The sequence below is a fragment of the Tubulanus polymorphus genome, chromosome 1 (assembly GCF_964204645.1).
Source record: "Tubulanus polymorphus chromosome 1, tnTubPoly1.2, whole genome shotgun sequence".
Taxonomy (NCBI): domain Eukaryota; kingdom Metazoa; phylum Nemertea; class Palaeonemertea; order Tubulaniformes; family Tubulanidae; genus Tubulanus; species Tubulanus polymorphus.
In genome coordinates this window covers 29,779,439-29,915,112 of record NC_134025.1, presented here as the reverse complement: position 1 = coordinate 29,915,112, position 135,674 = coordinate 29,779,439, and the positions used below count along the sequence as shown (strand labels likewise).

At 38.2% G+C, this 135,674-nt stretch overlaps 11 protein-coding genes across 19 annotated transcripts; 5 read left to right on the top strand and 6 right to left on the bottom strand.

Annotated features, from left to right (window-relative positions):
- Positions 1–6,329: 6,329 nt before the first annotated feature.
- Positions 6,330–20,213, bottom strand: LOC141898101 (calcyphosin-2-like). 6 transcript variants are annotated; one of them, XM_074783920.1, is made up of 17 exons: positions 20,176–20,213; positions 18,633–18,758; positions 18,497–18,561; positions 18,224–18,419; positions 18,034–18,144; positions 17,426–17,575; positions 17,277–17,344; positions 16,919–17,014; positions 16,724–16,798; positions 16,187–16,279; positions 15,883–15,976; positions 15,485–15,603; positions 15,290–15,396; positions 14,892–15,046; positions 14,252–14,371; positions 14,075–14,171; positions 6,330–7,349 (listed from the first exon to the last, which is right to left on the bottom strand). In XM_074783920.1, the coding sequence occupies exons 2-17, from the start codon at positions 18,723–18,725 to the stop codon at positions 7,177–7,179; spliced, it is 1,812 nt and encodes a 603-aa protein (XP_074640021.1). In that variant the 5' UTR covers positions 18,726–18,758; positions 20,176–20,213; the 3' UTR covers positions 6,330–7,176. The 6 variants fall into 6 exon arrangements, 3 of the variants coding, with proteins under 3 accessions (XP_074640021.1, XP_074640022.1, XP_074640019.1); XM_074783921.1 differs by lacking the exon at positions 20,176–20,213 and adding an exon at positions 20,006–20,109; XR_012618507.1 differs by lacking the exons at positions 14,075–14,171; positions 14,252–14,371; positions 14,892–15,046; ... (11 more) ...; positions 18,633–18,758; positions 20,176–20,213 and adding exons at positions 7,834–10,941; positions 10,979–13,436 and having other exon boundaries at positions 7,219–7,349.
- Positions 20,214–25,122: 4,909 nt separating this feature from the next.
- On the top strand, positions 25,123–54,921 carry LOC141914835 (spondin-1-like). Of its 2 annotated transcripts, none has more exons than XM_074806154.1 (14): positions 25,123–25,409; positions 35,886–35,992; positions 45,760–45,899; positions 48,297–48,370; positions 48,462–48,587; positions 49,231–49,382; positions 50,078–50,222; positions 50,312–50,418; positions 50,910–51,147; positions 51,610–51,978; positions 52,068–52,241; positions 52,891–53,136; positions 53,364–53,545; positions 53,672–54,921. In XM_074806154.1, the coding sequence occupies exons 1-14, from the start codon at positions 25,187–25,189 to the stop codon at positions 53,729–53,731; spliced, it is 2,343 nt and encodes a 780-aa protein (XP_074662255.1). In that variant the 5' UTR covers positions 25,123–25,186; the 3' UTR covers positions 53,732–54,921. The 2 variants fall into 2 exon arrangements, with proteins under 2 accessions (XP_074662255.1, XP_074662256.1); XM_074806155.1 differs by having other exon boundaries at positions 48,462–48,591; positions 49,235–49,382; positions 52,906–53,136.
- Positions 54,922–56,374: 1,453 nt separating this feature from the next.
- LOC141903916 (zinc finger C3H1 domain-containing protein-like) lies at positions 56,375–76,163 on the bottom strand. 2 transcript variants are annotated; one of them, XM_074792299.1, is made up of 31 exons: positions 75,542–76,163; positions 74,680–74,847; positions 74,543–74,601; positions 73,904–74,351; positions 73,368–73,627; positions 73,204–73,288; positions 72,902–73,086; positions 72,555–72,821; positions 72,074–72,214; positions 71,769–71,948; positions 71,390–71,517; positions 70,971–71,145; positions 70,461–70,604; positions 69,619–70,095; positions 69,446–69,535; positions 69,101–69,210; positions 68,880–69,011; positions 68,672–68,793; positions 68,183–68,419; positions 67,482–67,846; positions 67,010–67,204; positions 66,760–66,918; positions 66,522–66,685; positions 66,252–66,450; positions 65,811–66,025; positions 65,628–65,732; positions 65,246–65,524; positions 64,874–64,978; positions 61,545–61,584; positions 59,892–59,954; positions 56,375–57,511 (listed from the first exon to the last, which is right to left on the bottom strand). In XM_074792299.1, the coding sequence occupies exons 1-31, from the start codon at positions 76,089–76,091 to the stop codon at positions 57,395–57,397; spliced, it is 5,964 nt and encodes a 1,987-aa protein (XP_074648400.1). In that variant the 5' UTR covers positions 76,092–76,163; the 3' UTR covers positions 56,375–57,394. The 2 variants fall into 2 exon arrangements, with proteins under 2 accessions (XP_074648400.1, XP_074648408.1); XM_074792307.1 differs by having other exon boundaries at positions 74,543–74,598.
- Positions 76,164–76,389: 226 nt separating this feature from the next.
- On the top strand, positions 76,390–80,998 carry LOC141907645 (DNA-directed RNA polymerase III subunit RPC5-like). Its single transcript, XM_074797362.1, has 18 exons — positions 76,390–76,430; positions 76,681–76,731; positions 76,892–76,969; positions 77,048–77,181; positions 77,263–77,345; positions 77,424–77,522; positions 77,796–77,959; positions 78,112–78,236; positions 78,324–78,415; positions 78,507–78,627; positions 78,713–78,794; positions 78,989–79,048; positions 79,130–79,233; positions 79,313–79,416; positions 79,529–79,962; positions 80,550–80,615; positions 80,696–80,821; positions 80,903–80,998. Exons 1-18 carry the CDS (start codon positions 76,395–76,397, stop codon positions 80,960–80,962), a joined length of 2,019 nt encoding a protein of 672 aa, XP_074653463.1. The 5' UTR covers positions 76,390–76,394; the 3' UTR covers positions 80,963–80,998.
- A 5,233-nt stretch (positions 80,999–86,231) lies between these two features.
- Positions 86,232–90,309, bottom strand: LOC141914987 (acetylcholine receptor subunit alpha-like 2). The gene is made up of 9 exons (XM_074806338.1): positions 90,255–90,309; positions 88,640–88,764; positions 88,316–88,360; positions 88,112–88,221; positions 87,813–88,002; positions 87,133–87,409; positions 86,960–87,046; positions 86,767–86,882; positions 86,232–86,679 (listed from the first exon to the last, which is right to left on the bottom strand). The coding sequence occupies exons 1-9, from the start codon at positions 90,295–90,297 to the stop codon at positions 86,491–86,493; spliced, it is 1,182 nt and encodes a 393-aa protein (XP_074662439.1). The 5' UTR covers positions 90,298–90,309; the 3' UTR covers positions 86,232–86,490.
- A 2,346-nt stretch (positions 90,310–92,655) lies between these two features.
- On the top strand, positions 92,656–95,216 carry LOC141915307 (2-oxoglutarate and iron-dependent oxygenase JMJD4-like). Its single transcript, XM_074806793.1, has 7 exons — positions 92,656–93,162; positions 93,270–93,435; positions 93,710–93,835; positions 94,074–94,159; positions 94,238–94,419; positions 94,561–94,713; positions 94,794–95,216. The coding sequence occupies exons 1-7, from the start codon at positions 92,889–92,891 to the stop codon at positions 95,106–95,108; spliced, it is 1,302 nt and encodes a 433-aa protein (XP_074662894.1). The 5' UTR covers positions 92,656–92,888; the 3' UTR covers positions 95,109–95,216.
- A 1,026-nt stretch (positions 95,217–96,242) lies between these two features.
- Positions 96,243–100,994, bottom strand: LOC141915306 (TBC1 domain family member 15-like). The gene is made up of 15 exons (XM_074806792.1): positions 100,848–100,994; positions 100,612–100,710; positions 100,418–100,535; positions 100,055–100,328; positions 99,447–99,558; positions 99,137–99,331; positions 98,919–99,047; positions 98,743–98,846; positions 98,577–98,671; positions 98,348–98,464; positions 98,160–98,260; positions 97,883–97,982; positions 97,707–97,804; positions 97,136–97,252; positions 96,243–96,935 (listed from the first exon to the last, which is right to left on the bottom strand). The coding sequence occupies exons 1-15, from the start codon at positions 100,857–100,859 to the stop codon at positions 96,609–96,611; spliced, it is 1,998 nt and encodes a 665-aa protein (XP_074662893.1). The 5' UTR covers positions 100,860–100,994; the 3' UTR covers positions 96,243–96,608.
- A 234-nt stretch (positions 100,995–101,228) lies between these two features.
- On the top strand, positions 101,229–102,859 carry LOC141913370 (mitochondrial import receptor subunit TOM20 homolog). Of its 2 annotated transcripts, none has more exons than XM_074804878.1 (6): positions 101,229–101,265; positions 101,656–101,801; positions 101,892–101,941; positions 102,077–102,158; positions 102,259–102,401; positions 102,721–102,859. In XM_074804878.1, the coding sequence occupies exons 2-6, from the start codon at positions 101,669–101,671 to the stop codon at positions 102,778–102,780; spliced, it is 468 nt and encodes a 155-aa protein (XP_074660979.1). In that variant the 5' UTR covers positions 101,229–101,265; positions 101,656–101,668; the 3' UTR covers positions 102,781–102,859. The 2 variants fall into 2 exon arrangements, with proteins under 2 accessions (XP_074660979.1, XP_074660985.1); XM_074804884.1 differs by lacking the exon at positions 101,229–101,265 and adding an exon at positions 101,418–101,504.
- A 688-nt stretch (positions 102,860–103,547) lies between these two features.
- Positions 103,548–110,136, top strand: LOC141915308 (uncharacterized). The gene is made up of 6 exons (XM_074806794.1): positions 103,548–103,941; positions 105,338–105,457; positions 105,652–105,935; positions 106,422–106,512; positions 107,397–107,522; positions 108,584–110,136. The coding sequence occupies exons 1-6, from the start codon at positions 103,806–103,808 to the stop codon at positions 108,940–108,942; spliced, it is 1,116 nt and encodes a 371-aa protein (XP_074662895.1). The 5' UTR covers positions 103,548–103,805; the 3' UTR covers positions 108,943–110,136.
- A 5,676-nt stretch (positions 110,137–115,812) lies between these two features.
- Positions 115,813–117,000, bottom strand: LOC141915421 (FMRFamide receptor-like). The gene has a single exon (XM_074806948.1). It carries the CDS (start codon positions 116,998–117,000, stop codon positions 115,813–115,815), a length of 1,188 nt encoding a protein of 395 aa, XP_074663049.1.
- A 3,916-nt stretch (positions 117,001–120,916) lies between these two features.
- On the bottom strand, positions 120,917–122,122 carry LOC141915414 (FMRFamide receptor-like). The gene has a single exon (XM_074806936.1). The coding sequence runs from the start codon at positions 122,120–122,122 to the stop codon at positions 120,917–120,919; it is 1,206 nt and encodes a 401-aa protein (XP_074663037.1).
- Between the last annotated feature and the right edge of the window lie 13,552 nt (positions 122,123–135,674).

The following is a 135,674-nucleotide window of genomic DNA, read 5'->3' as shown; positions in this document are numbered from 1 at the left end:
TTTGTTTAAGTTAACTGAATGATTTCTTATCTGATTCCGTAAACTATCCCCCTATACATGTTATAACTCGTCATTTTGAGTATGACACTTATGTGGCAATAGAACTGGTCCACTTACCCAGGAAATCATTAACTCTGACAGGTCACCTGTACTTTAGATACGATGCGATGTAATTTCTATTAATAAATGGTCTATTGAAATATTAGTAAAATTATCGGTTAATTGACGTTCACGTAATACGGAGTAAATCAGGAATTCCAATCTGCTATTTAAAGTCTTCTAATTGATCGTCGTTTTCATGAAGATATGAAAATTGATAGCAATATATATAACGTTATTATAGATCAAATTCACTAAATTTAAATCAATCGTTTGATCATCAATTTAGGCCAATTCCCGAACAGTACCAAGATTTTGAAAGAAATTTGGATACAATTTTCATACTTTTTTTTTGGAAAATGAAAATCAACGATTGTAAAGTATTACTGTAAATTGTTATTCTAATATTGGAGATAGATATTGTAAATTTAACGTCATACAAATCATAAATTGCAAATATAAAATATCTCTGTCTGTTAAGGTAAATTCACATATTTCACCAACATTTAAAATCTATAGTCGTTACGACTGTTTAACCAAGGATTTCGATTTGATGAACTATTTTGTTCGATTCTTTAGATTATGATTAATGATAAAACGTGTTAGTCGAATCACCTGTACACTCAGACACGGTAACAGATCACATGATTATAACCCACTAACCACAAATTTAAGATTAAAAACTGAACATTTTATGTTCAACTGCTTGCAACTGTCCCAACAAGAAAAAATCTTTTTTCTCAAGAAATTAATTGAAATATTATTGAAAACCAATGCGTCGAAAGTTCATCGCATCTTTATTCACAAGGTCAACATTATTCATATTTATCTAATTATCAATATTTATTTATTTAAAAAAGTTTGTCCAACGAACTTCGATGATTTCTTTTAAAATACAGTCAGAAACCAAAAAGGATGTCAATGTTAACATTTTTGCTACTCACCGATTCCATGTTGACGTTTTTTCATGTGAGCTCCATAAACATAGAAGCCGTCTGTACCACATATTGTCCGTAATAAATCTGATAAAAGTCCCCCACATATCGCACCACGCGGGGGACTCCTTTCTTTTACATCTTCGTTACAATATTTGTCGAGACCACCGCTGACTACAGACACCATCACACACAGACTGATCAAACGTATGACGATCATTGCTACCGTTACTGGAAAAATATTCTGAATTTTAGAAATCAAAGTTTCAGTGTCTGAAATCAAAATGCGACAGCGGAATATTTTGAGAAGAGTTGTGAGGATTTATTCGTCGTTGTTTCTCGCGCCGTGCCGGTCTAGCAGTGTCAAACTTCTAACGTAGAGATGATAATGATGACGATGATGGTAAAGAGATAAGTTTATCGTTTACATGCTGTTGGCAGAACTGCCCTGATGTCGGGTATGAAGCGGGTTTATATAAACGATGCGACTGTCGTCTGTTGCGTACGCACGACACGCGGCAGACGAAGCTCCCGGGTTTATCAGATTACTACCTGCAGGGTTTGTTTTACTATCGAGCCGGGTAACACCCTATAGATCCAGTTCACGCAGGCATCAATCCCACAACCTGGATCCAATCCCTTTACGTGGACTTGACTATTGGTTCTGTGGGTGCGACCTCGGACTCCGGATGCGATTCATGGAACGATTATCCCTGGTTCGCTCCCAGCAGGTCAATTGAATTTTCGATCATTCATTCATAAGAAAACATGGTTAAAAGTTATTTACAAACAAAACAAAGATTTTATTCATCACGTAACCAGGTGTGGTGGGTTTGTAAAGCGAAATAAATGAGAGGGTATCGTGGTAAAGAGCTGAGGTAACGGGACACTATTGAGCTGTCGATTTACGAGTCGTGGGGGATCGGGGATTTTGACCAAGCAGCAGACAGATACCTGCATTAGATCAATTTCAGGCTCAGTTAAACGTGATTTTCAAATATTCTACTCAATATCGACCCGGTTAAATGCTGAAAAACTGCAATCATCTAAGATATGTCATAATGTCTTTTCAAACACCGATCAAATAAACTTAAAGTTCAACTGAAACTTCCGTTGATTTATGCAGAATGGAAGCTTCCGGAATACTGTAATGTGCTAAATTACGCTAAATTACGCACAGTCTCTACTTCATATCTTATATTAATCACTAGTGTCTACACGATAATGAGGTCGCCGTCCATGCGCGGCCTTGCGTCTGGCCTTGGAACATGGCTGGAAGCACTTCATAAGGTTTCCAAATTATGATTCATTGCATATATATATTCAGTTTACAAGTGAATGATAGATGTAAATGTTCACACGAAATATCTAATTTACTTTACGAGTCTTTTCATTAGTTGTGATCACTTGAAGGCAAGCTTGTCGACTTGCGCTTGCAAACGCGACGCGATTGGATGCAACTCGTCACAAGGGTCATAGGTCGACTGCGACGCGATCATCAGCGACTGTGCAAAGTATAGTTAGTCTCTGTCGGTTAAAATGGTTTGCGTCGCAGGAACTAAAACATGAGCGATTCGTTGCAACTGTTGTCGCTGGCAGTTGGCAGCAGTCGCAAGAGCGCGCTCATGGCAGACGGCACTTTGCGAGGGTGGTTCGTCGCTGGCATCGCGTCGCGACGCCGACTTACGTAAACACATGTGTACACGTGATTTCACTGACGATTGAACGTGTTGAAAAACTGCAAAATTTCATAGAAAGAAACCTCTGATGAACCTCTGTTATCGTCACAATAAACAGAAATGAGGTAATTAGATAAGATATTTCGGACGAGACTTTCGTTGAATTCTATATATAGTGAGTGAATCTGATGTTCAGTAATTGCATAAAAGTTCATTGGTCTTTTTTTACAATATTTCTCGGAAATAATTCTTCTTGCTTAAACTGGTCCAATGTCGTATAGAAATTTCCTTTTATTTGTTCCTGATAAGAAGAGCAATTAGCTTTCTTACGAATGTGGACCAACTTCAAAACTTCAAAAGCATCATTATCAAGTCAAAAATGTGCGTATCATTTTGTATGCATTTATTATTCCTAGCAGGAATAAAACAGAATTTTGAATTTCGTGATACATAATTCCGATCATGTACACGTAATCTCCAATGAAATAGCTCATATATAATTTGATTTCTTTCCTAAGGTAACTTTCGGAGGTTTTCTTTTCACAGAAAATTGAATCAGATATGTTTTTGAATCTGGAATTGACAGCGGCGGTCCTTGGAAAATTGTAAGGCTGGAGTCCGGGCATTCCTCGCACAAAGTGGCCACGGGTTAATCCTAATGTTCAATATGAAATATGCAATTTCTGAGGGGATGAGTCTAAAATCTTCAGGTTTCAACGATTTGTGCCATAACAAATAAAGCAAGCTACGTAGATGAGAAGGCTTAAAACTACCCCTAGATCCCCCTGTTTGACCTAAATGAGAGAGAATGGGGTGGGTGGGTGGGTCGGGGGGGGGGGGAGGTGAGTGATATCATGGGCAGTAGACGTTGTGATACTGATTACTGTCTCGTATTTTAACGAAGGTTTCCTGACAGTCATATTAATGTCATTGTCCCGTATCATCATCAGAGGCTTCACTATGTCTGATTTTATATTGGACGGTAATTGAATTGTGTATTCTGTACCGTGTCACCTACTCTCATTGTGCCAGGACGTAGACACTACACAAAACCCGGTAATTGTCGCTATTTTCATTAATTCCGTCAAATCCGTCAAATTCATTAAATGCCATTACCGCACTAGAAGCTATAACAGCAGGTTAAGTTTCAAATGAATTAACGATTGTCTCAGAGAAAATATTGTAGGGAGAGATACGTTTGTAGATACGGAGACCAAGAAGTTTTCACGCATCGAAAATTCAACTGAATCTAAAGCGCTGGATCTGCTGATTAATGTGCTGAAATTTCTCAGAAAATCGTTCCATTGATGTACTTGAAATTAGTTCTGATATTTGCCACGTCACGCGTACCTATACGAAAGAAACCTTATATCTGCTTGATTGCTGTTTAATTACTTGCACCTCAAAGGAAAGCGCTAATGAAAGTCTGAAAAATAATGATGTCAGTCTCTTGACACAGTTTTTGATGTTTTATTCGACCCCAGATATTATACCGTCACGAAAGAGTTCGCACTACATCGAGGTCTCAACAACAACTGGTCGATTTTCTAAAGATCTGCCTTCTTGGACAAAATAAAGCGACCTTATGTGATATAACGTTAGTTTACCGTACCTCCTTATTGTTTGTTTAATATTATTTCCTATATAGTCTGCTATGGTTTGGTAACTTTTCGTAGAAAAGGTCAAGAAATAGTTCACATTCATGAACGGTCGCCGTCGCAATGTTGTTGATGGTGAACTGATGGTCAGCAACAATAATCTGACAATTTCACCCTTATTTTCTTGACGATGAATTATGAAACCATATGTGACCTATTTGGCAGTTTATATTTCAAACCCAACGCACACGACGCAAGGAAACAAGAAAACAAGTTACAGAAACATGTTTCCGAGCGTTTCCCAGTGTTGTGTGCGTTTACGAGAAACGAGAATCATGGTTTTAGGGAACAACGTTTCCGAGATCAAAGATGTTTGTTCCCGTATTTCCGTGGTTTCCCTATTTCCATGCGTCGTGTAGTTGGGCTTTACAAAGGCTTTTTTTGATAGTAGGTCCATGTAGCCTTAGGGGATTCGTTCATAAAAACCTTTGAAACAGTATATATATTATATTGTTTGATGATGGTTCATTGAATTTCGTGCTGAATCAGAGTTAAGCTTCGATCCAAATTCCATTTTAAAAGGTAGAAAAACTAGCTGACGTGAGGCACTTCATTCAATTTCCTCCAGAAAATGTATGCTGTATCTCCGAGGAAATACCTCCTATATACTTAACAACCTCTCATGAATCTGATCGACTCATTTCCAGTAGTGATCCGTTCTACGTGTATCCCAACTTCCGCGATCAGTTTGAACCATTACCCAAAGGTCTAGACTCTGTAGACGTATTTACATTGCAAACAATGACAACGAACTTTTACCAAACCAAATGAAAACACGAACAGTTCCATTTGAAAGATCAACGCAATCTTAGTAAGACATTTGTTGACACTTATAAGCGACAATTGGTCGTATTACTTCGTATACTGCCTGTTAATTACAGGTATCTTCATCGTCAACGGCGTCACATCAACTGACCTAATGTCCTCACAAAATGGTGAAGTACTTTTTTATACGACGACAAACACTGTACGATGACCCAGTGTCTCATGAAGATACAGGTGGGTGTTTGTTATGACGAGGATTTCTTTGAAAACGGTTCGTCTGGAGTGGAAACTACGCCAGAGAAAGTTTTCAAGGAAATATCGTTATCTTTACTCGTAATTAGGAGCGATGTGATACAACGTCCGAATCAGTTCAAATCTCAAAACTATTTCAAACTAGACCATTCAGAAAAAAGTGCTGTAAATTTCACGCCTATTTAATACACGCATATCAAACTTTTCACTAGCAGCCTTTGATTTTCAGCATATAAAAGATTACCTTAATCTGAGTATTCAATATCCCGATGTCGATGTCCTCGCGTTGTTCTGCTAAAACTAAACGTTTTTGCCATATTCTTTGAATATAATATGTATATATATATATTGCTTCTGCAGAAATCGTAATTGAACGTAAAAATTATGAGAAAGCTCTGGGGGTTCAGGGATAGTCCGGAAAAAAAAGGCACGAGTCGATTCATCTTCTGACAAAACACGTCATTTAATGAGTTATCTCACAGGGGTTCCTCAACTTCACAACGGCTTTTCTGGGATTTTGCGTATAAATTGAACTTGGCTGATCTATTTTGAATTGTTTTGTTTTTCGATTGTCAGTCCTCTTGAGTCAGGATGTGACGGGCTTCTGAATTTAGTAAGTTGTTATTGTAGATTTTTGCTTATCAGAAAATCTAATTAAGATTGCAGTGTCGTTTATTACGTAAATCCATATCATTCCAGTTAAGGAACTGTCTTTTCAGAAGTATAGTAACAGTACATTTTTCCTCTAGTGGGGGCCCAAATTCTAACTTCAATCTGTAATGAGCGCCGCAGTGGCAGTGATAGCGAGGCATCCGAGAAGGGACACTCATGAAGTACGGGATACAGAGTTTCCTATTTATATGGTATTTGCTGCATAAATTGTGCCAAATCCTCAAAAAGATAATCAAATACAAACAAGAAATATGAATATGTGTCATGAATACTATTTATTTTACCATTATACAAGGTACACTTCCGAAATGGAATGAATAAGTTTTGGACGAGAACTTTTTTGGCAGTTAAAAAACGTCAACGCCAATTAAAAAGGTAAAACACATTACAGCGCAGTATATCAGTGAGACGAACCACCTGCGTGCGACCTTGACATTCAAATCATTAATACCTGTAACGATGGTCTCTAAAAGGATGTCTCAAATATCACAAGAAATACAACTCTACAATATCTTACATATAGACTTTACTACTTAGCGTGTGTCCCATTTCCAATGAAATGACTTTTTTTTCAAATGTCGAATATATTAAATTCAGGAAAAACGACCCAATTACCTGAAAATAGGTAACGTTTTACATCAGTTTCTTTTCTGGTTTTATCCAACATTTAAGAATACGCAACATTTCTTCATGAAACACTTATAAAATACAAAAGGCTAAAATTCTGCGTTATATTTGACAAGTTCACCATACGATCAGTGTAAACTGATTAAATAGACCTGGATCCAGATTCATGAAAACAATTTAAGCAGGAAAAACTGATTAAGTTTCATTGGTTGTAGTAATTGAAAACATGAAGTAAACATAAACGACTAGGTAAACCAAAACATTTTCAGTTCACTTTTTTCATGAAGCTGGGCTCAGGACCCGGTTCATGACCCGGTTCCACTATTAGGTAAGCGGTTCCACTGTTAGGTAAGTTTGAGTCTCGGAGTTAAATTAGATAATTTTCAGTTTTCAACCCTACAGTGAAACTTAGAACTGTTGGTAATTACTTTTTAATATCCACAATTTAATATCTAACAATTGAAGAAACTGTGAGTTAATTGACTAGGTTCAGATACCCCAGGAGTTGACGATAATATTAACAAAATCTTCATCCTTATCAATACCAATACTGAGACCCTCATAATACTCTTCAAATTCTATGTAGGAAAGTTGATCTTTCGCTTCGCAGAAATCCAACGATTGTAAAAATAAATTCAACACTTCTTCTTCTGAGCATTCACCTGTAAAAATAGAAATAAACAATTATAAGAACAAACCAGTGAAGAAGAGCCTACTAAAGATTTAAACCCACGATGAAAAATTACAATTTTTGGAACTAAAATTTGTATTTCCGAGTAGTACTTACCCTTTCCTATGGTTTTTGCCAATATTTTCTAAATTTGGATTTATCGCCAATGGTTTTTCTATACGACCCGGCCCTGCGGTATTGCATTTAGCCACCGGCGAAATCCGCCATCTTTTTTCGTCATAGCAGACCAAAAAAAAACAGCTATGCGGGGCAGGTGGGCGGGATTCCCACCATAGGAAAGGGTAAGTACTACTCGGAAATACAAATTTTAGTTCCAAAAATTGTAATATTTCCATCGAGTACTGTACCCTTTCCTATGGTTTTTGCTAGACTAGCCTAGCACAAGGATGGTGGGAAAGGTAGATAGAAAAACCACCGCTCAAACGCAAGGTAAGAGGGAAAAAGAGAGCACTTACCCAAGCACGGAATGGAGCACTGTAGCACAGGGAAGACCGGTTGGCCACAGTGAGTCCGTCCAGCTCAGGGGCCCCCCCCAGAATTTTGCGAAATTAATACTTGCAGATATGAGCCCAAACTATGTACAAGGATACACCCCCTGTGATCCTGATAATGCTACATAAATATTCTACACTAAAGGGTCCGATCGGAAAGAACGGACACCTTGAGCCATGACAACAGGACCCAGTGAAGCTAATGAGCCTAACTGGCCTGAAACATCCCGTAAATAAAATGACGTGAATGTCGACGGTGAATTCCAAAAGGCGGCCCGACAGACTTCCTCCAACGGAGCACCCGAAAAGGCTGCGCAGGAAGTAGCCATAGACCTCACTTGATGAGAAACGACTCCCTCCGAGGAAAGATTCTCCTTCAATAAAATGTCCTTGATCATTGAAGAGACCCATCGGGCTACTGTGTCCCGCGAAATATCACCCTTTAGGTGATCCAGCAGCGGAATAAATAACCGCTCCCGTGAACCCCTCCGTGAAGCAGAGCGATCTAAATAGAAACACAACGCCCGCACAGGACATAAAGTCCTGTCCGGGATGCCCGGTTCCACTCGATGTTTTAGGGCTTCAATTCGCCATTGACGCCCAACCGAGCCTGGTCGTTGGTTCTTTGCCAAAAATTCCAAAGCAGGCCGCAGCGAAACAAATTCATTCGCTGGCCCAAAGACAATGTGACCTGGTCGGACTGAAAGCGCATGAATCTCAGAGCGACGGGCCGAGCAAGCCAAGAACAGCAAAAATACAGTCTTTTTTGACAAATTTGCAAAAGACGCTGCCGAAAGAGGTTCAAATGGAGCCTCCATTAACTTCTTCAAAATTACAGACAGATCCCATGGTGGAACTGTCCTTGTTACCCGAGGCCGGGAAATAGAAAACCCAGCAACCAGCTGGGATATCCGATGATCCCCTGCTACATTTGGCCATCCAGAAGCACGCAATGTATGAGAAATCGCGGAGCGGTAACCTTTAATAGTTATGACCTGTAAACCTTTTGCTACAAATAGGTGCAGTAAAAAATCTGCCAATTGAGCTACAGAGGGTGAGCATGGATCAATTTCCCCTGCAGCACACCAATCCGCAAAATGACTCCACTTGGCATCGTAAATGGTACTTGTTGATGGCCGCTTAGATCCTGCGATAAAGGAGGCAGCCTGTTCTGAAAAGCCTGAAGCTGACAAGGATCGCTGGACAATGGCCAGGCGAGCAGATTTAACCACTGGCTGTTTGGATGATGCCGAAAGATCCCCTGAGACAGAAGCGATGGGAAATTCGGAAGAATCCTGGGGTTGTCGCACAGTAGGTTGAGAAGTGGTAGGAACCATTTCTGAGCCGGCCAACATGGTGCTACCAGAACTATGTTGCAATTGACTGATCTCTCTATTTGATCCAGTAAGCGCGGCAGGACTGGTGTGGGCGGGAACGCATACGCATGCATCCCCGACCAGTCCAGAGAGAAGGCATCGACCCCCCACGCTTCCGCGTCTGGAAACGGGGACACAAACAGAGGACACCTCCGATTGAACCGGGTGGCAAACAGATCCAGCAGCGGATTGCCAAAAATGCCCCGAACCCGATCGGCTACTTCTTGGTGGAGAACCCATTCTGTCGCAATAGCCTGACCTCGACGAGACAGAGCATCGGCCATCACGTTCCTTTTCCCTGCTAAATGTGCCACAGTCAGGGACACGCCCTTTGTCTGACACCAAAGAAGAATTTTGGCCGACAGACCTGTGAGGGTTTCTGAGTGAGTGCCCCCTTGGTTCTGAAGGTAAGCCCTCACTGTTGAATTGTCTGTGGCTAACCAAACGTGGTGGCCCTCCACTCTCCTGTGAAAGAACTTCAGGGCCTTCCACACGGCCAGCATTTCTAGGAAATTTATGTGGTTGGTGGCCTCGTAGCGAGACCATTTCCCGGCTTTGACTCGGTTCTCCAGATGTGCCCCCCAACCTTGGTGACTGGCATCCGTGAATACACGAACTGGAGCCTCTAACGGGGCTAGTGACACCCCGAGCCGAAGATTCGTAGTGGCCGCCCACCACTGAAGATCCGGACTTAGATCGGTTGGAGGTACGGGAATCAAGGCCTCCCAGTTGCCCTTCGACTGAGACCAGAAGACCTTCCAATATTGTTGCAAGCGCCTGCTTCTGAGGCGGCCTAAGGGCACCACCAGACCCATGGAGCTGATGGAGCCTAGAAGCCGTGACCAGTAACGAGCTGTTCTCGGGGTTGTGGACACTCCCGCTACAGCTTCTTGAAGTTTGGCCACTCGAACCATAGACGGAAAGACTTTGCCGATTCGGAGATCGAAGTCCATGCCGAGATAAGTGAACTGTTGGGCCGGCGTCAACTGAGATTTTTCCCTGTTTACGCGGAACCCTAGCTGATGGACTAAGTCCAAGACTGAGGTCATTGCCTCCCGACATTCCTGAGCCGAATTCGCGACTATTAACCAGTCGTCGAGGTAAACGAACAGTCGAACACCCCTTGACTGAAGTACCTTCTGAACTGACTTGACCAACTTGGTGAAAACCCACGGGGCCGTACTGAGGCCAAATGGAAGAGACCTGAATTGGAACTGGCGGCCTTTCCACTTTATCCTGAGAAATCGCCGAGATTTTGGGTGAATTGGAACCTGAAAGTAAGCATCTTTCAGGTCCAATGAAGCCGCCCATTGACCCGGACGGAGCCCTTGAATCACGTCCTTGGGCTTGGTCATCCGGAACCTTGGAATGTCTAGGTGCCGATTGAGGGATGACAGATCTATCACTGTCCGTTGACCCCCTGTGGCCTTTGGTACCATGAATATTCGAGAAAACCAGCCGGGAGAAGTTTCGTTGCAAACTGGTTCTATCGCTCCCTTCTCTGCCAGTTCCTTGAGAGCCGGAGAGATTAAGGCCTCCTGACCTGGTTTTGGCCGCATGTCGGGAGGTGACCTCATCAGGCGCGGTCGCCTTAGGAAACGGAGACGGTAGCCCCGAGAGACGACCCGGGAGGGCCAACCGTCTCCAAAGAGGTCGGACCAGTGGGTTGCTGCCTGCTGCAGACAACCTCCCACTGGTCCCAAGAATTCATTTCGAGTTTTTCCGAAAGGAAGAGCCCCTTTTTGGAGCCTTCCCCTTGCCTCGATACGAACCGGAACTGTTACGACCGGACGAGGCTTGACACGATTGTTGAAGTTGCGCGCTAGTTCTCCAACCGGCATCCGAAGCCGCCTGAGAAAGCGCTGAAGTTTGAGATGGTCCTGTTTGCGTCCGTGCCGAACCTTGCGCCGCCGGCGTCGGACCAGAACGCTTTTTCCACGGAGTTCGGGGGTTGGACTTGGCCTGAACCTCCCGAATCTTCCTCAGCTCTGCGGAAACCGGAGCGCACCAACCGGAGAAGAGACGTGAAGACGTCCCCAATGGGGCTCTCAGCAAAGCATTGGACACCATATCCGGTAGACGAGTTTTGGCACTGGAGTCCATCACTGACTGACGGGAGGCTAACACCAGATTAGCCTGACCCCGAACCGACAACGGAATTACATGCGAAACAGACCGAGCCAAAGATTGGATAATCCGGTCCATTCCCTCCAGTTTTAGGGCAACTGACTCTGGGTCGGAGCCCGCATGAACGGCGGCGTGAGTCTCGCGAAGCTCACCCGTCAACACCTTAAGTGCCATATCTTGAAACGAACCAACCCTGGTAAGATTGTCCAGGATTGACGTCATGGCCACCAAACCGGACTTAGGCAAACGAATACCCGACTGTGCTGTAACAGTATCCGGGCTGATCAAAGTATAATCAGCATCCAGGCAGTTATGACTGTGATCCACAGCACCTGGAGTTGCGTAATACGCCGAGCGAAATGCGCCTATAGGTGGATCGGTTGAACTAAAATATTTCCCAGATTTCATACCCCGTTCTGGAGGGGGAAATGAAAAAGTTCCAGGCCGACATTCACCCCATAATTGCGTATCCAATCGAGCCCATTCTCTTGAAACCGCTGACGATTCCCGTAAAACGTTAAGATCGGAGTCCGGAGGGCGATAAGCTTCCATTGACTCACCGACCAGAGGAGCTGCTGTGGGCTTAGCGCGAGTTGCCCCGTGCTTGACAAAGAACTCACTTATCATCGCTCTAAATGGCATGTCCCCCGCTGGTTCGGATAAAACTGAACGGGACGGAGATACATTGCGAGCCAGGGAAGCCCCCATCGTCTGGGGCAACCCACAATTGCTTGCGACAGGAACGACCCCAGAAGGAATTGCCGCCTCTGGGACCGGATCCTCATTGAAATCAGACCCTACCGCAGCATCCAGGAATTCAGAGTCAGAATTCCGAAAAACTGAGTGGGCTGGCGAACTTCTAACCGGACAATCAGGAATAGGCTTACCTGTTGTAGAAGTTGCAGCGACTTGTTGCGACGAAGATAACAAGTTTAAAATTTTCTCCTCAAATACATGGAAATCCTTCTGAGTCAGGTATTTTCCAGTATCCCGACGATCATGCCGACTTCGGTGACGGTCCCTCGAACGGGATCGTGACCTACTAGAAGAATCGCTTTCATCGCTAACCGACGTCGACGAACGATGAGAAGACCGACGGCGAAACTTCCGACAATAACGATCGTAGTCCCTCTCGCGATCAAACCTTGATCTGCGAGAAGGAGATCTTGCTCGTTTATTACGCTCCCGGCGTCTAAATCTAGTGGGAGAGCGAGCTCTATCCCCGGAGCGACGATCAGAATCAGACGATGAACGTACCGGATGTTTTGTACCGGACGACGTCTGGACCGGACCGGTGGCCGAACCGGACCGAACCGGACCGATGCCCGACCCGGACCGGACCGGTACCGACCGAACCGGTGCGGGCCGTTCGCGACTACCGCGGCGCGCGCTCGGTTCCGAACATGTAGTCTGAACCGGCCGAACCGGCCGAACCGGTGAACGACCAGAGACCGGTGAATGACCGGAGACCGGTGCCGGTGAACCAGCGTTCTTCCCCGGTGAACGGAGTTGGGAAGCCGATCGTACCTGAACGACCGGCGACCGCTCCGCTTTACGATAAGAAACAGGATTAGAAACGTCGGTTGGCACATCGGCCGAAACCGACGAATCCCTGCTAACTCGACGACGATCTCTTAGTTTAAGAGCCTTATCGGCCCGAAGCCAAAGGTCCTCGGACCACACGACGCAAATATTGCAAGGATTGCTCCTTGCACATATTTGACCGGATTTGCGCCTGCACGACGCACATGAATCGTGGTTGTCCCAGGCGCCAAACAAATGCCCGCATCCCTCCCCGCCACGATGCTGACCCTTAGGAGGGGGTGGCATAATTATCCTGTTACAAATCAAAACAATTCAATTCAATTCAATCAAATTATATTTGTAAATAAAATTCTTACGGAAAAAAAAGAAATCAGGGATAACCCCCAAACCGAACGGACTCACCGTTACGAGAGTGAAAACTCCCTAATATCCTAATTCCCAGATTTTTACGGCGAAAAAATCCAACGCGTTCTACTGCGAGAACGCCAAGAAAAAAGATGGCGGATTTCGCCGGTGGCTAAATGCAATACCGCAGGGCCGGGTCGTATAGAAAAACCATCGGCGATAAATCCAAATTTAGAAAATATTGGCAAAAACCATAGGAAAGGGTACAGTACTCGATGGAAATATCTAAAACATTCAAAGAATTTATCAAGAACTCAGAATTTTCTGTTTTTAACTAAAAACCATTTTCAAGTAATGATTATGTACAAGATAAAATGTGTTTATATATGGAGAATGTGACAAGCTATTGCACACATAACTACAGCAAGCAATGAGGCAATGAACTAACGACAAATCATTGTGAGTCTTCATTTGGCAGACACACTGCAAATTTCTAACTCATCAGGTTACTAAAAGTACATGAATAAAAACACAGGAATAGAAATGCATGCTCGTTAAGACTTCATGTCTTAAGGATTGGTTTTAATGATAAAACCACTTGAATAGACATGTGAAACCTGTAGTATTCCATCCACTCCTTCATTAACGACAGTATACAGCTTATTATCACAGTTCATGCCAGACACAGCTATCGTTTATAAACAACGCCCCTGTCTATAACCGTCAGTGCTCTAAAGTACATATCTGTGGCTAGAAAACCTTCTCCTCCCACGTGATTGTGAGAGATTTTAGAAGTTATTCATGTAACTCACCAGCCTTGACTTTTGGATGATTGTTCGCCTTGTAAAACTTCTTGATTTGAGTAAATGAAATCACTCCCTTTTTGCTCGGATCCAAACGTTGAAATGCCTAGAATTTTACGCATATACCGTAACAATGATTTTCTCAGAACGGAATGATGTATTTTTTGATGATATAATATTTCGTACCTTCCTGACGAAAGATTTTCGATATTCGTTCATTTCTCCGATGACTCCCCGCATAAATTCTCCGTAATCGAGGAAACCGTCACCGTTTAAATCTAAAATCTTCCACAAACGCGTAAAATCCTACAATATACAACCATACAATGTCTCATCTTCGTAACATAAATTGAATCATTTCAGAGAAGAGACAATTGAAGGTCTAAGTGAAAACACAAGTAGATAGAGAAAGGAAAGAGAGAGACAATATTGAGAGGCAGATCCAGGCAATTATAAGACAGCATTGTCCCCAATTACTGCGGCAAAACATCGTGATAAGGGCACATTTCTGTATCCTGGACAAGTACTTGAAACAAGACGGTAGGCAGTGCAACTGATTTGGTTCATTATGAGGGCTTTAGGCTTCACCGAGTAAAGGGAACCACTTCAGGAAGGTAAGGGGGTCATCCTCTTTATTTGTTATATAATATGGGCTTAACATCAGTGTAATCAGTGCGCTTAAGATCAATATAAAAAAAATATAAGCTGATGCAATTGTAACTTAGCTGATTAGTGGATTATTGCAGGGATGGAAATACTTGTACAGTTTAAAGCTTTTCTCATACAATCTGATATTTTGAATAGGTCTGATTATGATTCTCTTCACCTCGTCTGATATTGGTAAGTGATATCTATCAAGAGCGCGATGTAATTCCTCCTGAGCGATCAAACCATCTCCAGATTTATCCAAATGACGGAAATATAACCCCATTCCAGTCACCGTTCTGATTCCTCGTTTCTTTAATTTACTCTTCACGAAATCTTCGAAAGAAAATAGAAAATTATCGATATCTGTTATAAGAAATATAGCCATATCCAACAACAGGAGTGAGATTGATGAATTCTCGAATTCTCACATTTTTTTACATCTGTAAAATTGCTTTTCTTTATGATTATTGAATTTTATTCATATTCTATAAGCAGACATCTATTTTTCAAAATTTTTATCACATTATTCATATTGATCTGACCACGATACAGAATCAAAATCTAAAATATGCATACCTTGTACATCTTTTAACATTAACATATCTTGTAATTCTTCTTCGGTTTCAGGCATATGCAAGCGTCGTAAAACATCAAACTTCTCTGATGGACGGACGTCTTTTAACCTACCGTATTTCAAAAGAAAATACAGTCAGACATTAAAATCATATCCATTCATTCATTCATGTGAAAGTATAGGGATAAATTTCTTACAGAATGGATTCTTTCGCAGTCTGGTCCACGTCAGTTATACGAAATGCAACCACTGGATTCGACGAGACAGTTACTGGTAACGATTTTTGAGATTTGGTCGAAAATAACAACGTGCTTCCCTTTTAAGGTAAGTGAAGAATAATAGAATAAAGTTGTCATTAACGAATCAAGAGAATTTGGATTGAATCGCACTACCTCTATCTGAAAAAATTGGGGGGGGGGGTGTTTATTTCGGAAAGGGCGCTTGCCCCGGAGAAAACGGTGTATCACGTTTAAAATGGGCATTTTGGATAAAGCAAGATTTGAGTAAAAGCAAATACGGGTATTTTGACCGGAATCTTGTCATCCAATATCGATGACTTGATGTGAAATATAGGTGTATAAAAGTAGTTACTTACTGGACTAATATCACACAATGTAATCGGTCGTCCTTTTTTTCTATTGTAAACATGTTTATAGGAACCTCTCGCTAGGAATGGCAGAGCTTTAGCGCTGAAAAATCACGAATTCAAACACATTTTTAAGAATGACCATTCTAACAGATCAGAGAATCCAAAATTCTCCCCGACCAAGAATTCCCTCATAGAGACCAAAAATTCGAATTCCCTTATTTTCAGGATGGGTCGGGATTCCCTGATCGGTAAGAACCCTGCATCATTCAAATAATACGCCATAGAAACACATTCAAATTCAAGGTGTTACCTTTTGCCGAACTGACGATATTCATAAACAGTTAGCGAATTATCAACAGCAAAGAAAAATCCCATGAGTTCCCGAACAGCATCGTGACCATTCCTTATATAAACAAAACAATCATTATACTATTGTTTTATACAGTAGAATCAGTTTCTCTCTGATCTCACGGTACCAATAAATATTCTGGTGAGCAGTGGGAGTGATGGCCGGTTGTCATCACATGATTGAAGCAGGAAGATTTTAAACATTTTTAATCATTTACAATCGATTTATATTTGTGTATTCTCTTCTGGGGCCAAATGCTCAAAGATTGGTTAAAGATAACCGGTGGATAAATACGGCAGTAACAATGAATTTTTAATTGTCACTATGTCAACTATCCACTGGTTATCTCTAACCAACTTTTGAGCAACTGGCCCCTGTACGTTTCTGTTGTGTCTAAATAAATTTCAATTCAACATTTTATCAAGTAGCAATCCGAGGCAATTGGCTCCGTGGCAGAATTGACGGTAGAAATACTTGTGAAAATATTTGTGAACATACCTGGTTAACAAACGTGCACTGAATCGAACTCTTTGAGCTAATAGATATTCAGATGGAGTTCCCGTCGTTCTGATGCTAGAAAATAAAACCAAAACAATCTACGAATGAAATTGCAAATAACGGTTCGAAAAAAATTCAAAACTAATTCAACTGAGAAATTTAGAACTGAAAATTGTTTTAGGAATTGAATCTTACTTGGATTCGTGTAAAGTACGTATGGAACCACGAGCCATTCCGGGTTTATGAAGAGGTGGCGCTCCGAGACCGTGATCATTATCACTCATTGGAATCCTATAATTCAATTATATTCGATGATTAAACGCAGTACTGTGAAATAACTAGTAAAATACTTGAAAACCAACTATGTCTGAATTCAAAAGACTCTCTCTCTAGAATCCCACACCTGGCGATGGCCTCTAGGGTCCGAAACGTTGCGTCTTCGTTATCTTAATTTTTGACAAATTAATTTCGTTTTTAAATCTTCCAAATTTGCATATACCGGTATACTGGTAGTAGGTTTTCTATTTTATTCTCCAATTAATTTTTTACTCACTTTGAAAGCTGATCAACCATAACAGTTTCTATTAAATTCTGTTTTCGCTTCTCTTCGAGGACGGCCTCCTTTAAAATTTACATTTATTAAATGATTACTTCTCTGTCAAATTTGGAAAAAGGTTAAAGGTCAATGTTTCAATGTCTTACCGCATCAAACTTTTTATGAGAACTCGTGTCGGAGTGAGACGTTTTCATGTGTGACATTAATTCTTCATCTTCGTCAATGTTTCCGTATTTATCTTTTATTTCCGCTAATTTCTGAGCGCGAATCTCAGCCACTTTCCGATCAATCGCATCCTTTGAAGAAAAGCCATCGAAATTGTGATGAAGTTACATCATCAGTCAGGCACAGTTTCAGTTATCTTTTTTTATGGGGGTTAGGCAAGAAAACTGTGATTCCCGGAAGAAAGATCTGAGCAATGAAGCTCATTAAATTTGGAGATAAACTGGAATAGATTCACCTTATTTCTTTTTTTATCCAGGGCTCGATCCAGGGTTTTACTAGACTAGTATTTTTCTCAATGATAAGGGCAATAGATCTTGAAAAGGGTACCATTTACATCACTTATATAATTATATATATGTTACGTTTATTTGTTATTAGGGTTTTACGCATTTTTTACTGGAACCATTCCACAGTTGCTGAGTAAAGCTTTGACTCAGCGTTAAAACATTGAAAATGCACTACGGTAATTTCAACTCACAACTGTGGCACCTGCTCCTGATTTACAGTGAGTCTCATCAGACACCGTTACCTGTGATTCCTGTTCTTTTTTCTGTTTCAGATCAATTTTCATTGTTTGTTGTATATATTTGTTTTGGTGAGGAGGACTATCATCAAGAATTGGATCATTATCCCACACAGGCTGAAATCATACTCTCTCAAATATAGATTCAAATATCACAAAAATCGATTGGAAATATCGAATAGAAAAAGAAACAAACCTTCTTTTGAACAACTGTAGTTTTCATGGCATCTTTACCGAAACTGCCTCGTTCAGCTCCGGGGGTCGTAGTTCGAGCCGAACCCCAACTTACTGTTGAACCGGTTTTAGGCGTCTCGAGTCGCATTGTTTCTAAATCATTAATACTACCATGGGGCAGTACTGGTTCTTCTGTTTCTAGTTTTAAGGCAGGTACCCTGAAACCAATAAAAACCAATCAGCAATTTATTTTCAACACCAAATTTCAGTAACTCCGTCAAAACTAAATGCTTACCCTTCGGGGCGACTACCGGGTCTGGCTGGTGTTGACTTGGGACGAAATTCTGGCATATCAGTTCCCTAATAATAATTGAACATTTTAGGATACAGTTAAAATGACGCATTAAGCCTATAGTAATTTGAATACTTACGGTGATAGGATTTGTACGTTTATTAGGTTTATAATTAGATCTTTCCTCGAGCACAACTCGTGGTGTACGCCTTCCAAAAACTTCTGAATTCATTCTTATGTCTTCTTCATTAAAGTGTGGTAAAATCTAGAAAACAGTTGAATATTTCCACATGTAAAAAAAACGCCCGCTTTAGAAATTTGCTTTCAATTCATAGATATTTGAAACCATTTTCAAAATATCATAAGTCATGAAATAGTTCATAATTCATGAAACATTAACAGAACCTTCACAGAAATATGACAGAAAAATCTCCAGTAAAACAGGATGACACTTTTTATGAATTTGGGATCTGACTGACAAGGTGTACACATAGATTTGTTTTGTTTATCTTAATTTATGTCATTTCAAATCTTGGTCTCCCAAGACTAAACCCATTGGATTGTGCATTTAAATTCATCACTGGACAGCAAGAAGGACTCAAACCGACTTGTCACTCAGTACTGATGGTGGATGCAACATCAACTCTTATCTCAATGAACTACTGAGGCTGCTCACAATAACCAATATTTCATAAGTTTAAATCATCGAATACCTAACGATCTTCAAACCATAAAAAGTCAAAGAAAGGGGGAATTGCTGGAAATGCTACAAACGTAACCTATATAAACAAAAAAGGGGAAATATACCAATGATAAATTGAGTGCTGGAACACGTAACATCTCTTACCCCTGGCTTTAACATGATTCCTAGAATGACGTCTGTCACTGAAGACAATTCGCAGCAGACTAATTAAATCTGCATCATTGTTACATTAATTATAATTAGAGATAATTAAGAGTTCTAACGACTGTTACCAGGAAATGAGTTTCACAGAAATACGATACTTCCTCTAATTAACTCCAGTCTCAGTAATTACACCTTCATTATGAAATTCTTCAAGATTTATCTGTTTGATTCATCTATCTTCAGATTTTTTTATAATCTGGAGCACTCACAAATCATTACAGAGATCCACTTAATTAAAGATAAAATGTAGGCCTAGGCCTATATAGGCCTAAACAGAACGATATCTGATTGTGAAACTAAACCACTCGACAGACAGGTTACTTAACGCTGACTACTAAAAGTGAAATAGGGACTAGCGTGCCAACTAGTGGCATTGCATTGTTCCGTTCAATAAATGCTTACTAATAATATACTACACCACCAACCGGGTAACTACTATATTCCTATCTGTAAACCTGTACAAAAGGCGCATACATATTAGAGTTCTAAATCTGGTATCTGGAATTGCAATCCTAAAAACAGGAGGTTCTCGAATCTCGGTCGGTTCTTCAATCAATCAATCAAAAAGACAAAAAAAAAACGTCGACGCGTCGTCGTCGTCATACTTTTTCTGTTCTGCTCTACGCTGACAGGGATGTGTAGGATCCAAGCAACTACACACCACCAATGATCAAGCCCAGTGAATCTAACATCTTTCTCTTATTGTAATCGTCCGACCGTAGGTATAGTAGTGCAAACAAACATCCTATAATTTGAAAAAAATAAACTTTTTTACCTAACAACGCAAGTTGTTTACATCCATGTCCACCATATTGGGCAAAGATTCCACCGCAAAGATGGCAGCACTAGCTGGTCGTTTGTTTGATGGTCTGGTTCGGGGTAGTTCCGACTGCTCGGGGATAGGACCCGTCGCCGTCTCCGAAACAATACGTGCACGATGTGCGATTCAGTATCATTTCACTTTTGTGGCCAAAAAGTTTCGATGCAAACTAGTGGCATTCGTCATCGGATGAAATGGATCATTCCAGTATCTTCAACCAATTTCTATTCGTAATGCATTTTCTAAGTTTTGCAACTAAACTTGAATAAACTCAAATTTGTTTACTCAAATGTTTAATTCATAGATTGCATGTCCGGCGGGTACCAGAATGCACCAAATTCCAGTAAACTCGGAATTCCTACCATGCCCCGATTTTCATACAAATCCCGGCCCAGGTTTTTACCACAAATATTTTTTGGTATGCGAATCCAGCTTCTCGTGTCTGATATTGCAATCGTTTAGACAATATTGTCGATTTGAACGAATGAATGGTTGTAAAGCAACGGGACATTTCAATAACGTTTGTAATTTTAAGAGTTACGGACACTACCGGACAATCTGATTGAAGCTGAGGACCAGCCATCCATAAGCGTGATGGACTGTAGGCAGACATTGGAGAATTTCTGTAATGGATCGTAACAACTTAGAAATATCGATCTATCCTCATTAGTAAATCTAGAACTAGCATATACAACTTTTTACCACTGAAATCATTAGTACAGTAGATATAGATGGCATCTAGCTTCGTTATTTCATCAAACATTAACGCAAACATGCATAGTACGTTTGCGGGGACTAAGAGCTCATTTATCCTGAGAGCATTTATTCTGAAATGTTTTCAAGTGTCAACAACGACTTCAATTTACAGTTTGATTTCTGCGCGCATATTTCTAGTCCTAAGAGACTAACAGCTACATTCATATTATAAAGAAAACATTCATCAACTCACAAAAATAAGAACTAAAGAACAATTTCTATATCTACCTAATGCATTGACCAGTAAAGAGATCCGTACCAATTTGATGATGCTAACTAGCATATACAACTTTTTACATTCGAAATCATTAGTACAGTAGATAGTATATAGCTTCGTTATTTCATCAAAACATTATTAACGTAGACATATATACATAGTACGTTTGCGACGGTAAGGGCATTTATTCTGAAATAACGATTTCATGTGTCAACAACGACTTCAATTTACAGTTTGATTTCCGCGCGCATATTTCTAATCTTAAGAGACTAACAGCTACATTCATATTCACCAATTCACACAGGAAGAACTAAAGAACAGTTATTCTGCAGACATGATGAAAAATCTCACAACGACTTCTATTTACAGTTTGACTTATACAGATATAGCATTTGTTCAACGTGAGAGACAGACAACTACATTCATTACTCTGTATTCTCTAAATATATTTCTGTTAGTGATCTTCGGTTTTACCGGTAACAGTTTAATCGTCGTGTTGATGTTAACGGCTCGATTTCGCCGACAACTTTACGGACATCTCTTCCTGTCTATGGCGGTATCAGATACTATAGCATTACTTCTCGAAACGCTCGGTTGTATCAATAAAGTATCGTATCAAATCAACCAAATCAATTTGATCAGTATCCACTGTAATGATATAATTTGCGCCTCGATTGAAATAGTATATGTGAGTTTAGTAGCTTTGGGTCCTAATCTTCTTTGCGTGCTCTCCTTCGAAAGGATGTGCATTGTACGGTTCCCTTTCAAAGGGCCCCGATTCTTCAAATCTAAAACTGCAAAGATCATTTGTGCCGTGTTTTTAGATACACAAGTTAGTTTAGTCATATGTCAATCATTTTCTGTACGTTTTGTAAAAGAGATGGGATGCGTTCATACAATAGATCAAACTGTAAATAGAGCCTTACAAATAACTTCTATTTTATTTATACCATGCACGATAATAATCATCTCAACAGCGATTATAGTTTTTACTTTAATGTTCAATCGTATGAACACTAAAAATCGATCCTCATCATCAGTGTCTATCATAGTGGCATCAATTTGTATTGTATTCTTATTGCTATCGTTCCCTACAAATACGATTTGGATTATGACTTGGATCAGTCCCAATATTGTCCAATCAGGATTAGCATTTCAAATTGCTAACATGATCTATACTTGGAACTATGCAGTCAATTTCTATATTTACGTACTAACTGGTAAAGAAATTCGTATAACTTTATTGCACTGTTTTCGAAACTTTCAAATTAAAAAACAGCCTGTACTACGAAAGCGTTAACTAATTAACATGAAACAGTATGAAAATACACAATATAAAATGCAATCACACGGAGATGATTTGGTTAAACTGGTTTTCAGACCAGACCCGAGTCATATTTGTCGCACGTCTAATTAGAGAGCGCTTTCACACGTAAATCACCCACTCATTACTAAAATGTATAAACCCCAATATTTCCCAATCGGATTTTACATTTTAAGAAGTTGATACGGCATATTTTTGGAAAGAAGCAACCAATTTCTATATCTACCTAATGCATTGACCAGTAAAGAGATCAGTACCAATTTGATGATGCTATTTCTAGATTTTGAAAATTGCAATCAACTTGAACTTAATTACTAATTTTTGAATGGCACTAAAACCTTCCAAATCCCGGCAACTCCATATAGCTTTTAGTGCGTTTAACGATCCATGTTCAAACCCAACCGAATTCGAACAAATATATTGGTAAAGCAATAGGACGTTTAAAAAACTTTTCGAATCGACGGTCACCCACTACATACAGTTACTGGGACCAGCCAGTTCTAGCGTACATGTTTTAAGGGCATTACTCAAATAGTTTGTAACGGTACTGTAGGCAGCGACTTGAAATTGATTTCTGTATGGAACGAAAACTCAGAAATACTTCACATCTGTCCGCATTAGTAACTTTAGATCTTCACCTTTTTACATTTGAAATCATTAGTAGATATGAATATGTATTTTTTAGCTTCGTTATTTTCAAAAAGTAGTGACGCAAATACGTAGTTCGTTTACGAGATATTAGATCATTTATTCTGAAAATTTGATTTCAACTGCCACGACGACTTGAATTTACAGTTTGACTTTTGCGGATGTATTTTCAGTTTCTACATGTATAATAGAAACAACATTGATCGTAGATTATTCAGCATTCAAGTTCCAAGATTCGTATAATTACAACTCGTTTTTCTCAACCGAGAGCACCTAAAACATGATAGAAAATCTCACAACGACTTCTAATTACAGTTTGACTTATACAGATATATTATTTGTCCGACGTGAGAAACAGACAACTACATTCGTAACTGCGTATTCTTTAAACATGTTTCTAGTAGCCATCTTCGGTTTTAGCGGTAATAGTTTAATCGTAGTGTTGATGTTAACGGCTCGATTTCGCCGACAACTTTACGGACATCTCTTCCTGTCTATGGCGGTATCAGATACTACAGGATTACTTCTCGAAACGCTCGGTTGTATCAATAAAGTATCCTATCAAATCAACCAAATTAATTTGATCAGCATCCATCAAAACGATACAATTTGTGCTTTAGTTGAGGTAGTGTATGCGAGTTTTGTTGGTTTGGGTCCTAATTTGCTTTGCGTTCTCTGCTTCGAAAGGATGTGCATTGTACGGTTCCCTTTCAAAGGGCCCCGATTCTGTAATTCTAAAACTGCAAAAATAATTTGTGCCGTGTTTATAGTTACACAAGTTAGTTTAGTCATATGTCAATCATTTTCTGTACGTTTTGTTAAAGAGATGGGATGCGTTCATACAATAGATCAAACTGTCAACAGAGCCTTACAAATAACTTCTATTTTATTTATACCATGCACGATAATAATCATCTCAACAGCGATTATAGTTTTTACTTTAATGTTCAATCGTATGAACACTAACAATCGCTCCTCATCATCAGTGTCTATAATAGTGGCATCAACTTGTATTGTATTCTTATTGCTATCATTCCCTACAAATACGATTTGGATTATGACTTGGATCAGTCCCAATATTGTCCAATCAGGATTAGCATTTCAAATAGCGAACATGATCTATATTTGGAACTTTGCAACTAATTTCTATGTTTACGTACTAACGGGTAAAGAAATTCGTAACACTTTGATGCATTATTTTTCGATATTTTGCAAGTTTAATAAACATTAGGTGAACCGTATCTAATATTTACAGTAGATGGCGCATGAGAATTTAGCGTACATATAAATTACCGCAACGTAAAACCTTACAGCCAGATCTACTAGTTCAGTAAATTTTTCATAGACGGCGCCTATAACATATGTCGGGCATATCGAGGACCGCGGTCACTGTCGTCGCCCCCTCTTCACTTGGCGATGAGAGCGAATAGAGCCAGCTTTCATCACGACCGGGAAAAGAAGAAGCAGTCCAAAAATCTTCTTCGAACTTCGTCTGATTAGAAAATCATCGTGTTTATTTGAATTATCTACCTGTATTCTACAGGAATATTCGGCTCACTTAGATCCATGGTAAAAATCTCGAAATAGATGTCACATCCTGAATCGTGACAAACGCAAAAAACCAGTATCTCTGGTCAACAACAATACCATCTTATGAACATGAAAATTTAATCTTAAATTTTAGTGCTGTTGGTCCACCAGGTTCACGGGACACCCCCTCTCCAAAAAAAAGAAAAATCTGCTTCTTGTGTACCCCAAATAACTTATTACTTGCCCCTTTTATCTTTTGAACCCTTTTAAAAGCTCATATCTTATCTTTTTCAAAATGTTCGCTCTATGTAGTCGCGGGTACGGTTTAGTTTCGTTAATAACCACGAGATGGGGATACAGTCACTTTACACTCGCCGTACGCGACTTCGACGAAACGAGTCATTTATCAGTTCAACCCGTTCAAGAGCAACAGCGCACTGGTTCCAGTCTCTCTCTATCTCTTCCGGCTGCCATAATATGCTACTTACATTATGATGGAAAACTTAGTGAAATATTTGTTAACTGTTTATACTGTTCTGAGATGTGTGGTTTTTGTGGTTGGTCAGGGCGATTACCCAGTATTAACTAATCCTGAATGTAATAGACTGCCCACAGTGACTCGGGCTGCCCGCAGTCAAGGCGATAATGGTTTTGCAATAAAAATTCTTGGCCGTCCACCACCGGAAAAATATCTACCCGGAGAAGTTTATACAAGTAAGTTTTCTTCATTTAGAATTTCCAATTTGTTTTCTGTAAACATAATCAAAACTATATTAGTTTATAGGATTCTTTCAAAGATCGTTCTACTAATCGATTAGTATGGAAAAGAAACTGAAATTCAGTTATTTTTAGTATAGAATTATAAATCACATATAATAAGCTAAAGAACGAACAATTTTAAGAAAGTCTTATTGATCGGGGAAATTTAATACTGTTCAAGTCTCAGCGCAAAACATTAACTTTGTTCTCGTCAATGAAAAATATACCGGGCGGCGCGTATGTGCGGCACATATGCCTAATTGGAATAACTTTGTAATTAGTACTCGTCGACTGAGAAAGTCATTAATAATAATTGACGGAGCTTTAGGTAGACAAACAATAGTTTAATTACACGCTTCGGTGAAGTTGGGATATGTAGTTCATCGGTTTATACTATAAACTATTTGTATCTCTATTTTTCAATGTGTTCATCGTAACGTAAAATCTCTGTTAAATCCATCTTTAAATTGACCTATTTGTAGTAGATTAAAAGGGGTTTCGCGGGACATGGATATAGACCTGTTTGTAATAGTTTATAATAGCCCGTAATTTTCTATGTAACAGGTTCAAAAGATGAATCTGCGGGAAGGATGTGGGTTTGTCTCACCTGATCACAGTTTCTAACCTACATTCAACTGGTTTTGTCAAGGACCGCGGTCGGGGTCCATGTCATATTCTATTTTTCTCACGATGTATATACACTACACTTACAATAATAACTAATATACAACCCTTTTCATTCCGTTAAAGCTAATAATGGCTCTTAGAATGAATGGATTACGAATTCTTGTATCTATTACATATTTTCTAAACCAAAATCTTCGTAAAATTACTTTCGTGGAAACGGGGAGGTATATCCCGCCTCCCTGCTGACGGTGTATAATTCTACCGGGTTTATCCCCAACAACCCATGACGCAACCTCCCTGAATATGTTGGAGTTGAAACACGTTTTCTAAACCAATACCACATTGAAAAACACGAACAACATTTGTTTTTGATTATCGTTTTTACGTGTAAAACCTTTTCGAAAATATTTTCTTGACGCAACTTTCTCGTATTTACCGGTTTTAAACATTTCCCGCTGAATAACGGTAGTATCATATCAAGATTTAGAGTGACCATTAAAAGAGACAATGTTTCGGACTCTCTCATGAGACCATCGTTAGGTGTACCTGATTTTTAACGAATTTCGTTTTTAATCTCGTTGGTTTTAATTGTATGCGTGTCGAGTATGATGATTTCTGAGAGTATTTCCTGGGCTTTCTGACACTATTCGAGGGCACACAGTGACGTCTGGGTCGCTGTATAATCGAATCTAACGCTTCGATTGAATCTCAAGTCGTTCTTTTTTACGAGACAATATCCGATAAATGCAAAATTTCTGCCTCACCGGAGAAAGTAATGAATTTAATTGTTAGAACGTGTGAAATTGGTTTATGGTTTAATGGCGTCTTACCGGGCAACAGATTGCCAGACGCAGGTTTTGTATTTTTGTTGGGAGTTCTTGTTTTCGCGAATTCTGATGGATGGCTCCGCCAGTTGCCGAATTACCTCTTAAACATACGATAATACGACGATTCAACTATGCGACAAAGCCAGTTCGCTTGATTTCATCTATTTAAATTATCTTTATCTAGAAATCTAGATTTAATTTGCGGAACCGGGATATTTCTAATAGATGCTACTAGTTTATTGTCGTTCACTTCTGATGATTAAATTAGAATGCTATTTTTATTAGATTATTTTGATTTACGTCGTTTGTTTTCATAAACAATTTCTATACTTTCTAAAGAAGAGCCAATCCTTTAACGGACAAGCGCTCGAAGTTTTTAGAATGTTGACTGTTACAATTGGTTGGCGCGTAGATCTTTTTTCGTCATAACAAGAATTCAATTCCAGCTCGGATTCTCTTTAGCCATAGAATCTAAAACTTGTACTATCACACACTAAATACATGTTTCATTTGTAATCAGTTAAGGAGACTTAAATAGATAGTTTTTGCTTTTAGCACCGCAGGCAAAGAATTAGTCGTTTTCTACTTCTATTGAATTAGGTCTTTGATATTTCTACGCGCCGTTTGTCCAACTATAAATATAAAAACACGTTTAACAATAAGCCCGCGGGTAGCGATTTTACAGGTCAGGTAACAGGGAGCTTTAAATCGTGTAAAAAAATAGTATGCGGTATCTTATACACACATCAAACGAGGAAGAGGGGGACATTAAATGTATGAGAATAACAATGCTTTAAGAATGAAGGAAGTGAAGCTTTGGAAGACGTGTTATTATTATGTATTTTTTTCTCTTCTGTGACGAAAGAATGTCATTTCAGACATATGTGAATGTGATGTGAGTCTAACCACGACTGTCGACTGACTCTAAGCTGCTGTTTTACTGCTCGGTATATTACTTTTTAAGAGATGATTACAAACACGCGGCCGCGGTGTAGTGTATGATGAATGGTACGATAATGAAGGGCATCTAAAATCGAGCCATTTCTCATCATTAATGGCAAGCAACTAGTGGAGAAATAAATGATCCGAATCAATGGCCAAATGAGGCACGTATCAAACACAGTAAATATCTGGCCAACTTCAGGTCAATATTCAGACTGTTCGTTTTACAGTAATGTATCAGAGCAAAAACTCTCTCAACATTTCTGAGTCTCCTTTAGGGCTAATGATTGAAATATGAGAACTGCAATTACAGCCAGGAATCAGGAATAATCTTCGGGGTTGTATACGTGAAATTAAGGGTTGAAGTGAAATTTTATCTAAGCTGGGAGAGTTGTTTTTCACGGCGCTGAATCTTTGTCTGTGTGGATGTTGACTACAGACAGGTATCCAGAGAATTGTTCCGAACAATGACTAGGATATTAAAGTCATTAATCTCATTTTACATACAGATTAAATCTAGGGAAACGTTAGCCTCGAGGGTTCAGTACCGGATTATTATCCGTTTGTAAGCTTAGTCTTTATCAATAGTCTCAGCGGAAATCATCAGTATCAAAAAATAATGCCGGAGATTCATCCGGAAAGTTCACCTCTTGCGGCTTTTATTGAAAATGTCATCGTTTGATGTTTGTTTTATTTAATGATGTCAGTAGACAGTAGAGATCACTGTTTCAGTTTGATGGTTATATACTGTTTCGTACCCGAGTTCTCATAGAATTCCCCATCAAAGTATTTTTCTATCAGTATTCTCTGTTCACATCTCGTCTGTATGTAGATGTATCAATGATTGTTTCTCTTCGTCGAAATTATTTTTCTCTCTTTCTTTTTTGAGTGATGTATTATTTGCAATGGTTGGTTCCTGTAGATTGTTACATCTAAGGTGTTAGCGCGCATCGTCTTTTGTCCAGGCGAATAGTATTTGGATTTGGGAGGCAATACCAGTTGGGTATAAATAATTTGGAAAAATTTGGAAAATTCCTAGCAATGGGCCTGATAAGTGAGTAGACAAACGTTTTGACAAACAGCCAACGCACCTGACAATGCACCACACTGACCAGACTGACATACTGACCAGTAACGCACGAGGTTCCAGGTTCGAGGCTTGGGAGAATTTTCTTTTATTTCCTTTTTAGAAATCGAATATTGCTAAAAGGCCTGCATTTCAGTGAGAGTCTATTACTTGATAGGTGTTGATTACTTTTTTTCGTACTTTTCTGAAACTTCATCAGAATTTTTATTGCCTTCGACGCGTATCGTGTATATATTTCTATGGTGATGAACCAATACACCGACTGTAAAAACTGTAAAGCAGGTATATGATTCGCAGTCACATTGTTCGTTGATGAGTCCCCACAGAATACAAATATAGAATTTTATGTTTTCTGTTCCATGTATAATTTAATGGAGTTAATTGCCTTATCGATTCGCCGTATCAAAAACTATTTCACGCCAACAACAAAATATGAAATTGTGTCTCTTCCACATGAGTTACTCAGATATTTATTAAGTCTGCTATTTATGCAGCAGTATTTCTTCCGTGGTTATTATTTCAAGGTGTTTCAAAGCAGAATTTGATGATTTTATCGACTAACAAATGAAATCAAATATTTCGTTCTATATTTACCTGAAAACTGATATTTCTATCAAATTCAGCTATAAGATCAAGGCAGAATTCAGCAAAACTCGCGGCTGCTCCCGAAGGAAGATAATTTCCTTCATCTTCTTTTCCTTCTAGAAATACATATACTCTATTTAAAAAAAAAAGGCTTACCTTACAGTAATCAATTTCGAACTTACCAGTATAATTCGTGTATTTTCGCTTGAAACCATATCAAATCGAAAGGTAGATACTGGAAAGTTCTCTTCTATTGATTAATGCTGCGGGTAATATTACTCGATGTTATCACAATCATATGTATAATGTATATATACATATTTACTTGTATTTAATAATAAAAATGAAATATATCAGTAAAAAGGTTGAGCAGTGGGAGTGCAAATGGTTTGTGTTAAATTGAATATAAAATTCATATGCTTCAAATTAAAAACTTTGCTCCAGAGACATGAGTGCCTTAAGTCTTCATGGCTTATATCTAAGGTTTATCTGTCGTGGAATTACCCGATCGATATAAGTTTTTAAACGGACCCATTTGCAACAGTCGTGTTTATCAACAATCAGTTCGTTCAGAGACGAAAAAAATCCCAATCCGTTTGATCATATTTGATCCTAGATTCTGATATGTAAAGGGGTAAGTAGGATCAACATTTCAAATACGCCGATGATAAAACTTATTCCAATCGATTTTTCGGTATTTTCAAGACAAATATATCCTTTTGTTTATGAAATTGTGAACACACCTTTGTTTTGTTCCCTGTAGCTCGATATGATAAACTGTTTTCAGGTGGGGCTAACTCAGTATCAATTTCATGTCTTTAGTGTAGTTGATAGATGTCATATTTTATATCGAAACGAGTCTTAATGATTACTGCTTCGGGTGCTTGAAAAAATACACGTAAAACAATGACAAATGATTTCCAGCTAGAATTGTTTGATTGTCTGAATTGAGTAAATAAATCATGCCATAGTGTTTAAAGCAGTATCGACACGAATTTGTGGCTTTCTCGTTTTTAAGTAATTGAAGAAGTCTGACTCAAATATTTAGAAAATTCTTTGATAATTTATTTTGATTCCACAGCGTATCGGACGCATCTATACGCCTGATGCTAGTTTGCATACGATGTTGCGGACTTCTTCAATTTATACATCGTTACGGTTTGGTTCGAAAAATAACGTATGTTTTCGATTGTTTTGTTAGTTAAAGTAAACGTAGTTGAAAATGATATAAAATCCCACACAAAAAGAGTCCGCAACATCAATTTAATCGTTTCGTTAAACGCTATATCCTAATAATTATCTTCAGGAATACGATGTTTCCTGCGCTAATGTTCTCTACGATAGGTTCATCTTTCGTTTAGTTATTAATGCATAGTTCAATGAAGCACAGCTCGCACTCGCTGAAGTGATATCTCTTCTTCTGTGATGTTATATATTTTGATCTTTCATCCTCAGTACAGTGTGTATAATCCATGCGGCAAGTTGTTAAATCCTTCCATTAAGCATTTCTCGGTTTCCGGGTGTTTTTTCTATAAGTGGCGGAGAAACATCGATCGAATGCTGGCGTGACTAGCGACGAGCGCAACACACAGATTGAAAACGACAATATTATTGCCACAAACATGAACTCCGCTGATCAGAACTTGTTGATATGGACTGGTTAGCGATGATACCTGATTCCCAAGGTAACAGAATCCACAGCCTTATTGATGACTCCATCTACACAGACAGACATTAATGTATTCCATGGGGATTACTAATATTTCGCTGTGTCTGATGTTGCGACCGAGTGCTCATCTGGAACCTGTTCGTGTAACGCGCCATTTCTATCAAAGATGTCACATTCTCCTCGCCGAATAATTCGGCAACAACGAAATTAACTCGCTTCAACCGAATTAAAACATCCCCCGAGTTCCAACGGCAGAAAAAAAACAAGAGTTTGATCGTTTCCAGCAGAAAACGGTATTTTCTAAAAGAAATGGAAATAGTGCCCGATGAGGACAATAAAGATAATAACCCAGAGAACCGTTGAGTTTCAGGGAGCATTTATTCAAGCTCAATCGATGACATAACCATGTAGTATGGAACGTCTGACAATGCCTAGCAAAGTTCAAAGCCTTATTCATCTCATTGTATTAGATTTCTAGATATCAGGATTATATATACAAATCGAATCGGGAAATAAAAACAGTTTTTATACCGAAACGAAGAACTGACTTCATCGACAAGGGTGAATTATCGAAATGCATGAAATACAGACCCGAAATATTCATTGCAGTTAAAACAGGGGCAGCAGATTTGTTGTTTGGACATCTAACTGTTGGACGTAGGCAACCTTACTGTAGCTGTTAAAAGGCTTTTTAGGAATCCGGCTGCAGGGGTTTGCGTGAGATGTACCGACCAGTTGAGTTGAATTCTAACTGAAACTGACATTTTCTTTATATCACTTCAATCAACAAGTGTCTGTTTATTATTTACACTAATCTTCTCTAATCCTGTTCAGGTGCTATCTACTAAACAACTTTATCTTTCCCTCTCTGTCTTTCTTTAAAATCTCGAATTGTTTTTTTTTTACTCGCTCGAGTTCGGTTCGAAAACTTGCAACCAGATGTATATTATCTTTGCCATTGCTCGTACATTTCTCGACCATATGTTTTAGCCTGTTTTCCATGTCTTACCGAACATTTTCTTCTCCGAGCTCATGATTAGTGCAGCTCCGGAATTTCATATGATCTTACCAACTTCCTGATAATTCATACCCTCGATCCTGTAGACTGATAAACTCTCGCCAGTAAACGGATACTCAATTTTAACGAGTTTACTTTTAAAAATGAACGCATCTACGAGTGCGATAACTTTACTGCATTTTAGTGGCGATGAATATTGTTATGAAACTAATTGATTTATTCTTCTTGATTAGATGTATATTCTATCAATGTAAATGAGAAGATTGTCACATCAAGTGATTATTGTTAATTTCTTTATCTTTCTGTAAGTCTCCGAGGACAATCAAAACGATGTCTGTAACATTAATGTTGTTCATGGCTAGCGCCTTGCAGTGTCTCTAGAACTTCTACAAATTAAAATTTAATGATCTCCTGGGAAGCATTATTTCAGTTGATAGTATCGCAGATAACTAATAGCCAACCGAATAGAACATAGAAGAATCGAGTAATGCAACTTTTAATTGGATGCTATAACACAAGACAAGATATATACCGTCCCAGATAAAAGGAGTCCCGCGTAGCAACAGAATACACCTCGACATAGAAAAAATATGTAGGGCCCTTAAGCATTACGAAGATATCATTAATGCTTTTTTAGCTTTGTACAAATATCAAATACTACATATACCAATATGAGTTTGATAGGGCGGTTATTTGTAGATCAAACAGTGAGAGTTTAGTTTGTCAGACAGGGATAAAATCGAATCGGGAGAAGGTGCACGAGTATCCTATCTGTTGGTACTCGGTAGAAATTAAAGGTTTCAGCGATGTTCGAAATGAACGGATTAAGTGGTCGCTATCAGATTGAACATTGCAGTTCAAACATCATTAACACGGCCATTTAATTTCCATCGATCGATTCTAATCCAACGCACCGATCAATTACCAATCATGATCGGTGTTCAATGGAATCAATGGTCTAGTACTTCAAGGGTAAACCCAAGAGGAAAATTCTGTGAGTAATCCATCAAAATAGATTCCTACGGGAATCTTCTGAGTCTTTTGTTAATATACTGCGAGTTTTTTTTGGGGGGGGGGAATCATGGAAACCACTAATCGTTATAAATAATCAGTGGATGTAGAATCGATGAAAACGGAGTGAATTTGGTGCTGTTGACATTATAGAAGTGAGGTGAAATCAGGACATGTTGACAGAGCACTTCATTGTCGTGGAAATTGTTTGCCCCGGTAGTTTTACCTTCACTGGATGAAGTGACAGCGCTGACAACAGACTAGTCGAGTGTTGTGAATACCAATGCAGACTCTGTCCAGCCTGGAGCTATACACAATACTCGCGCCTGATGTTTCATGATTACAGAAAAAACACACACGAAAAGCAAACCGTTTTTACATATAGAATACCGTGACTTTCAATGTCCAGAAGCTAAACCTACGTATATTTATATAAATCGTCAGGTTTTCGAAATTTTAGGCGTTTCCCTTGAATGTATCATACTTGATTTTCATTGATAATCACCGGTTATCCGATATTCTACTACAACTAGGAGTAAACGTAAATGGAATCTATATTGAATTAACCCTTGATTGTTAATGGCTATTTACTCGGTGGATAAACCGCGCTCATTGAGTTAAAACAGGGAAAACCTCAGAAAAAAATAGCGCAAAATACAGAAAGAAAACAGCTGTTTAAACCGTGAATGTTGTTTATCCTCGCCTGAAGCACCAACGTCTCCATCTCGTTCACTGTAGCTTTAGCTGGAGTCGAGCGAACGAAGTCTTGCTTCTAATAGAATTGATTTTCAATGAAATATTGGAAAAATGTTGAATCTAAGAAACCTGAAACTTCAAAAACTCTGGGTTCATCCTGCGAGATACACGTGTATTTCTTTGTTAACTTACTTCACCCTCGCGTTATTGAAACAATATACGCCTTGAAATGTAGTTGGCAGAAGAGCTTACAAGTCGTGAGTATTGGTTATAGTTGCATATGATAAGATCCAATTTCGGAATAATCAGTATTCTAGTATTTCTGTCTTGCTTGCAGTCTTCAAAAGCCTTTTCATCGTCAACAAGTTTCCCTCGCAACTGGCTTTGATGTCCAATCTTGGGAACATCGCACATAAAGATGCGGAGTTGCATACGGAACCAGTTCCTATTCTTGATTGAGCTACGGTACAACTGGATATTCTGTTTGTCCTGATTGAGGAAATATCTGATAAGTTGTTGTCGACTGTCTACAGTTCGTGATTAGACTGACTGCCACTGGTTTAAGCTACATTTTCTGTCCGAAATGAGAAATATCTTGCATCGCCCGTGCTGTAAACCTCGGGATATAGGGCCTCGTTCTCTCTCACCTTTTCTTTTACTCGTAAGACAAGGCTGTTTATAAACATGTGTATACCATGAATTCACCTGAATTGCTGATATTTGACGGTGGTGGAGTAAAGTAACTTACAGATAATGAGTAACCAACTTAATCTAATTAGTTGGCGGTATATTAAACATACCTATACGTCTTTCAACAGTTGTTGACTTATGTCACTCTCTTACAGGATATAGGTACAGCTATCATATTACCTTCACCTCCATCAATCTTGGGGAATCCTGGAATCATTACTAATCAAATTACAAAAATCTAGCACGATATCAGTTCTCAGATTATAATTTGGAAACAGCAGTATAGGTCTATAAGGTAGGGACCCCGTGCTTTGGATTTATATTCAGTGGTAGTAGACAGCTGTTTAATCGCAGCGGTAAGTCTGTCTAAACCTGCAGGGCCGGACCTACATTCTTCATTACAATAAATCTATTGACCCTGGCAGCAATTCTTTTGAGATCAACACAAAAATGACCTTTTTATTAAAACATCTGTTTCTTGTCCCTAATTGGATTCACCTTCGATACAGTCGGACTGCCCACAGATATTTATCAATAAGACCAATGAGTCCGCAGAAAAATTGGTCTTGTTATCCAAATCAAAATGTCTCCCACTGTTTTCAGGTATTATTCGAAGTATCAAGCGTTTCCTAATTTTTGCGATAGACAGAATCTCCTAAGAATCGCTTTTTGAACGATTATCGGTCACTAGAAATAATTTCAATTCAATGACAAATAATGGGAGACTCCGAGAAAACGATTTATCCAAGTGGTCGGTATTGTATCTTCGAGCGGATATTGTTCGCAAAGATTTTACCAAGATTCTTTTGTGTCGACGATATGTTCGTTATTTATGTTTGTTTGCAATTCGAATAAGTTCAGAACCTAAAGAGGATCAGTTTCGAGTCTCTCTGCATAAAATGCTTTTATTCAATCATGGATTCTAAAACGAATGGAAACCACCACCGTCTTAGATCTGAATACGATAATCACACCGCTGCTGTTCCTATGTTGTGCCTCGGGCTTCGACGTCTGAAGTTACACTGAGATAAAAGCATTGTTTTAATTCCGCAACAAAAGAAGTGAACCATGTGAAATTAAATTGTTTCTCATTAATAAGTTTAAACCATTCGTTCTGCGCAGCCCGAAGGCCTTCTCCGTTTCAAATAGCTATATCAGATGTCAGTATCCAATGTTCGATTCGATGTGATCAATGTTTCTTTCTTTCAGGGATATCAATTTTTCTTGCGTGTAATCTGCTGTCAATAACATCGGTTTCAATTTTCGTACTGTTTTTCAGTCACGTTGAACGGAACGGCTCGATTACAACAGAAATTTGCCGGGTTCTATTTGGTCGCTGTGCCTCAACATGCTGTAGATGAGACCAATTCATTGGGAACATTTCAGGTAAGATTCGGAAGGCGTCGTATGAATTTACGTTATTTTCGATGCGTGGTTTTATTCTCGGAATTTGAAATGCATCAAACCCCTCAGTTAAACGTGTGACGGGAAACAAGAGAATCAATTGATTGAATTAACTTCTTGTTCATTTATTGTCGAAATGACATTCATACGAACTTTGAGCATTTCTACACGAACTCAGTCGATTTCAGTCGAATAAATTTCCCGTATTTACATCTGGGTCTTTTACGATTGTTATGCGAAATAATCATTCGTTATGAAAACAAGATATCAGCGATGATTCATCAGTAAATGGAATTAAATTTATGAGTCTCGACTTAAGCCAATTATCAGGATATATGGGAAGTTTCCTTCAATGGAATATTAGTTGAGAACACATCATCCTCGTCATCCGTGCACCTCCGCTCTTTGACTCTCATCCGCCCTACTCAAACTAAAGCTAATCATCCTGATGTAGAGAGAGGCAGAGAAAATGAATTTGACTCACCAAGAAAAAACAATTTCCTAATCGTATGAACCCCTACTGTAGTAATACCTTTTGATGCCGCGTTTAAAGTTCATTGCATCGAACATCTTTGCGGGTATGTCGCTACGATTTATAGTAATTATGTTCTATTGTGACCGAGATGTGATCGGCTTTAGGGTAAAATCGCTTACTAATCGTAGGGAATGTGATCTCTACCCTATGAGACAGGTCGCCCGGTTGCGAATTTTAGAATTATTCACTCACGTAGAAGCCGTTCAATACATTATCATCAGAGACAACGCGAATAAAGAGGGTTTACACAGACGATGTAATCAGTAACTGTGGAACGCTTGACTTTCCCAGAATCATTGTTCCAATAATGTGATCAATGAAGCGTAACATTGTTCGATTGAAACATCTGTGTTCTCTTTGTTCGACGTATCCTCGGTTACCTGAATCTGATTGATAAAACAAGAGCCGTTTAACCGACTCCTCGTCAAAGTGTCTCTCCTTCCACATACGAGCCATTTGACGCTGTCATTTCCGATCTCAATAATTGGTCATGTCTGATGCACGTCTATCGTGATTAGATATCATCAATTCAACTGTAAATTTTCTCAGCTGAAGCTGACCTCACCGAATGCGGAAATCTCGAATACCGCTGCCTTAAAGGGAGGGAGAAATAGATAGTTTCGTCGAGAAAATGGAGTTCAATAGTTTTCTTTGAAATTAAATGAAAAATCAATAGGAAAATGCTCAGTGAAATCGTCTGCGATGCGGTTTGTTATTTGATGGTTGTATTGGTGTGTGTAAATCCGGGAAGCGAGGATTCGAAGCCTTAGCTGAGATGACCTAAACTGAAGACCTTAACCAACTCGGTGTAGCGGATCTACGACTTAATCTGACCAGTTACTCGTGACGTCACACCGGGCGGGGTGAATTGTGGGAAGTGTAGTAATGGTTCGGATATAGAAACATTATCTCTTAATGCGGAAAAGACATTTTCATCCAAGCAAAAGTTTTTTTTTTGAAAGACGGTGATGATACACATCAAACTATTGCGCAAGAGAATTGATGATGGTAGATGTAAAGGTGACGAGAGTGGGAGATCTGAAGATGGATTTGGTGGATGCTGCAGGCTACAGACACGCAGAGGTCAGTGTCGATGGATTGCAGAAGATGACAATCCCCGAGGAGATTGCATTGATCCATCTTTGATGTAACAATATCTATTGTAATGATATTATCATTCTCTTTGTCCTTTGCCCCTATCGTCATTCGAGCAATTCGTGAATGTGTTCTTCTGAAAAAACGGACGTAGAAGGATACGAGAGACTCTTGAAGGGTATTATCGAAGGTTTGCGATGAATGGACACTAGTGAAAATGGCAACTGAATGATCCCGGCATATCCTGAGAGGAAATGCTTTTTTCCAGCTATAGATCGACAAAATGATTCGGCAACACCAAACAATGGGATTATTGTACATGTAGTTCTATCCAATTCCACGTAATAGCCTTTCAGACTAAGTCCTGATTGTTATTGCCACGTATGTTCCATCAGCTCAACGGTATCTCGTAATTGCTCGCGATAAGTCGAAGAAACTCATCAGATTCTTTAATTAGCCATTGTTTTCAGTCGTCAGTCGTTCAATATTGCGCGTTATCGACGGACATTCAATTAACTACACGTTCTAATCTTCTATCGAATAAAAAACGCCTCTCCTTTCGTTCTCTGTGTGTGTTTTATGACATCAGAGAAATCCCGACTGAAAGACGTTACGCGCTGTCAAAGATTCCGTTAATAGCTCGGAAAACGAGTATGTCGTAATGACGGTATGACGCAGAAATGCCACATCTATTGATTCGGTAAGCCTCGGGCTTATTCTTACTTAGCCTATTGTTAAATTAATTAGACAGAGACACAGCACTAATCAAGCAGCCCTCCAGTCATATCATTATACCCTTCATCCCGCTAGACCGACATTCGTTCCGCTATGTCATCTACTTGTCTTTGAAAAGTGGACCTCGCCATTGATGTCGAAAAGCAATTAATGTTTTCGTTTTTGTCGCCACTCGACGAACAGGAATATCAAAGAAATTTGATAATCGCGTATCTACCAACCCATACTGTCCGTTTCCCACGATCCTACTGTTTGTTCTTTATCAAACACGCTGCAATGGGTAAATCAAAATATATTTCGCAAATCGAAATTAATTTCCGTTATATATTGGTGAACTTCATGAGCACGAACCTGGCCTGAAAACTTCACCATTATTTCGTTGAAAACCTTTCTTTCACAACAGAAATAAGTTCCGGCGAAGTCTCACCTAGAATCTTTCATAAATAAAAGGATGATTTCCTGTGTGTCGAATGAACATTTATTTTGATCTGATAATCTTTGATACCAGTACAATCGATAGTTGTTGTTCGTGTTAGTCTAATGGTGTTTGTTAATGGCTTCATATAATAGGAAAAATTCTGCATGATGCTTGTTTTTCGCCTTGTCTAACACCGTGATAATGGCGTTTCTATGTAATACCCGCGTTGTCATGAACTTTGTTACGATCGATATATTACGATGCCATTAAAATAATAAGGTTGCGAGTTTCCGATCGCAATTAAACTGATTCTAAATCAGCAGTCGAAACACAACACAACAGCTCTATAGCGCGTTCCGATCTTTTTACCATTTCCATAACCATTCAGAGGTTTCCGGGTTCTAGTGCCAAGTTTGTGGGTTGAAAAATGACGTGGATTGCGTTGGTATAACAGTGTCTATAGTTGATGTGTGATAATTAAGTCATTTTGCCACGCTCTCCCTCTACACCTAATTACTGTAGCCTTGATGTTTGGTATTCGCTATATATCATTAATTAGGTGATTAGTTAGTACATGTAATGACTTACTGAAGTCATAGGACACCGTGCTGGTGGTGATAGACAGTTACAATGAGAGCTGATGAACTCTTTCATAAACCTTTTGTTATTCAATGTTCGGATGCGGCTTATAATTCAATATTTTCGCAATTTCTGTTTTCTATACAACCTTTAGCTTTATTTTCTTATTAGCTTTGTATAATGTGACCGTGTTGGTGCGGGGGAAGTGTATTATTCAGCCCTGTGGCCGTAATGTTGATTATTTTTTATACGGGAGACACTCTTCATAACACTTGAGTTCTTCTGGTGACAATTTGCCAACAGGGTTGAAGGCATCACGTACAGAGAATCATGATGAAATATCTCCGTTTCCATTTCTTTGATCTGATATAGTTACTTTTTACCAAAAAGCGCCTTTTTCTGCAGTGGAAGCAAAGGGAACTTTGACAAAAATATCAACCGAACATTTTCGCCTTTGAAGTGATATTCTTCGAATTTACGTAAACTCATGGAGATAGTGACTCGCCATCTTCATGATTTACTGTATTTCCCACGGAATAGGGCAACAGATCATGCGATAATGTCTATCATAAACTGGAGAGACTGGACAGTGATATGTGCGGAGTGGTTGATGTTCTCAGGGGAGGGGACGGTAATGTACATTTCAGACAGTCTATGAATCTGGACGTCGTCATTATACTACATAGAAACTGACACGTGTGAAAAAGAATAAGTTGCCATTGACAATACGAGCAACAAGGCAGAGAATGGAAGCTATTTGATTTACCGGGAGTACTCATGGTAATCTAATTAATTGCGGAAACGACATGCCAATTATTTTGGGTTCCAGAAGCACCTAGCGCAGTCTTATGTTTCCGGATAACCAGAATGCCACTAAAGGTCAGAATATCAATAGCTAGTTTCGTGCTGGCGTCGTGGCGTATAAGACTTTGGGAGAATAGACGACATAGACAGAGTATCAGAAAATATCAGTTCAAACCATTCCAAGTCTGATGAATTCAATTGAAAAACCTAAATTGTGATAACAAACACCTGGTTTCCAACTATAACTAATTATGACTCAACGAGCGAATAACAAGTAAAACGAACTTTTTGCAGTGGTACAGCAGTACAACAGTGTCTGTTTATTGTACTTGAGTGCCGATATCTATAGTGTTTATAGAATTCCAAGGGTTTTGCTGATATTATGCAATGGGTACGTCTTGTTTACCTGAATTCTAGTGTATCTTGCAGTAAAACAGTTGTTATAAACTACGATAAACATTGGAATTCACTGAAAAAAAGTTATGCACAGCTAATCGACAATGATTGGGAACTGAGCATTCTGAGACCCACAGGAATCCCCCGCCTATCATCTCTCAACGGTGGTATGATGTGGAAGACACCTTCATTTGGACAATGTCCAATATTTTTTGTTGTCTTCATGCTTTTTATTTATGTCTCCCGAAGGAGCGCCAATCATATTAAGATGATGTATCACCCACGCTGTATTTCCAGCAGTCACCCCGGGTCAATTCTCTGTTCACGTTCGTCAGAGATGTTGAGGTCAAATTGAAATTAATCGAGGAGATCTGAGAATGGAAAATACAACTGAAACAAAGATGAAACGCGAGTTGTCCTTTGCATCCTTAATCTTCTTCCCATTGTCCGTGTACGGCTTCGTGTTCTTATCACCACGTTCTTCTTACTCATGGCGTTATGGCCTCATAAACTGTGATGAAGTATACTTCTGCATGTCCTCTTCATGCGTGTGCAATATCAGAGGACTGATAGAGATAGAGCTCCCTCTGATTAACGAGCGAAATAAATGACGCTGATTAAATTTTCACGAAAGTAAACATGCAAAATAGATTCACCCTTGATAGCTAGTGTTTTGAGATGGTGTGCTCAGGTATAATATAGTTTATCATAGCGTGTTAGCAGTCAGTTTCAAGGCGAAGAGCTACTGAGTGTCAAATACTAAAAAACACATCACCGGTAATCTGTTACTTTCATTCGGTTCATGTCACATTGAAGATGCCGTGTTTTAATCTGAAATAAACACGCTACTTTCGTTCGTAAATGAACGTCCAGATCCCCGTGCGTTCTAGTAATAACATTATTCTAATTCAAAAAGTACTTCAAGGTGTGGTAAAGAAAACCGAGCGAAATCTAACCCGATAACAAAGTCTCCAGTTATCCGCGAGGCATCTGTTGAAAATGTGCTGTTTTTTTTTTAAAACACGAGTCAAACATTAAAACGTGATTATTTTAATGAGAATACACCTGTGGCATGTGTCACCTGATGTTCGGAACATCCACCGTAATCTGTTAGTTAATTAACTTAACATGCCACATTCTTGTAGCAGATGAGATAGACCACCTACCTGCCTGTATCCAGAACTGTGTTCAATTTAAAACACATGCAACACCTTTAAATAGTATGGAGTGTTGATATGTCTAAAAATGTCAATTTACTTCTCGAAATATTTAGAAAACTACTTCTGTCCCGATTTCATTGATATTATCATCAATATACATTGTGATTGGCCTGAGACTCTCTACATATATACGTATATATGAAGCAATGAAAATGGATGTCTGACATTTCTCTAAACAATCTAATGATGTTTGATGTTATTTTAATACGGCTCTATAATGAGCTTAATGAGTTGTGTTATGGAATAACATTCACGTATTGCGAATAATGTTTTCATTTCTCTGATATCAATCTGGAATTCATGATATGAACCGGTGTCGTAACTTATATACTATAAGCTTCAAATACCAGGGTGATAAAAGGTTGCTGTACTGCCTCATTCCTGCGAATTGTTCAGACGCCTCATTTTTACTGAATGTGAATTGTACAACTGTCTAGAGGGAAGAATGACGACTTGGATAGAATAACACACACCACCACCACAAGACAAGCATCAAATGTCTTTCAATCCCACCAAAAAATAAACGCTTGTATAATGCCGTACAACATTTCCATTTACAAGAATAGGTTACGTCGTTTACAAATCAGTTTATAAAGTTCATCTGATGACCCTGCGAGTTCATGGTAACTAAGTGGGGGCTATTGATGCGCCATTAAGTGATAGAGTTGTATCATTATAAATCCCTTATCAAGAAGACGTTAAGCCGAAATCTTAGAGTGGAAGCTTGAAGGTGATGAGTGTCTAGTATAGCGGCAGTGTGCGGTACTTAGCTAAATGGCATATGATTACATTTTATTGGTATTAGGATAATCTGGTGAGATTAGATTATGTGTATGTATGTAAAAGATAGAGTAAACGGTCGATTGTCGGTGTATGATGGCAGGAGGCAGGCACGGACGAGAGAGAACGAATTCACTTTGTACTGATGCTCGTATATACGAAGTGAATACGAGTAAATTGAATTAGTTACGATTTCATTCATTTCCGAAGGGAATAGAGAATTGCTTATTGTAATTGATTTATGAATATTTAGTATATGCAATATATGAATTAAATTCCTACCTTAACAGTAGAAACAGAATGGAATTTGCTAGCGATTTGGAACCCACGAAGCCATTGGACGTGTCTATCTATCCATCCTTTAACTCTGATTCGAAATGAATTATTGATGTGCTTTCCGATTTTATCCTCTTTGTTTGTTTATCATATCTATATAAATGACTTGGGTATTTTTCTTTTTATGGCGTGCTCACGTTTACAGAAATCAACTTGTTCCGAGTTTGGTCATGATTTTGTTGGTAGTTTTTCATATGGACGACAAACAAATCACAAAATAACTCGCGTTCAATCATGATGGTAAGATAAAGAGGATAAACCGGATAAACCTTGGTTTATCACGTTCGCCAGTCTCCGAAATTGCTTCATTTACATTCATAGCATGTCGCAAATCAACTGTTGCACGGGCCATGTTTGCTCTGCAAATATCCGCAGGTCTATTGTATCAAAATGATAAAGTACTGATAGATTTTTCATTCAGCTCCAGAACAACTTGTTCTTGACAATAGCGGAAACGCGATTCATGTGATATTTCAGATTGCAGGCCTCGCTCTCTCTCACTCTCACTCACTCTCTCCGCCAGTCACTGACGGAAATAGATTTAGTGCTCTTGACACATTCACAAAAGAATAGATATTTAACTCGGTAAAAAGGTAAAATCTGCTGAAATGGTCTTCTCCGGGCTCATCATTGATTTACTGATAAGAATTCAATAAGAAGGTTATATTACCAGATTTACTGACGATGAATGTAATAAACAGAAATATGAAGTCGAGACATGTTCTTTATTGAGGAGTTGCTGATAGGAGACGTGTATATATTGAAAGATTATTGGATTTTCTACTGAACTCAGCAAATGTCGAGTATAATAGCGCTACTCTTGATGATATATAGAAGAAGCTGTATAAAGCTCCGAAACACTTACACTATGTTCAATGATTACCATATATATTTGATGAAAACGAATCATAAAAAACATCTGAACCTTTTTTTGTGATGTAATATATTATGATGTCTTGTCGATAGAAGATTTTGAAGCAGTAGTCAAGCCGTTGGGATTGGTCTCGACTTATTCTCTTCCTTATGTCTCGCGATGTGCGTGCATTGACGTGGTCTAGGTGAATGCTAGGTCACAAGGTTCGATTCCGGACCTCCGGCATAGTTGGGGCAATCGATCTGGCGACGCCGACGACCCGGGGGTGACACGAGGATAACCTCAATCCTACCGACATGTAGTTCTGATTTACTGGTTACTCAATATCCATATCGCATGAAAAGAAAAATTCAAAATGATTTGACGATATAGTTAGAAACAGTCTACTTATATGTTTACATCAATTCTATAGTCGTTATCTTCAAATCTAATTCAATCTATTACCATTTTCCTGATTTTCGGTTTGTTCTAGTTCACTTTTCGGGTTGAAGGGCGAGTTAGTATTGGATTTTACTTCAAGATATAAGATGTTCATGATGTATATATAGATTTGGGACCCCTGCATTTTGTCAGTTTGTTTTGGACGCACCGCGTTTGCGGAATGCGATGTTGATAAAACTGACGATGTTGACGAAGATCTAGCGACGTTCGAAGGTGACAATGACGATGATAATGAAGATGATTTACCCAGTGAGTCCAGTGAGATATTGATTTAGATGTAAATGACACTGAGGGCGACAGAACAGTGTGTGTGTTCACTCAGGTGTGTATTAATCAGTCTACGAGGAAGTTACAGTGACAATATCCCTGGGTATTAAACCACCTGGACAACAACAACTCATCAGAACAATAGTTTCTTCTGCCCATCGATTCGTCCCATTTAATCATCTTTCGAATTCCTTTTAGCTATAATTTTGTCACTATTGATTTCATTCACTTTTGAGTCACGATTCGCGTGAATCGGAGAAACATTTTTCACATTGTTTCAGAAATCGCTTCAAGAGGCGACATATTTCGCGCACCACCTGAATATTCACTGTAACATTGTACTCGTCTCTTCTCTCATTTCGTGCGTTTTTTCATCACATCTCTGAAGCTTTATGCTTTCTGATCAGCGTTAACTCAGGAATTCCTGCGCCCGTAATGGAGATATGCCATTATCAATTAAAGCATTACGTTTGGAACATTTTTTCTCAATAAGGCATCAACTGACAATAGCAGTATATAATACAGGAATCACTAGGACGTGTGTCCGTGCGAGTTTTTACAAAATAACTCAATAGATTTCGTCGATAAATCCAGGCTTTTAGAAGTTAGCGCATTTGGCTAATTTCAGACGCTGGCCTTTTATAATCTGATGGCAACGTATGGATTTATAATCTAAGTTCATACACAACACCGAGTAATACAAAAGACATTGCCGAGCCGAGAAGGAGGTGCTCCCTAATTACCGGTCGATTCTTTATAAATGATCGATACTGTTACCAATAACTGGTCAATGGAACGAGAAGGTAAAACAATGAAGAACGGATTTCTATGACTTCACGGTTCGGAGGGTTGAGTCACTGTGCGGTTTACAATGTCTCTCTCTTTCTCCCCCATACATCGGATCGCGTTGCTTAAAAACTTGTAATTGTCTACCTGAGATTTTTGTTGAGTCACATCTCGGCTACAGTAAATTCCGGGATTGATTCAGAATCCCCGCAACACAATCGGTTTATCGAGACGAACTATTGAACAAATACTTATACAAGCGATGACGTTATACGAGTTATCTCGTTACTCGTGTTTTTGAGAGATTCATCTGATATTCGAGAAAGACTTTGAAGATGACACCGATTGACTAGAATCAAGACAATCTGCGGATTAAAGATACATAATGCAATTCCCGGGGTATTACTGGTTATCATTTTTAACTGTTCCTTTGATATTTCCTTTGTTGTATGATTCATGGCGTTATTTTTTTAATGATTTCAGCTTTTTTCAAGCCCTCCACTCACCAAGTTCCACGACCAGTGTCCGCATGTGGTCACTCACACGTACATTACCCAGTTTAAGCCGGGTATCAGCGTACTGTGGACAGCGCCCCCTGCCGGCTCAGGATGTGTCGAATTCAGGTAAGCTATTACATCCTATAAACATTATAGATATTATCGTGCAATCCTGATGCCGCCTTTCATTGACATTCGTGATCTCGCTAGATTTGATCGTCCTCGCTTGCAAGGGATTGCCACATCTCCACAATTCTAGGCGGTGTAATAGACCGGGCAACCAAGCCCCGGTAAGCGAGGATGGATTTGAACTGATACTGAATCATGGCTTTATTGATTTGTTTCATATGGTTTTTATCTTGTAACGATCTTGAGAGATTATTTATCATTTTTTCAAGCTTTCCTGTTCTGGGTAAATAATGATCGATCGTTGCGGCCGTGGGTTCCGTCAAACAACTGTTTATCGTCGGATTCGATGTTGAAACATACCCCAGAAATGTAGTCGATGATAGTAGCGATGGAGGATCGATGAGTTGGTACCCATTGTGAATTCATTGACTTAAAGACGTTTGATTTAAACGAATCAAAGAACGGATCATTTTCACTCGTCCGTCTCTTATTTCTGACTCTTAACATTTGTAGAAAGATTATATCATCATTCAGAGCGGCGATTGATGTATTGGTATTGAGCTACGCCGCTAGCCTTTGGCAAATTCGGTTTCGTATCTAGTCGACTAGTGGTCGGAGCTAATAACCGAATGCGATTAATTTCCGAATTATTTCCGGAATATAGTAGTTCCGACTAACGGACATTCGGTTTCATTTAGTTCGACTATAGTCGACTAACTCCGATAACCGAAGTTCGCCCTTGGTGTGTACGGACCCTGGTAAATACCACGTGGTATATCGTGCCCAGTAAAGTGGAAATTCGCTCAGTCGGTTACTGCACCTAGTGCATGTGTTCTAGAAAAACCCGTTCTGTTCGTGAACAGCAATGGTTAGTGTGCTCTGCGATGTGAATGATATCATTCGAGATTTCCGTTATGATTTTCCACTCAATTTATCTCACCTGTTCTCACAGATCTAACGCTTAGATAGGTTTTTATTTTTAAGCCGTTCGCTGATCACAATGTCGTTTATTCTCGGGTATCTGTGTGGACTCAGAAATGCAATTGATTTATGCCGCGTCGGTATTTGTTGAAACTGCAATTCAACACTGAAAAACGTGTTTTATCACTTCAAACCAAATGATTCATCAGTTTGGACCCCGGTTTAGCTAACGTTTTCCGATGAAAATTCGATATTTGAAAAAAATATCCGATTCCACAACTAAACTATGCATGTACCTGAGTAACATTAGCCGTATTCGTGGCGTTCACGTAAATTATTGCTGAAATGTTGTCGAGATCCATAAAATATACATGGCCGTGAAATAGCATCGTGCGGCGTTTATCCTCCAGCGTGGCTGAATTAAAAAAGAATCTCGTTGACGTGAAGTGTTTCGATGAAAGCCGATGATTGCATTTTCAATATGAAATGATAAATTGCGCGGTAAAAATGTTCCCGCCATTTTAACCGTCTATTAAAAACCCTTGCATAACAACTATTATCAGATTTCTCTGTATAATAGTGGTCGCATTATAGATATATAGCATTTCCTGTTGATTTCCTTGTTGGTTTTATCTGCAGTGTAAGTCGTGTTACTGGCTATCAAAGATAAGCAGAAAAAAAACGACGCACTAAAAACTACGTGTCTGCCTGCTTTTGTCAGCGATGAAAAGTCTCTATATTTCTGACGGTTAATCAACAAGCATTTCAAGAGATTGTATTTGAATAGTCTATAGAGGCACAAGCATCGTGTTTGAATTTCGTTTCTGTTCTAATGAAATCAGCGCCGAGTGGAACAAATATTTGTCAATCTGTTCGATAGAAAAACGTTAAACCTGTGGCTTCAGAGAGAAATATCAGTTCTATTAACGTTGACGTTAAGATGACAAACAGTTGATATTTCATCAGGAAATCTGTCGCTTATCATTAATCATTCAATATTTCAATATCTTTGTTGTTTATCTAGAGCCAATGCCTACTGAACGGCTGAGGAAATTACTAATTTTCTTTAAGCATCAACTCGAGCGTTCTTCCATCGTCGCGGTCGTAGAGAAATCGAATTATTCTACCGTGGAAGCTAAATTCTATAATGTGATAAGTGTGTGATTGTGTTTAGAACGATGTACCGATTGCCTCAGTGCCTCTTCCAAATATCTAACGCACCAATTTTCTAGATATTATCCCTATACATAAACAAAACTTTCTAAAAAATACCTAAACATTCTATCGTCGACATTCTTCAATATAGTATTGAGCCAAAACTCTAAAACCCTCATCGAATAGAAGAGGCAGCGTGTCTCATCCCTGATACGACAGTGACTACGCTTTCATTCCATACTTGAAATCATTTGACTCGTGTAAGCAATAAGTTGGTATGAATTCATCCTGAAATATATAGGATTGATGTAATTTCAGAGCGACAGTCGTTCAATATCAGGACGTTTGGTTTAAAGATGACGGCGCTTTAACTAAGACAGTGTGCGAAGACAGTAAGTTAATGCGATATATAGATCTGATTTTCTAAGAGTCTATTCCTTTTAGCTACGGTGTTAACATATATTTCTTTACTTCCTTTTCAAGCTGGTTCTGATGGCGAATTCGACACCAGTACGAATACAGATTGTTGCGCTTGTGGAGTGGCTAAATATCACATGACGTTTAATGGTAACTGGTCACGTTATACCCATCCTAAGGACTTTCCAACCGGTAAGTTCATATCAACATCCTTGATCATTTCCAAATCAAATCAACTTTCAGAAATTCGTTGAAATGTCCAAAAGTACCAGATCTCCTTCCAGCAGCCTGCAGCTAACAGGCGGATACTAATAATGGCTTATCATGAAAACCACCGTGTCTTTCTTGACAAGCAATGCAGCATAATTTACTTAAAAACCTGTCACTGTGTCTCACAGATAGTCGGGTCTTGTGACTGCTAGCGGAACATGTCTTTATTACCTGCGACGAGCTCTTGTTTGTAGTAGTTCGTCCCTTACTGCATACAAAGTGCTGGTTTCTTTATGAAAAGGCTAGATATTTATTTACATTTGGCGCCCCTCACACTCAGATGAGCCTCTCTCAATCTCACCGATAAAAAGCTCTTATTGTCAACTTCCTGTTGCACTAATGAAACGCTAACGATCATAATGAAATATGGCTCTTAACGTCAGGTCTTAATAGCGAAAATATATGCCACAGAATAGGTAAAAGCTTTTTAAAAGATGGAATATTCCCAGCCAAGAGGGCTACGTGGTTTCTTATATCGTATTCGCATTAGGCCGAAAATAAATCTTATCGCAAAAGTCTTCATCTTTTCCTAAATCTAAATGGTAAAACTAATCTTATTTTACAGCCAGGCATTTGTTACATTGGTCTCATATAGTCGGGGCCTCGCACAGTAAAGATTACACGATCTGGAAATACGGCGGTATCGCTACAAAAGGCGTAAAAGATGTTTGTGAATTCGGTTATCCGAGAACATTGGAACAAGAAATCAAAGCTCATGTAAGTCGCGTCTATTTCACTCACGTTAGCTACAGTTGTAACACCAAATATACTGGCAATTCAAGCTGCTATTCGGAAGACTGGAGAATAGGTTAAGAATGGATTTTGAATGGAAAATATATACAAGAAAATGGAAATGCCATCTTGAAATCACTCTCAATATCGGCATAACTAAAGCGGGCTTTAATCACGTGCTCTGTACGCACGATATTCCGACAAATTCGGCACCACAGAAATACGGTGCTTCGTAAGCCCAGAATCTCCTCGTGTGACCGTCGCTTATGACAGAGGAAAACTCTAAATCATTCTGTCATTTATGACAAAATTATGATATCCTTTGGCGGAATGTTGTGAACTATTCAGTCATTTGAAAAAATAACGATGTACTTAATGTCCTAATCATGTAATGCACTTTTTCTATTATGTTTAATATTGTATTGTATTGTAAAGTAATGTGTACATTTAGAGTCTATTTACATACTGGTCGTCGTTTACTGATAGCAGCCTCAGGTAAAATACTGTATGGCTCAGCTGTTAATTATTCCCAAATGTGTCTTAAAAGACGCCAAATCAATGTCTCCCGCTGCAGGTGTCCTTGACGTAGTTTCTTCCGTAAAAAAGTGGCGGGTTTTCTACGTATTTCAGCATCGAAACCACGTGATGGATGACTACATCGATATGCTTTGATTTTGCAGGGAAATCGTGTAAGGACGGTTATAATGACGCCGGGAATCTGGGTGAATCTGAATCAAATTCGCTGGGCTCGATTCACTGTTAATCGCACTCACAATCTACTATCATTATTGTCAATGATAGGACCCAGTCCTGACTGGTGTGTCGGTACGTTTTTAAAACCGTGACAGTTCTTGAAAATGAATGGTTTGCACGACTTGTTCAGTTACTTCAATGATGTTCTCTTTTTCATGCAGGTATTAGCGGATTAAACTTGTGTACGCCTGACTGTAAGTGGGCTGGTGATCAGAGAATTGAATTGTACCCGTGGGATGCTGGTACAGACAGCGGAATATCTTATCGGGTACGCTAGAGAATAGATGATGATTATCTGTTGAGTGTCAGCGTCATTATTCAACTTATCCGCCATTCGATCTTCGATCTCAGATTGTCGATTCAATGTCTGGTCTCACAATCAAAATTCGTTCAATTGACAAAACCCTAAATTGATGGTCCCACTAAAGGACAGAGCTGTAAGAGAAAAAAAAGAAATTAATTTTTGCCATTCGTGTTTGTATTATTTCGATGATCTAGAGCTTCTGAACAAACAAGCAAATGAATTATAAAAATTGACACAGAAATAGATAGTACTTTATCATCAATCTTCCATCAAATCAACAGACATTTACAGGATATAAGATCAATAGGTCTACATTCCATTGTATTGTTTTTTTATTTGATTAAAGATCCTCGTAAACAATAACAGAATATCGTAGTAACTTTGGTACCGATTCGAAAAAAGGTATCGATATCAAACACTTGACCTTTTCGAACGAATGGATATCTTTTTTTTAGTCGGATAATTGGAAAACTCAACCGCAAGAGAAAATCCACAAAATAACGAACAGGTTTCCTGATGATTGGAGGTCGCCGTTCCATTCTCCCGAACCGATAAAACCGATGGCTACGATATTTCTAAGGCGTTTAGATCCGTACAGCGATGACGAATGCGTGCGTGATACTTTAACTGATGAACGATTTACTCAAGGATCTGATCTTTCCGAGGACATGGCCAAGAAGAAGTTAATGATGGGTTAGTTTCACCTCGACAATACTCTTAGTCAGAGTATTATGGTGACACGCGTATTGTTTTGAATATCTAATCAAAAATGACGGCTCACAATAACATTTTTACCAATACTTTGTATTGAAAAAAGCAAAAATATACATACCAGCTCACAATGACATTTTTACCAATACTTTGTATTGAAAAAAGCAAAAATATACATACCAGCTCACAATGACATTTTTACCAATACTTTGTATTGAAAAAAGCAAAAATATACATACCAGCTCACAATGACAATTTTACCAATACTTTGTATTGAAAAAAAAAAACAAAAATGTACGAACTAGCTCATAATGTCATTTTTACCAATACTTAGTATTGAAAAAAGTGAAAAATGTACATACCAGCTCATAATGATGTTTTTGTCGATATTCTCTATTGAAGCTTTGAAACTGTTCTTCAACGTAAAAATTGTACTATTTTCAGGTAAATGCGCAGTATCTGATTGGTCGGATTGGTCAGCTTGCAGCGTAACCTGTGGAGTTGGAATGATGGTCAGAAAACGATCGTTAATTACAGGAATCAATCCAAACATGTGTAACATAGCATTAATGGAGAAAGAGAATTGTTTAGGAATAGAAAATGAATGCGATTACAGCGAGGAATGCGCGGTATCCGCCTGGTCCGAGTGGTCCCCGTGTAGCGTCACTTGCGGTGAAGGTATCAGAGAACGACAGAGATTCTATATCCGACGACTCGAAGGACGCGATTGTTCACGCGATCTGCATCAGAGAGAAACTTGTACGGGTCGAATCGATGACTGTTCTCGTGAAGGAGCTGTCAAAAACTTTTCAGGTAACTATTGTTTTCGTTCGAACGATAGAGTCAAATTCGATACTCAGATTTGCGCGTATTTACATATCGAGTGCTGTTTCATTTTTCAGCCGCCTGTCAATTACCGAAGGATGTAGGGCCGTGTAGAGGCAGTTTCCTGAGGTATTACTTCGAAACAACGATGAGAAAATGCATACCGTTCCATTATGGAGGTTGTCGTGGAAATGGTAATCGTTTTGAAACAGAAGAGAAGTGCGAAAGAGATTGCGCCGAGTTAAAAAGACGTAAGTGTTGTTTTAAAACGAAGATCGTGGTCGGTCGGTGCCCGGGTTCAGGGGTGGATCCAGGGGCATGTTGTGACCATGTCGACCAATAAAAAGGGCATATATTCTTAATTCAGGGCGGAAAGGCATATCAGCAAAATGTTTTAGATTTTACTAACATTTTAGAGCTTTCTGAGCATCTCTGAGAGGCATTTAGTCAAGAAACATAGGTTTTATATTTAGGAAAAATATCTATTGTGTATCTCGGGTGGTTACAACGGCAAATTTTGATACAGAGAAAAAATAAAAAGGCACTTTAGAATTCCGACCGTGTCGGGCGACACGGTCGACACAGTCTAAATCCGCCCCTGGGGTTAGAATGAGAATTTGAATTGACCACTTATAATACTAGTGAATGATATGTGGATGGATGATACCAGCATATGTGTATAAAAACAGATTTTGAGGGTTGTATGCATTTCCATGGCGCCAGGGCCGTGTTTTATGGTTACAAGTTTGTAACTTCTCCTGGTTAACATCGACTTGAATGGCATTTCCTTTTTATCATCGTGTAGTTTGGGATAAAGAATAATGATACATAATCTAATAATATCTGCTAAATCTTTAACTGGTGAAACTGTTCTTCAATGTTACATTTTGTTTATTCTAGATTTAGAAAGCCAAGGCAGGCGCCAAATTCCAGACCACAGTATAAACAGTATACCGGGTATTCAGGCCGGGGATACGGCTGACTGTATGGTCACTCAGTGGTCAGAATGGTCACCGTGTTCTCGGACATGCGGTCGAGGTCACAGCACTCGCGCCAGGATGATTAAACGAGAAGCTGAAGAAGGCGGACAACCGTGTCCGAAAAAACTTGTACAAAGAAAGCGATGCAAGCACGCGGCAAAATGTCGTAAGTATATATAACAAAAAATCGGAAATAACGCCCAAGTTCTGCATTTCTACGTAAAGCGAGCTGGAACCACCAGTAATTGAACATCAGAAGTGTATCATTGACGTCTATGGAAATGCCAAGTGAATCATGGCATCATATTGATTGTATGATATCCTAACTTTTAGTGTAATTATGATATGACAGTACATTGCCGTCAGCTATCAGTATCTGTCTATCAATTGCAGCAAGAGACTGTGAATTAGGAGAATGGTCTCAGTGGTCGCCTTGTCCTCAAACATGTGGAGATGACAACATACAAGAGCGAACCAGATCAATCATCAAGAAAGACCGATGGGGTGGACAGCCTTGCGATTCGCGTTTAGAAAGAAGATATTGTGTTTTACCTCTGTGTCCCGGACAGCAAACGGTAAATTCCCTTCTATTTTAAACATTTATGAACCACAATTACGAGTTCTTTCCTGGTTCTTTTGTATGTGGTGGTAATTTAGCTTTATTAATTTTCTGTTTTTGTCGTCATTTCTGTATTTTTCAGACGATGACCGAGCAGGAAAAAATGAGGCGTCTCTACAACATGAACAATAATCAGGGATAATCCATCCATCCCTATCTTTAGCTTCATATTCGCTTCTATAATTCTTCAATAATTTAGACTGGAAATAATCAATTTCGTTAGAAGGAAGTTTTATGAATCAAAGTAAAGAACAACATTGTATTACGTACATAAGTATATAAAGCATTTATTTCTTATATTCAGCCTCTTTGATTGTTTATATCGACGATTTCCTTGAGAATTTTTTTCAGTTTTGAGTCTCAATAAGACTAAGATATATCGTGCAGAATATATCAATTAATATATGACGTGACTTGTGATTGCATAATAAAGAGTATTTCAGTTAGTATCAGATTGTAACGCGCACAGACAGTGCAGTGCAGTGTAGTTCATTAGTAGTAACGCATCCTGAACTTCAGAATGATTCATTTTTGAGGGAATAAGGATAAAATGTAATTACATGCATTGTGTATATTGAAACATGTATATTTGTATAAAGATATTTTGTAATCGATCACACGCAAGATTTCTACGAGTCTATTTTTCAATATTATAAACTAACGCAAATTTGGAAACTGTCCTCATATGACCGAATATTCTGAAATATCGACCACTCTTTTTTGAATGATAATTCTCAGAAATTCTGATGGACGAAAAATACAGTGATGTTAATTCCCCGAAGTGATTGTGAATACATTCACCGTTCATATTCATATTGCATTGCTTTCAGCCATGGACTCTACTTCGTTTTACATTGGATTTTGGATTTGTGCCAGAAGTCCTAGGGGTCTCGCATACGTGACGTCACAGTTTGTCTGTACGTCAGTGCTGGAGACTAGTCATACAAAAATAAATCAGAGGTTTCACAAACTTCGATGGTCTGTCATATCATGGCCGTATAAACTAGATTATAGTTTATACGCCCATGGTCATATGTATGAATCACTCATTGTGTTTGACCATGGACCCATGGCTCTAGAGTCGATGGTTTGCCCGACTAGGCCTGGTCACCTGGTAAAGCAAAAGACCTCTATAATTGTGAATATAAACGATGTATTTATCCCTCTCTGAATGCATCAACTTCAGTAACTAAGACACTTTAATATAATCATAAATTCTTGAATTCAGTAACTTGTAGAAACTATTCATTTGATCTTATTCAACGAAGACATCTTGTAAAATGTTATGTAAATAAAATTTTATACATATTTTCAAATATAAAAAACCGAGTACTTGTGAAAATGTATGTTATTTCTTGTTTTCTGCCTCGCGGCGATGTGTTAAACGAGGAATGGTCTCTGCTGGAAATGTTTTCCTGATGTGTATCCAGATTCTCAACGATCGATGGGTATAAAATTGCAGCTCTGTAACTGCCACACACTGATCTCTGCAGCTATTTTCTAGGTCTCACCGGTATAAAAGGACAAATATCTCTGATGGTTGGACTCAGCTGTTTGCTTCTAGTTTAATTGCCGTAATATCACACTATAATCAACAGTTGATGTACGACGTATAATTAACTCTTGACTGATTTCATCCAGCCCTCCCACTCCTCTCACTCATCCCTCTCTTCAACCATCCCTTATTGACAGCACTGATATTTTTTTTTCACGATTAATAATTATAGAACGAGGACCTAATAAATCATTGCAAGGTCATTAACGCTATACGAGGACGAATTGAACTAACTATTCATAAGCGTCTTCATTCGAGCCAACATTTTACAAACCATATTCTTCCAAGATCAATTACATTATGTACTATTTTACTTATGTACTATTTTACTCCTATGAAACTATAGAAATGGTTGTGTTTCGGTATCATCACTTCGATGACTAAACTAACTAAAGTCGTCGTAGTTGTGACCTATCCTTGTGTTGATACGACTTACACTTAGTAGATTGAATTAGGTATCAAAATAGGGATATACAGTCAACCCCCGATATACTGCCCTCCCATATACCGCCACCCCGCCTACCGCCAGGTTTTCTCAAAGTAAATCTCTATACAAATACATAGTAAAACAACCCCGATATACCGCCATACTCTCTATACCGCCAAAATCGTTCTGTACCGGCGTGGGCGGTATATCGGGGGTTGACTGTGTAATGACTTGAGGGATGTGATGAATTATCAGATATTTGACTGTGCTGTTTGTCGGCTTGATGAATCCCATTTTACTTTCACTTCCTCCTATCCGAGATCCTTACATTGTATCATTGTATTGTGTTCAGTCAGTGAGAGCTACGAGCAATCATCTGATGAGATAGATGATTGCTCGTAGGCCAGAGATTGTAAAATCCCTGCCACCAGTTCTATAGTCAACAGGCTTAGTTCACTTTGGTCCAGTAAACTGCCTAATAAGATATGAGCTTATTTTTAGCCTTTAAGTCTCCACTGTGGAATCAGTACTATGGGGATCCAGTCTTACAACTCAGGGACCAGTTTGTTCTCTATAAACATGACTTCTGACTATTTCAATGAATAACTTGTCCTCGACATCCTCTAGTCCACAGGCCATATGTGGACACCGAATATGCGCCAATGGAACAAAAATCACACAGAAAATAACGTACAATGAGAAATTAGAATAAATCATAATGTATTAATACATCTGAATAATATTTCACAAATATAATAATAATAATTATAAACATATGATTACTAATACTTTTAATAGTGCATCGTCAGTAAATGTCATGTTTGAATCCGATCTTGATATATTGAGAAAAAAACTCTGACATTTCCAGACATTATGAAACCAGTGACAAGTATTATATACAAGATAGCAATTATTTCAAGATATGAATTCGTGAATTTTCTAATCGTCAAATAATAAAATGCAATTATATCATTTGATGAACAGTCACTTTTGTTACTTATCACAAAGGGCGAAATAAAAGTCTTCTGATAATCAATAGTAATCAATAGTAATGAGGGAAGCAACGATGAATATATGAATCACTTGCAGTAAATATTCTTTTAAAAAAGTTCATAAGCAGCGCGTGAACATTCAACGCGAAAAACAGTGCAATAAAACTGATTTCAAACGAATTGAAATCTTTCACATCCTACAACTCCACGAGTTATGAATCTATCTATTCGACCCCCAAATATACTTACTTACGTATCCCGTAGATGGAAGACATGCTTCATTAAAACCAGGGATATCACGTGAATCTGTGATAGCATTTCACTAACGGTAAATAAACTGGTGGTTGTCGTGACTGGGTGGGCGGGCGGCGGGCGGTGGGCGGTAAAGGCACGAGCACGTTATAAACTCCTCACTGCTCTTCAGTCAGCCAGCATTCAGTTTATACGCCGATAATGATAGTTCCATCCTGAATCCAACTGGTTTCATTAAGTAGAAAAGATACAGATTATATCACGGTGATATGAAGTGACTCCCAGGCTTTTGCCCGAAGAGAGTCACCAGCAGCAGGCCAGCGCACTCCAGGCTGACAGCAGGCCAGCGTGCTCCAGGCTGACAGCAGGCCAGCGAGCTCCAGGCTGACAGCAGGCCAGCACACTCCAGGCTGACAGCAAGCTTTCAGACTCCTGACTGACAGTAGGTTAGCCCACTCCGGGCTGACAGCAAGCTAGCCCACTCCGGACTGACAGTAGGCCAGCAAACTCAGAGATTATCAATCGCGCTATAAAGCCCAATCGGATATGGGCGACTACTAGTCAACGTTCCCGGGCATTTCATGCGTGAGAAATAGTTTGTAGAAATTCTTGTAAGTTCAATCCCAACTTTGTCGCTTCGTTAATCAATATTTGTGCATCAGTCGAACTACCGCGAACAAACTCGAACAGGATAAACTATATATAGGCAGAAAACAGAACATCAAACATACACTGAATATCAAACATACACAGACACAGGGTGGATCTAGGGTTAAAAGGAAGAAAGGGAATTGTTTGGATAAAGCAGAAATATAGTAATCTGAGAGGATGAACAACATGGGCCCGAAATACCCACTAGATCCACCCCAAATACAGTGCATTAATATATAAAGCATTTAAAAGCCCCCAAAACCTCAACAGATATATACAAATTGAAAAATAAATGATATCGTTTTAGTTGAAATATTGACTCGAAAATAGAAGATGTCAAGATAAGGATCAAGTTCGGCCAAAATCTTAACCAAGAACTTAGAAATCGGCTTCTGGTACGTTGCTGTACTACGAAAGCTTCAAATACAATAACGCAATATTTGAAATATTGCATTAACATAAAGTTCGATGTCATTCGTCATAGTTCATCACATTGATTATAGTACATTAGTGAATAGTTTTAGACTCGTGGAATTCATGACCAAAAGCGTTGAGTGTTAATTGACCCGTAACTAATTCATACGAATGACCACGAAGCACCACGTATAATGATAATAGTAACGCGTGTGGACTTAAAGTGATTTATAACTGAAAAAACGTCGCATTCATCATCAAACAAATAATCGAGAATCGTGTGTTCTAATATTTGATAATTCACACGACAAACAATGCTGCGTTTAACTGATTAATTAGACTTATCTGAACCGAGTAACAATACAGAGAGTAATGTTTGTTATAGAGTGTGATGACACAATGACAATTAATTATCAAAGAGTGATTGATGCGTGGTTTAAATGAATCACCGGCAGTCTCTCCTCCTGACCGCTGCCGCCTCCGCTGACAATATTACACATTTTACAATAATTGTAACGATTGTCTATCGGCAGTTGGTCGTCACTGAAAACACTGCGGTGAAACTACTCGAAATTCTACGCAGTTTTATCGATGTTTTGTATCGGAAAATCGGTCTGTAAAATAATAATAACCGAAGGCGAAAAAATGCTTTTGTTATTTTTTATAAAAGATGGAAATGTTAGATTTTTTAAAAGAGCGTTTCAGATGAAAAGGCAACGTTTTATGAAATAAGGGGCAAATAAATCTAGTTTACCTTCAAAGTACTATTTATCTTTATGTTTACTGATTGTATACCAGGTATAACAGCTCCTCTATAACTACAACCCACACACACAGACAGAACCAGACTATCTGTACTGTATTCTACAGGTCTCATTACTTGTTATTGATGAGTTAGTTTTAATTACCACTCGACTGATTTTTTTCATCGATACCCGACGACATGTGAAGAGCTATCGAACGAAACGAGGAGGATTCACTCGAGTGCTATATTTGACAGATTGACGAGCAATTCAAACATCTTCTCTTTAAAGACTTATTAATAGCGCATTAATTATTACTAACGACCCAAAACTCATCTATTATTCATCAGTGCGTGTGGTGTGTGCTGCTTGTGAGGTTTTTCAATTTCAAACAGAAGCGTACAGATCAACAAGTATGAAAACAAGAGAATAGAACAGCACAATAAGCTACCTGAAACCCCTGAAGCTTTCCTAAAGACTCTGCAGACTCTTGAAAGCTACCACGAAAACACTGAAGCTTCCGTAGAAAGCTAACCCAGAACCCCTGATGCTTCCCCCAGACTCCTGAAAGCTACCCCAGAACCCCTGATGCTTCCCCAGACTCCTGAAAGCAACCCCAGAACCCCTGATACTTCCCTAGACTCCTGAAAGCTACCCCAGAACCCCTGTAACATCCCCAGACTCCTGAAAGCAACCCCAGAACCCCTGATACTTCCCTAGACTCCTGAAAGCTATCCCAAAACCCTGATGCTTCCCACAGACTCCTGAAAGCTACCGGGAAACCCCTGTAACTTCCCTAGACTCCTGAAAGCTACCCAGAACCCCTAATGCTTCCCTCGGACTCCTGAAAGCTACCCCAGAACCCCTGATGCTTCCCTCAGACTCCTGAAAGCTACCCCAGAACCCCTGATGCTTCCCCCAGACTCCTGAAAGCTACCCCAAAACCCCTGATGCTTTCCCTAGACTCCTGAAAGCTAACCCAGAACCCCTGATGCTTCCCCCAGACTCATGAAAGCTAACCCAGAACCCCTGATGCTTTCCCCAGACTCCTGAAAGCTACCCCAAAACCCATGATGCTTCCCCCAGACTCCTGAAAGACCCTTTTTATCAGTACCAGTATGAATTCTCTTGAGCCTCGAAGGATGAACATTTAGAAAAATTGAGAAAAAATACCGACACCTCCAGAACCTCTAAATTCATAATAACGATGAGTATTCTATGAAATATGAAATGAATGATGAAACGGTGAAATAGAAATGTAACATTACGTCTTTCCACAGAGTTACTTCATAAGGCATCTGTTTTACTGCTTGTTTATACACGTTCCTAGCCTACAATATTCAAAAATTAGAAGAGAGAAAAAACGGTGAAATTTCTAGATATGAAGCAACATTGATACAAAACAATGGAACAATAACAAACATATCTGTAGCCATTATCAACAAACAATATACGCAACAACATAGAAATGTTCTACAAGTATTTAACAAATACCCACAATTAAAAGATAAATTGTAAGGATTATTCATATACCACAAGAGTTTATATAGCGCTATAGACAGCTATGATGTGGTTTGTGCGAAGTAGGCTCAATTTAGATTTTTTTTACTCGGTTGAATTTTAAACGAATATCCCTAAATCTGAATTACTCTAAGTCGGACATTCTTAGCCGACTGCATGTAGATAGTTACAGGCACCAATTCTAAAGCAGTTATAATCAGAATGCTGATGTTCAAATCATCTAACAGTTCTGAGATTTTGCGTCATTTGATTCGAACGATCTTATCATTCGGATTGAATTACGATCAAACTGTTCAACCTCGATTATTCGCAAAACTGAATCGAAAGCCTTTTCGTCGCATATCAATTCGCCATTGAATCGGCGCAAATCGAATTCGAGGCGATTTTCCGGCCCGGGAAAACGAGTCAGGGATGGGATATCATTGACAGGCATGAGACAAAGTGGTTTAATCATCCAGCCATCCGACACTTGTTAATAAAATACTGAACTCGATCGCGCCGCGAACATGACTCACGCAAAACGCGCGAGAGAAAATGTGACGGAATTTTGACCCGAAGACGACGTAATGAAATTTGTTCGCATCGTACGACTTGATGTGTTTTAATACGGTTTGTCGACACGGTGAATATCGATAGAACTCTGTGAGGTCAAAATAACAGGTACATTATCTATCATAACGGATTTTATATTAATCCGATGAAAGAACGGACACAATGAACGGGGAATCTAGCGGGGAATCTAGCGGTGAATCGAGCGGAGAATCGAGCTAGAGCGCTATCACTTTCTTAACCCTTTCCTGCCATACACGGTCGCTCAGTCCGTACAGGGCTGCCAACATCTGAAAAGTGCTATCAATAACAGGGTGGCCACTTTCCGCCCATTTACGAATTCCCCGAGTGAATCAGAGAAATTTCTATATTTAAAATGTTACAATTCATTCATTTTTCATTGAATCACGTATTGATAAAGAAACACGCGGTCAATAACATTATCTGAGATATCTTTCCAGTTTTTGGTAAATTTTTCGAATCTCTTACGTTTTCCCTTATTATTTTCTAGATTTATCCGATTCCTTTTCCAGGTCAGTAGCCACCCTAACAGAAAATTTCATTGAAATACACAAAAGAAAATGTTCGAATTAATGTATTAACGGTAAATACCCTGTTAGTTTCACACAGGATTGGTGAAGAAAGGGTTAACGGTACGGTTTTAAAAATCAGATTTTCGCTTCACGAAACAATGAATAAATTACTGGTAAAACTGAACCGGTTGCGGAGATGTCTTAAACATCTGTTTTCATCATTAAACAGTTTATAGATGGGGTTTCACCCAGACTAGACTGCCGACAGTGAGCTGCACTCGCAGCGAATCAAATAGAAAAAAAAACAACATTTTTTACCTCTTTGAAGTTTCCTTCTTGCAAACAAATGGCTATTGCACTGAAATTGAATGAAAGAGTTTATTTTTAAACGACAAACTGCCTTTTTCAATCGACAGGACACATATTTTGGGTCTAAGATATATCAAAATAAGTAAATTTTCAAGTCAAGTCACAGCCAGGAACATGGAACAGGGGCCAGTTGTTGTACACTCACAGCTTAGATTTAAGACCGGTCTAAGCCCATATTCTTATTTCCGTGGCCAATCTAACAATTGAAGACCAGTCTTAATAATATCTGTAAGACCACTTTTTGGACAGAATCACGTTTGATGTCAGTATTCAGATAGATGTATTAGAATCATAGCTTTAATCAGTGCAGAGAAATAATCAATATAATATAATACACAAATATACGTATCTCTCATTTCAGTTTGACAAAAAGCAGATTCAGTGATTTCCTATAAAATCAATGATGAATAGATGAAGTGAGAAATGTGAAGATTAGTTTCAGTATCATAACTCGCTGTTAAAGGTCTTCAGTCTGCTACAGCATTATTGATCATATCAAACTAGAATGCCGTTATTTCACACTGAAGACCAGCTTTGCTTCAAGTTTTTTTTTTAGTAAACACCAAACAGAAACTTTTAAACTGTTTAGCGAAACACCATCTCCGACATGATGGTTTTTGTGAAACAAGAAACAATGCTAGGTAGTCCCGTAACTTCATTTCAGTTTCTTTTTTTATATGCACGTCAGCATTTCATACATTCAAATGCAAAATTACTACATATATTGTTTCGAGGTGTTTTCCTGGCGCTTGCGTTAGGCTCGATATGAAAACAAAATATCGTAAAAATCTACGTGATTTACAAGGCGTATTAACACAAAGAGATTGAGTTCACTCGTCGGCTGATTAAACTCTTGGGACTGATTAAATTTTCAAAAAGATTCAATTTCAACTGACAGATTATTAATGAAAAGATTATTCGAAGATGAAAAATGGTCTCGAAAAATAAATCGCGATAGACGAGAGTTTTTGAGTCATTCATAAAACTGGATACGGAGGAAATAGAGAATTAATTTCAATCGAGTAATGTTTACAGTTTAAGACCCTAATCTCGATCAATCTGGTTTTCATCGCCAATTCTACAACGTCCGGATTCTCGATTCCGTGAATCACTCATTAAACAAGCAATTCAACAACTTAACAGCGCAATATTCACCCGAGCTTTATACGAAATCCTTTAGAAATCCCGGCGATGTTTTTCGCCGCCGCCCGACGAACTAATTTTGGATGGAAGTGGTCGTGAATAGAAAGAGGTGCGTGAGTCATAGGTTCATTACACGGATTGTTTAGGACTAGTTGCTCGTATGGTTAAAACCCCCCGACAGTACGCAGCGCGACGCAACGCTGATAAACCACGGATAAAACGCGTCCGACAACTGTTCGAAAAACTGCTGATTCATATCCGTAACTCAAGCTATGAATAAGAAAAATTTGCCGTGACGAACTCTCAACCAGATTTGTGACGGACGGATTCGACATTTGAAACGGTCCAAATTGCGAGCTTTCGTTCTAGCAATATTACATGTTTATACACGTTATAAATGTCACAAATTCAATCAATTCTATCTCGTCTTCATACGACTAACTGATTTTGAAGTTTCTCAGAAGAATTCTACAATCGATCGAAGATCAATACGAACTGATGGAAAATGTTATTAGTTGGAATACGAAACTTATTACAGAAGTTGAATTCACCGCGCAGCGAAATTCATCTTCGCGTTCGATATACATTCGGCAGACGTTTCTTTGAAGAATTTCAACGATCAATAGCGAATAAAAACTGAGCCCATGCCTAGACTTCTCAACTTTTAAACGGTGTTCAAAATCGGCGTTCGAATGAAAAAGTTGAATATACTTCACACCACACGAGAAACGGACAGTAAAACATTGATAATGATCTCGTTAAGAATAATTGGTTTTATTCTAACGAGATTAAAACCGAGATTTATTCATCGACCGTCAAAACCAATCAAAAAGTTTTCATCGATAAAACCGTTTTACGAATAACCGGCGACTTCATCCAATTAACGGAGGTCCCGAAAAGGCCAACAGCTTCGTAACACACGATTGAGTCAACAATCCGTTCAATGACTCAGTAACCGTTGACAACTGTAGATTGTTTGTATAAGTTACGTGAAAATTACTGTACATCCAAGGGCGGCGGATCTACGATTCTTTAACCCTTTCAATGCTGGCTAATTAATACCCTATAGTGCTGAAGATAATTTGAAAATTCTAAAAAATTCCACCCTAGTGTGTTGAATAACGGGAATACCGCTATAGTGCGTCTATACCATTAGTTACTAGTATTTCACTATGTTTGACAGGTGCTGCCATCTTTCAAGAGAAATAATTAGTTATCACTAATTAAATCAATACACCGCAGTGCGGTGTACTCGCAAAATACATCACTGATTCGTACACCGCACTGCGGTGTAGACACACTGAAAGGGGTTAATGGGAGTGGATCTGAAAATTGGAATGGGCACTTGATTTGAAAAGGGCAGATTTGGCAATACAAGGGCTGCAAGAGAAACATTGGTGGCGGGCTCCCTCAGGGAGTCGGACAATAAGAGGCTTTCATAGCCCTTTTGGATTTATTTTTAGTCTTTTTAGAATCTTCTATGCAAACAAATGTCCAGTCTTTTTGGAGGGCACATTCGAAATTTGAAGAGGGCGGACCGGTCTACCCACCTAAATTCGCTCTTTACATCACCGATTGTGAAACTGTATCGGTTGTTACTCAGCAGTGATTGTGACTATGCAGCGATTGTGACGCCGTTTTTGATGGAATTCGTTATAACTGATGTCTTTGATGAAATTAATGGTCATCTAATGGAGACTAATAAATGATGCTGATGAAAGTGATAGTTTTGATAAACAGAGCGTGAATCATCACTGGTTTCAGGCAGTAGCGACGTCCAACGTGGCTCCGTCACTGGCTGATAAACACATGAAAAGCTTCCTAACAAACTTTCAATACTCAATCCGACACCAGTTTGATTCAAACATCAAAACGTTGAGAAATTACTTAACAACAAATTGCTTTAATGCGTTATTAATGTAATATAAAATGAGTCATCGACATCTAAAGAGTGAATCTAAACAAACATTCAATAGAAACAAACATCAACGACTGCAGGTCACAATCAGAGTTGAATAGTTTTAAACTGCCTCCAGGGTTACAGGAGAAATATAGGCTGGCAGTGTGTATGTGACAGACAGTAATGACTAAACTGGTCGCTAGATGTCACTTTATTACGATATAAAGTTTCCTACCTTTTCCATAAAGAGATGACTGGCGTCTGATGGGAGTGAACGGCTGACAGTGTTAGAATCCGAGCTCGTGGTATATTACTACACGAGATTGAATGACTTACAGCCCTAAACAAATACAAATAATATCAAAATCATTGATTTACTCTTAACGTCTTCTCATTCATAGGAAATAAATTCTAGAATGGTTCAACTGCAGGGGCTAGTCACATAAAGCTAGGTGACCACTTTCCTCCCATTTACAAATCTCCTGATTTTTCCATGTGATTATTACACAAAATTCCTTGAGTCAGAGAAATTTCGAGGTTTAAAATGTTACAATTCATCGATACAGACTGGCTGTATGTGATTAGTCACCGCGGTCAACGTTCCTACCTTTTAAGTAGTTGCGTATTCGAAGACATCACGTTTAAATAACGATCGAATAGTTTTTCCTGCTCCTCGACGTCCGTTAAACTATCTAAAACGAGGAGCGCCACCTGGTTGTGGAAGCTGTAATCCGTGTAATACTGTTGCGGATGATCGGGGACCGGGAATTGAGAGGGCATCGAAACGAGACAACGTTGAATCAGTTCCAGTAAGAAACGGAATTCTTTCTGCTGTAATTTCACATCGGATTCAATCGACACGAAGTTCAATCGATACTGCAAATAACTTTACAAACAAAACGTTATCTACTTTTGCAGAAATCGAGGCAAAAACGAAATGAATAAAGAGAAAATGAAGATCAGAATTTGAAAAGTTATAAAAGTTATACCTGACCCAGACTCGCTGTACGTCTTCCGTTTTGCGTAGAACGCATTGAGCCGTTTCATACATTTCACATGTTTGTTTATGATCACCGCGTAATTCCAATAACAAACTACAACCAAATCATAACTAACAAAATTTATACAGTATCGGATAAATCACTTATAAAAAAAACTTGAAATCTACTGACCAGTAGTTCAACCAAATATAAACTTGTTTCTCTTTCAATTTCCGCAGATCGATTGTGGATACGATTGTAGGTATTTGTGTCAGGACCGATATGGATTGTCCCAGTAACAGTCGGTATAACTGAGTCGGGGTAGGCTTTGTATCAGCAGCAGCGGAAAGTACAAACATTCTATTGACATATTTACACAGCAGTTGAGAAGCACCAACTCTATCATTCTATATAAAATAATAAAGAAGAAAATTTTCACATGAGGATGCCCTCGGTCCAGTTTCACAAAAAATCTTTGATTTTATTAGTAACCATGGGCTGAGTTTCAGAGATGTGGGAGCAGAATAATCTAACACATAAAGTAACCATATAAGCAACTAAAGCAAGAACTTGAATGAAACTTGTTCGTGAAACTAGGCCCAGAACGATGAAATACGAGTATATTTTACGTACCTGATTGCGGAGAGTTTGGGCGAGTTTGAAACAGAGTTCAGGAGAATGCGGATTCAATTTCACAGCTTCAACGAAAACCTCTACAGCACCAGATACATTTTCATCGCGTAAATAAATACACGCCAACTGCATCCATAATTCAGCACAATCCGGATTATTCTTCAACAATTCACGACATTGTTCCTTCGCAATTTCGGTCCTACAAAAAACATCGATATACAAATAATTTTCTCAACAACGATATTCAAAATAATGGCTGGTAAAACCTACTTGTTTAAAGCGGTTTGAAGATTTGTGAGGTTTTCCCGTAAGCACAGAGATATCTCGGTCATCTTACAGTCACTTTTAAACGATTTCATGGCTGCTTGTAGAAGTTTTATCAAAACTTCCGAATTCGAACGGATTTTTGTATCCCACACAAACACAGGAAGCTCCTAAAAATAAAACAGATACAGATTCATGAACTGGAACGGTCAGAGGAGATGAGTAGCAATATTTGAGAGCTGACCTTTAGTACAAGTCGACCTGGTTTATTGATAAACCATTCGTCGGGTAGTTGCCTGAATTCTAGCATGTGAATATACGCTAAATGTAGTTTACATAAATCACTATCAGTCAGGATTTGATGAACGTTGACAGAACCGACCGGTTTTCCTTTTAATACAGCCTAGGAAATATACATTATTTGAGAGGATTTAAAATAAAGAATCGAACATTTTATGCTTCTGAAATCCGTTGAGATTTGCATGAAAAAATACCTGAAGAACTTGTCCAGCCGGACGAAACCTTCCAGTTATACTGTTCAAATTGACTAGATAGAACACTATCTCGAGAGTATGATGTGATATTTGAGTTGATGAGTTATCATCAGTTATCGACTGAGTTGATAACCAGGTCAGTATACGATTACATACAGCCTCCTTCTCACTGTATGTCTTTACAATCTTCAAATACTGCAATAAACCATAGTTACACCCTATAACAGGTCAACATGAACGGATCATTCATTCACCAGGGCCCAGTTTCATAGACTGAGTATCACAGTTTCCTATAGGAGTAAATCATCACTGTGTAACTGGAGTTCTTCAGAGTTAACTTAAACTCACAACTATGAAACTGGATTCTGATCAAACTAAGTGGGTTTAACTCGGTAAGAAATGATAAGCGGAAAGCTAGAATTTCTGTCTAGTTTTAAAGATAATTAAGAAGGATTGAAAAAGGTTATTTTACCTTCCACCAGATGTCGTAATGCGCGGCGTATCTAACCGCCATTTCAAACAAATCGCACAAATCCGACAATTCAGATCGCTTTTCGTAAAGAGATAAATAATGAAGCCAGAGATCTTTGCAACGCCGGTGTTTCTCGAGGGCTCGTGACATCACGTTTAGAGCGTGGTCTAACGCTACGCCCGGTTCGCTGTACGCGTCGTGAAGTTTATGATACGCTAATTTAATCCATAACGACGTATTGTGAGGGTCGTCGAGTACAGCTTCTTCCATCGTCTCGACCGTGTCTCCAGCGCGGATAAAATAGCGTAAATCCTGCTCGCAGATCATATCATCCAGATCACTGACTGTCAGTCTGTTTAACCACTCTGAATAAAAACAACTCTATCCATAGTCAACTCAGCCTTTATCAGCCATGTTCAACACAGACTTTTTACTAACTCTGACATAAACTAAATTGATTTCTTGTATCTTATCATTCAGGGGCCAATTGCTCAAAGGAAGGTCATTTTGCTTTAACCGATAGTTAGGGAATTCAACTGGTGGTCGAGTTTTCAAGCTACCCAATCTAACCAATAGTTTAACCAACCTTTGGGCAACTGATGATTTTTTAGTCCTAGATTGTTCGTGTTAAGCAAGGGTACATCAAAAATCATTTTACATCTTCATTTTTAGAACAAGGTCCAATTTAATTACGCTCGAACCTGTTTTAGTTGTCTCTTTCTCTATGGACGGCTCAACGGATGTTTGATGATCGTTTTCTACGCTTGTAATCGTCCACTTTGATTCCACCGTCGGTTTAGGATTCCATTTTCTCGCTTCATTCGGAACGTAATAAGGATGTTTTTTGTCTAATCGCGCGTTCACTCGCGTCACCAACAAGAAACACAATTTATCGAAATTGATTTTCGAATTGGACAGCAACTCATTCGTGTATTTCTCTGCGGTAAAGAATGAAGAAATTTAATAGTCATTTTTGAAGATCAATCCATCGAAAGTCATGATTTACTTGCCATCCCTCTCAACCCATTTAGAAAGAATAACCAGAAGCAGGTCCGAGGTTTGTTCCCCTCAAAAAGGACAACCTTCCACAAAATTTGGACACATGGATGAATTGACAAGACCAATACTAGTATGAGGAAGACCACTACTCATTGACTTCACCTACATCACCAACTGCTGGTAATATTTACCTATAATACTTGGAATTTCTTCGGCGGTAGATTCAGCAGTAACACCAGCTTCTGCGGGACAGTACGATAATATATCCTGTAATATTTCACTATCGGTCATCGTATAGTCTTTACTGTGCTGCCTGAAAATCGAACCAAGAAGAGCCGATGATCTAAGTAAAAGTTGGATTAGAATTAGAGATCATAATATACAAACTGTCTAACTTACCACTGACAGCTATCATCATTACACTTTCCCATCAAATCAAATCTACAGACTAATTTCTTCGGATCGATTTTATTCGCGTATGTTTTTGAGTTTAGCGGTAGCTTTTCGCGGGTTCGATAAAAGCGACCCAATCTGAAAAACATGCATTTTAATCATCATCGGAATCACAAAACTGGAAGAGAAGTTATGAGACAAGTTTCTTGGTTGGATGAATTAATTACCTGTAACCTTTGAATGATGTCAGCATGCTAGTGTAAGGCTGAAAGGCTTTAGTCTGAACTTCACTATTCCCAGTTGCGCTGTTTCGATCTGTAACTCTTACATTCATCAACTAATAAATAGATTTCAATCATAACTTATAACTACCGTGCATCAGGTCCTGGAGTTAAATTAGTTTATTACCAATAAGTCGAATCTGAACTCAGAACTGAGGAACTGGAGACATTGTTTTAAATACAGTAAACCTTTCTCGAAATTATTTCATGAATTCCGATCTCATTTTCTCAATCCTTCACTCAACTCATTTTGCCACTCCCAAGTTAACTGTGTTCTATATTCTACTATACCTTAGGCTGTTTGAATTGTTGTTGTTGTAATTTATAAGTAGGAGACCAGCCCGAACGCGCTACAATAGAATTCAATTTACTGGCTGCATTCTGAAATAAGACAAAATCTAAGATGTTTTTATCAACAGTAAATCATTTCCCGAATACAGCGATTGATCAGTAGTATTCAATACCTGAAGCTTGGTGATTTTTTTCATCAATTCCGGTGTTTTTTCCTCAATCGTGTCGATCGTTTTCTCCTGATTATCAGTTGGGGAATGATTCTCAACTCGTTGCTGCTGCTGCTGCTGCTGCTGCTGCTGCTGCTGCTGCTGTGTCTCGTTATCTACAAACTCAGGTTTCGTACTCGTGTTCAATTCCAGTATTGAATGTTTACGATTGGTTTCGTCGAAACGCGACATTTCGATCTCGGTTTCGTTCACATGCGGTAGATCTATTTTATCGCCGTTATCAATAACCATCGGTTGAGCTACAACTGCCGCGATATGAACTGATTTTCTATGATGTTGTTGTCGGTTTTCCGTCGATGCCGTTTTATTCTCTTGTAAACGATATTCTTTGATTTTATCCGCTAACTGTTTCTGTAATGTTAACAATCGTTGTTTCTCTTCGTCGAGAGATACAGTCGACGACGATTGCTCTTGAGTTTCCTAGAAATCAAAACAAAATATCAGTAAATACTTTTCAAACTCCGAAAACAATTAGACCTCCTTATCAGGGCGGCAAAATCGTGTCTCTTTATGAACCAGCCCATTCTCTTAGGTCTACTCAGGATCCTGCTACTCCACTCAAACCTGTGCTATTCTAAAATTATGAAAGTAGAGCTTTTGTGTCCCTTAAAATATCAGGAAAACCTATTGATGCTTTAAAACGTTATCTTTTTATATCTTCGTAATGTCAGAATGTTTTATGATATCTTGACGATTTTTATGCTTTGATATTATGCGTAGAAAGCCATGATTGATTGCTGCAATTAGTACGGTGCTATGTAAGAATATAAATCAAAGAAACGAACCTGAACTGATTTTTTTTCATGCTCGATCAGCCATTTAGGTTTGTACTTCTCACCGAAGATGCGTCGACCGATTGTTTTCAGTTGAGCGTCTAAAACTGACAGATTTGATTCTCTTCCCTTCGTCCTGCGTACCAGTATGTTAACCTAGATAAAGCACAGATAAAAATAAAGTATCTTTCCACGTAAGATTTTGATCATTTCTTTCTACAGTGGTTTAGGTTTCACATCCTTACAATTAATTGGCTTTTTACACTTTTTTTCATGGCAAAATACCAGAATTTTCACATTTTTTCACATCAGGGTACAATAACCTAAGTGGCTACCGATCACAATCTGGACGGATTAAACATCATTTCTTAACTTTTAACACACAGTATATGGCATAAAAAGGGGATCCAAATATTCAACACTTATTTCTGAATTTTTCAGTCATTTTCATTAATAATCACAATCTTTTTAAAGACTTCCATTTTTTCACATCAATCCCTGACAGTTTAAAGCTGTGTTTACCGTGTTTGCTAATTTGGTCTTATGTTCGCGAATATCTTTCACATTTTTCTCTGCCGTCATTAACATTTCTTTCAATTTTTCGACGCGTTTTTCCGCACCTTGCAACAAACGCGCTTTATTCACAAACAGCAAACGTTCTTTCTTCAGCTTATTTTGATCCGTGGCGAGCAACGCTCTACAATAGACAAATTGAACATTTCAGATTATCAATCAGTAAATGTGGAGACTGGTGGTAACATTGTAGGTAAACTGGTTTTATAAGAAATACTGGTATGAACTTTTGCTTATAATGCATGATAGCTTCATCAGGTAAAAGAGTCATCAAGTTTTACCGATGTGACAACAGAACAAGCTCCTCCACAACTCGTTAATGAGAATAACAAAATGGCCCTCACAATATTTCTAAACATATTTATTACCTTTCTCTATGTACTTTCTCTTCCATTTTCTTGAAGTCGTCCACCGATATTTTCTTTTTAGGTTTTTTAGTTTTGGTTTTGATTAGTGTTGCTGGCTTTGACTCCGTTGGTTTTTCGATAGTTTGAACCTTGATACAAAATGAAAAGGGCAGCAATGATAACTACGTAGCGTACTGAAATCACGATACAGTTAGAACGAAACTCATAGGATCCAGTTCCGTGGTTGTGAATAAAAACAAGTTCATTTTCAATTAGTGAGACTCAGTTCCGAGTTAAGATTTGACTTATTGCAAAGAGTTAAAACATTGAAAATGCAGAAACTTTAACTCATAACTGCATAACAGGATCTGGATCTATAATAAATGAATTGATTCTTTACCTCTGAAGTGTTCCTCTGTTCTCTCAGAAACCGGTCTAAATTTATACTGAATGCCAGGTTTTTAGTCGGTGGTATCGAAGTTAAAGGGTGTTTTTCTTCCTGTATTTCCGTCTCTTCTTCTTCTTCTTCTTCATCAGTCTCACTTTCCGAACTACCGATACGAATAATGAACTTTCCCGGCTGAAAATTATAAACAATTGAACACTCGATAATTCGGATTTCTCATAAACCTGATGGATTTCCCGACTGATCGAGAATCAGCGATAATTCAGATTTCTGATCGAAATTCTAACGAGAAGTTTTACCAGGTCTATCGACGGCATGACGACACGTTTTGAATGTTTCTTCGTCGAGATATTAAGAGGTGATTGATCTGTTTGTTGTACAGCTGGTGATTGTGACCGACTGGTGAGTGGTGTCATCGGCGATGATTCCCGGATTTCATCCTACACAAAATCATTACATTACATTTACAACATTCAATAATAACTATTTCTTAGTTTTAAAACACATTCGCTGCCACTGTGTTTCATCCAAGTTACTACATCAAATAGTCTGCAATAGAGCTTTTTCAGCTGTGGTTCAAAATTGACGATGAAGCAGTTTGTCGCAGTGCCAGCCAATCAAGAACTGTGTCATAGCTGAATGCAAGTATGTAACAGTGAATAAGAACGATCAGCTACTGGATAACTCATAGTGGCAGAACTGGAACTACAAGATATCTTGTAGTGGGCAGTGAACATGCTCAAAAGAATCTTGTAAAGAATGAGTTTTTAAAGAGCTTACCGGATGATTCAGTTTCTTACGACGTTTATCAGTGACGGATTGAAGAAGCTGAGCTCGTAACAATTCAGCATCTTCATCTGGAACAGCATCATCATCATCATCCTCATCATCATCATCATCATCTTGCTTATCTTCTGGCAGAGATTCGGGTGGAGGGATCGGAGTATCTTCGACGGGCGGAGGCTCGTCGGGAAGAGGGGGTGGAGAATCGCTGTCGGGGGGTGGGGGAGGAGGCGGAGCTTGTAACTCATGAGGGAGGAGTATCTCCTAAAATACATTCAATATATTAAATAAGTTTTCGCTATTTTTAGATGATTATCCGAGGAGATTAAACAATAATAACTTACACCGGGGGTAATATACCGATAGCTGGATAAATGGTGCGCTGTATTACCAGTATAGTGCATCGGATCGTAGCCTAAACTGATCGCTGGATCATATTCTAGATTATTCTCGGACGCGTCGTAATCCACAGCGCTGGGATCATATTTATATTGCATCCGAGGTGGTATCGAATCGATGAACTGAATTCCTGTTTCAAACACAGAACACATATACCGGTCATATACCCGATCATCACGAACCTGAACTGTGTCCAGTAGTCAGTCAAATGAATAAACTATGGGTAAAGATTTAACAGTTCAAATACCTGTATTAGATTCATCGACTTCACTATCCAGATCCATTTCTTCGACTTCGTAATTATCTTGCATTTGCCCCGTAATTTGCCTTCCCTGGAAGATAATAACTAAATGCTACCTGAATTGTACAATAAACTCAGCACGAGACACGAGAGATCGTTGTTAAACTTACCGGTTTCTTTTTCTTGGCCGATGAAGCCACGTGTTGGATGAATTTATTAATTCGATCGTCTTCATTTTTCAACGTTAACACATCGTGTATTGAACCTTGCTGCGATTGTTTATTCTGTTTATTTCCGACCAGTTTTAAGAATTGTTCGACTTGCTGATCGGGACTCTCGATCGACAGAACATTTCTTATAACGCCGGGTCGGAATATGGACCCAGTCGGTTTAGATTCTAATAATTTCTTCGCTCTGTTTCGCCTTCCTTCTGAAAACAAAAAAGAAAAACAATAAAATCCGTCGAAAGACACACCGGAGTGGCCATTTTCCAACAATTTGCAAATCCCCCGAATCTCAATTGAAAATGAATAAAGTTTGCCCCCGGGTTAAAGTTAATACCAGTCCATAAAACTGGGCCCTGGGCTTTAAAACGCTTTAACTGCCGAGACTCCGATGATATACTGCCGAGGTAAATCAAAATTCTATTAGAATAGACACCGCACTCGACGCGAACCCCTTGTATCTACAATTCAAATAAACTTACTTCTTCTTCTATTGCGACGAACTTTCGCGGGACTCGTTTTAAGCAAAGATTGAAATGATGTATCAAGGAATGGTACGACATCAGCCACTCCTGTCAATGTTGAAACGGGACTCATCACTTGTTTCGGTTTAAAAAGCGTCGTTTTAACCGGCATTATCTGAGTTTGTTCCGATGTCAAATCTATCATTGATTTGTGCGCTACGGCTTCTGGTGTATCGAGAAAATTCTTATTACGGGGCAGAATCTGGTTCTTTTTTTCTATGATTAATTTAACGTTATTCGAGACATTTCCGTTAGTTCGTTCACTAGTCGTTTGTTTGATAGAAGCGTCCGAGGTACTGTTTGTACATGGAACCGGAGAACAAGATGATTCATCGTTTATCTGAGCGTTGACCGCAGATGCGAGAGCACGACGTCTTAACTCTAACTCATCGGGTTCATCTTCCACCTAAACACAACGAACACAACATCATTTTAGTCATTCCAAAATAAATGTCTGTTCTTTCTTAACTATTTCGAACTTAGTATTATCAGGATTTATGATAACTTTTGGACTGGATAAATAGATCACTGTAGTCTCACAACGGGTCTCTGAGGAGTTATCAAACTTTAGATGAATACAGGGATACAATAACTTACTATCACTTGTGAATTTGCGGTTTGACGATCAATGGGTTTCATCGGATTAATTTCCACTGCTACAAATAAATAATTATAGAGTTTTAAAAGCAGTGAGATTTACACCAAATCAGACTCAGAAAAACAGCGACACTCACGAGGAGACTGATCATCTAAAAGCTGCTGTTTCATTTTCACGCGTTCATCCAAATCTTCAAGTTGTTTTTCGATATTTCGATATTTTATTCGACATTCTTCGATCTCCTGTTTGATTGTGTCCCGATCTTTTTTAGAGCCGTGACTTTCCGATGAATGGTGACTTCGAGCTGATCAATTCGTCAAGAATCTTTCGGTTTGAAATTGTCGATTGAGAATCATGAATGAATGTGGAGGATAGATGATGATAGTGGAATATCTTATAGACTTGTTGAAAAATGGGAATAGAGCTAGCGCATCTACATTGCAGTGCAGTGTATCATAAGTTACTCATATTTCACTACATTCACAAGGTACTGCCATTCAATAGATAAAAACCAATTATTAATTGTTGCATCAATAATGCAGTGCAGTTTCTAGCTAAGTCCATCACCACTGATTAATATAATGTGGTGCATACCGTACTGTGGTATATCAATACACCGTACTACGGTGTATTAATACACTGTACTGCGGTGTAGATGCACTGAAAGGGTTAAAACAATGATTCGTTATCAAAGCTTAATGAAGACTGTGAATTTATAGGTATAAATTTCATTACCATTACTATCATCATTATTGAACGCACTTGGCGACACACGACACAGCGCTGCTTGTCACATTGAACTCTATCCCCAGGGACCAGTTTCACAGTCGTAACTTAAGTCCAAAAGTGGTCTTAAATCTTAAGACTGGTCTTAAGTTGTTAGATTGGCTATAGAACTAAGTTGGTATTAAAATGGTATTAAGTCTAAGCCGGCCCCAGTATCCTTGCATACAGGGGCTAATCCTCTCTCATTCCTCTCTCTCTCAATAAAAGGATACATTGTTTAATTACACCCGACATGTTTTCGGCGAATTCTTTGCCGGTTGAATCGGTTATTTGAGTTGTATTACAACTGGAGGAAGATGAAGAACGATGAATCGGAGATCTCGATCTAACTCTTTTATTCTCATCTCTACGTCTCTCGTTACTGTGACAGTATCTCTCCGACCACGACGACAAACTGCTCTGATATCGCGACCAAAATCCTCCCGTCGTCGTTCTGCCTCCTCCGCTGCGGGATGCGGAGGAATGATGCGACGAGTTGTAACGCTGTTGGTCCATCGATCTACTACTGCTGAAGTGAGTGTCATAATTCTCGTGATAATGACGGGAAGACTGTAAGGGTGAAACTAAACTACGACTCTTTTGCGGCTGATTGTTTGAGGAGTAGGATACGCCGAGGGGATGTCTACTAATTAGTTGATAATCTACACCACCTCCTCCTGTTGTAGGCCCAATTAATTTAAGTGTTTCAAAATCAAATAGTTCATCATCATCCGACAGCTCTCCTTCCTCTCTCTGACCAATTTCTGAAGGTGTATTAGACATTTTAGCCGCTCGGACGGGCGTGGCGGAAAATTAATTGAGTAAATTTCGGAGTTTCACATTCACTTCGCCGTATTCGACTTCGACGTATACCCGCATGCCAGGGGCTGGTGCAGTACCCGGAATGCGATCCGGACAGATACGGCCTGTCATTCAAACCGTCTGCGGGTTGATTAGTCTCTTGGGTGACGGGTTTGTTGTTGGGAGTTCTCTGTGCATGGATTGTATGGATTCAAAGCCGAATTTGAGAATGTGAAGTGGTCGTACTGAGATTGAGTGTCCGTGTTGTGGTCCGCGCACATCAATATGGCTGACTTGGACGACGATCCAGTTGAACACGAGGTAATTTTTAGTGGTTTCAGCTTGTTGTAAAATGCTAGAAAAATCGTGCTACTGTTTAAACGTTAAAGAAAGATAGTATCTCTCAGATCCTGCGAGTGCTGTGACTGTTAACTGATGTATATAGTGTTGATAAGGCTTAAAAGTGCGTTATAAGCTCGTCACCGGCATCATTCAGCGCCATCTACAGCTGAAAATCAAAACTACCTGTTATTATTAATCTAACTAAATCTTTGCCTCTTTTTACATTTAGATCGATGTGTATCTTTCTTCGAGTTTGGCAGAAAACCTCTACTTATTTCAGGTATGGTTTTGATTCTAGTGAATCTCCAATCAATATCTAGTAGTGGTAGGCTACCCAATTATTAACTAGCTAGAATGTTTAAATAGCTACTACCTACAGGATAAGGACCTTGCTAAGCTCGCTGCTGCTTTCTGTTATTGTTGATTTGTTTTATTTTCAGTATCCAGTACGACCTGCTAGTTTACCTTATGACAATGTCCCGCGATTGGCGGCTAGAATAAAACCTATTCAACAAAAGGTAGGCTAACTTCAGTATAAGAAATATTCCAAATTTTAAAAATTACTCGAACCTTAAATGTTTGATTTTATACAATAGGTTGAACTTGAGCTAGGAATAAATACACAAGGTCCGAATTACGCGAAGAGTAAAGGCGAACAGATAGCGTTAAATGTGGATGGCTCGTCTAGTAGTGGTGCCGGGGGCGGAGAGGATGGCGCCATGTTTGAATCGTAAGTATCGATTAGAATACCGGTCCAATCTGTAGAATGATATCAGGAATGATGTTTTTTTATAATTTCTCTATTTTCCAGAAATGTTATGGATAAACAGATTCTAATTTCTGATCCGAATGTTGTTTCGATGAAACAGTACGCGGTTGGTCTATTTAAAAATGGTAGTAATTCAGCTGATCGCGAAGCAATTTTCAATTCTTTTGTTGAAACGATTTTAAAATGTGTTTTCATTGTTTTAGGTGAACTGCACATTACTCCTTTACACGGTTTGATCCAACTGAAGCCAGGTTTTACTTATTTGGATAAAGCAGACAGTCGACAAAAATCAGAGAATGATGGTGAGTATCAATATCAGTATTGTGAACACAACTCTGTGTACAGGAAAATTATATTTATTTGTAACATTAGACATTTTAAAACAGCATATTTTCAAAAACTGATCGTCCAACTTTCACTTCACAAGAATAGCGAACATCTGAAAGGGTGCAGGTTCAAGGAGGCTGCAGATTTATGCATACTTTAATATGGCTTAGAAAAGCTTTTTTTTATTGATTAAGATTCCGTCTATGCTCTCTACTCTGTGACTGAACTCTTGTTGATGATAATTTCAGGTGATTTACAGGAAGAAGTTGAGGAAGAAGCAAAACCAGTAACAGTTCGATTCTCTCGTCCCGAATCTGAAGAAGCGAAAGCTCGGCGTTTGGCTTCATACGAATATCTGCATAAACAGCAACAACAGGAATCGTGGATTCCGTGCGAATATCATCATTCACAAGTAAATAATACACCATATTTTGACAGGAATGATAAATTTAGTAACTTCCCAGTAATCAAACATTGGATTTTCTCACTCATTCATCTAGGTCTGAATTTATCTAGGAAATAAACCTCATAATTGTACAAAGTCCCAAATTGTTTCGATTGCAGAGTGAACTAAGTGAAGCTGAAAAGGTAAATTTGTTCTCGAATCGAAGTCAAGATTTTTCCGAATTTCACAGTTCAGCTAAAGATTACATATCGATGCTTCTTCCACCCGAGGCAAACAAAACCGAGTAAGTTTAAATCTAATCGCTAATTTCCATTGTAGATGATCCATGATCTGTGCAGGTAATGATCGAATGAATGGTATTTATTTTCAGAGAACGTCCAGCTTTACCGAGCAATGTGCTTTCAATGACGCAGTTAAAAACTATGACGATAAGTGATCAAATCAAAGCATTACTAATCAATGGTAAAATAACTGTCAAATTCCGATCGATTACGATGAAGATGCGTGCATTACAGCAGAGGACTAACGCGATAGTTTTCGGTTTTTCTTTCAGCCAAAGTTATAAAGTACAGTCAGTTGATGGCATTGTTACCACGAGACACAGATCCAGCGATAGCTCTCAGATCTCTACAACAAGTCGCGATGCTTGTTCAAGGTTGCTGGATGGTAAAAAGGTATTTGAAATCATATTCTGTTTTAAAGAGTTTGAATCAAGAATTTTTACGATCGAATCGGTCAAATGGTATTATATAATTTCAGTGAGATTTTGTATCCTAAGGATACGTGTAGTGCTCATAGTGGAATACCAGCTGAAGTCTTGTGTCGAGGCCGCGACTATGTGGTATGTTATTCTAAACCCGGTGGCAGATTTGTCATTATAATAGTAATGATAAAAAGATAATAGATATTTTACGAACCTCTAGCATATGGCAGTAATGGCTGTAAAGGGCAGTCTTTATATGTGTCCTGATATCAAATCCATGAATCTTGTGTTAAAATCTATTATTCTATGATCGTGTATTTTTCTAATTGTAGGTTTGGCGTTTTACTCAAAATCGTTTTATCGTGCGAAAAGATATTTCATCTGTGATAAAGGTACGACTGGTGTTTATATTATTTCGTGAGTTAGTTTATGCATGTAATATGTTTTGAAGCGTGACCTTCGTTATGTTTCAGCTTCCGGCAGAAGATGTCAAAGATATCTTACAACAAATGTCCAAAGTTCGGGTGAACGTTGGATGGGAATTTATTATGGAATATGATAAGGAATTCATAGACAAGTAAGCTATAGATATAGGTCAGGGCTGAGTGTTGATATTTTTTTTCAAATTCGAAAAACGATGACGCTATATTTTTCAGACATCCAGATGTTGTTCAAAGACAAAACATGTTGTGGGATGCAAAGTATCAACAACTGGCGAAGGTGCTCAAAATAACTAAAGAAATGGAGAAAAAGATCAAAGGTGATAAATTAAGTCTTAATTAGAATACAGCAAAGAAAGTTTTGGACCTAGTTCCAAAGTAAAGTAAAAATTAGTTCATTTCCAAATTTAATTAGCAAAATTGTATTTGTAGCTGAAGCTATTGTTGAGAAACCGAGGAGACGCAGAAACAGTTCTCGATCGCGTACTAAAAGTGAAAGCGAGCGAACGCGTGCGCATTCGCAATCAGAACCCAGCGATAACGAGACCAACGTTCAAATGGAGGTCGATAATAATCAAATAGCTCGCGTTAATGGTGAATCAAACTGCGTTCCGATGGAAATATCCGTTGAGACTCATTCTACGAACGACAATGCGACTTCGCTGGAAGTGAAAATGGAATTACGCAATTTCATCCAGGAAAAACTGTACAGTCGCTACGTGATCTCGTTATCGGATTTAAAACGATTATTTTCGATTAAATTAGCGCAGATTTCGTCGTCAGAGACATCGATAACGGGAGGAATATCGGAGAAACTGCTCGAAGAGACTGTGGTAGAGGTCGGGGGAGTGAAGTTAAATAATCAGGTAATATATGGACCTCGGATTCCCATAACCCTCACACATTCCTCACAATTCTTCCAATCTTTGATTGTCCACACTTCAAACGTGTTCAGAACTTCACTCGAGCCTTATTAAATTTATAATGAACATCCACATTTCATCCGCATTTCATCCACACTTCATCCTCACTTCATCCACACTTCATCCACACTTCGCATTGGTTCAGAACTATGAGTAAAGGTCCACACTTCATGCTAAATTGATATGAATGGCTGAAGATAGATTGCATTAAATATTCTGTATATAGAATTACAGTGCATTAGAAATTCATCATTTTATGTATTGTATACAATGTATTTATAAGATAAAATCCCACAATTTACAGATTAAAAGAATTTAAAAACAAGAATTTATTTATTAAATCTAAAATATTTAATTTAAAAGACACGACGTTTCGATCTCACCCTAGAGATCATCGTCAGGTGTGACGATGATCTCTAGGGTGAGATTGCTTTTAAATTCTTTTAATCTGTAAATTGTGGGATTTTATCTTATTATCCGTTCACCACGTTTGAGTGTGTTTATCGTTCTCCCAATGTATTTATTTACAGTGGCCCGTGAATAGTAAAGAAGAACCGATGTACGCTTTGGCGAAAACCGGAGATAAATTTGATGTTGTGAGTATTTCATTTACTGTTGCTCTTACATACGGTTTATTAAACTGTAATAGTAAACAGAATGATTGTTTCTCTTGTAGATACGCGGTATTATGTTAGATATGTTCACTAAACAGTGTAAAATACGTAATGCAGCTTTAAAACAACAAGTTGAATTAGTGACTGGTGAGGCACCTCTAGAGGCCGATACTAAACGCATTTTAAAGGTCAGTTTGAAAACAATCTCAATTTTCCACTTCAACGGGTTATTTTCATATGTCTTTAATGTTTTTGCTGTTGTTTTCTAGGATTATTGCGTTCATAAAGGAATGGTGTGGTATCTGAAAGGAACTTTACCCGACACCTAGTAGTTTTATATATTGTTATATTAAGTTATATCGATTCGATGAATAAAGAAATTGATGTTATGAATTATAGAATAGTTGTGTATATTTTGTTTGTCGGAAAAGCGACGAAGCAATCGAAGCTTAATTTTAATGTTGTTTTCCGTGTTCACGAAGGTTCGGACCGTTGCATATTCAATGTTATTCCATAAGACAAGAGGATAAAGAAAAACTTAATAAAAGTAACAGTGGAAGAAGTTCCTATATAACCCATGGACAATTGGAACCTACGAACCCAGATACCAAGATGATGTCATCATTATTCGTCTTGGACCAAATTTGATCAAAGAATTCTAACCAACCCTAGAGTTTGCCCATAATGTATTGAAAGAACGCGCAGACGACTATCAACATGCCAAACGTATCTCAAAGTGGAGATAATTAATTTCGATAAAACTTGTCTTTGTCTTCAAATAAAGAAAATCATTAAGTTAATTTAACTACGATCAAAAAGGCTATCGACGTTCCGGTAACCAAAATTTAATGAATTTTTGATTCGATCCATTTTCTTTTGCGATTTTGATGTTGGTTTAGTTCGAAATTGTGTCTGCTCTTGTTTGTATATTGTTTGTTTATTCAACAATTAGGCAGGTGCCACTAAAAGAAAAATCTCTGAAACTCAACCCGAGTTTGAGTATTAATTAACTTCTAATTAGTACTAATTAACCAAACATTGAGAATCGATCGCACTGATGTTCACTCGTGTGTCTCAAAACTAAAACACTAATTTACTCAATTAACCATCGTTTCTTAGATAAAAATGGGCCCACTAAACCATCATTCATCATTCAAGTCTCGCATCTTATAACGACACAGTCAAGCAGTCAAGTTGTTTTGTAGCGTTCCTGGTCAGAGTCTCGTGGTAGTTTCAGATTTTTACTAGCACAGGCCTGTGCTGGGAGCGTCGTGGAACACAGTCACCAAGGATTGGACTAAGCGTTGTTTCTCCTGGTATCGTGTGGGAGCTCGCTTAATGCACCAAATGATACTAGGGCAAAGGACAGAACTCAGAATGTTTGATGGTACATTAAGTAAATACAGATCCTCTCATATTTCTGAGCTGGTTTCGATATAATACTAGCACATGAGTATGTGGGGATTTGTAATGCTTAGGAAAGGTTTTGTAGCGTTTCTGTTCGATGTCTCATGGGATCTGTCGTGGTTCCCGCATGTTCCTGTGCTAGCTGTCATTTTAGCACGTGGGGATGTGGGAATATCTTGATCTGCTAACCTGAAGAACTTGAAAGATGTCGATGTTTTCTGTAACTAACTCTGACTTTGTGCTGGTGTGATGTATCAGTAATTAGCACAGGTCAGTGCTGGTAACAGTGATCATTTGTCTCATCCTCATTTCTCGTTGTTTTGTAGTGTTCCTGGTCCAAGTCTCGTGCTAGTTTTAGATGTTTTACTAGCACAGGCCTGTGCTGGGAGCGTTTCAAGATACTGACACCAGTAACGTGAATGCCAAACAACCGATTGAAGAAAGGGAAGATTGAAACGTTTGTTTCTCCTGGTATCACCTGAGAGCTCGTTTAATGTTTGTTTACTAGCACCAAATGATACCAGGGCAAAGGACAAAACTCGGCAGGAATTATGATTGAAGGCACACAAGTTGTTACAGATCCCTTCATATTCCTGAGCTGGTTATTTATAAAACACTAGCACATGAGTATGTGGGGATCTGTGATGTCGTGATCTACACAGATGCAGGAAGGATCGATGTTTTCTGTAACTAACACTGACTTTGTGCTGGTGTGATTTATCAGTAATTAGCACAGGTCAGTGCTGGTAACAGTGATCATTTGTCTCATCCTCATATTCTACCTGAGCTTGCACTAGGAGTGCATCGAACTACATGTGAATACTTATATCACGACCCCTTTCATATTTCTGGGCTGGTCATTCATTGAGCATTAGCACATAAATATGTGGGGATCTGTGGTGTTTCACTCATCGAAAAAGGATTTAAACGCGAAAGTTTTCGATATTTTTTCTGTAACTAACACTGACTTTGTGCTGGTGTGATTTATCAGTAATTAGCACAGGTCAGTGCTGGTATCAGTGATCTATTTCCTCATCCTTATTCTCGTTGTTTTGTATTGTTCCTAGTTCAAGTCTCGTGCTAGTTTTAGATGTTTTACTAGCACAGGCCTGTGCTGGGAGCGCTTCAAGATACGGACACCTAAAATCACCAAGAATTAAAGTAAAAACGTTTGTTTCTCCTTGTATCATCTGAGAGCTCGTTTAATGTTTGTTTGCTAGCACCAAATGATACCAGGGAAAATGACAAAACTCGACAGAAATTATGATTGAAGGCACACTAGTTGTTACAGATCCCTTCATGTTCCTGAGCTGGTTGCTTATAAAACACTAGCACATGAGTATGTGGGGATCTGTGATGTCGTGCACTACACAGACGCAGGAAGGATTCCAACACGTTTGAAAGATGTCAAAGTTTTCTGTAACTAACACTGACTTTGTGCTGGTGTGATTTGTCAGTAATTAGCACAGGTCAGTGCTGGTAACAGTGATCAATTGACTCGTCCTCACATTCTACCTGAGCTTGCACTAGGAGTGCATCGAACTACATGTGAATACTTACGTCACGACTCCTTTCATATTTCTGGGCTGGTCGTTCATTGAGCATTAGCACATAAATATGGGGGGATCTGTGGTGTTTTGCTCATCGAAAACGGATTCAAACGCGAAAGATTTCGATGTTTTCTGTAACTAACTCTGACTTTGTGCTGGTGTGATTTATCAGTAATTAGCACAGGTCAGTGCTGGTAACGGTGAACATTTGTCACATCCTCACATTCTACTCGTACAAACTTGCACTATAAGAGCGCATGAAAGTGAATACTTGTGTCACGAATCCCTTCATATTTCTGGTCTGGTTATCAATTGAAGCACTAGCACATAGATATGTGGGGATCCGTGATATTGTCTACTGCCAATTTGAAAGGACGTTTGCATGATGTCGTTTACTTGAACGTTACTGGGGCGTAGGTGGGGATTATTACGGGTACATGCAATAGGTACAGATCCCTTCATATTTCTGAGCTGGTCATCGATAAAGCAACTAGCACATAGATATGTGGGGATTTGTGATATTGTAACCTGAAGAAGGATTTGAAAGATGTTGATGTTTTCTGCAACTAACACTGACTTTGTGCTGGTGTCATTTATCAGTAATTAGCACAGGTCAGTGCTGGTAATAGTGATCATTTGTCTCATCCTCATTTCTCGTTGTTTTGTATTGTTCCTGGTCCAAGTCTCGTGGTGGTAGTTTTAGATGTTTTACTAGCACAGGCCTGTGCTGGTAGCGCTTCAAGATACTGACACCAGTAACGTGAATGCCAAACAACAGATAGAAGAAACGGGAGATTCAAAGGTTTGTTTCTCCTGGTATCACCTGAGAGCTTGTTTAAAGTTTGTTTACTAGCACCAAATGATAACCAGGGCAAAGGACAAAACTCGGCAGGAATTATGGTTGAAGCCTTACGAAGTTGTTACAGTTCCCTTCATATTCCTGAGCTGGTTATTTATAAACAACTAGCACATGAGTATGTGGGGATCTGTGATGTCGTGTCCTACACAGACGCAGGAAGGGTCAATGTTTTCTGTAACTAACACTGACTTAGGTGTGATTTATCAGTACATTAGCACAGGTCATCGTTATTGTTTTGTATTGCTCCTAGTTCAAGTCTCGTGCTAGTTTTATATGTTTTACTAGCACAGGCCTGTGCTGGGAGCGCTTCAAGATACTGACACCAGTAACGTGAATGCCAAACAACAGATAGAAGAAACGGGAGATTCAAAGGTTTGTTTCTCCTGGTATCACCTGAGAGCTTGTTTAAAGTTTGTATGCTAGCACCAAATGATACCAGGGCAAAGGACAAAACTCGGCAGGAATTATGGTTGAAGGCACACAAGTTGTTACAGATCCCTTCATATTCCTGAGCTGGTTATTTATAAACAACTAGCACATGAGTATGTGGGGATCTGTGATGTCGTGATCTACACAGATGCAGGAAGGATCGATGTTTTCTGTAACTAACACTGACTTTGTGCTGGTGTGATTTATCAGTAATTAGCACAGGTCATCGTTTATTGTTTTGTATTGCTCCTAGTTCAAGTCTCGTGCTAGTTTTATATGTTTTACTAGCACAGGCCTGTGCTGGGAGCGCTTCAAGATACTGACACCAGTATACGTGAATGCCAAACAACAGATTTGATTTCAGGGAAGATTCAAAGGTTTGTTTCTCCTGGTATCACGTGAGAGCTCGTTTAATGTTTGTATGCTAGCACCAAATGATACCAGGGCAAAGGACAAAACTCGACAGAAATTATGATTGAAGGCACACAAGTTGTTACAGATCCCTTCATATTCCTGAGCTGGTTATTTATAAAACACTAGCACATGAGTATGTGGGGATCTGTGATGTCGTGATCTACACAGATGCAGGAAGGATCGATGTTTTCTGTAACTAACACTGACTTTGTGCTGGTGTGATTTATCAGTAATTAGCACAGGTCAGTGCTGGTAACAGTGATCAATTGACTCATCCTCATATTCTACCTGAGCTTGCACTAGGAGTGCATCGAACTACATGTGAATACTTATATCACGACTCCTTTCATATTTCTGGGCTGGTCATTCATTGAGCATTAGCACATAAATATGTGGGGATCTGTGGTGTTTCAATCATCGAAAAAGGATTTAAACGAGAAAGTTTTCGATATTTTATCTGTAACTAACACTGACTTTGTGCTGGTGTGATTTATCAGTAATTAGCACAGGTCAGTGCTGGTAATAATGATCATTTGTCTCACAGAATCTACTCGTACAAACTTGCACTATAAGAGCGCATGTGTGTGAATAGTTGTGTCACTAATCCCTTCATATTTCTGGGCCGGTCATTAATTGAGCACTAGCACATAGATATGTGGGGATCTGCGATCTTGTTGACTGCAAACCCGAAGAAGGATTTCAATGTTTCTCTAATACCAATACCGACTTAGTGCTGGTGTGATATATCAGTAATTAGCACAGGTCAAGTGCTGTTAACAGTGATCTTCGTATGCTACTCCTTTTAACACAGCTGTACCAGGAATGATCCCAGATATTGAAACAATTAAATTATGAATATCATATACTGGATAAATAACTTTTAAGAAGACGACGAAAATTCGTCAAATTTTACTCTTATTGCTCTTTATTAAACATACGTTTATTTGAAAAAATGTTATATTCGAATAAAATCCATTCAATACAAAAAGATTTTTTACATGCTGTTAGAATTAGATAGACTGCTAGATTGTTATATATAATTGTACCATATAATGCCAAATGAAGCTATAAACATAAACGAATTCGTGCATATTGATTAGATGTATATTGTGTGGTCCTTAGACCTATATCTTGTGAACTGAGCGCTCTTTGCTTTTGACTTGATGGAAACTAGCTCAAACGGAAATTTTTATGTATTTCAAGGAGTGAGCAAAATAAATGCAAGAACAGTGATAAGCACAATAAAAACGATGAACAAGAACCGATTGCAGGCCGCGATCAGCAATCTCCATTCACTTGCCGCAGCTGACTTTTGTTCGCCATTCAAAGGTTCGCCATCATCATCAGCACCAACGCATGTAATACGTCCAAAACATTGGACACACAACTAAAATAAATAACATGCGCCATCAATTCACGTTTTGGAGATTTCAACTGCATTTCGACCATTAGAAAAAAAGATAGGATAACTTACCGATGTAAGACAATTCGGCGGCGAATTCTTGAAATTAGAGATCCATAAGTTACCGTGAATATGAGTGATCAGTAAACCTATTCCGGCCAGGAATAAACCACCAGCTTGGAACATTACTGTTAAAAAGAAACATCAGATAATCAAACGGATCGTTCAAATTATCAAAGCTTATTCTTGATACTTTTATACTTACGAATAACGGGAGTTTTCTTCATCGCAGATGGGAAAATATCTAGACTAATCTTCAACAAAAATAGAAGTCCTAACGTTGCTCCAATCCCTAGATAAAACAGTGAAATTTCGCCAAACATTTTCATAAAGTGTTAATTGCCAGAATGATAATCTTTCGCATGATTTCACACGTACCTAGAATGGATTTCTCGTATCTGTCGGGTCGAATGAGGAAAAGGAAGGGTACGATGAACGTCAATATGACACTGGGTAGAAATATCGATGTGACGTAGAAATCTGGATTTGTACGTTTTAAAGTCAGATTGTAAGTAATGTCCGGATACGGCTCGACGCAACATGGATAGAATTTATCGAATCTGCGACCGGTTGACGCCACTATTTCCCAATCATCATTTGCCGAATAGTCGCTCAAATCAAGATCCTCTCTGCCTTCGTAATACGTCATATTGAGCTGTATAATTATAATACACACTTTGAAGCAGGATGGAGTTCCACAGTTTGTGTCATTTTACTCAGGGAGAGAACTTGAAAATTCAGTGGCGTAGGCGCGGCAATAATTTACTGCATTATGTTTTTTTTTCTTTCTAAATATACTATGTTTTTGACAAAATTGAAGTAAATTCGCTGCGGCAATATTAGAACCTGTCAGAAATCGGCAATTGGCCGCGGTAATCAAATATTGCTTCTAACGCGAATTAAAATTAACTAATCTTGGCACTATCAAAGATAAATCTGAATCACACCATACAAGTGGGACACGTTTCAAGAACTCAGTTACACGGCTATGGCTTTATACTTACCTCATAAATAATAATGAGTATTATGACACAGGTTCAGACTGGAGTCCTACTTACCAAGTCTCCGCTATACGTCCAAGATCCAAATTTCATCGAACACGTATGTCTATCGTGAGGAAATCTTGATGTCTCTATCTCACACATGACTTGAAACTGTTTAGGGGGAATCCATAAGACCGAACCATCCGAGTAGACCAATGCGTGAGCATTACCGTTTACACTTGGTATAGCAAATCCACCCGAGGCACTGAATCAAAGAACATACAATTTGTCACATTCGCAAAAATATCACATATATATCTTTTGACGATTGAGTTTTGGATCATTTAAAAGGCTGTGTTAAGACTTTAGCTTACTCGTTGTACAAGACAAGATCCGGGTACCAAATATTATCGGCAGGTACACGAAAAACACTGGTGTTACCATAATCAGCAGGAGTCCAAACCAGACGAAAGTCATTCCAATGCTAATCATAACAAAATTGTTAAAACGCCAGACGATTCATGTAATGATCATGCATTAACAAAACTGAACTGAAATCACTAGTTATATATATTTACCATACGAAGCCATAGGTTCACGTGTAACATTTGTTGTCGTTCACTCTAGAAAAAAGATATTTGAAAAGTAAATTCCTGCTCGTATTTATGCCCTGTATTTTCTGACGCATTCGAGATGTTACTGACAACTACAATAAGCACTTCAATTGAGTGGGGGGGGGGGAGCAGAGGGTCCTGAAAAAGGCTAAAGGGGCACATTTCCAATATTTCTGGGATATTTTGAAAATTTCACATCGGATTTATTCAGATGCCCATCCCTCGTTGTATCAGGAATAATGTTTATTCATGAAGATAGAGATATTGTCCACTATATAACGTATTTACCAATTCATTTATTTTAATCAGTGCTGCGCCGAATTGTATTTGAACGGTTTTCTGGTCTTTCCTCGGGAGAATTCGTCTATCGTAGTTTGAAAACAGGTCTTGGAAGAGGCGTTGATATTGACTTACTGCAACAGTTATAAACAGAACAGATTAATAATCGTCAGTTATTGCATAAATGAAAGAACGAACTTTTGTTGAAGTTTTATAAATTCTATAAACAAATTCATTATGACTAGTCTTTGATGATATCAATAATGAGTGTACTTTTTGAATATTTTGACACAAAGTCTTTTCTTTTGTCAGTCATAATGGTTTGTATCATTTTTCTACTAGAATAGAATTGCAGTGCAAAGAATTAACAGAGTGCTTACATCGTATCAATGGTTACTTCTTTGTATAATGACGAATGTAGTGTTATTTTTTCTATGTTGTATTATACTTGATTCTTTTTGTTCTAGATTGTATATACATATATACTTCATACATATATACTTCATAATTGCTGTTATAAATAAGCATTCCTGAAGATGATTGATTTAGTCGAAACGTCGAAATAAACTACTAGCTCAAAAAGAAAATTTTCAAACTCATCTTTCTTTTCCGTGTTGTAAGATTTTACCGTATTATTGGACATTGCCTGATAGTCCGTTCATCGCAATTGGAGAATGGTTGGCAGCTTGGCCGTTGATCGTAGATAAAGGACAGACATGATATAAATTGTACATTCTAAGTAAGAATGTTATGTAAGACAGTTATTTCAGATTTCAAAGAGGTATATTCGTATAAAGTTTTCTATGGCTACAGCGCTACTTTGTGTTTCAATTACATACTTTTTCATGAAAAAAAAATCATTAAGTGCACATATCTCACTCTAACGTTAATTGGAACAGAATAACCATTCTAATTCCCGGTGATTATACGCGTAATTAATGTATGTAATATACATTTCGTTGATCCCAGGGCGAATAAAACAGTTTCCATCATCTTTGACACATATTCCATAACACTCTCTTGACATCGTTATCATCATGGGCGGATACTGAGTGTGTATCTAATGATGGACAAAACTCGTACATCTCATAAAACACGTTCAATCATAATCGGCAAAACGGGGTCGGAGTTCCTACTCTGGGATATTGTTTGAAGCATTCCGATGGCCTTTTGAATGCCGCCAAAAATATGTTTCTAATGAGCAACAGTTACGGAACCAAGGGTCGGTTCGGGGCATCCGCGCGCAAAAACCAACAATGAATAAAAACCCAGCATATTTCGAATATTTCCCTCATGCCCTTTAATTTCCATACCCTATATATTTTTGCTTCACACGCATGCAATGCTCACTTGGATCTTGCCTTCTCATTCATAGTCAACCCGCCCTCTTAGATCCTTCCCTCTGAACGATGTTAAAAAAACCGAAAGCGATATGCAAATACGTATGACAAATATGACGAAATTTTCAAAAAGGTCCAGCTGCACTGCCTGTTCTTTCTATCATTGTAAAGCCATATCCTAGTACACTATTATTCTGTTTCATCATCATGAAGATGATGACCTTTTCCGTTCGAAGAAAATCTGCGTCATGGCAAGATCAAGAAAGTTTCAGTCCTTTACTTACCGTCCTGTCCATCAACCTGCAATAGACTGACAGCTAATAACATCAGCCCTAAAAGTCGTATAGGAAGAGAAGCCATCTTCACCTCACATCCGCATCAACCAACAGCCTACTGAACAATGACTGATATGATACAATTCTCCAATTAACACTTAACCTGACCTTTATATGTCAAGTACGAAATCTGTTTATTGTTTCACTTCACCGATATTCGTGGTTCTAGGTCCCATATCATGCCCCCTTCTTTACGCATGAAAACAATTTATGGTGTAAATATGTTTCATTTTGGATGCACCTAAATTGATTATATTCTTTTTTATAAGGTACTAGCGAAAATTGATGCTATTAAAACTTTTTTGGGCTATAATACTTTATACCCTTGGAGCAATTACTCCAAGCTTTACTAGAGTCGAAGGAATATATTTTCAACTACAATAACGTATTTTATTTGAATCGTCTCTGGCCAAGGATAGAATTTTTATCTTGTTGATAACAGTTTGTCGATTATTTGTTTGTTCGACAATCAGACAGGCGCCACTTAGAGAAAAAACTTCTAAACCTAAACCCGAGTTTGAGTATTAATTAGTACTAATTAAACAAACATTGAGAATATCGATCACTGATGATCACTCGTGTGTCTCAAAACTAAAACACTAATTTACTCAATTAAGCTAACGTCTCTTAGATAAAAATGGGTCCCCTTTGCCATCGTTCATCATTCAACGCTTGGTCAGCCAGACAGCTTTACATCATTATACCTAGTGCTTACATCGAGGATTGGACTAAAAAATGGACTAAACAATGTTGAGCGAACATGGCAGTTAAGCGGGTAGAAAAAATCATTGCGAGTACATGCACAAGTTACAGATCCCTTCATATTTCTGAGCTGGTCTTTAACAAAGCAACTAGCACATGAATATGTGGGGATTTGTGATATTGTGTTATTCAGATCTGAATAAATAAAAGATTTGAAAGATGTCGAGGTTTTCTCTGATACTAACACTGACTTTGTGCTGGTGTCATTTATCAGTAATTAGCACAGGTCAGTGCTGGTAACAGTGATCATTTGTCTCATCTACCTGAGCTTGCACTAGGAGTGCATCGAACTACATGTGAATACTTATATCACGACTCCTTCCATATTTCTGAGCTGGTCGTTCATTGAGCATTAGCACATAAATATGGGGGGATCTGTGGTGTTTTACTCATCGAAAAAGGATTCAAACGCGAAAGATTTCGAAGTTTTCTGTAACTAACTCTGACTTTGTGCTGGTGTGATGTATCAGTAATTAGCACAGGTCAGTGCTGGTAACAGTGATCATTTGTCTCATCCTTATTCTCTATTTTGTATTGTTCCTGGTCCAAGTCTCGTGGTAGTTTTAGATGTTTACTAGCACAGGCATGTGCTGGGAGCGCTTCAAGATACTGACACCTAAAATCACCAAGAATTAAAGTATAAATGTTTCTCCTGGTATCATCTGAGAGCTCGTTTAATGTTTGTTTGCTAGCACCAAATGATACCAGGGCAAAGGACAAAACTCGACAGAAATTATGATTGAAGGCACACAAGTTGTTACAGATCCCTTCATATTCCTGAGCTGGTTATTTATAAAACACTAGCACATGAGTATGTGGGGATCTGTGATGTCGTGATCTACACAGACGCAGGAAGGATTCCAACACGTTTGAAAGATGTCGAGGTTATCTCTGATAATAGCACTGACTTTGTGCTGGTGTGATTTATCAGTAATTAGCACAGGTCAGTGCTGGTAACAATGATCATTTGTCTCATCCTCACAGTACATCCTACCGTACAAGCACTGGCACAGGGGCGGATCTAGGGGGGATGTCGGGGTGTCCGGACCCCCCCCCTCAACTTTGAAGTGCCCTCAAAAATGTCACCCAAAAAATTTTTTTGACCAAGGTTTTATAAATTCCACCTATAATATTTTTTCATCGCATGAAATGACCGAAACCACCCCCTAAAATTGTGTATCCGGAGTACGTGGTGTTTCGTAAAAAGTGCCCCTTTTTCTCATTGGACACCCCCCCCCCCCCATGGAAAATCCTAGATCCGCCCCTGTGACAGTGCACGATTCAGAAAATATTTATGTATTTGTGTCACGATCCCTTCATATTTCTGAGCTGGTCTGCATTTAATTGAGCACAGCACATAAAAAGTGGGGTGCTTTAGTCGAGCTACTTTTTTTTCATAAGAAATGTAATCTTCAGATAAGTTACACGTCCCTGGTCATTGTTGAATACAATTTGGGAAACCAACAGCAGTTTCTCCAGTTCCAAATTTAGGGACTCGAACTCATCACACTGCGGCTGGCTTCAGTTTCTTAGCTATCCGAAATAACCTTTGGTCAGATCGGTCATACTAAACACCGTCAGGAACCGCCTAAAACCGTCAGGAACTGGTTCCTGTGTCGATCAAATAAAAGTTAAATCTAGTGTCCCTTCCAATTAAATTCCCTTCCAATTAAACACGGCACCTGATCAACACAACTGAGATGAGTCTGAAACCAGGAACAACGGCTTAGGCTGGGACAGGTACTTTTAGAGTAGACTACTGAGATGAAAATGAGATGAGTCTGAATACCAGGGAACAACAGGTACTTTTAGACTACTCATATGGCAGTGTGCAGAAGAGTTAGAACTGAACATCAACAACAACTTGAATCGACGGAAGAAGGCAGCACGGAATGTGACCCTGCGCCTGCTGAGGCTGTTATTGATCGGATAAATGAGGAAATTACATATGAAGAATTTTTCGTAAAATATCTACTCGCAAATAAACCATGCGTATTTGCAGCTCATATCACTAAAGACTGGGGTTGTAGGAAGAACTGGGTTTCAGCGGATGACGATGATAAACCTTATTGGTCATTCCTTAAAACTACATTCGGTATGTCGTTTATGTCGCATTTATTTTGGAGAGAAAATCCCTTAACGAATTGGTTTTTCATCGAAATTCAGTAAACATGAAAACTGATTGAAACTGTTGAAATTCAGGTGATGCTGTTGTGCCAATTGCTCATTGCGATAAAGAGGAATTTAATTCTCATCCGAAATCGGATAAATCAATGAAAGATTATTTAGATTACTGGATGAAGTACGTGGAAAGTGATTATTCAAACCAACTACCTTGTGATTATCTGAAAGATTGGCATTGTATGAGGTGAATAGATATATCAGATACGGTGTCAGTAGACTCCTCTAACTCGAGTTGAATTATCTCTAACAAATCTTGAAATCATTATAACAGAAAGTGAATAAAAATCCAGTGTTTGAACTCAAACAAAAATCTCTGGTCAGGAGAGTATCTAGCTAGGCCAAAAAGACACTGGATTGCACCCACCAGCTGGTCCCACTTATTTCCATTTAGGAGTCTACTGTTATAGAGACCTGTTTTAAAAAATGCCTTAAAACTCAACAAAGATTTTTTCGATCAGATCTTTTCCAGACTGTGATATTTACACGACACCGATTTATTTCACCTCTGATTGGTTGAATGAATATTGTAATCACCTGAATATTGATGACTATCGGTTTGTTTATATGGGCCCCAAAGGTTCGTGGTAGGTATCAGGTAGACATCTTATCGGCAAACTTTCAAAAAGTGATTACAAACTTTCAAAAGGCGAATATCCACGCTTAACATGTGTTCAGAACTTCGCCCGAGATATTTTTAATTGAAATTGAACTACAAACCCCAGACTAAAGACATTTATATCAGTCCACCTTCATTAAGTGATCATCCAGGCTTCACATGGTTCAGGGCTCCATAATGATCATAAGTTTTGTTGTAATTGACAGGACTCCATTTCATGCTGATGTGATGAGATCATACAGTTGGTCCGCTAATATCTGTGGTCGTAAAAGATGGATTCTTTATGCACCAGGTTAGTTGATTATAATCCCAGCCCCGAATCACAACATCAAAATCGTTCAAGAATACATGTAATCATTTTGAATATAAGGGCAGGAAGATTTGTTGAAGAATAAACTCGGTCAACTACCATTTGACGTGACTAGCGATGATTTGAAGGATAAATCGATTTATCCAAATGTAGATAAAGTCACCAGTCGATATGAAATCATACAGAATTCGGGTGAAATAATCTTTGTACCGAGTGGATGGCATCATCAAGTCTTCAACGAGGTAGTCGCTATATCTCTGTTGTCACATTACTTCATCATTTGAATAAGTCATCAACATTATGAGCGTTCCATCACTTAGCCATGTAGAAAGATCATCTCAGAAAACATGACAGTGTTGTATAAGGTTGATTTGATATTTCAGGAAGACACAATCTCTTTAAATCATAACTGGTTTAATGGTTGTAATGTGGAAACCTGCTGGAAATATATAAAATCATGTTTGAAAGACGTTCAAAATGAAATCGAAGATTGTCGAGTCACGATGGAAGCGAGTGAATGGGTCAAACAGTGCCAGGTGAACTTCAAATAAACCTCGTACTCACTTGCATTGATTTTTTTATGCTAATAGTCTTTTCTTTTTCTTATATCTTTCAGCTAATTCTTAAAGCCAGTAGTGGTGTTAATTATGTGGATTTTTTCCGATATTTATTGATAATTCTGGAGAATAGAAGAGGTCTCGTACAGAACTGCGTTGATCTAGGACAATCTGAATTGTGTTTACTGCACAATGAGCCGCAGTGCGCTGTTTATCATTGGCAATTTGATCTATCAAAGATTCAAGTAATTTTAGAGGATATGCTTAACGATGAAGACTTTATGAACATTGATGTAACAAACTTTAGTGTTCAACCAGAAACTGTTTTAAAAGATTTGAAAAGTGTGCTCAGTTTATGTATGGATGATACCTGAAAATATGAAGGCAGAACTGATTTACGAATTGACTCAGAATATCAACTAAAGAGTTACCTATAACTCACAACAGAATAATGATTATAGACAATGTATTTCTATTTATACCATTTTTTATGAGATTTATTTTTTACAAATTAGACGTTATAACAATGAATATATACTAGCACATTATCTTCTCTGGATGATTATAGACCAGCTAGAAACTGCTCAGTAAACATTGGAACCAAAAAATATAATAATCAAATGTTAATTTAGTCAGTCCATCGAAAACTAAGTATATTCATTACATACTGATGCAATTGAGCTACAAGTATTGCGAATATCAAATTGACCAGGACCCCCATCTAGGTCCACAGTTCTTAGTTGACATTTGACTCGGAATCAATGAAAATGAACTACTTTAAACTCAAACTGTGGAACTGGGTCCTGAAAGCTGCAGATTGATTCGTGCATACATTAGATTTCTTGAGTTACATTGATAAATACATGTTATATTTTAAAGCACTTGTTCAAACAAGCCGAAACAAACCCTTAAAACCAGCAGTTTTTGTTCTCTTTTATGAAAGGAATGATGGTTCGCAGGTTTTGATTATTGTTTCATACAAAATATCAGAAATACACAATATGCATACGAATATATATTTTGGGCACAATGAAATTACCCGATAGTTTCAGCATTCATCACCATAACACCAAAATACAGATCGTGATAAAAAATCAACTTGAATCCTGAAAAAATCCCTAACTGATTTAATACAAATAAATAGCTTCAAATGGGATCAACTTATGTACAATTATTTTGTTCATGGATCCGATTTTAATTAATGTTGCAGCTATCACCTTCAATTCCTTATCAAATGTACACAAATAAAATCACGTTAAAACGAGGGACATTCATAAAGTACACACGCGAAATAAATACAATATTTTTCGAAGGAGAGAAGTGACCAGCATATTGACGCGAGCGTACGCTATGAATGCCCACCAATGATGACTATCAGCAGTAGCATGATACTGGGGGGTACACGCAGGGGCACATCCAGGGGTAGACTTTCTTTGATAGGCACAGTATACAAAGAAATGAAAAGGGAATACAGTTATAAGTTTCCACGCAGAGTGAGCGTAGCCGAAACAGAGGGCTGAAAAATTTAGAAATTCCAGTGCATTTTCATAAATTTCTAGGCATTTAGGGACAATAAAGACAATATAAGCCGAATCTTGTGCTATAGACTGCTGTTCTTTCAGTTGTGGGTGGAAATAAAAAGGAGAATTGTGACTGGATCATGTGCTCTGTTTGGATTCATCCCTGACGTGTGTATCTAGCGATCTGGGTCGGGGGATCTGGGTGGTAAATTTTTAAAGAATTGATGCCTCAGAGTCCACATGGGTTTCAAAAACACCTAGTTCTTGGCCTATTTCTTCAAGATATCCGCACACTAAGAATTTTTCTCAGGAGTAAGGGTTGTGGCTGCGATGCAGGCTGCCTTGTATCCATGTCTACGCCCACATACCGATTGTCTTATCGACATTATTCACAAATTCTAAACTGTCGTCATCATCAGGAGGTGTCCCCGTTCCGTGGATCATCTGTTGTGAATTACTCGGCGTGGATGAGATCGATCCCGGAGTTCCCGCCGGAGTTGCTCCTCCGTTCATCCTCGTAGATGAACCACCGCTTTCACTTTCTCGATCGGTCGTTTCACGTCCGATGATTTCACAGATTTGCTTCGGTAAATTCGTACAGTTGACCAGTTGAAGGTAAATCGACTCTGCTTTACATAACGTCTCCTCTAAATTGATCGTTCCAGACATATCATTGATGTGCTAGTAATTAACAAACAAACAACATAAATCAGATTTAGAATTGAAAGAAGAGATTAAATTCTGAAGTTTGTGTGACACTGGCGTTCCCACGATTCTTAAAGACCCCCTTTTAAGATGGTATCGTGAGCTAAGATTTCAGAGTTAACTAAAATGAATAACAGAACAAAATCTAATTGTGAACAATGGAATCGATGGAATACCTTAAGAATTTCAGTGAATCCAAAGCCATTATCGATCAACGTGTTCTTTTCTGTATCTAGTATAGCTATACAGATCAATAGATGGAAATTAGGACCAGGCAGTCCGGTCCAGTGAACCTACAAGTACAAAAACATGTATCTTCATTACAGCCCTCCCCCAGAAAATTTTGAAAAATTTAAAGGGCTGAGATGACATTTCCTGGGTTTTGGAAGAGAAAAATCCTGTTTTAATATGGGTACTTTTTTCCAAGGAATCAAAAAGGAAAAATGTTGACTACCGCATTAGCAGCAAGTGCGGTAGGCTAAATCCGCCACTGCATTAGTAGATAAAACCCACAATAAAAAGAAAAAACTATCTTATAGCCTAACATTTCAACTCAGTTTTTGAAAATGGCTCATAGAATTGAGTTGAAACGTTAAGTTACCAGATAGTTTTTTCTTTTTATTGTGGGTTTTATCTACTATTGATATTGGACAGCCACTTGTCTATGGAAACCAACATGTATCCTCATAGTCATAGTAGAGGTAGTCATTTGATCAGCATTTTAAAGAAAAAATATGAAGTACATACCTCCCACAAACGCATGATCTGAGGGAAAGAGAATTCTCTTTTGAACATTATGAGCAACCATCGGAAACAGAAGTACATATTACTAGATTCATGACTTTCTGAAATAGATTAATATCAAATTCCATTAATTCCATCATCTTGAATTTAGTGACTTTATAGTCAACTATATATCATACCTAAGTGATTGCATAGTTGTGGGTCTATGAACTGAATTAGTGTGTGCAGTCTTGACAACTGATCTTTCATTCCCTGTTGATCCATTTCAAAATTTGAACACTATAAAAATGGGAATGAATTTCAATAAATCAATGCAATATTTGATAATTTACCAGCAATAAGCAGGACCCAGTATGACAGTTTTGAGTCAACTCATTGAAAATGAACTTATTTCAACTTAGTTAACTCAAACTCACAACTGTCGTGGAACTGGATCCAGGTGTCCGTGAGACTCACCATTATTTCCATATACCCAGCAAAACACCAAAATGCATCAACTTCATTTTCCATTACAACTAAAATTGGAGCCAACAGGTCACTCATTCCTTGAACATAGCCTGCAATCATAAACCATACAAATATTTCAGTAAAATATTTCAGAAGATAAAGAATGTGATTAATGATGATTTAAAAATGATATTTACCCAGATCAAAGTTATACATGCAGTAAGTCATAAGCACATCATTCAAAACCTGCAAATTAGGATTATTTTCGCCTTGGAAAAATACATGAGTTCTATCGGTTCTATTCACATCTTTCTCTGAAAATAGATTCAACATTTTTATTTATTTCTCCTATCATAAAGACGTGTAGCGAGGTGTAGAAATTTCGAGGACAGGAATAAACCCTGAATGAGGTGAATTGAGTCGTACCTATCAAACTCTTCCGATCTCTGACTTGACTAAATCGTTTTTCTTGTTCGCTGCTGATAGATTTCCATTGAAGTTTCATTCTGAAATAGTCGTCTCTGAAACAACAAAAATAAACAAGATATAAAACATGAAGACACATTCCTGTTCACGTTTTCGTGCAACTCACACTTTTTTCTTCCTTTCTTCAATTCTGGATTTATACGTTGATTCCCATGAATAATAATCCAGAAGGAATTTCCACACTTCGATTCTAATTGATGGATCGACACCCTGTAAAAATATCAGTCGTCTTAACCTCAAACATCTAACTCTTACGCTTCAAACAATATGACTTCTACTCACTCCTCTGAATATTTTTTGTTTAAGTTTCTCTATATCAGTAATTTGTCCATCAGGTTTCATGTGTTTTGACCACTCTTGGGGAGAGAGTGGATCTTCGCGAGTAACGTCTTGTCTCGGTGGCAGCGAAGCCTGTTGATTAAATATACCACTCTTCAATCATTGTACAGTGAACACGCGCAATAAACATGAATGTTTATACAGCAATGATTGTAACTTACGCAAGTTATCATTTCAAAACCGGGTTCATCTTTATTATTAATATCAACTCCGGGAAGTTCTTCTTGAATCATATTAACGACTTCTTCTTCTCGAGGTCTCGTTGTTGAATTCGGGTCAGCGACCAACAGATTCAGAAAATTCGTAACTTTACTAAATCCGCCCAGTGTCGTAGAATACGGATCTTTGATGAATTTCTGAAAAACGAAATGTTGTAAAATAATTCCAAAGATTTAAAAGGATATACGAGGTTTATATTGTTATCGCTTCTGTGATGATATTCGAGATTTCGTGCGCAATATCTGAACTTACGGAAACTAAATCAGCAGAAGAATCACCGAATAGTTGTAACTCATCGAATGATTTATGAAGAGCACCCGGATCATGTTTTCTAACTAGATACAGTTGACTGTTATTCGCAGACCTGAAACAATCGTTCAATAAACTGTTTATGCGAGACAAGACGAGACAACTTTATCAGGTTTACTTCACGGTGCACAAGAATTACTGAGATCAAATTACAATATCATCTTCTGTTAATGAATTTAGAATATTAAGTCAAACCCGCTTAACCCCCTTAGCATATCTACCCCCCAGCTTAGTGGGGTGCGTAAATCAAGTGATGGACTTTGCTAGTACACTGCATCGCGGTGTATTGTTGTTATCAGTAATTCAGTAATAAGTTTGTATCTCTATAGAAAGATGGCAGCATCTATCAAACATATTGAAATATTGGTAATTGATGATACACCGCGCCGCAGTGTAGACGCACTCAAATGGTGTGCCCTTTGTGGTAAATACACTGGGGTGGAATTTCTTAAAATTTTCAAATCATTTTCAGCACTTTCGGGTATCAAATAGTCAGCACTGAAAGGGTTAATTTAGATAAGTCTAATGCAGTGGTGATTTATCTGACAAACCTTTTAATCGATAGATATTTCTCGAGATGTTTAATCAAGGCGGTGGTTCCTCCCTGGTGGAAATGTAAAGCAGGGTACGTCGTTCCATCTTTCAATAAGAAATGAATATAAGACCAACCGAGACTAGGATTTGAGCGTTTGAAACTTTTTAGATCGGTTATATCGAAATTAATGATTTGTTTGTGAGGTCTCGGTGGCTTGTTGTGAGTTGATACTGTCGCTTTACTGTGCGGTCCCGATACTGAGCTACTGTCTTTAGTGAAGGTTACAGTTTCTGAAAAAAAAAAAAAAAAAACAATAACGTACAACATCAGATTCCGAGGCCTGAAACAAAGAATATTTTGATGAGAGAATATTTTTTACCTGAATGCGAATTCTGAGAAACGGCGTTTATGACGGCCCATTCAGCATCAGTGTTTTGATTATCACTGACATCATACTCTATATCAACAGGGTTCCATTCGATGAATGTTCCTATAGCCTGAAGTTAGATAAAGAGAAGTAAAAGAGTCAGAGAGGGTCCTACATCAGGGTAGGGGGTGGGTGGTCGAACATACTTTCTCAGTGATAATAATTCTTCCCGGAACAAGAGAATCGTCATCATCTTGGTTATGAACGGTCGCGTGCAGAAAAACACCTTCTCTACAAAAAATCACCTGAAATAGATATGTTTCATTTGTATCTGATCAGATTGAGGTTAATGTTTTGTATTTGTGACTTGTTTGTTGACAGCTGTCAGTTGTCAATTGACTGAATGAAATTGAAATGAAATCTGGATTTTGAAGAAAGTTACCCGTTCTTCCATTATTCTCTGTCTGCGTACTGCTATTCTATCAGATTGGTTTAAACTCTCTATAAACTAATGCCATGCCACGTATAGATTCCTAGATTTTATTGCACGAGAAATCCTAAAAATATGCTCGAAACATATGACTTATCATCATCAATCTATCATCAATTCAATTCATTTAAATTGATCGATCTAACGTTAGTCATCCATCGAAACAATGATTTTAATTTATTCATTCTATCGGTAGCATTTTATTCAATTTAAAAAACGCTCAAATAAGTAAATTGGTGTTTAAATTACATCTTCGTATTTCAATATATTTTCAATTAAATTGTATTGATGGCGTCCGACCAGATGTCCAAAACCCGGAAATGGTTTTCAAGTGCAGTATTTAGTCATAGCCCCCGGTTGATTTTTTGAGGTAATGTTTCTTTATCGAGCAATTTTCTACATATTTCCGTATGCCCGACGGTCTATATCCTACATAAAGTCACGACTATTTCCCTCCGAAAGACTTGTTTAATTATGACCTTGTGTGGGGATCTGTTCAGCCTCACGCCGCGCCGGATAGTAGTCTATAGTAGAGATAACCAATCATTCTTGTTGACTTGTGGTGCGTGCCGTGGCGACGTGATGTTGGTGTCGCTGGCCGCAGGACAGGTAATAATTAGGTCTACCTCACTGCGTGTCCTGACCTGCCGCCGATCTGAAGAAAGATAGGAGTCCAGTTTCCCACTTTGAGATGAAGCTTCCTTTCATAAGTTCAGTTACTTTGTAATTAATTTTGTCGAATGAATTTCACCTTTTGTAGGAAATCGTAAGCGATGATGATGATGATGTCTAAAACAACATTTGGAATAGCTGCAGCAGGGGCTGGTTTATGCTTCATCGGTTACTGCTTTTATTTCGATCGAAAACGCAGAAGTGACCCATTGTTTAAAGAGAAACTCCGAGAAAGTACGTACGTCGTCTTTATTCAGCATTTAGAGATTGCTTTTAAAAGAATTCTCACAGTAATTTGATTGTGATATTTTTCCGTTTTTGTAGGGAGGAGAAAAGCTAAACAACAAACTAAAAAACCAACAAGCACAAGTCAGGTTTGTAAAAGATTTTCATGAAAGGCTTTAACCAACTTCTGAGTAACTGATCCCTGATTTCTAATTAATCTGCTCTTGTGAATCATTGTTTTATATAGTAAGTTGAAATTACATAATTTTTAATGTTCTTTTCAGATTCCAGATCTTAAAGATACAGAAGCTATGCAGAAGTTTTTCATGCAAGAAATTCAAAAAGGAGAAGAATTGTTGGCTCAAGGTAAAGAGTCAATAATTTCAATTCACTTTCAGCATTTCTAGTTCCGAACAATAGATGCCTTAGAAATAATATTAATTTCTATATCGATATCTAATTTCAGGTGATGTTGAAAGGGGAGTTGAACATTTAAGCAATGCTGTAGCTGTTTGTGGTCAACCGAGTCAGTTATTGCAAGTACTGCAGCAAACTCTCCCTCCACAAGTTTTTCAATTACTTATTGAATCGGTGTCATTAGCACCAACGGTATGTATTCAATCCAATCCTTATAGTAGTTCCTGTTTGAGTCTGTGATCAGGTATCTAACTTATCATATGGATGAAACACTGTGTACTTGTATGTGATGATAATTTAAAGAATGAATGGAGTCCAGAAAGGTATCCGCAAGTTTCTAGTATTCCTGAAGATGAACATTCAGATATAGTTGAAATGTTTACATAAACGTTTTATAGGCATTTGTTGATATAAACCGCTAGCTGAAACATTTTCAGACTTGTATGATTAACAGTTCAATGAAGTTATTTCTATAATTTTAATGATGATACGTGTAATCGTATTTTTTCAGAGATTAGCTGCAGCGTCCTCACAGGGACCGACAGTGATGACTATGGATGATTTAGAATGAACTAAAGATTTGTGTTTAAGGCCAACTGAATAAAATTGTCGTCGAGTTGTTTTACATAATAAATAGACAGTTATTAAGTAATTTACTAGTGTTTTTGTATGTTTATTTCTGGATATGTTTTATGAATACATGTATTTACATATTGAAAATTGCATTGGCCTAACCGTGCCTGTGTCAACTAGCTGTCAAGCTAGCTGAGCATTCCCGTCCAAACTGAGCATTCGATGATATGAGCTACAAACCGATTCCCCGCACGTGGCTGAGCATCGCTGGTACTAAAACGATGAAAAGAAATTTGATTCAAAGTGATTACAGTAATTACGACGATCATTTTTATCTCGCACTGATCGTTTATAATGAAGCACCGAGAATGTTGTAATTGTCTCAGATTTTCTCGGAAAAACCTGCATCTCAAATTTGATTGCAAAATTTTCCCGTACGGATGAATCAGCCCATCAGTTATTCCAGAGTATCGTCTCGCGGCGCATTCCATGTTCATATTCCCGCCTTAACAAAGCCCTTCACTGACTCAATGAACAATGAAAGAAACGGAAAATAATCGCTACATTCTTTTTTTTAAGACAGGAAACTGCGTTTTGTTTAAGGGCTTAATCTTTAGATTGGAAAGGGGGCCGACTCGACGGGTGAACCCGTTGAAAAAGGATTGACATAGTCAGCCTGCTATTGTGCGAATACCGGCCTTTGTGTTAGCTTAGTTCTCCCTGGCCTTTGTACACAGTATGGCGTTCGGTTTGTAATCGGAACGAATGTCTCGCTCTACTCGCTGTATGTCGCTCTACGTTAGTTAGTCACGACATGATGGTAACGCCGGCATTTACGTAGATGAGGTCACGAATCAAAATCTACCATTGAATTACATAATAGTTGCCACGATCATATCATATTTGTGTGTAATAATTACTGGAAAGAGTCGTCACCACTGTCAGGAGAGATAACTGTCGTATAGACATTGGACTATATCTGTTTTGTTATAACTAGTTTTGAGTTGCCGAATTCTTCAAAGAATGGAGAGCGCGTCGTCGGCTATTTCTGTTGGACTTCTGTGTTTCAGTATTTTGTTCTGGTTAAATATTTCATCGACTTCGGCAGCTGCAGTAGCCAAATCTACAACACAAGCGAACGAACCAAATACCAAACCAGGTAAGACAAATGGCACGAACAAAGATAAGATAATAGTTGATCGTAATTCTGTTCACTCAACTCCAATTTCACCTCGTCTAGCACAAATGTACGATTTCTCTTTGGCTTTGATATCAAAACTGTGTGGTATAACAACATATAACGTCTAGTTCATTTTTAATTGCGGCAATCAAAAACCTGTGTACGTATTTTCATATGTGAAAATCAACAGACGCATTATACGACATATGTGTGTCAGCGTTTTGTGTATATTGTAATGGGAATGGTGAACATTTTTTAAACGTTTTGACGATTTTGTAGTTTTTATTTGCCTGTTCCAAATGGCGTCGTTAACTACTCATCTTTCTGAAGAGAAAATATCATATAGAAAATATGTATATGACACCACCAGAAAGTAAAAACGGTCCATATATTATTTCATTGTTAAAACGTGCATCGTAATACAATGTATTGACATGCATAGATATTTTACATATAGGGACGTTCGCCACCTGGACTCAAGTGACCGACCAATTTTATGTCTCAACAAGATATATGATATATAGGGCTACGTTTATCAAAACCGGGCCATAGTTGTAAATACCACTGAACATATTCGTAATATAGATAGAAATGTAAGAATTAATGGATATAATATTCTGTAGTTTTAAGTGCAAGTCTATATCGGTTACTGTTAAAACTGTCCATATTAAATGAGTCAGCATGGAAATATGAGGTGTGTTGTGGTCGCAACTAAAACTGAGTCATTATTTTAATTCCCTCGGGGTTTACCACCAGATTCCTATACGTTGTTAAGAAACGTGTGGTAGTTATTCTTTTTAAGGCGAAATTACCAAAACATACGCGGAAATCGGTTCCCGTTTTCTCTTCGTTATCGCGAGGAAATGTATTGACATTTGAGTCGCTTGTCCTTATAAGGACTTCAACCCGACTACGGTATCTGCTGTCATGAGTATAGAGATCTCTAACAGTGGCAATCATTCAATTCTACGTTATATTTGTACATTACTATCAATACACATCTCATCAAATTGCCCTGAAAAATGTAAAGCTTCAATAGTTTACGATCTGTTGCACTCCCCCGGCGTGTGTGTGTGTGTGTAGATATCCTAATTTGTCGTCAACCGAGGTCGAGTAATTAGTGTCATCATTCACAACTGCCCCGCTTCTATTCAGTACTTTTTGAAAAGTAAATTAATTTCATCGATTCGAGAATAAGGCGAGATCGGAGAGAAATAAATGAGAATGCCAATCCAATGGGGGAGGATAATAAATCAAATCAAAATCTCATTATCTATTGAAAGCAGTCCAGAATTCCATTTCAATAAACGTTGATTGGAGTTTCTCGATTTCTAAGTACAAAATTCTTTAAGATTTTCGACAATTTTTTTTTCAGAGGGTTCGAAATTTTACTGCACATTCGAAAACGGTGATTGCGGGTGGACAAGCAATCCGCCTGGTGCATGGACTGTAAAACACACAGGACGTGAGACTTACATTAGAGAGCACACGTACAGTAAGTTTATAGAACAAAAACTACTTACAGAACTAGGACAGCCCCATCAGATTTTATGTTCCAGAGAAAACCCAAGATTTATGATACCAGTTTAACAAAAACCTCATTTATATTCATTAGAAGTATAAAACAATTTTTTCACGATTGTAAAAGATTGTATTAAAAACATCGGTTCGGTTTCTGTTTTTACGTAGATAAAGATATGGAAGGACATATGGTAGTTTTATCGAAGATAAATGAAGCCCAGTTTATCTCACCTCTACTAAACTTCACCAGTAAAAACAGATGTCTGCGGTTCTGGACCCGCTATTATTTCCAGTTGAGCCAGTCTCAAAAACCGACCTTACGCGTTTTACTGCAAGATACTAAAGGTGTGAAGACTGAACTTCTCAAGAAAGAGTTAACTATCAACCCGCCCAGTCCTCCTTATCAGTTGATCGAACATACAATTACTCAACAAACTGCTGACGGATTTAAGGTAAATAAACAAAGTATTATGTAGTTTCCCTTTACACGATTTGACAGTATTTGACTTGAGCAATTTTTGTACCATTATAATGTATATCCTCGGTTTACACTTTTTTGATTATATTTGTTTCGAGCCTGCCGGTATAGGAGTTATTTTCTGATGGCTGATATAATGATTAATTGTCTGATAAATAGTAGGAATTGTGTCTATTATCTGTGTCTTTCTCCATTAAACACCCATCACATCTAATCGAGAACCATTAGATGAAAAATTCGGATCGCTAGTTTCGTGTACCGGGACTCATCAAAACAATTGCTCGAAGTTAAAAACTGTCAAATGACCGGTTATTTAATGTCCCATGCTGCATATTTGTCTGACAGTATTTGACTTACAGTTTACAAAAATTCGGGTTGATTGTCTCATGGAGAAAACAGAAATATTTCGTAGATCTATTTGTGTTACAATATCTAAACGTATATATTTACCGTTTTCTAGATACTTATACAAATGGATTGGACAGCTACAAACAGCGGTTGGATGTTTTTAGATGATACCGTTATCTATTTCAATGATTGCAAAAATGCCCGTAAGTATCCTATCTCTATGCACTCAGACATCGCAATATTGAAACATCGAAATTTACGAAGAAATATGTTCTTCAACTTTGACCAATCACTAGTACACAACACAGTAGTGTGAACTATGAAATATGGCTTGTTTTGTAGCAAAAGAGTCAATATATTCGGAGTAATTATCTGGTAACTGTCATTGCATTTTATCTGTGATCAGTATTTCTAACCGGATGGAGAAATAAGTCATCTGAAAATAGTAATGGTTGGGGGATGATGATTACGGCTTATGGGGAACATGTATCGGTTGTAGATGATCGGAAATTGAACTCTGCATGATTAACATATAGTCGACTCGATGAAGCGTTCAATTCAATACGTTTTCCTATAAAACTGTTTTAATCGAGGTCACTTATAAGGCGATTATTCAGTTAATTCTGATGATCGCGGAATTAGTTCACTGATCTCTGAATCATCGATGTATTTCAGGGTTGAAGAATTCCGAATTGGTCACTAATCTAAAATATGGACTTCGGTCCACAATCGACTTAACAAAATGCAAAGTTTTTTGGTCTTACCCCGGTTATTCAGTTAGATTGGTTGTAGAACGTAAATGAGCTTAGCCCGTATTGAGAGGCCCCTGGAACCTACGAATTCAGGTTAATGAGTAATTAGTTAGCTATAGTGTGGCTTTGGTGTCAAAGCTTTTGATATCGAGTGAAAATATCCCAGTTGTGTAAATGTAACCAGACATATACATACATACTTAATACGAAATAACTTAAAAAAGAGCAAAAATCTCAAGTTACAGTTTAGGAATCTAATAAATCAAAATTCATGACCTTTCTTATGACCTCTGCATATTTCCATATAATTCTATTTGTCTCTTTTGTTTTTTCAGAGTTGCCGAAATGTTTCAATCCGACTCAATTCCGTTGCACTAAATCGGCTCAATGTTTAGATCCGGGACTGAGATGTAACGGTTATAACGATTGCAGTAATGACCTGAGTGACGAGGAAAATTGTCGTATGTATATATTTTGTACGGGTGTCTAGTATCTATAGCCGTTGTTCCTAAACGACGTAGGGGAAAAGGCCCGAGCCGAGCTTTTAACGAGGAGCAGTCCAAGGAAAAATGACACTTTTTCACAGTGAAATGGGGCACTATCTTCTTGAAAAAGGGGCACTATCCTATTGAAAAAAGATTGATTTTAAATATGATTTTTTTCGATAAACTAAACTTAAACAACGTTTATAATTTATATGGCGTTGAATTAATATTTATCTCCAATATTCAATAATGACATATTTACGAGTAATTAAAGACTTTTTACGGAATGATCATTTTTCATTTTCCAAACAAAAAACACGACGAGCACTTTTTGAAGGGCTCTTTGAACATTTTAGGTGCTTGGTTCACTTCCCCCGAACCCCCCACAACACCAGCCTGAGGAACCCGACCATCGTCTGGTATTCAGACTAGGGCGTCCGTCGGCTTGGATGGTGCAACTTTCAGTTAAATATCTGGAAGTCTTTTATTGGTCTGAGTAATCAAATATACCGACCGTTGTCGCTTCCGTGTGACTTTATAGGGCTTTGACATTTCGCGTTGCTCTGCCGAAGCTAGGGGCTTCTGCGATATCGTATTTGTCAATTTGAGAAAAAAAATGAATTAGTTCCCTATGATACGTCATCTATATAGGTCTCAGTATTACTGTTACACACTAATGGCGCCTATTCTCCTGTAAACAGTAACTAGCTGTCAATATTTTCATTTATCGCCTTGGTGTTTTTGTTTCCCCGCTGTGTTTAATCTTCAGTAATTAATCAATCAAGGATTGCCGAAATTCCTCGGGGATAATTAGTACGAGGGGTACTTCATTGACGGACCGTTGATATCCGTAATACTGCAGCGTGTTATCGGATTGTAAATGCGCTCTAACCCCCAGCGGTGAGCCGAATATTACCAATCAAGCATTCATACAACCTTTCAGACTATAATGATTTGATTATTTTTATAGAAAATACATACATTCTAAAGCCCTCGATATTCGATGTAAATATCTAAATACGTTTCCTACTTTTCAGCGGATGAACAACAGAAAACTATTATCATCATGGGAGTGTGTATCGGGGTTGGAGTACCACTTGTTATCTTGACGATAGTCTTGCTAATTGTTTACTGTCGCTGGGAAAAGAATCGCAAAGAAGCGTCGCGTAGATTGATGGAGAAAGAACGAGAAAGCAATTTCAATTCGTTGGACAGAAAGCGATTGAGTAATCGGTACAATAAAAAGAATCCTAACGCGTTGTTAAACACTTCGACAGCTTCTTCAGCACCGTCCACGACCGGTTCTTTAATTGATGACCATAAAAAATATGACGACACTAATAAAATGGATAATGGACAGCGAACGTCGACAATTAGCGCGTCGACAGTCGTGTAAAACAGACAAACATCAATAAAAATAGAAGAACATTTTTTATCACCGGACGCAGCAATTTGTGCGGAATATGATCGTCGAATAGATAACGACTATTTGTGTTTGTATCCATCGTTGAAGGATCGGTCGATTGTTATTTGTTTGTAGAAAAACTTTCTGATGATTTAGCAGAAATCATTTACGTATGTTTTGTCATGAAAGTTACCGGTCGTCGTTCTCACTAAGAGCGTTTAAATAACAAGGAACTGAGTAAAATGTGCTGCAAATGATGACGTCAAGTTTTATTTATTGAGATGAATGACATTAAGGGGTTTGGTGATGATGATATATGTTTACAGGGTTTGATGAGACATGTTTTATATGTTGATTATTAATGTCAAACTGATGTAGAATTTACAAATCAAAATTTACTTAAAACGATGAATCGAATGTAATCATGACTTAATATTTGAGTATAACCATTTCTCTACGAGCTCGGTGTCCAAGCTCTGTGGTATATATAAGTAGATATAGACATGTGGAATCGCCGGATTGATTTTACTTTTATCATCAGATATATACCATAGATATACATTCAATTCGGATTAATTTCTAATTCAACCTCAAGTTTAAACGAATCAAAAAAAATGAAGTTTGATAGTTAGTGGAAAATGATATCTGCTCGTAAATATGCGATGGTTGTAAGTGTAGGGTCTGGTAATTTATTAATTCACTGGTCTATTGGCTTCTATAGCGCTTTAACATATTTATTGCTGAGTATACTGTCCCGTCGCTCCTCTGTTCAGTCGTTAAGAATTCTCTAAACTACTTTCTTTGCAATACGCTACAATTATGATTGTAATTTTCTATATTTATATTTATGAATCAATGGCAAGTGTCCGTAATGTCCGTAATCATTCTTTGCCACATGTTCCAGTGTATTTTACTGGCTCTTTGAAACCTTCGAAGATTTAGGTATTAAAACGATGTATATAGATATTGACTTAGTATTCGATGAGAAAACGTATTAAATGTAGTTAAGAGAATGATTTTACTTATGACGATAAATCATCGATTATAAAATGCTTTGTAAAAATGGCACTTGCTTTTAGTTTTCAATATCGTATCTTAACGCTGTCCGTTTGTAGATTTTTTCGAACGAATTTTTGTATCTGAAATTGATTGATTGATTGAATAAACATGGGATCTCCGTGGAGTATGCCTTCTTTTATTGAAAAACGTCTTGTCCGAGTTCGTTGTTGGCATGCAGCATACAGTCAGCCGTGCTCGTACCAGTGAGGTGCGATTGGAACACCTATATCAGTCTGTTGTTCGTGTTGAAAGATTTTTCAGATTTTTTTCTGGATAAAAAACCTCGCAGAATGTCGGAGTATGGCACATTTCCGGAGAAACGACTGCACTATGCGCGCGACTCGGAAGTCGCAGTCGTTTCTTTTTGTTTAGTTCGCCGAAATTCCGCACGTTGGCCTGGCGCTGTTCAGCCAAATGTGAGAATCAACTATTCTATACTCGGCAGTTGTTATTTGAGTTTTGCTCTCGTCTCAAATTAATTAGGTTATAAACGAACATGCAATTTTAAAACGAAATTTTTGTTCTTAAAATATGGGAATGTCCCCTCGATCAGTAAAGGTCTCCATAAACATTGACCTCTTAGATCACGACACAAGGTCATTCGAAGTGACATGAATTCTGTAAGATGAATATAGATATTAATATAAGATGTTGCTAATATTTGCTCTGTTTCTATAAGTATGTACTCTATACAAGTAGATTGGAATTTTTTTCTGGTTGGTTAATCTTGTTTTAATTGATTCTCATATTGACGCGAGACGTTTTCTGAGAATTTTATCAATGTTTCGCAGCTTCGTTGAAAATTGATGTTGGCGTTATTGTTTTTCTTCCACAGTGTCGAATTGATCGTTTTGAGATGAAATAAATTCTGATACTTCGCTTGAAATTTCCTGCAGGCGTAATAACGTTGATGTTCATTGTGAACGCCTGTGATTCGGTTCAGAATGTTAAGACGCCTCACACACACTCGAATTATCTACGGCCAGTTTTTGACTGAGATAAATCGTCTGTTTCTAAGAAAATCTTAATTTTCTGTCAACGATAATTGCTCTCGACTAAAAGAACCCAGTTGAGATTCCTACTTCGCGTAAGTCGTAAAACACATCACCGATAGTCATCATCGTATAGAGACGAAGGTGGACCAATGCAGAAAGTTGTGACAGAATCATTTGTTTGCATCTTCACTGTCTTTCATGTTATCTGTTGCTATCTATCAGTCTTCAGGAAATCCTAAAGAGGCTTATACGTTCCCTAATGATTTTCTTTATTCTCCCGAGAGGAATGTGTGATATCAAGATGTCGTTACCAGTCAGGCATATAGATGAGAGTGGGTGTAACTACTACTACCGTCCTTTACAATATACAACATTACACGACGATGCTACGTTCTTCTCAATTTCTGCATCGCGTATTTCTCAAAATATCTTTGAACGTAAAAGATGTAGTCTTCAGGTATCGGTGACCCCATCGAGGAAGCGTTTGTATGATTTTTACGTGCAAGAACCTCAGCTCCGCACGATTCGTATTTTTAGAAGTTTCGAGACGTATGCATCGGGTTGTAAAAAGTGTAACAAACGTCTTCAGCTAAAACGATAATGTGGGCCGCGCGGCGTCTTCTGATCTTCAGTCAGTTGTAACTTGATGTCTTCGTAATTGGTACAAAGAAATAAAATAGATGCTGGCGACGAACTGGTAGATAGCATAGAATGGTAAGTTATTCTTCAAACGTTGAAGCTTTACGATCACTGGAAACATGGACAGTGTCTGCAGGAAGAAAGCTTTAATGATCATATTGATGTCTGGAGATGCAAAAAACACTTTCGTTTCAACAGCTTCCCGAGTGAGCGCATGCATTTTAATGATCGCTCCCCAAAATAACGACTTTATACACATCATTTATTTGCGCTGGAATCAAGCCACAAATTAGATCCCATAAAATTGGGTTAGAGGCAAAGTCGAGAAAACTACTTGAAAGAGAATTGTAGTGTCGTTTGTAAAACAAATGTGTCAAGAACTGACCTACCTCACTGACTTCGTATTTTTGATTGAAGTCTAGTTGACTCGCTCTCCTACGAGTACATCAATGTAATCAGTGATGATTCCACGGATGTTTATGAGCTTCTTTTCTGACAATTCAAATTGCATGACATTTTGACATAACTTCCATCATAGACGTGTCTTAGTAAGAATGGCAGGAGTATCTTCAATCTGAACCTCAACAAGCAACGTTAACCTTTTCTTTTTGGGGGTAGACATCAATAACAGGATTTAGAGTGATGAGTTGTCTAGACAGACAGGTTAGATTAGGCTGATCTGCCACATCAAAAATTGATCGGAATATTCATTGCATATAAATTGCATAAACACACGGACAAAATAACGTCAATGGGCGAGTTATTAAAAAGCATGTATCACAAAGCTTAAAAGGGAGAGTGAGAGAGGGAAGACCTGTGACATTTTGATGACGTCCCATTAAATTTCAAACTCTTGGGTTTAGAGGGATCGCTATGATTTTGATAAAGTATGTCCCGTGTCTCATCAATTTTATCCAGAAACCGCAACGCTTAAACGGCTACTGGTCGTAGTGCTGGGTAGTATATCACGAGTTAATTGGATATGAAAAACATTTTTTTGATGGCTCGGTAAAACCGAAAGGAAATCGAATCGACAAGTTATTCAGAACATCCGAACTGAACTATGCCAAGGAAAGGCAATCATCCAATGAGGAAATCAACTGATCTTCATATCTCCTGTCGTCTCATATTTGCTCGGAAGATTGAAGTAGGTTATGTATTGCACTTTTATGATTTCCTGATGCGATAAAGTCTTCTTTTAAAGCTTCGTATTACAGGTTTAAATGGACGAAATCGAATCAATTGAAGCGCTGAGAATCAAGACGAGCTGCTGCGATCCGTGTCGTCTCCGGTCGATATGATGTATGTTTGTTGTTCCCCGTGGTTTACTTGGGTTGATTGCATCTGGATTGATTGGCGAAAAAAGTCTACCTGAAGCATGCTTTGTTTTTATATTCATTTCATTTCTCTGTCGTTATTTTTCCGGTGAAATAATCATCCACCGTAAATGAGTTATTTGTGTCCAATTTTAACGAACAGAAATCAGTCCATGTGACAAAGAATATGTTTGATATGTAGACTTTGAATTAGAATGAAAATTAGAATGAAACGACTGCAGTTGATATTGACTATCAATCATCAAATGGCTTCAGAGTTAGATTAAATTAGATCTAGTTTTTGCGGGGTTCATTTTTCTCTGAGTATGCGCCATTACTCACCTGGGCTATTTTCGGTGTTTTAATGCTTCGGAAGTTTTTGTTGTAATTTCAAAAAAAGTCTAAAGGCGCATTTAATTTGCAACTGCCTACAATACGTAATAGCTGTCTTCAATGCGATCACCGTATAATGGATCTGTCATCAGATCACCGAGCTCACAGGAAGCTTTTCCGACTTCAAAGTGCTTTGAACTGCGAAATATTCTTCAAATATATCTTAAATGATGGTATGAGGTGCAAATAATGCTATGCGAAAAGTTCGGAAAGGGAATATTCCGGTAATGATGAGAACAAAAACAATGAGGACGGTTGAGAGATAAAATGGGTTTGACAAATTAATCTCTTGGTCCCAGCTCCGGAACTGGACGTTTTATACACTGTAGAATACCTTCCCTGTAGACTAATTATGGGTTTTATACGCGGGAATTATGTACATATTTCGTTATTCGATTTCATTATAATGTATTCTGGATGATAAAGTTCAATAAGGTTGAAAAATGGAAAATTGACAAATCGCAATCAATGGTATGTAGAAACACTGTACTGTAATATTCCTGAAGATGACCAAATGATAAAGTCGAAACGTCGACTGCAACTACGTATCGCTTGAGGAGACTTTTCTGACTCGCTTTTCTTTTGTATTATAGGATTCCATCTTAGTTTAGATAATAGCGAACTATGTATTCTATAGCTTGGGCTGTGAATAAGATGCAAACGCGTGGAACTGGGCCACCGCGAAAACTGTAATTCTTACAAACGATTGTTTGAATTCGATTTACGACATAAGACATCCGTTTTGACGCATCAAATATGTTTAGATTCTCATAATTCTAGGAAACGACATTTTACGGTTTAACTCATCGAAAATGTCGGTATGAAAGTTCTGTTGACTGAACATACATTGACTATGATAGAGTGCGTGTCGTCGTCGGAGATTTATTATCAGATCAATTCAATGAAATTTTCTATGACAGTGAATTGAGATATATTAACGCAGGATGATCGCGGCACCGATGATTTATCTCGAAACCCATCAATCAATCTTCACTTTTCAGAAAATACTATCACTAAGACATAAAAGAATAGAAAGTCAACCAGCTGGAAACAACCATTAATTCAACGCGAGTTGTCAATCGTTTTGGGCAGCGTTTTAATTGGTGATCAATACTCTGTGTAATCGATATCGCGAATTAGTCTCTCATACTGAATCATCGTGAATATATCAGAACCTATATCATCAATTTTTGACGTGCATTTGGAGAATATATCAAATCTAAATATAGGACCCAGGGTCCAGTTCCACAGTTCTGAGTTAAGATTTGACCCTGGGTTAAAACATTGAAAATGAACTAACTTTAACTCAGAGTTAACTCTAACTCACAACTGTGGAACTGGGTCCTGTAGTCAAGACCAGTCAGTCTTAGCCTGTCTTCTATTAGCTTGTATTCCAAGCCAATCTAATCTTCAGGCTGGTTTTCAGGAATCATCTTCACCCAGTCTTGGCAGTGTGATTGTCTCCACAGAGATCTCCGTCGCTATACGATCCTAGTGTGAACAGATCTGTGGTATATCAGACACTAAGGAGAGCTAGCTGGAAACCGTTCGTGAAAATCAGCTATTTATGATTCGACAAAACTTTCTGATCTCAAATGACGTCAACGCAACTGGGCCTTAGCTGTAACCGTTTCACAACACATAAACGTCATCCCAAATCTGAGAAATCCTTTAAACTTCGACAGAACGTATGCAGATAATCCACCTTAAATCGGGACGTGGTAATATCCGGCTGTATTCAGATAATCAGAGATCTTAATATCTTTTGATGAATTCAATCAAAGAGAACGAATCTGTAATCTACGAAAATTGATTCATTTACGAATCCCCAAAAACAATTGAGAATGGAGATCAATAATTTGTGGGACTTAATTTCCGATAGATTTCAGCCGCAGGAGCTGTTTGTTTGTTAATGGAATTAATATTTTCAAAAGAATTCATTTAGTCGTTTTGCAGAATCTGATGAGCTTGATGTGCGCCATAATGAATTGCGTTGGCGAAGAAGAGATGTTTAATTTCGTCAAATTATTTAATTAAAATCGTTCTGTGCGATAGTGTGTAGATGATTAGATGCCTTGTTTGAAGAAATCCCTGTTTACAAAACAATGTCTTGAGATCAACTTCAAATGCATCGTCTACACGTATACAATATTTTATTGATAGAAAAAATGAGAACGAACATTGAAACATGTAACATGGAAATTTCAGATGTTTAAACTGTTTTACAGCAAAATATCAAAACTACAATAATCGTGTTGTATTCATAACGTTAAAACAGTGATGAACTTGCCTCCATAAAGCGTAGACTTTCCGAGACCGAAATATCATGCCTATTTCAGATTCTTTTTTTCTATTTATAATCACATCTTAGACGAACTCGTTGTTTCGTCGTGTCGTTGTACAAAGTACCCATTACATTATAAAAAAACTCATAAAATTTACCAATCTAATCGGCAACTTTAACATTTTTGTATCAATTCAGTGGTGCAGTTATCCGCCTGCGAAATCGCCGTGAAATTAGCTGTATATGTGCTCAGATCATGGCCATGGTTAATTGAATTTAATTTCCGAGTGGAATGTGTAGCTTTAGGAGCACAGATAAGCTTAATTAAAATACTACGAAATTTTCGACCGAATAAGCAATAGATGAAGAAATTCGTGGATGAATTGAATGCGACTAGCATATTACTGAACGTCACACTGTAAGATAACGCGGTCTTATTAATAGGTAGATGTGACCATTCTAAGATTTGATGTACCAAAGCTGGCATCTGACATATTATGAATTGCGTTACCACTGCTACTATAACAGTCGTGTTTCCTGCCTGACTTTGTTGCCCTTTGGTCGATCTTGATCTAGTCAGTAAAATTCGTTCGCGTTGAGCTTTATGAAGTGCTCGAATCAACTTGAAATTCAAGATCACTAAAATTACAACGGGTCCCACGGCAATTAGTAGGAAATATGATATGATACGGTAACTGATGGTGAATATTAAGTCGACTCGCAACGCTGTTGGCTCACAAATAGCGTGTGTGACATTCGTACATATATCAGTATATAAAACGACTTCAAATTCAAAAAATCGTGGAATGTTATAAATCAATGCCAAAACAGTAACAAGAGTTACTCCTCGTTTTGCTTTTTGTTTTGTGCACCAGCGCAATGCTCGTAGTGGTTTACAAACTACGATATATCGTTCGATGGTAACCAGTATGACCAGCCAGTTGGTTATCGTTTGGGCCATCATGGCGAAAGGCCATAAATATGGCATCATATATGGCATCGATTGGTAATATGATTTAAGTATCCCTAGATAAGGATAAATAGATCGTAATGTCATGACCATTATACAGTCTATAAGTAACAGTGTATCTGCTATAGCCAAAGCTTGTAACAGAAAGTTAGTAGTTGATTGACTTCGGTCTTTCCATAGAACGATGAACGATAACAAATTCCCGACGAATCCAATAGCGCATAGTAATCCAACAAAAACTGTTTCGATGATGAAGTTGAACAGAACTAATCCCGGGTAGCGATTGAATAAATAGTTAGCGATGTCGGGACACTTTGTAGAGTTTTCACCTTCTGCGCTGCCGTTGTCTCCGATGACGTAGGGAACCTCCTCGAGTTCTGGTTCTATGTTCATGATGTCTGATCGTCCGGGCCTGAAATAGAAAGATACAAAACGATCACGCTTCCGTCTTAGATACTGAAATGTTTGAAGTAACACATCAATTTTTCTGCTTTATTTTCCCATTTTCCCCCATTATATGAAGGTTTGCTAATGTATACATATATGCCTACATTTAGTCTCGCAGAAAGCGACGATTGGATTAAGTCAGAAGAACGAGACAAAATGATTCAATTAATATTTCACGTTTATTTAATCTTGAAAGGATTTCCGTTGAGTAACAAGTTTTCCACTAGTTTTCGCCCAATGACAGCTCGCTGTGATATTTGGTGATTTATTTCAGGGTCTGATGCGACTTTGCCTAAGCCAATAATCGTCGTTTGTTTGATACGTCTTATTTATTACCGAGGCATTATCATGATGGACTCTGACTTTATTGTCTTCGTCCCTTGAGTTTCATTTGGTAATGCGATATTCAGCTGAACAGTTTGGTGGCTTTAACGACCCGATGCAACTTAGATCCATAAGTTTTAGAAGACTGGCTCTAAACAATTGAGCTGATAATCCCGATAAGGGAAACGAACTCCATTCAACCGAACTGATAGCTATAACTTTGACTTCAAATTTCAGTTAATTTTATATCTCAATTTTAGCACACGTAAAAGCAATGACCTTTAAATATTTGTGGGAGTATTTACAAGTCATAAACAGCCTTTGAGAACCTGGGTAAAAAATTGATGAAATGTTTATAATCGCAGAAGATCAAGTCAAGTAGTATCGTATCAGTGTTCTTGGTATTTCTGGGTAAGACTTGATACGTATTACACCTACACAGCCCTGTATACAGCCACGTCATACGTGATGCACAACTTTCATGTCGTAAATTCAATTAATGAATCTCTTTTGACTTATCTGACGGTCAATCAGTGATAGAATATACCCACAGGAAAATAGTCCGGTCATGAATCATAATCAGAAAGGGTCTCCAAAGATTGAATTTTTTTTACAAACTAATTAAACATACGTAACAATAATTTGTGTTAGAACATTTAATTTCATCTTGATTTCTAGAAATTGTGTAAATTTCGTGTTTTGTTTCTCTTTGTAGAAATTGTGAAAATCTTGAAAATATTGTCACGAGAGAAATATCTGTGAAGATATGACTTAGTAATACGTATAATTCTAATTAATTGTACTTTCATTCAGTTGAGTAGAATTTCCCTTCTATTCAATCTCCATTACGTTTATGTAACTATTCATCATCAGTTAAATCAATCCGATAAATCCGTCTGAAAAAAAGATGCTCGAATATTTGAATTCCTTACCTCGTATGTAACCGGTTTTTTTTCAATATAATCCTTATTCTTCCATTAATCGTCTTCAGTCGTTTTTGCGATGCGTTTAAAATCCGAAATAAAGACACAATTGTAGCCACGATCGAATGTTCGATTCATGTAGGTTTTTCTTCATAAAATGTTCAGGTGGTGTTTGCCCGTGTTATTTCCAGTCAGTGCCTTGTGTCGTAGCAATGGACAGAAAGTTTGCGTCGACGTGTGATGTGTGCACAGTTGCCAATAACAAGCAGAAGACAGCGAATTTAGCTGATCTACATTGATGACACTACTGCTATTTATCACACCTGCGGAATGAAAGTTTGACGTGCTTTATAATCATTACACGCAATAAATGGACAGAAACCGATGGTTCATTAGATTGCGTAACTTACCGAGGAATATTTCTCATATTCTGCCCACAATCTGCGTAATATTTTCTAATTCGTTCAAATTTCATTTCCGACATCATCATCGTACATGTAAGGATTCAAGTTTACTTCAAATTAATGCATATAAAAATATGAGGATATTCGAATCGTTCCGGTGAAGTTATTTTTAATAAACCAATTCAATACGTTGTTGTTGTCGTTGTCACAACGTGGATTTTCATGTAACTGTAGGATTTTCCCTTTAGGATTACGACATCAGTAATCGATGCGATAGAAGTGGACATCGTGACGTGTTAGTCACATTGATCGCTGTGAAGAATGAGGATTTTACGCGTTGAGATCACAAGCTGTCTGTCCATCTTACTTTACGGCGCTATACAATTACTGATCATGTAATCAGGTTTTGTTGTAACAGGTTGAGATTGACTGCTCGGAAACGGTCGTTTTTAAGTAGTTCTCTCGTTTTAGTTGTTTCTTTAACGAATCTGTGAACGCGTCTAGCGTTAATGGAAGAACACTGTTTCATTGATAAATCGACGAACGAGTTTTTATTCAGACCATTAGTTATACTTTGAAGTAATATATCTGAATAAAGTCAGAGGCCTATAGATTACAGGGATCCAGATGCACTTGGTATGAATTACAGTTTGAATAATTTGAAGTGAATCAAACTGCTAGAAAGTATTAACAGACTTTGGGGTTCTGGGTCCTTTTTGTAGATGTTTCCACTTTTATTCAAAATAATCCACGACTGTCCAACAAAAAATCGAATGAAGAGACCATTTATTAACTCGAGCAGGATTGTTACAGATTTAAAATCGATAGTTGAAGGAAAATCTCACTCCTGATTAGATTCAAACTTCATCTTATGAAAAATCTTTTTATAAGATGTTAAAAAATTGATTTCCAGTTCCTCGTGGATCTGTACGGATGGATTACCGAAAGCCAATTGTTTACGAATACTTTAAGAAATTGATCAAACTTGTCAGACAAAGGTCGCGAAAAGAATTTATCTAAATTTTATCGCTTTTTCTTACAGCTTTTAGAAAGTGAAATTCTAGTCTTCCACAGAAAGCAGATCGTAACAATAACTGTACATCAGTTTTTTATTTGTATGGATAATGCTGTAGGAGATGCCGTGTTAAATCACACCTACCCCATTAGCCGGTAATCCCAGTCACATAGACATCTTTTTGATGAAGACATTAATAAATTATTCACCGAATCGACTGTTGTATTCTATATGCGATGGTAAGTGCGTATCTAGTTTTACATGGAAATCGAAAGTGAAGTAATGGTACGCATGTCCTCTGGGTGCTTAACTACTTAGTTTATACATAGAACAACAATGATCTATAACATTAGCACTAGGGGTCGCTTTGAGGGCAGACGATCTCATGGGTGATAACTAATTTCATATTCTCACGTTCGTATGCTGATTCTTATACAGCTTCTAATATTTACCAAAGTTCCCAAATAAATTCTGGATTCATTGTCAGCATTTGTATGTGACTAACCTACAAATAACGCAAATATTAAATAATCACTAAGAACAAATTTTGAAGTGGACATTGATTCAGAAGATGAATGCCGTTTAACTCGAGTATTGGACTTGAACATATTGACGATGGTTGACGATCTGTAATATATACTTAAATGCGAACGTGTTGCGAACTCAAACATCGACGAATATAAGGCATATTTACAGAGATTCACTCTTCGCACTTTGCAAACGTGGCTTTCTCTACAGTTTTTGGGCATATCGTACGCGTTATCTTAGGCGAATAGCGAATAACGATCCATCAGAAAAGAGAGAAGTGATAAAAACGTGACGAATGTAACCGGACAAGCAAACATCCTCCGATTAGGCTACAGAATCCTCACGAGAAAAACGACTGAATCGTTGAATTAATGATGAATCTATTTATTATCATTCATCAGGCACTCACTCGCACCGTACTAACATGAAATACAAAACTTATCTAAATCAACTTGTTTGTGTGTGTGTGTGTTTGATTGTTTGTGTGTGTGTGTGTTTTCAACTAAACTAACAAAATACATGCACTATGAGGAGCGCAGATAAACTATGAATAAATCGTATTTGAAGTCACTTGGTTTTAATGCACGGATCTCTCGACTCTCGTGGAGGAAGAGCATTTTTCAACATAATCGGACAAATGTTTTTAGCGTAATTTGATTACGAATCTTTCAAACACATTCGCCATTTTCCACTTGCGAAACGGCTGAAAATTCGGCTTTATAAATGCTCATACTGTGGTGGGTAAGCGAGTTGAAATGTCTTGAGACGAATGACGATTTGGAAGTTGAGCCACAGAGTAGTCGGATTAAGATGCTACGAAACTTGCGACCAAATAGGCAATAAATGAAAAAGTTTGTCGACGAGTTGAATGCCACTAGCATATTACTAACAGCCACGCTGTAGCTCTGGGCTGTGTGGTTTATTGGTAGATGTGACCATTCTAAAACTTGATGTACCAAAGCTGGCATCTGACATATTATGAATTGCGTTACTACTGCTACTATAACAGTCGTGTTTCCTGCCTGACTTTGTTGCCCTTTGGTCGATCTTGATCTAGTCAGTATAATTCGTTCGCGTTGAGCTTTATGAAGTGCTCGAATCAGCTTGAAATTCAAGATCACTAAAATTACAACGGGTCCCACGGCAATTAGTAGGAAATATAGTATGATACGGTAACTGATATTGAATATGGGATTGATTCTTAAACTCGTGTCTTCTCGGAGTGCATACGTCTGATTATTGGCGCAAATATTCGTAAAGACGATAACTTTAAATTCAAAAAATCGTGGAATGCTATAGATTATCGCCAAAATAAAAACAAGAGTTACTCCTCGTTTAGCTTTTTGTTTTGTGCACCAGCGCATTGCTCGTAGTGGTTTACAAACTACGATATATCGTTCGATGGTTACCAGTATGACCAGCCAGTTGGTTATCGTTTGGGCCATCATGGCGAAAGGCCATAAATATGGCATCATATATGGCATCGATTGGTAATATGATTTAAGTATCCCTAGATAAGGATAAATAGATCGTAATGTCATGACCATTATACAGTCTATAAGTAACAGTGTATCTGCTATAGCTAAAGCTTGTAACAGAAAGTTTGTAGTTGATTGACTTCGGTCTTTCCATAGAACGATGAACGATAACAGATTTCCGACGAATCCAATAGCGCATAATAATCCAACAAAAACTGTTTCGATGACGAAGTTGAACAGGACTAATCCCGGGTACATGCTCAGTACAGTTTCTCTAAAATAATCAGCGACATCTGCTGGTGGGTTTGGTGGACATGTACTATTTACGAACCGTCCATCCGAAGTATTGTACGCGTAGAACGCTTTCGCTTCTTCAAACTGCAACTCAGCCGCCATATTCCTCGTGACCTCGTAGGATATTTGAGCACCCTGCAAATATAAAATTTGAGACCCGGATATCAGATCGTGATAAATCAAGGGTCTTCACGAACACTTTTGAAGGCGTCGTCATCAAAATCTATAATGATCGGTGAGGGAAAACAGTTACGATATTATTAAACCTATTACCCAATCATTGAGAAAAACCACGTCTACCAAGGACAAGTGAATCCTTGCAGTTACTGTAGCTTATTTGCCTAATGGTTAGAGAGGAACTCATGAAAATTCAGGACCGGGTCATTATACATGATTGATGTTTTAACCCGTTGATTGAAGAATGGATAAATCGAAGGTCCGGCCTCCTTGATTAAACCATTTCGAAAGTAGTATTTTCTACTTGTTTGCGTTGCGAGCAAACAAGAATCTACGAATCACATGTAATACCACGAAACTACGAGGGCGAAGCTGGCGCTAAATTGGGAATTTTCTATAATCCGAGAAAATGAAATCCGCTTATCACATCAGAACTTCTACTTAACATCTTTAAACAGATTCCCCGATCGACAGAAATATTCTTAATTCTGCGCAGGGACACGTGTGTTGTGCAGGGAATCAACGATTTCATTTATCTATCTAAGAACCGACTTATATAAAAGCATCGATTTTTTACATAATATTTCAAAGGATTTCCCTCCATTTCTCTTGGCGGCTCTTCGACGTTGATTTAGTACTCAATTTTCCCGTGTAATATCTTTTAAAAACCGAACATCATCTTTTTTCCATTGTCGATGAATCTATGGAAAACACAATATCTGAAGAAAACATCTATGTAGAAGTTAACTGTACTATTAAATTCACAACCGACTCTTCGAAGAAGGGTCGAACAAATCACAAGTAAATCATTTAACTTTTGAATGAGATGAGCAATAATTGAAGTTGAATTATCGGGAAGACGATATCAATGTTTATAACTTCACCAGCGCACATTGTTGCATTAACTTGATAAATGAGTGATATCATAAAAAAAGTTTATTATCAGCCGAGTTCATCGATACTTTTACTTTGTTTCTATCTTAATCAAATCCAGAGATATGAACGAAATAAAAAAATCAAACCGGAGAAAAATAGGGACAAAAAATTCAACAATGCGGACCCGGCGGGTACCCAAAAAAATGGCGCCTGGAAACTGTAAAAAGGCTTATTGGAATCTTCAGGTGACGCTGACTCGAGGAAAGTACGTATAGTTATGTCATCTGGATTATACACACAGAGCTTACACGATGATTACGCTGTGGATGGTAATCATTTTATACAGATTGAAAAAGTGCTGAGAAAAGTACAGACAATGACAAGTGTCACTAACAATTGTGGATTTATAAGTGTTGACTGCCTGAAGGCTTATACATTAGATAAAGACGCGCCGTGCCTATCTATCAATCTGGGAAACTCTTTACCCTTGAAGGGAGAGTGAATTATTTAATTATTCACTGTTCTCAGAGTACACCAGTTCGAACCTAGGGACTTCAAATTTCATTTCTCGCTTCCTCATTGAAGAACTGATGTCTTAAAAAGGTGGTTTCTCGACCACTGAACGCCCGAAGCGCTCGAAACGTCATTTAAAACGTTATTAGCTACGCAGCGATTCTTTCATCGATTATATTGCGCCGTAATGTGCGATGAATGCAATCCACCTCAGTGATTTATCCTGCGAGGATTAGCTGAAAATCAACATTATATCGTAAATAGAAACTGAACAGAATAACGCGAATCCTGTGCCAAAAACTATCAACGTAATCTCTAGAACTATCGGACGACTTTGTCGATCAGTAATTGATTGTATATTTGTAATCGATATAATTTTCTCATGTTTGGGAAGGTTGAAACTTGAATTATTCTGCGTATGACAAATTATTATTTCAAAATATTCCACATATTTTCGACAATACAAATATTACATCGTACACATTAAAAGTTAATCACCACATCAGACATCAGGGGCCAGTAACAAGGAATTTTCAAAAATGGCGTTTCTTTATTGCAAACGGGGAATTTTCCAAAAAAGGTTATATACGTATATACGTATATCCTCATAGAATTAAACCAGCGCCTAGACTCGAACCTGGGATATCAGCATTTACAGAGGCCTGTGCGCTGACTACTACATCACTGTGCTGTTGGTTTTGTATGAGCCCATTGTGGTGACCACTAAGGCTTGCCGACCAGTCAAGCTTGGTTTTGAGCTGACCAGAAAAAAGGAATTCGAGTTAGGGATTTGGTGCGACGTGGAGCTACAAATTGCTTTCCAGATAGTCAAAATTAATGGAATATTTCGCATAATGTTTTGATGATAATCATATTTTATTTCTATCGCAAAACTGTCCAGAATACTGTAAATTCGAGATAGCTCGGTTCTGATGCATGTTTGCGAGCCGTCATTCCAGCATTTCTACATAGATGGCACAACTAACAGGTAAAGATCTCTCCATCAGGAGATGACGTCTATTTGTAGCGACACAATGAAACGATCCATCAACAACTTCTATCAAAACCTGTGGACATCGCCTCCCGCAGAATGTCGTGGCATAAAAATATGATATTTTTTCAACTGCCGCCTTAAACAAAACGAAATTAGTAATCCAAGCTGATAATGCATACTCTTCGGGTTTGAGAATACATGTCAAACGGCGATTCATTTTGATGATGGATGACGCCTGGTTGTGAATTCGACCTCTCGTTTGTTTTCAGCCCGCGGTTGTAAACAAAGACAACAAATTGAAAATGCGTTAATACCGCTTAAAGACCTTTGCATAAAGAAACAGGTAAACTGTGACTGTACCCTCCCTCGCTAAAATCATGGATACTGTGGAGATAGGTCCGTAGGGTATCCGAAATTTACGAGTCGGGATAAACTAAGTAAACGTTGAATGTTTTCCCAACAACTCATCCATTAACCATGATACCACATCATTTGAATTATTGACCAATTCTAGTAGCGGCCGGGAAATCAGTAATAATATCGATATGGTCAACATTCTGTTTCATTAACTCATTGGTTTTAGGCTCAGAACGGATCAGCCATTCCGCGCCAGGATTTGTTATTCTATTCGGAAAACAATCCAGTCGTCTGCAGCTGTTATCTGTAACCTATTGGAATGGATAGTCGCTACTGCGGCCACGTGTCCTTACCACACGAAAAGTCATTTAGATTATGAGAGATAGAAACAACCGCTTGACACTCATTTCATGGACTGGGCGATGATTGCTGAATTCGTGTTTTTTTTCTTCTCCAGACCGTATCTTTTTCTTCAAACGAAATATTTACAGAAGCGCTGCAGTCACTGTATAAAATGTATCAGCAATCAAAACATTTATTCTCCAAAAATAAGCTTCATACATATTGAAATTGTTTTAATAGCAAACAACTTGAATATGTATATATCAAGCTTGTGCATTTTTTCATCACTAATGCTGAACTATTTCTTTGTAAATATGATAAATGAAAATGTAGGAAATCTTGCATTTCCCGGTTTCCACATCGTGTAATTTCTATATCGTCGCATAGAGACATTTATATAATACAATCTTTTGTGGCTGCAAGACATGAGAAGAGACACAGTGGTTCAATTTTCACATCACATTTGACAATTCATCATTTAGGTAATGGTATAATTTATAAATGTCTGTCAGGATGTATTTGGTAGCTGATAAAACTGCCGATACCTTGGTGACCTATGATACGGCGAAGATGATGGATGAGAAAGATGCTGTATGGTACTCTGGAAAACGTTTGAAACAAATGCTTTGTGTGTGAGTTAGTGTGTGTGTGTAGTTTGACTCGTCGAACATGTTTTCAGATAATAACCATCTTGTCAAAAGCCGCATTGAAGGACAAAATAAATTGAATTTTTAAAAGTGAGACTAACTACGGCATTTATCATGCTTGTTTTCACTTATAAGATTCTTTATATCAACATCAAATCGATCTTTCTTTGATCATTTACCACTAGATTATCCTCCGCATAAAAACATTGTCAAATATTCAAGAAAAATAAATCAGCAATGAATTAATGTCACACCAATGCTAGATTTCTACCCTCCCTTCTTATGTTTGCCGTCACATATCGGAATGAATATTTTTCTTTCGCAGGAATTATTATCGTTTATTCGTATAAACATATAATAATCGTGAAATATGACAGCACGTGCACGTTCAAAAAGGACGAACGGATCTGAAATCATGAAATGTGGCGGTAACTCTGATGAGAAAATCTGATCAACTCTCTTGATAACAATTAAATCACGTAGATACTCAGATTATATGATGTGCAGTGATTAGGGATAGATTTATGAAAAGTAAATTAGGAACCACTGTCCGCTATGATTATTTCTGACGTCTCGGTGGCTTTTCGTGACATTTTTTGATCTAATTATTCGGGTTTTGTTGACATTCTCGGCAAAAAAAGAAAATATAGCAGCGCTTTGAAACGTGATACGAGATACATCGACTGTGACATTTGATTGATACTATTCGTGTTGACATGAATATCGTCATATACCACCAACAAGCTTGGTGGAAAAAATTCAGTCTATTCTCGGAAATGTCGTAATTATTTTTCCCCTTTATAGTGAATCTCTTATCTTTTCAATAAAACGGTATCTGAGTACGAGGATTACTCGTTTATGCGCCATTAAATGATAACATCAGTCCCTACTTTAAACGACTTAAAGACTTCAGTTTTTATGTTTAAAGCTTAACGGTGGATTTTGTTGCTTTCGTTTTCTTTGTCTTTTTTCCGTAATACATTTGAAAATGTATTTTTTACAGGTTCATTCCCAGGGGAGAAGGGAAATGTTTTGAAGACATATTTTGACCTGTGACATCGGACAAAATATCCCATATGTATACTTGTCAAACCGAATATATGTATTACGTATAAAATTAGCTGTGATCGATCAGATTAGTCCGCGAGGATACAAACTTCTTTCTTTCCTGCGTCAATGCATGTCTGGCACATTGGATTGAAGGTCACATTATTAATTCTTCATCCTCTTTAACTTGGATGGCTTATTTTCAATAGCCACGTTTCTAAGGGAGTAGGGGAAATTTCAAGAATTTTCAACGACATATCAGAAATCCAAGTTATCAAAAATGCTGAAGGTCACGTATTTCTTCATTCTATTACTAGACTTGGATGGCAAATTTTCAACAGCCACGTTTCCAAGGGAGAAGGGAAATTTCGAATATTTCTATCGACATATCCGTAATCTAAGTTATCAAGAAGTCCTGAATGCCGTACACGCTACAAATCCTGTATGAGACGTCAACAGACATCGGTTCTTCCCCGGTAAATATCTTTCAGCCCAGATGAGTTTATTTGATAGTTCTGTTATGTATCCACAGAGTTTGAACATGGATGGCCGGCAAATTTACCTCGAGCCAACTTCACGAAATTGATAATTCTTGCACCGCTCTAAAAGCTACATTCGTTTAGTTATTATTTCGTGAGATGTGTCCATTGGGAAACCGGAAATTATACGCAGCCATTTTCTTTGAGGCTGGTCTCTGGGAGTTAGTGATAATAACGTTAATCATGGCTTAGTAAACTGTCAGAAAACGAAACGCTGAATCGTTTCTGCGCCGCGTAGAAGAAATTTTAACTAATGAATATATATCATGTAAGAAAAAGGCAGCGCCTAATCTTATCTAAGATATTGTGGCGACGAAGATCATAAATCTATGCGAAAATGAAAAGTCAATCTAATATGATTTATATATTCAATTAGGTCGTTAACAACGTTGCAAACAACAAGAGGAGTTTCAATATGTCCGTGTTTATTATCTTGCCTGCTGTTTGTGGACAATTTATGGCTTTAAATGACTATGATTTTTATCCTCATCGGGTAAATGTCTTCGCGGTGTCTTTACATGTCGTGGTTACGATTGTAAATGTAAGATGTGATATTACACAAGGCGATATTAGCGTCTCTACTCGGTGTTGACACGAAGACTCAATTTACTGCGTTCGGTATCTAGGAAAAACAATCCATAAAGCATGAAATTATGAGATAAAGATTTCGATTTCGGCGAGCAAGATGGTAATCAAACTACGCGTGTGTGGGTACTGATGAATGTAGACTGGACACGATCGAGTAACTGTGGTGAAATATTTCCCAAAAGACGATAAACAGTCATCACACATCGCGCGCTTTACCGCTAACACAAACGCAGGATCACGAGATCTAAATTAAACCATGCCTCGGCTCGGCTGTCTGAATTTTATTATTTTTGACATGAAACAGATTCGGAATTAATATTTCATAACGAGAACAGTTCACACGCGCACGTCTTGCGGGATTTGATTTTCTGTCGATTTTTATCGCGGCAAATCGAATTTCTATTCGGGGATTTTCAAAAACAGAATTCGTGTCTATGAGACGTTGAGTTGTTGGAGGTAGATTTTCGATGATCAGCGCTCTATTATTCTTCTACTATACATGTTGCCCAGGGTTGTCGCTTCATCGGTTCCAATCAATTTCCAGCTCGCAGCCATGATTCAACAACGAACGAAGCTTGTGAATAAAAATGAGCATTGATCATTATTGACCTTTATTCTATTTAGTCAGTAATTCCTAGTTACACCTCTTTTTACACTTTGCCGTCGGGAGCCGAATGTCCAAAAGCTTAGCATTTTCTCTTTATCATAGGTGCCATATGATCATATATCAAGGAGTTCTCGTTGAGTAAGTGTCCCCTTTCTTCCATAATCCCAGACGAAAATACGCTTTGATGTTGATCTGAAAAAGGTTCGCTACGATCATCAATACTCGTCATCTAGTTGAATATTCTGTAATCAGTTTTTTTTTCGTGCGGCAATCTTCTTTTTCCGATTAAAATGCGGAGCTGGTAGAGAAAAATTCCGAAAATTCTTCGATTGCTGTCTGAGCCGGCACGAGAGAGTCAATTCCATATGGAAATTATTGGCTCAATATTAATCCGAACCGCGGCTTCTTATCGAAATCAAAATCGGTAACTTAAGATTCGTGTTTTTAGAATTTCGTGCCAATCGCAGTCTAATTATTCGGTAGCGTCGAAATCGATTGAATATAAAAAGGTTAAACAGCTTTACGCTTTGAGTGTAGGCTTCAGCTTGCGTTAATGATTTCATCTGACTCGGGAATTGATTCTCAACTGCTTCAAACCAAACTCTTATGTTTGGTTGCCATACCACTGTCTCGTGATTTCATTCATTACTATTCTTTGGCTTAGATGCATTATGACACTTCAACACACATTGCAGCTTTGAATCCCTTTCCTAGTATTACACTGATTGATGGTAAACATTATTTAATGGTTTCTGTGTGAATATTATTTTTTTCAAATGTTTCGTCACGGTATATTGCGATGTATTGATCACTGACTGCGCGGTGTTAATGGAACGGATTAGACATCAAAAAAAGTTCGCCTCAAATACTCAATTCGTTTAATGCAAACGGATTCCACTTTTCTCAGATTTTATATTCGTAAATCGATCAATCATCGATAATCGTCGGTTCAAAAAAATAGTAGAAATTCTCGGCGAATCTTCAGTTCGTGTTTATAACGTTGTGGATGTCTCATCTTGATTTGGTACGTGTACATCTGCATCATTTAAAATACGTTTTGCTTTGTGTCCGAAAAGACCCCAGTTGTTCCTGTAGCGTTGGAAATTGGTGATTATTTTGCTATCAGTAACTATTGGGTCTTAGGGAGCAATAAATTATCCGGTGACATATCAAGGATTAGTCAATTCCGTGCCATCAGTAAATGCTCATAAACACTTCGTTACACTGATGTTCATTCTACTCTTTTTTTCGTTTTTCGTCGTTTCTAGGTTTGAGTTTTGTAATTGCTGAGGTGACTCGATGATACCAGTTCTATACCAAAATGCCGTCATATAACCTTGATCAGTTGTGGATGAAATATATACAGTAACTATTTTGCTTTAATTGGTCCGAGTAAATGCCTGCTTCGTCGCCACGTTGCTGGAAAGATTTCGAAGACGGTTGTATTTCGTTGGTGACGATGGAAATCAGGGGTGAATCCGAGGTTAAACTTATGGGTGCAGCTGGAAAATGGACCGTTATAGAGGAAATGCAACTGAAGTCACATTGTGTCGACCGCGAGATATTGATTGAAGTCACAGTTGACAGCCATTTTACGTCCAATGTGGCGCCTATGAACAATACGTGTAATTTCAGTGAATACTTGCTATAGGTGACGATGATGGTTTGGTGAATGCCAAAAGTACAGGACAGAAGGAGACGGGGAATCTTGAAGATTTCTCATAACATTCCGCTAACTCTGGAGCTAAATCTGTCACTCGTGGGTCTTTTCCACAGATATCTACTTCTCCATAGAATTACAAAGAGTGGTTGGTTTTAGGGGAAATACCTCGAACTCATCACTTTGAAGTACGAATTTTGTCTACATTGTTACCAGCTCGAGTTATTGTAAATAGTGTGTAAAGTCTACTTGACTGATTGTGGTTGAATTTCAATCGATTTGTTATGTTATGCTAGATTAACTCGTATAAATTGGACTTATATCTCTGTAACTGACCTGGAGGCAGTTCCGCGTTAGTCACAGCACTTACAGATAAACGTTCCGTAGATGTAACATATACCTCTGGCGTCGCCCTTCTTTTGTGGAGACATTTCGACCTTGGAGTTGCTTCCAGAAATTGGGAATTGATAGCGGATATTTGGGGCTCGTCCGGGAATTAAAAATTCCTCAGTAAAAAAAAACCAAAAACAAGCATGGCTACATTCATCATCGGATATGACTAATGAACACAGATCGCATATTCTTCATCAAGATATATTTTACGCCGATGTTCAAATGAACATGATAATAGCGCCAGTGACAGAGTAAATTAATATGTGATATAAATTTCTATCAAAGATAATGAAATTTCTGATCGCGCCGTATCATAAAAGTGTAGGAAGCGGTCATGTCAATCCAACAGTAGGGTCATAGCGCGGAGGGTATATACAAGTAGTATATACATAAAAGTGTGTATAAAATATTGAGTGACTTGGAAATCTAGAAAAACGCGACATGACAGCGATGTTTGATCAGTAGTCACGTCGGTCCTCTACTTAGCTCAGCCGTTTTGCGATTATTTATTGACCAAAGGCCTGATCTAAAGAGTTAAACCATTGCGGATGTATCTGACCACACGAACTGACAGCCACTATTCCCGGCGGGTATTTTGTTATTGAAAGATTCCCCAATCATACATAAAAAGTTGGCAGGAATTCTTTCTTTTCTTACGCTCACTGCGTTTAACACTATATGCGAGAAAAAGCGTCAAAGAATGGCATACGATTGATCTTCTACGTTTCTCTTTGGGATTTCAATTGCTCGGGGTCACGTAGCGATATATGTAAGATTTTCCGCATTGATCAAAGATGTCCGGTGTTTAGAGAAAGATTCTTGGCCGCGAGCTGTAGATCATTAAATCCATAGAAATCGAAAACGTCTTCAGTTGGTTCTTCTTATTTTCCATATCCACGAACCCAATTACCATAAAGTCATACTTCTGCGGCCATATCTCGATTTCGCTCTTGATGTGTCAAATTTCATTACAGCGGACTGATCATTTCTATAAGTGGACATAGATAATGTAGAGAAGATTCGTCAATAATTTGATAAGCCACAGAATATTAACCTTTATTAGTCCTTCGTGTGCGGCCTTCTCGTGTCAAGACAGTGAGGGAAAATGATATCAGATTCCCTGGTACTGCGTATAGGCTTTACAAATACCTATATTCCCGTGATTGCGGTGGCGTAGATTAGTCAAACAGTTTTGAGAAGTCTATTTTGAAATTGTTTAGTCAACAGATATTCCCTAGACTCTAGACTGAAGTCCTGATGGTAGTAATTAGCAGTTGAAAGAGAGTGTAACATTTCCGTAACATTTCACTTAAAACATTTTCTGATTAATATTTCGAATAGAGTATCATCAAACGTAGCGTGGTGTTGACGAGGACAGAGAGTAATAGCACTGGTTATATCAATACCATCAACATCAATTGTCAAAATCTGCAGTCGGCCCGATATGACATGTCTATTGATTAGTTACAGATGACTTGTTCCTTCCTGGTCTTATTTTTTCGACCATTAACTCGGAAACCGGTAGAGTCCTGCCTTCAACGTTTTATTCTACGGGATTTGCAACAGTGTAGGACGAGGTATCATTTCATTACCATTTGTGACACTTCTCATCGCACGCATCGCTGCCTGGATTCATTGATGGTTCTATGACTAAATTAGGTAGGTTCTCCGGACTCATGCCCTATGACCGCGATTTGACAAAGGAAATAAATTGGCAAACGAAAATGGTGAATAGGTTTCAGAGGTAATTCTTATCTCTGCATTTGGTTAAGCATACATATCGTGTCTCTTCAATTACGTTGAGCTATCTAATTGTTTAGGAAAATACATTAGGCATTAGTCTTACTGACACAAGATTGTGTTTGATTAATCTACATATCATTTGTCCTTTGTGCATGCTACGTATATGTATATATTTTCTCTCATGGTAAGGAGTATCACAGACAGCGAGTTGAACTGTCACAGTTTACTTTCCTCGACCATCTTCCTCCAGCGACTGGTAATAAACCAGTTGCTCATGCACTCAGAGTTGTTGCAAGGACCGGGAATCTGTCAAAGCCAAGACGTCAAAAAGAGAAGACTGAAATAATAATGAGGAGTTACCGGATATAGTTCAGTGGTAAACCTACTGTCAGCAATTATCTCACAAGTGCATCTGTTGTGAATGTATAATTGTGCATGAATATCATCACAAACAACAAGTTAATGCACTTAGTTTTTTCTGTTTGCGATTTCCCAGGGTGTTTCATGGTTTAATGAACTCGGGGCTGTTTTTAAAACCATTTGTGATAATTGTTTTGATAATTTTCTGGAAACGAACTATTTGCATATTGTGTGGTAGCGATAAACATTTGGTCTGTTATCACCTTTTGAAAAATGTCCATTTCCGGTCAATCTCATTATAAATTCCCCGCAAAACTTGGCAAAACTCATAGATCTACGGGGTTTAAGGGGCGGGAGCGTTCCGCCCTATTTCTTGCCAAGATAACACTATTGCTAATAATTTCATTTTAGAATGGTTCAAGATGCCCTGAAAATGATCCTATTTCTAGGTTTTCTTGGGGTGGACCCAAGAAACCCCTTAAAAGGCTAAGGCGCCTAAGGTTCAATTTACTTTTTGTCTGAAGTTTTGGACCCCCAATTCCAGTTTCAGGATCCACCCCTGATATACGTGACAACAAAAGCTCTAAAATGTATTTGTTTCAAAAATATGTATATTTTGCAGAGAACATTCGTCGTGTAAGATTTAGTGGTAGAGCAGAGGAATGCACAGGCGAGGAACATCGTTAAAAATAGCAATAACGACGTGTAGTAAGCATCGCAAGGACTTCACAAACCACCATCTAGTCCTTACCCCGCTCAGTGCGTAACTAGTTAAGACAAAGCTGCCAACTTCACTGATGGAAATGCGACGTGCTGCCAACATAACTAGACTGATAAAAGTTGTTATGTGCCCTGATGAAGTTAGGGGTTCAAAGATTACTGATGATCATACATATCAACGTCAATGTTATTGAATCTCGGTACAAGATACATTGCTATACGTAAAAGTCACCCCAGCTGAATTATGCCGTCATGCCTTAATGCCATTAGTTTGAAGCACCATTAATAAACAAGGTTAACCTATAAGTCCGGCTCTTGTCTAACTCACTGGTGCGTTACTGCCCTGTCGTCCTCTTAAGTATAATTCGAAGTAGGACCGACGAGTTAAATGATGGCCTCAATAACGATGTTGTTCTAATGACAACCTTCTTTTGGGGTAGAATCATCATTGATTATCATATTATCCGTAATTTATTGCATGTTGAGTTGGAACCCAGGAATAATAAATCGAGTAATTACTGGCGGTATCTACCAATATACGTACACATTGAATATTCATAACATCGGATTCAAAAGGCTTTTATAAGTAGTTTCTCTCATGATACATGCATAATGAATGTCTCCTTTGCTGTATCTTCCAGTAAAGTCAATAGTCTGATTGATGTTAGTGATCAGTATAAATTGCGTAAAAGTTTTTCTTTTCTGTGCATATCTCGCGCATGAGCGGCAGTGTCATCAGAAATCTATAGTCTTATCTGTAAACAGTTATTGTGATTAGATTCGTCCATAGTCATGAATACATACACGATATAATGCGCAGCTCCATACTGTGAACTAGTAAGCCCCGGATCAGTTCCCAAGGATGGACAGAATATTTTGAGCAATGTATATCGCTTAACTGCGCATACAGTTTACCCGTTTGAGTCTGGTATTTAGCTTATCTAAACGTACCTGCATTTTCATTGAAATGCCCAACGAACTAGAATCATAGATTATGTGATAGTCAAAAGAGAGATCTCCAAAACATGAAAACCTATTGCAAAATTAGCAATCAATTTACAGAGATAATGTACATAATGTAATTTCTAAATTGCCGCGGCTTTCAGAAAATTCCCACGAGTCTACTGGTCTCAAAATGCCATTCTCAATAACATCCACAAATTGTATCGACTTCAACAGTTTAATTTGATCAAGTAAGATCTGTGGGTCCTGTGTGGGTTGAACTTTATTGAGTCAATCCAGATATCGCTGTACGAAGTGTTCAACGCGTACCACGTGACTGAAAGGCTTCAACATCGTTGGTCCCGTCGTCAGTACAGGATTCGTTTAACAGAACGTGAGGATGGAGTTAGACGACGTTTCTTCTGTAAGAAGCCTCTAACGCTTGGGGCTGTTGAAAAACACACAAACCTCTTGCTTCAGTATATTAACCCCCTCCCCTCCCCTCGAGAAAAATTCCATTAATCTATTTGCGGTCGATTCCCTTCTTCAATACAAATCAGTGGTGGTTGCTTCAACACGAAATAAATAGATCGTATTATGAAGAAAACATATTGTAAATGATGTGAGTGAGGACCAACCGCGCTGTGCGGAAGCTATTAGAATTATATTCCCCGAAACGCAATCAGAATTTAATGGCGTACTGATGAAAATTCCGTGATGTGAAAAATAGACTCAGACGTAATGGAATTATTACAAATTATCATCCAACAGATGTTAGAATTAATGAATCATTTATTTCAACGAGATGAAAATGAAATCGAAAATTTCTCGTTGAAAACTTTTTTTTTTAATGTCCCCACTATTAATATCGTGTCTAGGGCCTGCAGGGAAACACGATCAAAACTGTCTACACAAAATTAATAGAATCATTTTTTTTCGTAAAGTAACTTGTTTTAGGTGTTTGCAACTGTCGACATAATTAATCAGTTTAATGTTGATTTAATGCGGGTGAATGGTTAAGACTGACGATGTGCTTTTAACGCATCAAAGACTTGATTATTTTTGCATGAATTAGACGACGACGGTCTGTGATGATCGCTGACAGAACGTCTTGAAAAGATGACGCGATGGTTAAAACATTATCTTAAA

Bases quoted from the DNA above. Each gene is read 5' to 3' on its own strand.
- LOC141915306 (XM_074806792.1), bottom strand. The intron at 100,329-100,417 runs GTAAAAAATATT...TTTTTTTTTCAG, and splicing joins TTCTCAGAATTCGCATTCAG to AAACTGTAACCTTCACTAAA. The intron at 98,261-98,347 runs GTAAATATCATT...TTATGATTGCAG, and splicing joins CATGTATAACTTTGATCTGG to GCTATGTTCAAGGAATGAGT.
- LOC141907645 (XM_074797362.1), top strand. From the start codon at position 76,395: ATGGCTGACTTGGACGACGATCCAGTTGAACACGAG. The intron at 76,431-76,680 runs GTAATTTTTAGT...TTTTACATTTAG, and splicing joins ACGATCCAGTTGAACACGAG to ATCGATGTGTATCTTTCTTC. The intron at 77,960-78,111 runs GTAAATAATACA...TTTCGATTGCAG, and splicing joins GCGAATATCATCATTCACAA to AGTGAACTAAGTGAAGCTGA.
- LOC141898101 (XM_074783918.1), bottom strand. From the start codon at position 13,202: ATGCCACCCCCTCCTAAGGGTCAGCATCGTGGCGGGGAGGGATGCGGG. The intron at 10,942-10,978 runs CTTCCTTTCGGA...AATTCTTGGGAC, and splicing joins GAAGGCTCCAAAAAGGGGCT to CAGTGGGAGGTTGTCTGCAG.
- LOC141915308 (XM_074806794.1), top strand. From the start codon at position 103,806: ATGGAGAGCGCGTCGTCGGCTATTTCTGTTGGACTTCTGTGTTTCAGT. The intron at 103,942-105,337 runs GTAAGACAAATG...TTTTTTTTTCAG, and splicing joins CGAACCAAATACCAAACCAG to AGGGTTCGAAATTTTACTGC. The intron at 106,513-107,396 runs GTAAGTATCCTA...TTGTTTTTTCAG, and splicing joins CAATGATTGCAAAAATGCCC to AGTTGCCGAAATGTTTCAAT.
- LOC141903916 (XM_074792299.1), bottom strand. From the start codon at position 76,091: ATGTCTAATACACCTTCAGAAATTGGTCAGAGAGAGGAAGGAGAGCTG. The intron at 71,146-71,389 runs GTAATAAATATG...TGTCTATTGTAG, and splicing joins GAGAAAGTACATAGAGAAAG to AGCGTTGCTCGCCACGGATC. The intron at 65,525-65,627 runs GTATAACTTTTA...TTGTTTGTAAAG, and splicing joins GTACAGCGAGTCTGGGTCAG to TTATTTGCAGTATCGATTGA.
- LOC141914987 (XM_074806338.1), bottom strand. From the start codon at position 90,297: ATGTTATTAGCTGTCAGTCTATTGCAGGTTGATGGACAGGACG. The intron at 88,765-90,254 runs GTAAGTAAAGGA...TAACTGTTGCAG, and splicing joins GCAGGTTGATGGACAGGACG to TAAGTCAATATCAACGCCTC. The intron at 87,410-87,812 runs GTAAGTAGGACT...ATAATTATACAG, and splicing joins GGACGTATAGCGGAGACTTG to CTCAATATGACGTATTACGA.
- LOC141913370 (XM_074804878.1), top strand. From the start codon at position 101,669: ATGATGATGATGATGTCTAAAACAACATTTGGAATAGCTGCAGCAGGG. The intron at 101,942-102,076 runs GTTTGTAAAAGA...TGTTCTTTTCAG, and splicing joins AACCAACAAGCACAAGTCAG to ATTCCAGATCTTAAAGATAC. The intron at 102,159-102,258 runs GTAAAGAGTCAA...ATCTAATTTCAG, and splicing joins AGAAGAATTGTTGGCTCAAG to GTGATGTTGAAAGGGGAGTT.
- LOC141915414 (XM_074806936.1), bottom strand. From the start codon at position 122,122: ATGGCGGCTGAGTTGCAGTTTGAAGAAGCGAAAGCGTTCTACGCGTAC.
- LOC141915307 (XM_074806793.1), top strand. From the start codon at position 92,889: ATGGCAGTGTGCAGAAGAGTTAGAACTGAACATCAACAACAACTTGAA. The intron at 93,163-93,269 runs GTATGTCGTTTA...GTTGAAATTCAG, and splicing joins ATTCCTTAAAACTACATTCG to GTGATGCTGTTGTGCCAATT. The intron at 94,420-94,560 runs GTAGTCGCTATA...TTGATATTTCAG, and splicing joins ATCATCAAGTCTTCAACGAG to GAAGACACAATCTCTTTAAA.
- LOC141915421 (XM_074806948.1), bottom strand. From the start codon at position 117,000: ATGAACATAGAACCAGAACTCGAGGAGGTTCCCTACGTCATCGGAGAC.
- LOC141914835 (XM_074806154.1), top strand. From the start codon at position 25,187: ATGATGGAAAACTTAGTGAAATATTTGTTAACTGTTTATACTGTTCTG. The intron at 51,148-51,609 runs GTTAGTTTCACC...TACTATTTTCAG, and splicing joins CAAGAAGAAGTTAATGATGG to GTAAATGCGCAGTATCTGAT. The intron at 53,546-53,671 runs GTAAATTCCCTT...TGTATTTTTCAG, and splicing joins TGTGTCCCGGACAGCAAACG to ACGATGACCGAGCAGGAAAA.